This window comes from Nerophis ophidion, linkage group LG07 (genome assembly GCF_033978795.1).
Source record: "Nerophis ophidion isolate RoL-2023_Sa linkage group LG07, RoL_Noph_v1.0, whole genome shotgun sequence".
In the NCBI taxonomy this organism is placed as follows: Eukaryota; Metazoa; Chordata; class Actinopteri; order Syngnathiformes; family Syngnathidae; genus Nerophis; species Nerophis ophidion.
This window is the reverse complement of record NC_084617.1, coordinates 24,417,702-24,553,847: the sequence shown is the minus strand read 5'-3', so window position 1 is coordinate 24,553,847 and position 136,146 is coordinate 24,417,702. Positions and strand designations below refer to the sequence as shown.

The 136,146-nt window shown below is 40.6% G+C and overlaps 1 protein-coding gene and 1 pseudogene across 1 annotated transcript in view; both read left to right on the top strand.

Annotated features, from left to right (window-relative positions):
• The first annotated feature begins 14,646 nt into the window (after positions 1 to 14,646).
• On the top strand, positions 14,647 to 122,607 carry LOC133556090 (protein shisa-6-like; annotated as a pseudogene).
• A 10,806-nt stretch (positions 122,608 to 133,413) lies between these two features.
• LOC133556091 (phosphoinositide-interacting protein-like) overlaps positions 133,414 to 136,146 on the top strand; it is a 3,787-nt gene continuing 1,054 nt past the window's right edge. Inside the window, exons 1-2 of the mRNA XM_061905703.1 lie at positions 133,414 to 133,834; positions 135,437 to 135,589. The gene's annotated coding sequence lies outside the window, so the exon portion shown is untranslated. The remainder of the gene's footprint in view (positions 133,835 to 135,436; positions 135,590 to 136,146) is intronic.

The following is a 136,146-nucleotide window of genomic DNA, read 5'->3' as shown; positions in this document are numbered from 1 at the left end:
TGCACCGCTTGATGGATTGTCGGCGCATTAAACATAGGAGTATTATTATGGCGTGTGTATAAAGTAAGACTTATTATCTGGCGTTTTATTTCGCAATATTATGCAAAAGTAACTTTTCTTACCTTCTGGTACCTGCTGATCTGTATTTGGGATCTTCATAAATTTAAAAAAAATTTGCACGTCCGCCTTTGTAGTCGGTGGCGAAACCGTAGTCGATAAGAATCTTCTTTTTCTCCATCTTCTTGTTATGGGACATTCATCCTCCGCTGTTGCCATTTCTAACATAGAGTAGTGTAAAGTTCTTACTTATATCTGTCAGTAAACTTGCCATGAAAGTGCTAAAACATACCGGTGTAGTGAGTTTACATTATTCCCCCGAGGAACTTTAGTTATTAGAGTTGCGGTCGGACGGTTTTTCACGGGACATAATTCCGGTGTTTTTGTTTCCGGATGAGGAGATGCTGCTCCGTTTTTGATTGAAGTAAAGTCTGAATGTCATGCGCACTTCAAATATTTTTTTTATAACTTGGTGTGTCGAATGTACGGAATAATTCTGGTTTTGCTCCCAGACCTCGAAGCAATTTATTTGGTACAGGGTGTAATAACAAGTGTGACCAGTAGATGGCAGTCAAACATGAGAGATACAGTATGTGTGGACTGCAAAACAATGCAATATGACTCACGTAAACAACTCCCACATTTCATATGTTCCATTGAAAATATAGAACATTACACACAGGGCTCAAAAATCTATCAAAATGTTTTATTATGACTTTGGTAAGCTATGAGGCTGCACCGCTTGATGGATTGTCAGCGCATTAAACATGGGAGTATTATTATGGTGTGTGTATAAAGTAAGACATATTATCTGGCGTTTTATTTCGCAATATTATGCAAAAGCAACTTTTCTTACCTTCTGGTACCTGCTGATCTCTATTTGGGATCTTCATAAATCCTGAAAAATTTCGCACGTCCGCCTTTGTAGTCGGTGGCGAAACCGAAGTCGATAAGAATCTTCTTTTTCTCCATCTTCTTGTTATGGGACATTCATCCTCCGCTGTTGCCATTTCTAACATAAAGTAGTGTAAAGTTCTTACTTATATCTGTCAGTAAACTTGCCATGAAAGTGCTAAAACATACCGGTGTAGTGAGTTTACATTATTCCCCCGAGGAACTTTAGTTATTAGAGTTGCGGTCGGACGGTTTTTCACGGGACATAATTCCGGTGTTTTTGTTACCGGATGAGGAGATGCTGCTCCGTTTTTGATTGAAGTAAAGTCTGAATGTCATGCGCACTTCAAATATTTTTTTTATAACTTGGTGTGTCGAATGTACGGAATAATTCTGGTTTTGCTCACAGACCTCGAAGCAATTTTATTTGGTACAGGGTGTAATAATAAGTGTGACCAGTAGATGGCAGTCAAACATGAGAGATACAGTATGTGTGGACTGCAATACAATGCAATATGACTCACGTAAACAACTCCCACATTTCATATGTTCCATTGAAAATATAGAACATTACACACAGGGCTCAAAAATCTATCAAAATGTTTTATTATGACTTTGGTAAGCTATGAGGCTGCACCGCTTGATGGATTGTCAGCGCATTAAACATGGGAGTATTATTATGGTGTGTGTATAAAGTAAGACTTATTATCTGGCGTTTTATTTCGCAATATAATGCAAAAGCAACTTTTCTTACCTTCTGGTACCTGCTGATCTGTATTTGGGATCTTCATAAATCCTGAAAAATTTTGCACGTCCGCCTTTGTAGTCGGTGGCGAAACCGAAGTCGATAAGAATCTTCTTTTTCTCCATCTTCTTGTTATGGGACATTCATCCTCCGCTTTCGCCATTTCTAACATAAAGTAGTGTAAAGTTCTTACTTATATCTGTCAGTAAACTTGCCATGAAAGTGCTAAAACATACCGGTGTAGTGAGTTTACATTATTCCCCCGAGAAACTTTAGTTATTAGAGTTGCGGTCGGACGGTTTTTCACGGGACATAATTCCGGTGTTTTTGTTTCCAGATGAGGAGATGCTGCTCCGTTTTTGATTGAAGTAAAGCCTAAATGTCATTAAAATAGTTAGCCCCATCTTTTGACACTTCTTGTGCCCTTAGGTCCGGATAATATGGTAGATAATACTACATATATACAGAATAAACCACATGATATTCATACATCAGTTGAGGAAAAGTAGTAAATTACTTTATTAAAATCCTGTAATTCGATTTTGATCCATCCATCCATTTCCTACCGCTTGTCCCTTTTGGGGTCACAGGGGGTGCTGGAGCCTATCTTAGCTGCATTCGGGCAGAAGGCGTGTACACTCTGGACAAGTCGCCGCCTCATCACAGGGCCAACACAGATTTACAGACAACATTATTATTCATTTCAATTTCTGATACAAAATTATCAACAATGTGAGCATTTTAAAACTCTACCAGACTCAATTCCACCCATCCATCCATCGTCTACCGCTTATTCCCTTTCGGGGTCGCGGGGGGCGTTGGCGCCTATCTCGGCTACAATCGGGCGGAAGGCGGGGTACACCCTGGACAAGTCGCCACCTCATCGCAGGGCCAACACAGATAGACAGACAACATTCACACTCACATTCACACACTAGGGCCAATTTAGTGTTGCCAATCAACCTATCCCCAGGTGCATGTCAATTCCACCCATTTTACTGATATATGTGATCACATCATTTAATCAGAAAGTATAAATAACCACAAACAAAGATAGAATACTATCAACCGCAGCATGTAAGTGTAAAAAAAGACCTTGTGATTCGTACATTTTCCCCAATTTCTCCATTTTGAAACGACGAAAACAATCTGAAGCTGTCTTTATTTTCAAGTTACCGTGCCATTACTTTACACTGCATCTCCTGCAGTGAGCGAGCTCGTCCAAAAGATGTCGCCACAGCACAAACAACAACACTACTAGCACGGTGGCCCTCAGCCAAGAAAAATCCATAAATTAGTCGCACTGTTTTATAAGCGGCAGGGTTCAAAGCGTCGGAAAAAGTAGTGGCTTATAGCCCGGATTTTAAAGTTAAAGAGTTAAAGTACCAATGATTGTCACACACACTCGGTTTGATGAAAGTATTCTCTGCATTTGACCCATCACCCTTGAGCACCCCCTGGGAGGCGAGGGGAGCAGTGAGCAGCAGCGGTGGCCGCACCCGGGAATCATTTTTGGAGATTTAACCCCCAATTCCATCCCTTGATGCTGAGTGCCAAGTAGGGAGGGAATAGGTCCCATTTTTTGTAGTCTTTGGGATGACTCGGCTGGGGTTTGAACTCACGACCTACGGATCACAGGGCGGACACTTTTACTGTATGTGTTCATTCGTGCTTATTTTTGTTGCTCGAGGTTTTATCATGGCCTCAAACTGAGTACCCTCCCACCCATGTTTACCTTTTTTCCCTACCTTTTCGACCTTTTTCTGCTCTGTTGACCCCTGTACCTGCATATTGTTTGTCTGCTCTTGGACAAATTGTAGTGAAAACTAATTTCCTTATGTGTTTTAAGTACAATGACGATTTTATTTAATTTGAAGTATTCACGGATGTTTTATATATGATATGTATCCTGTATTTATATACTAAATATGATAAGATATACAGTATATTAAATTAATATGTGTTGTGTTTTTGGTAAATAATCAGAATATTATAATTGAGTGATGGGGTTGGACATTATAAGCTTTTGCTTCACCCTATTCCTTTTCAGACACACACCATCTTATTTTCAAAAAATATTAGTGAAGAAGCGGTAGGAAATGGATGGATGGATTGTTTTTATCAAAAAATAAAAACAATAAAAGGATCTGGACCTGAAAGCTTTCAGTTGCTCCCACCAGAAACAGATTTTTCTACAACTAATTCACTTTTTTAATATTCCCCATTCTAATCTTCATGCTGTAATTTAGACACTCAGGACCACATGAGGAGTTTCCATTGAGGCGAATCGTCTTTTTTGTTTCACAGAGCACTGAATGTGTAAAATAAAAACTAATTGCAGGATTCCAAACAGCCTAAATAGTCTCTGGAAGCAAAGCTTTGCTCTGCTTTTCATCAAATAAAAAGCAGTCAGGCTCCATTAAGTTGCCTTGATGGCTGATCTCTGCTCACTTTTTGAAAACATGAAACATGTGAGCTCATGTCAGCTCATTTGGGCAAATTTTAGCGTGCCCCGTTAACTATTTTATACAGGCTGTTTTGTTAGCATTGCGTGTTGTTAGCATTTTTGCATTCTTTTTAGCGTTAAGAGGTGTCTTACATCTCATCTTTTGATATTGCCTATGGCCCTATGTCAACGACTCACCAATGTGTAGATGTGTTATTTTTTTATATATATAATTATTTAATTTTATTTTTATTTTATTGTATTTAATATTTAGTTCCATCTGTCATGTCTTTGTGATTATGTTCTGTTTAGTTGTGTTCTGTTTTGTTTTTGACTCCATTAGTTCCTGTTTTTGCGCACCCTGGTTTATTTTAGTTTCCATGACAACCATTAGTTTGACCTGGCTCATTGGTTTGGACTCACACACCTGTCAATAATCACAGCATTATTTAAGCCTGTAGTTGCCAGGCAGTCAGCCTGGCGACATCACCCTCTACTCACCCTTGATACCTGATTGCTTACTTCTTGCCATAGATTCTTGCTTTTCACGTCACAGTAAGTGTTTTCGTTTTTGTTGTCCATAGTTCTGCCGTTGTGAGAGGTTTTTTTTAGAGCTAAGTTTTGAACCTCTGCTGAGAGCGCCTTTCGTTTGTTCCTTTTTTTTTTTAGTTAATAATAAAAGATGTCATTACCTTCAGGCCATGTCCAATCCAGTCGATTTGCACCACTGGAAAACAAACCACACCATAGTCCACGTCATGACACCGTCAAAAGTCGGTCAACTTTATTGTTGCAGTGACGATAGCGCCAAGATTAGCCGCTGTGTTGTTGGCATTGTTCACCCTTAAATAAAACCTAATTTAACACTTTATTTAAGCCAGGGGTGTCAAACGTACGGCTCGCGGGCCGAATCAATCCCACAAACAGGTTTTATCCGGCCTGCGGGCTGAGTTTGCTAAGTGTAAAAATGAGCCTAAATTTTGGAAATAAAGAAACTGCTGTTTTAAATCTGTCCACTAGATGTCACAAAAGCAATAATTTGTATCTTTGTAGATGATGCTACATATGCTCAAAAAAAAAAACCTTATGATGTCAGTACACCAGTCGAGGTAAATGAGCAAACTACATAAATAACATCCTGTGATTTGATTTTGATATTATTTTTTTCATCTTGATAGATTGACTGATGAACATTATCACATAATTTGTTCTGATAACATAAGTAACGACAAATAAAGATAGAATACTATTAACCACAACATGTTTGTGTAAAAAAAACAACAACCCAACAACATTATGATTTATACATTTTCAGAAGGTCCTTGCTCTATGATTAAACAAAGAAAACAATCTGAAGTTGTCTTTATTTATAAGTTATCGTGCCGTGATTTTACCAGTCAGGCCCACTTGGGAGTAGATTTTTGTCCATGTGGCCCCCGATCTAAAATTAGTTTGACATCCCTGACTTCGGCCAAAACTATTAAGAATATGCATTTAAAAATATATATATCTGTAAATTTTACAATAGTGCATGCCACAATGTTGTGTGATGAGGGATGATTCTAAACAATATTATACATGTTAATTACAAATAGGTTAAACAAAAAAAGTTTGATATGATTAAAAAATGAAAATATGATCAAGGTGGGGCTCAATGGTGAGTTCCCGAAAAGGCAAAGTGGGTCGCTCCACCAACGGACTGACTTCGATGCACAGCAAGGGCTGTGGAACAATTCCTCTCGAGAGGGGTTGGACTCTCTTTCGCTCACAAGAGGGTAACTTCCCTCCGACTGTTGTTTGTGCTGATGCACCAAACAGCAGCTCAAAGTACCCGCCCTATTTGGATTCCCTCAAGAGAGTACTTGACAGTGCTCCCGCAGGTGATTCCCTTGTTTTGCTGGGTGACTTCAACGCTCATGTTGGCAACGACAGTGAAACCTGGAGAAGCATGATTGGGTCGAACGGCTGCCCCAATCGGAACCCAAGTGGTGTTTTGTTATTTGACATTTTTGCTCCTTACAGATTGTCCATAACGAACAACATGTTCAAATATAAGGGTCTCCATATGTGCACTTGGCACCAGGACACTCTAGGCTGCAGTTTGAGGATCGACTTTGTGGTTGTCATTGAATTTACAATCTTATGTTTTGGAAGAGATGGGCGGAGATTTCTACCGATCACCATTTGATGGTGAGTTGGCTCCGATGGTGGGGGAAGATGCCGGTCAGAATTGGCAGGCCCAAACGCATTGTGAGAGTCTGCTGGGAACGTCTAGCAGAGTCTCCTGTCAGAGAAAATTTCAATTCCCACCTCCAGAGGAACTTTGAACATGTCGCGAGGAAGGCACTGGATATTGAATCATGACCATGCTCCATACCTCTATGTGGAGGTGGCTGATCGGAGCTGTGGCTGCAAGGTGGTTGGTGCCTGTCGTGGCAGTAATTCCAGAATCTGCTGGGATACCGTCAAGCTAAAGAAAGAGTCCTATCGGGTCCTTTTGCCTCATTGAACTCCGGAGGTCGCGGACAGGTAACCGACGGGTCAAGCGGCGTACGGCTTCGGCGGTCGGAGGGGCAAAAAACTTGAACATAGGAGGAGTTTGGGGAAGCCATTGAAAACGAATTTCAAATGGCTTTGAAACGATTGGTGTCCACCATCTGCCGCCTCGGGAGTGGGAAACAGTGCACTGCCAACACTGGGAACGGTGAGGATGGTGTGCTGCTGACCTAGACTCAGGATGTTGTAGATTTTGGAGGGAATACTTTGAAGAACTCCTCAATTCCACCTACACGTCTTCCTATGAGGAACCAGTGCCTGGAGAATCTGTGGTGGGCTCTCCTATTTCTGGGGCTGAGGTTGCCGCGGTAGATAAAGAACTCCTGGAGATGAGGCCCGCCCGGAGTTCCTTAAGACTCTGGATGCTGCGTGGCTGTCTTGGTTGACAAAACTTTGCAACGTTGCATGGACATCAGGGGCGGTACCTCTGGATTGGCAGACCGGGGTAGTGGTTACTCTTACTACAAAGGGGAACCGAAGGGTGTGTTCAGTCTATCATGGGATTGCACTTTTCAGCCTTCTAGGTAGGTTTATTCAGTTGTACTGGAGAGAAGGCTACACAGGATAGTTGAACCTCTGATTCAGGATGAACAGTGTGGTTTTCGTACTGGTCATGTAGCTTTATACTTTCCGCATAGTCTTTGAAGGTGCATGGAAGTCTGTCCAACCAGTAAGCATGTGCTTTGTGGACTTGGAGAAGGCATTTGACCGTGTCCCTCAGGAAGTCCTGGTAGGAGTGCTCACAGAGTATAGGGTATCGGATTGTCTGATTGTGGCGGTCCTCTCCCTGTATAATAAGTGTGAAAGTTTGGTCCTCATTGGCTGCAGTAAGTCGAACCCATTTTCAGTTAAGGTTGGACTCCGCCATGGCGCCCTTTGTCTTTGTCACCAATTCTGTTTAGAACAGTTATGGACGGAATTTCTTGGCACAGTCAGGGCGTTGAGGGGGATCTGGTTTGGTGGCTGCAGGATTAGGTCGCTGCTTTTTGCAGATGATGTGGTCCTGATGGCTTCATCTGGCCAGGATCTTCAGCTATCACTGGATCGGTTCGCAGGATGAAAATCAGCACCTCCAATTTCGAGTCCATGGTTCTCGTCCAGAAAAGGGTGTAGTGCCACCACCTAGTTGGGGAGGAGCTCTTACCCCAAGTGGAGGAGTTCAAGTACCTCAGAGTCTTGTTCACGAGTGGGGTAGGAGTGGGTCGTGAGATCGACAGGCAGATCGGTGTGCCGCTCGCAATGATATGGACCCTGTATCGATCTGTTTGAAACAAAATGGTAATCGTATGAATGTTGACATTCTGGACGTTAATATTTGAAAAAAAAACCTCAACATTGTTTTTTATCGAGGAGACATTTTTTTTCCACAGGTCTTCTTAGATTTGTGATAAACAAAAATGTAAATGTATTTATTTATTCCAACTAGTAGGCAACAATCAGTCTGGTTAAAATGTCACATCTCTCCGTGCTCGAGGAGTCTCAGAGTGATTTGCATAATGTTTTATTAAATAATGCATGGCGTCGTTGGGGGCGCTCACGTGGGCATGAAAGCTTTCTGACAGGTGAGGCAGGTGGCCATTTTAACTAACCTGGGCATCAATTCCCAAGTCCGAAGTATTATTTATTCAAAATAATGATTTAAAAGTAACTTTTACTGTACATTTTACAGTAGAAAGGATGTGAAAAAGGTCTTATTTGCGGTGTTTTATTGTGCACTTACTTACTGTACACTTAGTCTTTTGAGTATATTATACTTGCACACTTTCTGTACTCTTAGTCTTTTGAGTACATTATACTTGTATACTAACTGTACACCTACTCTTTTGAGTACATTATACTTGCATACTCATGTACACTTAGTCTTTTGAGTACATTATACTTGCATACTTACCATACACTTAGTCTTTTGAACGCATAAGTGGGTTACACGTGTGTACTTACACTTAGTCTTTGAAGTACATTATACTTGCGTACTTCAAATTAGTCTTTTGTGTAAGATATACTTTCGTACTTACACTTAGTCTTTTGAGTACATTATACTTGCGTACTTCAAATTAGTCTTTTGTGTACGATATACTTTCGTACTTACACTTTGTGTTTTGAGTACAATATACTTGTATACTTCAGCTTAGTCTTTTTGAGTACATTAAACTTGTCTACTTACACTTAGTCTTATGAGTACATTACACTATTATACTTGCAATTAGTCTTTTGAGCACGATATACTTTCGTACTTACACTTATTCTTTTGAGTACATTATACTTGCGTACTGTACACTTAGTCTTTTGAGTACAATATACTTGGATACTTCCACTTAGTCTTTTTGAGTACATTATACTCACATACTTACTGTACACTTAACTTTTTGATGACATTATACTTGCATAATTGCGCTTAGTCTTTTTGAATACATTTTACTTGCATACTTACTGTACACTTAGTCTTTTGAGTGCATAAGCTTGTTACACCTGTGCAATTACCGTACACGTAATATTTTGAGTATGCATAAGTGTTTTTGAGTACATTATACTCACATACTTACTGTACACTTAACTTTTTGATGACATAATACTTGCATAATTGCGCTTAGTCTTTTTGAATACATTTTACTTGCATACTTACTGTACACTTAGTCTTTTGAGTGCATAAGTGTGTTACACCTGTGCAATTACCGTACACATAATATTTTGAGTATGCATAAGTGTGTTACTTGTGTACTTACACATAGTATTTTGTGTGTGCAGAGGTGTTAGACCAATGTACTTACACTTAGTCTTTTGAGTAGATTATATTTGCGTACTTACTTAGTTTTTGAGTACTTTATACTTGTGTACTGTACACTTTGTCTTTTGAATACGATATATTTGCGTACTTACGCTTAGTCTTTTGAGTACGATATACTTGCGTACTTTCACTTAATCTTTTGAGTATGCAGAGGTGTGTTAGACAAGTGTACTAATACTTAGTTTTTTGAGTACGTTATACTTGTGTACTTACACTTTGTCCTGTGCGTGCGTACATTATACTTGCATACTTACCATACACTTAGTCTTTTCAATGCATAAGTGTGTTACGCATGTGTGTACTTACCCTTCGTTTTTTTAGTACAATATCCTTGTGTACATACGCTTAGTCTTTTGAATACGATATACTTATGTACTTACACTAAAGTCTTTTTGAGTACATTACACTTGCATACTTACTGTACGCTTAGTCTTTTCAGTATATCATACCTGCATACTTAGTCTTTTTGAGTACATTACACTTGCGTACTTTACTTAATCTTTTGAGTACAAGATAGTTGCATACTTGTATTAAGTCTTTTGAGTGCATAAGTATGTTACATGTGCGTACTCCCCTTAGTCTTTTTGTTCTTTGCGTACTTCATTTAATGTTTTCAGTACATGATCCTTGCATACTTATAATTAATCTTTTGTTAGACTGTAAAGTACTTTAAGATGCTGTATACCGTCGGTACTTGGATGATGTACCGTAAACACTCAAAATGATGAGTATGCAGTGATGGACACGTGACAGCCTCAATAGTCGCCATCTTGGTCTTGTAGGGGCGGGACTAACTTGAGTGGTTACAATCACTATTATAAAGGAGAGAAGAAGAAAAATGTAAAGTATTCAGTACAGAGCTTCACACTTAGTAAGTACACAGTGAACGTATTGAAGTGTACTAATTGAGACGGTTAACGTTTAAGAGCGTGATGACCTCTTCCTGTTCATGTGTCACATCTTGGAAAACACGCCGCGGTTCTGAGGCCTCATTACTGCTCGCCAGTTTTGCTGAGGCCTCCTCGCCGCGCTTTAACGCAAACATGCGATTCCTCCTTCACGCTGTCGGCGCGACGCGTGATTGGCACGCGAGCAGAAGGCCAATTTGTCGTCCTCCTGGACCGACGCTCCTCCGATGCTGTGTGGCCTTCCCCCCGACTCTGTCCCATTAGGGCCGTCAGAGGTGCGTCCAGGCATTCCGCGTTCCTCCTGACCGCTCGCTAAAGCTGCTGTCTGCTTCCTGCCAGGCGTGAAGTGAGCGCTGTGCACCGGAGGGCTGCTGGCAGTCCTTCAAGGCTTTTAATGAACACACAGGGCGCCATTAAAATCAGCTGCGCACAAAGATGCTCGCATGAGGCGATGACCCACTCTCCACTTTTTGTATGCTGCTGTCCGGCTTTGTGGTCCTAAACATAGGCGCCGATCTACACGGTGTGTGTGTATTAGTGTTAGAGATGCGCGGATAGGCAATTATATCATCCGCAACCACATCACCAAAGTCGTCATCCACCCGTCGTCCCCCGAACCAACATTTTATCAGGACCGTACCCGCCCGCCAACCGCCCGCTGAAATTCATCAGACGTCGGCCGCCTTCATCACTCACAGAGTTATTTAAACCTGTTTCACAGAGTAATAAAGGCAATTAGTGCCGCTAACGTTCTCGCGACTATCCAATGGCGTTCATCCTGATGACAAAAATATGGGCGTGCTATGAAGCCATTGCCTTAGACACCTTCAACAACATGTACGAGACAATTGTTGGTTTGGCAACGTGTTGTGTGCTGCTTCCGCAATCACACGTACAAGATTGAAAGGCATACTGGGTGATACAGAGTAAACTGATGGTTGTGATATAAACAACTTTAACACTTACTAATATGCGCCACGCTGTGAAGCCACACAATACAAGATTGACAAACACATTTCGGGAGAACATCCTCACAGTAACACAACATAAACGCAACACAACAAATACCCAGAATCCTTTGTATCTGTGACACAACCTGAATATATTTTACACCCCCGTGCCCCCAACTCCGCCCACCTTACCGACGCACGGGTGGCGGGGTTTGCTGCTAGCGGGGTGTATCAAATAGTCAGGTAGTGTCATGAATACAAAGGATTCTGGGTATTTGTTGTGTTGCGTTTATGTTGTGTTACTGTGAGGATGTTCTTCCGAAATGTGTTTGTCAATCTTGTATTGTTTGACAAGCAGATCGTACATGTTGTAGAAGGCGACAAAGTCAATGGCTTCATAGCACACCCTAATACTTATTATCTGGGTGACTACCGGCAGTCATTCTAGAGAATATTAGCGTCTCCTATTGTCTTCTTCGCTTTATGACACGGGTCTTAAATGGCTATTTGAATGGCAAAGGATACTGATCCCAGATCCATGTATATCAAATATTTCCGGATGGTTCAACCGCCACCCGCCCGAATCTAATTAAAATCTATTTTTTCGTCATGTCAACCGCCCAACCCGCGGTTTATCCGCGGACTCCGCAGATGAGACCGCAAACCGCGCATCTCTAATTAGTGTTGTCCCGATACCAATATTTTGTTACCGGTACCGGTACCAACAGTATTTCGGTATTTTTCGGTACTTTTATAAATAAAGAGGACCACAAAAAATGTCATTATTGGCGTTATTTTAACAAACAGTCTTGGGGTACATTAAACATGTTTCTTATTGCAATTTTGTCCTTAAATAAAATTGTGAACATACAAGACAACTTGTCCTTTATTAGTAGGTAAGCAAACAAAGGCTTCTTATTGTGTCATTTATCACTCTATTATTTTGTCAAAATTATGAAGGACATGTGGTAGAAAATGAATTGTTAATTTACTTGTTAATTTAATGTTAATATCTGCTTACTTTCTGTTTCAACATGTTCTATTGACACTTCGGTTAAACTGTTATAATCACTCATTCTTTCTTCTCTTGTTTGATACTTTACATTAGTTTTGGATGATACCACAAATTTAGTTATCGATCCGATACCAAGTCGTCACAGGATCATACATTGGTCATATTCAAAGTCCTCATGTGTCCAGGGACATATTTACTGAATTTATAAACATAATAAACATTCAAAAAAAGCAAAAAAAAGAAGATTTTGTGATGTTAAAATATATCGATGTAGTATCGACTAGATACACTATTGTACGTGGTATCATTACAGTGGATTTTAGGTGTAGATCCACCAATGACGGTTGTTTTTATTGTAGCATCCCAGAAGAGTTAATGCTGCAGGGAATTCTGGGAATTTGTTCTGTAGTGTTTATGTTGTGTTGCGGTGCAAATATTCTTCCAAAATGTCTTTGTCGTTGTTTAGTGTGGTTTCGCTATATGGCACATGTTTATGACAGTGTTGGAATTGTTCATACTGCCACCAGTAGTGTGACATGTATGGCTGTTGAGTAAGTATGCCCTTCATTCGCTCGTGCGCAGTGTGTTCAAAGTCAAGATGATTGAGGCAGTAGGTCATCGGGCACCACGAAATCTTAGTTAGGCTTTGTAATTAACGACTATACCTTTATATTGTGTGAAGTGTACCAAACTCGCCACAGACATAACAACAACAAGATAGATTTATCAAATATTATTTTAAAGATTGATGGTTGCTACAGGTGCTCGGCATTGTCTGTGGTTGCTCGCCTCAAAGCACCCACGGGATCGACGCCTATGGTCCTAAACAATATTATTTTATTTCTGGCCCCATTTAGATCTTTCATTTCACTTATTTATTATTATTATCATCCATTCATTTTCTACCGCTTGTCCCTTTCGGGGTACAACCTGGATAACTCTGTTAGTATTATTATTTTTATTAATATTATCATTATTATTATTAATGTTATTATTAACCTCCTGAAAAGCCACTACACAACAATGAAGCAAACACTGACGGCGTGGCGCAGTGGGAGAGAGTGGCCGTGCGCAACCCGGGGTCTCTGGTTCAATCCCCACCTAATACCAACCTCGTCACGTCCGTTGTGTCATGAGCAAGACACTTCACCCTTGCTCTTGATGATGCTGGTTAGTGCCTTCATGGCAGCTCCCTCCATCAGTGCGTGAATGTGTGTGTGAATGGGTAAATGTGGAAGTAGTGTCAACCGGCAGGTTTCGGTGAGAAAATTGTGGTAAAAGATCAGCGGAGCTTGCGCCGTTCATGCAGCTGCCGTGACTCCCCTCAGAGACTGGCGTCAACACACCCGTGGACACACCCCTCCGACTATCAGGTACTATTTAACTCACTAAAACACAAGCAACACGATAGAAAGATAATGAATTTCCCAAAATTATCCTAGTAAATGTGTCTAAAAACATCTGAATTGCTCCCAATGCAATTTTTAACTTTATTTGTTTTTATTTTTATTTTCTAGTCCTTCGCTATCAATATCCTCAGCCACGAATCTTTCATCCACCCTCAAATTAATGGGGAAATTGTCGTTTTCTGGATCCGAATAGCTCTTGCTGCAGGAGGCTCCCTTTAGAAACATTGTGAGGATGTGAGGAGCTCTCACACCGGTGACGTCATCGTCTGCTACTTCCGGTAAAGGCAAGGCTTTCTTATTAGCGACCAAAAGTTGTGAACTTTATCGTCGATGTTCCCTACTAAATCTTTTCAGCAAAAATATGGCAATATCGCGAAATGATCAAGTATGACACATAGAATGGACCTGCTATCCCCGTTTGAATAAGAAAATCTCATTTCAGTAGGCCTTTAATGGGCAGCACAAACCATTTAGTACTTTTTCCAATAATAATCAAAAGGGTGTGTACGAGACATAGGTTAAATTGGGAATAAATAAATATTAATATAACATATTACATAAATAAATATTTCTTTTTACTATAACATGTGACTTGAGCTTCGCTAAGGGTCCTGGCTGCTCAGTACAACATGGTGACCACTTGTCCTGTTTGCTGCTGACCAATCAGCGAGTGTCCAGCGGGAGAGTGCGCGCAGCCAATTAAGTGTGTCACGTGCCTGATGACGTCGGAGCGAGGGAGAGAGAGAGAGAGGGAGAGAGAGAGAGAGCGAGCGAGAGAGAGAAAGAGAGAGAGAGAGAGAGAGAGAGAGAGAGAGAGAGCGAGAGAGGGAGAGAGAGTCCTCTGGTTTGTTGTCAGAGTCTTCAGTGAGTTGAGACGAGATCGTCCGAGCTGCGGAAGTCCAGTCAGGTCTTTGGTCTTCTTAAGGACATCTCCGTTCCGGGTCCAGAGTGCGCGTGTCCCGCGTGCCCCGCGTGCGTGCACGATGACCGGAGGATGCGGCGGCGGCTTGCGCGTGGACCGGGTGCCGGTGTGGCGCGTGCGCGCGGACCGCGGGTGAAGAAGTCGGCGCGAAGCCCCCCGGAAGTGGAAGGCATGACGCCCATCCTGCTCCTCCTGCTCTACCTGGACCCCCTGCACGTACTGTGCGCGCCCGGCGCCGGCAAGCGCGCCAAAAGTTCCGCCAAGCCCAGGTGGCTGAACGGCGGCACCACCGCAGCGCCGGGCGGCGGACCCAGCCGGATCACGCAGCTGCGCGCCCCCGCCCTCCAGCACGACACCTGCCTGGGCTACTATGACGTGAGCGGCCAGTTCGACAAGGAGTTCGGCTGCAACAACACCGACCACCGCTTCTGCTGCGGCAGCTGCTTCCTGCGCTTCTGCTGCGCGGACAGATCCAAGCGGCTGGAGCAGAGGGTGTGCACCAACTACAACACGCCCGACTGGATCAAGACGCAGCCGCCCTCGCCCGCGCCCACCGGGGACACCTACGACCCCGAGCTGGACCGCACCAACGCCACCGTCTACATCACCTGCGGCGCCGTGGCGCTCGTTGTCGCCGTCTGCATCTCCGCCAAGGTGGCCTACGACCACGCCACCAAGCCCCCGCAGGAGATGAACGTGCACAGGTGGGTACTGCGCGCGCACTGGCGTGGACATGAAAAAGTCTAAAAAAAAAGAAGAAAAAAGATTTCCGGTTAACTATAATTATCATCCTGCACCTTCTCATGTCGCACTTAAAGGCCTATTGAAATGAGATTGTTTTATTTAAACGAGGATAGCAGGTCCATTCTATGTGTCATACTTGATCATTTCGCGATTTTGCCATATTTTTGCTGAAAGGATTTAGTAGAGAACATCCACCATAAAGTTCGCAACTTTTGGTGCTGACAAAAAAGCCCTGCCTTTACCGGAAGTCACAGACGATGACGTCACAAGTGTGGGGGCTCCTCACATATTCACATTGGTTTTAACGGGAGCCTCCAACAAAAAGTGCTATTCGGACTGAGAAAACGACAACTTCCCCATTAATTTGAGCGAGGATGAAAGATTTGTGTTTGAGATATTGATAGTGACGGACTACAAAAAAAAAAACAACGCAATTGCATTGGGACGGATTCAGATGTTTTTAGACACATTTACTAGGATAATTCTGGGAAATCCCTTATCTTTCTATTGTGTTGCTAGTTTTTTAGTGAGTTTAATAGTACCTGATAGTCGGAAGGGTGTCCACGGGTGTGTTGACGCGCTGTGTCTCAGGGAAGTCGACGGCAGCTATGGACGGCACAAGCTCAGCTGATATCCGGTAAGAAGCGACTTTTTACCACAATTTTCTCACCGAAACCTGCTGGTTGACATTCCGTCATGATTCATGTTCGCTTGACCGCTCTGATCCATAGTAAAGTTTCACCTCCGGGAATTTTAAACAAGGAATCACCGTGTGTTTGTGTGGCTAAAGGCTAAAGCTTCCCAACTCCATCTTTCTACTTTGACTTTTCCTATATTAATTGAACAAATTGCAAAAGATTCAGCCACACAGATGTCCAAAATACTGTGTAATTATGCGGTTAAAGCAGACGACTTTTAGCTGTGTGTGTGCGCAGCGCTCATACTTCCTAAAAACCCGTGACGTCTTGCGTACACGTCATCATGACACAACGTTTTCAAGACGAAACTCCCGGGAAATTTAAAATTGCAATTTAGTAAATTAAAAAGGCCGTATTGGCATGTGTTGCAATGTTAATATTTCATCATTGATATATAAACTATCAGACTGCGTGGTGGGTAGTAGTGGGTTTCAGTAAGCCTTTAATTGTGTTTGTGTACTGTAAGTGTGTGTGTGTGTGTGTGTGTGTGTGTGTGTGTGTGTGTCCGTCCGTGTCCGGAGGCAGAGGATGTGAAATGTCACACACTGTGATGAAGATGATGGTGTTATTTCAATGGAGGCTGGAGGCGGGCGGAGCTCACTGAGCCTCAATCAGCATTAAGGCAAACACAACACAAACACACGCGAGTGCGCGCATAGTGGCCTCAGGATCAATGCAACATGATCATGGACACACGAGCTGATGATCGTGTTGCGGCACAGGGCGTCCAAACTTTTCCTACTGAGGGCCGCACATAATCAAAGTATATATTAATATATATATATATATATATATATATATATATATATATATATATATATATATATATATATATATATATATATATACATGTGTGTATTTATATGTATATATACATATAGCTTTGCATATATATATATAAATATGTATATATCTATACATGTGTGTATATATATATATATATATTTATATATATATATATATAAATATATATATATATATATACATATACATATAACATTTACATATACATATATATATATACATATAAACATATATAAATATATGTATGTTTATATATGTATATGACTGCGATGAGGTGGCGACTTGTCCAGGGTGTACGCCGCCTTCCGCCTGATATATAGACACAGATAGACAGACAACATTCACGCTCACATTTACACACTAGGGTCAATTTTGTGTTGCCAATCAACCTATCCCCAGGTGCATGTCTTTGGACGTGGGAGGAAGTCGGAGTACCCGGAGGGAACCCACGCATTCAAGGGGAGAACATGCAAACTCCACACAGAAAGATCCCGAGCCCTGGATTGAACCCAGGACTATTCAGGACCTTCGTATTGTGGGGCAGACGCACTAACCCCTCTATCACTATGCTGCTATATATATATATATATATATATATATATATATATATATATATATATATGTATATATATATATATATATATATATATATATATATACAATAACTTACATACAGTAGCATAGTAGGCCAATAGTTCATTAAAAACAAGGCCAAGGTTTTATTAACAACTATATATAATATTTTGGCCACTCTAACATTACTCACAAAGATCAACTAAATCAGTCAGTTTCTCAAATAGTTTGACTCTAAATAAGCTTCCTACAGCCCATCGAAACATTTTAATCCGATTGTGTTAGGTTTTTGAGAAATCGTACGAACACCCCCGGATTATGCGATTGGAAACCAGATCTCTCGAGGACCCTTCGTATCGCGCGTGCGCCAGTCTGAACTTGCGGGATGCAACAAGGATCCGCTAATGGCTAGTGTGATGTCATAGGTCAACCGGAAAAGTAATTTGGTTATCCGCGCTAAAATGAAATAAGCGCTCCCCAGTGTGCACATGGAGCATTAGAAAGTTTGCATGGACACTTGGACTTCACATGCTGGTGTGAAAATACAAACTGTTTGAGGAATCAGACTAATTTAGAGCATGGAAACGTAGTGACTGATACTCTACATACCAGGGGTCACCAACATTTTTGAAACCAAGAGCTACTTCTTGGGTACTGATTAATGCAAAGGGCTACCAGTTTGATACACACTTAAATAAATTGCCAGAAATAGCCAATTTGGTCAATTTACCTTTAATAAATAAATCTATATATATAAAAAAATGGGTATTTCTGTCTGTCATTCTGTCATACATTTTTTTTCCTTTTACGGAAGGTTTTTTGTAGAGACTTAATGATGAAAAAAACACTTAATTGAACGGTTTAAAAGAGGAGAAAACGCGAAAAAAATGAAAATTTAATTTTGAAACATAGTTTATTTTTAATTTCGACTCTTCAAAATTCAACTGAAAAATATGACGAGAAAAACTAGCTCATTCGAATCTTTTTGAAAAAAAAAATTAAAAAAATAATAGAACATCATTAGTAATTTTTCCTGATTAAGAATAATTTTAGAATTTTGATGACATGTTTTAAATAGGTTAAAATCCAATCTGCACTTTGTTAGAATATATAACAAATTGGACCAAGCTATATTTCTAACAAAGACAAATCATTATTTCTTCTAGATTTTCCAGAACAAAATTTTTCAAAGAAATTCAAAAGAATTTGAAATAAGATTTAAATTTGATTCTACAGATTTTCTAGATTTGCCAGAATAATTATTTTGAATTTTAATAATAATAAGTTTGAAGAAATATTTCACAAATATTCTTTGTCGAAAAAACAGAAGCTAAAATAAAGAATTAAATTAAAATGTATTTATTATTCTTTACAATAAAAAAAATAAAAAATACTTGAACATTGATTTAAATTGTCAGGAAAGAAGAGGAAGGAATTTAAAAGGTAAAAAGGTATATGTGTTTAAAAATCCTAAAATCATTTTTAAAGTTGTATTTTTTCTCTAAAATTGTCTTTCTGAAAGTTATAAGAAGCAAAGTAAAAAAAATAATGAATTTATTTAAACAAGTGAAGACCAAGTCTTTAAAATATTTTCTTGGATTTTCAAATTCTATTTGAGTTTTGTCTCTCTTAGAATTAAAAATGTCGAGCAAAGCCAGACCAGCTTGCTAGTAAATAAATACAATTTAAAAAATTGAGGCAGCTCACTGGTAAGTGCTGTTTTTGAGGTATTTTTAGAACAGGCCAGCGGGCGACTTATCTGGTCCTTACGGGCTACCTGGTGCCCGCGGGCACTGCGTTGGCTACCCCTGCTATATACAGTACATATTTACAGACGTATATGGCGTACCACTAGATAGAGCCAGCATACCGCACTTTGAGAATCACAGCTGTGGATCAACTCCAGATCTATTTTTTGATTATAAGTTTTATTTATTATTTTTTTCCTAATTTTTTGATCAGTTTTATGCCCTTTTTGTAAAATAACCAAAAAAACAACAACATTTTTTTTGTATTGCAAAACTACAAAACTTGCAACATTTTTCCCCCAAAAAGATTTGATGTTCGAGCCGTAAACAGGTCAATAATTCGTAACGTTGATTTTGATTCATTATTATTTGTTGGTCAATGACAGTTTTACAAAAAAGACGTCAGTATTTATTGTTACATTTCACCTTTACGCTCTTTTATTCCACTTCCTATATGTTTTTTGTTTTCTTTTTTAATACTATATTTATAATGCGCTGCCGGCCGTAAAAAAAATTAGCTGCAGGCCGCAAATGGCCCAAGGCCATTTGGACATCTCTGCTATAGGCCACAAAAGCCCATCGCTGGATCTCATATAGAATACTTCCATCAGTACACGTCAGTAAGTATACTTTGTAAGTGTACTCACATCAACTAGTATTATTGTACAAAACAATCAAAGTACACACAGCTAAGTATTTGAAGTACTACACATTGCAGTACACTGCCGGTGTCACTCAAAAAGGTGAGTGCACGTGATGGACACTTACCTGCATCGCAGGTTGTTAGGCTCCGCCCACTAGTGAAGAAAGCCCACTTTGTCACTTAGTCATCATTTGATTGACAAGTTAAGCAAACAACGCTGACTCAACAAATCGAGCATCGCTGTGTTGTTGACACTGACAACATCATGCATCGCTTCCGAATGTTTCTCACATTAGCGAGTAGCAATGTTTGACTAATTTCTTCTCCATTAAAGACGCTAAAAACAACACAAGTCAATAAAAAAACTATCCGAAGTAAACATCTTAGCTTTGTGTTAAAACTAATTACAGTACTTTAATATATAATATATCTTATTCATAATTAGGGGTGTACTGATCCAACTGTTTCACTTACGACACAGTACTAATATTGGAGCCTTAAGTATTGAGCAGTAACCGGTATCGGGCTGATATGATATCAGCAAGAATCAAACATACTTGTATTTTTAAGTAGTGTGGAATGTTAGATAAGGTTTGATCAAGTGAAATGAGTCAAACAGAGAACAATTTTAGGTATGAAAAACACTAACTTATTTATTATTAACATCTGGTATGAACTTGAGCTGTCCTTAAGTTGAAGTGGAGTGGTAAACTTTTTTTTCCATTTTTTTAATGCTAATTCATGAAGTAAAGCTCATGAAGCAGTAAAGTCAACGATGCGGACACATTTGTTACTGGATCGTTTCTAATGCGCTTTTGCCGTTGAGACTTTGTATGTGTAAGTAACATTCAACCGGAATGATTTGATACTTGTTTATATTGACAAATGTGCTGTTTTATTGTTCAATGATTATTACCTATGTCTTGCTTGTGTGCTATTGTGTGCTTTGCTGTTGTGTAGCTGCTAACTTACAGTAGCATATAGTCTACCATGTTTGGCTTTTGCTAATGGCTTGACTAAAATAGAAGAAATGATGTGCTTTTTGGAGGACATTTAGATGTTAACTGGCTGTATCGCACAAGTACCACTCACAAGTAAACATGCTGCAAGATTGGTTGTATTGCACATAATATCACTCAAGTAAACACACTACAGGACTGATTGTATCGCACATGATATCACACACAAGTAAACACGCTGCCGGACCGCTTGTATCGCACATGATACCACACAAGTAAATTGGCTGCAGCACTGCTTGTATCGCACATGATATCAAACAAATAAAAACACTACAATACTGCTTGTATCGCACATGATATCACACAAGTACATACGCTGCAGGACTGTTTGTATCGCACATGATATCACACACAAGTAAACACCCTGCCGGATTGCTTGTATCGCACATGATGTCACACAAGTAATTACGCTGCAGGACTCCTTCTATGGCACATGATATCACACACAAGTAAACACGCTGCAGTGCTGCTTGTATAGCAGATGATATCACATATAAGTAAACATGTACACAGTGTTTGTATTGCACATGATGTCACACATGAGTAATTACACTGCAAGACTGCTTGTATTGCACATAATATCACACACAAGTAAACACGCTGCTAGACTGCTTGTATCGCACTAATTATTACACAAAAGTAAACACGCTGCAGGACTGCTTGTATCGCACATGATATCAGACACAAGTAAACACGCTGCAGCACTGCTTGTATTGCACATTATATCACACACAAGTAAACATGCAAGACTGCTTGGATTGCACATGATATTATACACAAATAAACACATTGCAGGACTGCTTGTATTACAAATGATATCACAAACAATTGAACACACTACAGGACTGCTTGTAGTGCACATTATATCACACACAAGTAAACACGCTGCGGGACTGCTTATATCGCACATGATATCACACACAAGTAAATACGCTGCAGGACTGCTTGTATCGCACATGATATCAAACAAGTAAACACACTGCCGGATTGCTTGTATCGCACATGATATCACACAAGTAATTACGCTGCAGGACTGCTTCTATGGCACATGATATCACATATAAGTAAACATGTACGGAGTGCTTGTATTGCACATGATGTCACACATGAGTAATTACACTGCAAGACTGCTTGTATTGCACATAATATCACACACAAGTAAACACGCTGCAAGACTGCTTGTATCGCACTAATTATTACACAAAAGTAAACACGCTGCAGGACTGCTTTTATCGCACATTATATCAGACACAAGTAAACACGCTGCATTACTGCTTGTATTGCACATTATATCACACACAAGTAAACAGGCAAAACTGCTTGGATCGCACATGATGTCATACACAGATAAACACATTGCAGGACTGCTTGTATCACACATGATATCACAAACAACTGAACACACTACAGGACTGCTTTTATTGCACATTATATCACACCCAAGTAAACACGCTGCGGGACTGCTTGTATCGCACATGATATCTCACACAAGTCAACGTAATACAGGACTTGTATCTCATATGATATCACACACAAGTAAACACGCTGCAGGACTGCTTGCATCGCACATGGCTAGTTTTCTTTTGTTCATATCGTACCAATATTCACTATCAAAATCGACTCAGAGCACCCCTGCTTGGAGGGGGCTTGTATGTTCCACGATGTTTTTGGGAGATTGGTCTCACTGGGCGAGGACACGCTGAGCAGAATGTCGAATTTGTGTCAGACTGCTCTTGTTTGCCTGAGTGACCTTCTGCATGTGACTAGAAACCCAGCTAAAATCCCACATTTGAACAGGAACTATTGATCAGGTGAGACACATTCCAGGCTGAGTGCAGTGTGTGTGTGTATGTGTTTGTGTGTGTGTTTGTGTGTGTGTGTGTGTATGTGTGTGGTCTCATGTTGCACAACCGAGAGCCTAGACGAACACAATTTGACCAAAATTGAGGCAGAATTGATCACATGTTGGATTATTTACATCACGTCTGTCCAAAGTGCAGCCGGGGTCCTTCCTCTTGTTTTTTAATCCACCCTTTGCATATTGTAAAGACTTAACAATTTTAATAAGATGTATTCTAACATATATCACACTGCACTCGTCCCTCATCACTTTCATAGTGTAACTTCTGCAGATTTTTCAAGCATATTTGATGTATTTATTTGCCAAAATGAGACATTTAAAGTGTAACAATGACCAAATGAAGTAAAAAATATCAATACTAAAGTAGTATTGGCCGCTAGATGGAAACGAACCTATCTGGGCGTAGAACTAGATCAGGGGTCGGCAACCCAACATGTTGAAAGAGCCATATTGGACCAAAAATACAAAAACAAATCTGTTTGAGTCGCAAAAAGTTAAAAGCCTTATGTAAGTGTTATAATGAAGGCAGCACATTAAGTAATTGTCTCAGAGTCTTAGATAACTCCTGGAAATTACTGGCTTAAAACTGCCGAAAGGTATAGATGTGTGTGGCCAAGTTAAAGTAAAGGTCAGGCTGTCTTCTTCTAATGGACTTATTACAATCTTTGCAAGCTGGGTAACGTTTTGCTGTGGTCTGGAACAACATGGTAAAGTTTTGCCTGGGTCTGGAACACAATGGCACACAATCAGAAATGCAGCCAATATCACATAAAGATAATGTGTCATGAGACATGCAAATATAAATTAAATACACTGAGAACATAAGTAAAGGAAATTCAATGAGCTCAAATATACCTACAATGAGGCGTAATTATGCAATATGTACACACAGCTAGCCTAAATAGCATGTTAGCATGGATTATTGGCACTCCACACAAATCAATAACATCAACAAAGCTCACCTTTGTGCATTCACGCACAGCATAAAACGTTTTTGGACAAAATGAGAAAAGGAGTGGCATAAAACGCATAATTCTGCGGCAGCGACGGAGAAAGTTGTACACGTGAACCGACTAAGGTGAGTTCAAGGACCACCAAAATTAGTAGGACAAAATGGCGCTGGCCAAATACTGTCATCAGTGAAGCATAAACATGAACATATTAAACAGTGGGCTTTTTAAGAATTAGGAAGATTTTTGTTGTGTGTGTCCTCCTACAGAAATATAATTGAAACAACAAATATATTTCCCCCCCTTCTTTTTCCATTTTTGAAAAAGTTCCAGGGAGCCAGTAGGGCAGTGCTAAAGATCTGCACGCGGCTCAAGAACTAAACCGTGGACTAGGCGAAATTGCTGAAAACTGTATTACCATGTAAGTTTTGAAATGGTTGATATCGATATGTATTGATATTCTTTATGACCAATTGAAAATAAGGAGCCGGGGAAAAAGATTTGAAATGTAACCATTTTATTTAAAATGTAACCTTCCTCTGAAAATAATCCCCTTATTTATCAAGACAGAAAGGAAATGTCAACACAAGCAATGAAAACACTCAAACTATGTTGACTGTTCACATTGAACACTAAACAATAAGCTCTTAAAAATAAGGAATATGTAAGAAATGCTTCATAAAGTGTAAGAAAATAGTACAAAAATGTGAAAATGTAAACATAGAGAAAACATGAAAATAAATATTTTCAGCTGGTTTAGTGCAGAAAGAGCTGTGCTCTAAAGGGTAAGGGCGGCTAAGATGGTGTGGTATTAGAGGTCTTATTGGGGACGAGTGCCTTGCATTTTTTACAGACCACACTGGTCTGACTAGGGCCTCTTTGAAAAAATCCCCAAAAGTGCCTTTATCCACAGTTTCTTCATTTTAAATTTCTCTTCTCACTTTATGTTGAGAATCAACCGCCAGCAAACGAGATGGCGCAACCAAAAATGATAGTTGATACTGTTAACTGATTGGCTGTTAGCGTGTCACTCCCACTGATCAGTGATCACTTCTTGCATTGCTCGGTTACCAGCCAGCGAGTGTCTTTGTTCATGCAACCAACCTTGCTTCTCAACTTTTAATTTCTGCCGATGAAAAATAAAAGAAATGATTTACGAACACATTCAATATCGTTTTATCGGCCCAGCCCTATCCGGACGCGCTGCTCAGTTTGGCGGCCACTGATTGGCTCACCCTCCGGTCCCGCCTCTACGAGCGTAAAAGTCAAAATGTGGGTGATACTTCATGTCTAGGAGGCTGTTATGAGGTTAAAAATAGCTAAAGTGATAAGTTCATGCTCATTTCCTTTAGCACTACTTTCTTTTTTTTTTGACATGTGTGACCGTCGGCCCACATTGTAAGCCTGCGGTAAAACGTGCGTGTTTGTGTCTGTAACGAGTGTTTGTCTCCATTTTGTGTCAAACTACTTAAAAAAAGCTTATTGTCTATATATACATGTGTATATATGTATATATTTACATATATAGGTCTGTATATGTCTACATATAAGTGTGTGTATATGTATATATTTATATATATACATATATATATAAATATATAAAGTGTGTAATGTTACCTACTTATATACGATGTGTAACGCTATATATATATATATATATATATACACACATATAATGTGTGTATATGTATATACATATATATATATATTTATGAACATACACACACATATACATAAACATATACAAACACATATATTTCTATATAATAAAAAATCATTAAATTAGAGGTGCTGTAACATGTAGAAACCCTGACTAAATTAACTAAGCTAACAATTAGTTAAACTATACGAATTAATATCAATGAGAGGAATACATTGAATTGTGTGTGTGTGTGTGTGTGTGCGCGCATGTGTGTGTGTGTGCGCGCATGTGTGTGTGTGTGTGTGTGTGTACACAAACAATCCTATATGCAATTTTGAGTAATACTAATTTTCTGCAAATGTAAAAACAAATATGAATTTTGACTAAAGAATTGGTGCTGATGGAAACTAAGAAAAGGGATTTGGGTACACTATCTGGAGTACAGGGCAGGTGAGTGGGGGATCTTATGTTCGTGGATAGCTCCTCTGGCAGGGGGCTCCCCTCGTCTCTTTTAATGCGCAGCATAGGACACATAATAAGTACACTATCTGGAGTACAGGGCAGGTGAGTGGGGGATCTTATGTTTGTGGATAACTCCTCTGGCAGGAGGCTCCCCTCGTCTCTTTTAATGCACAGCATAGGACACATAGCAAGAGTGGTCCTCAGGTCCTGTTGATCAGGGGCAGTAGCTCCACAGCCACAGATCCACTATTAACCACTAATATCACAGTCAAAATGAAAGCTTGTTCCCATAGGCACCATAAACTGTTAATAATGTTTAGACAAAAGTGTATATTATATATACTATTATATATATTGTATTTATATAGGTGTGTGTGTGTGTGTTAGTGTGTGTGTGTGTGTGTGTGTGTGTGTGTGTGTGTGTGATGGATATGTGTGTATTTTGGGTATATGCATGTGTGTATGTATGTGATTGTGTGTGTATGTATATATATGTATATATATATATATATATATATATATATATATATATATATATATATATATATATATATATATATGTATATATATATATATGTATATATATATAAATTGTATATATGTGTGTGTATATGTGTGTGTACATATGTATATATGTAAGTGTGTGAATTTAAATGTATTTTATATAGACAATATATAGTAGCAACCACTGAATTGAATTATATTATATATATTATTGTATTATATATTGTATATATGTATTGTATATGTATAGTGGTGGGACCTAATAAGTTTACTTCTTCCCACTCCCTTTTGAGCCAATCTTGACATCTACAAAAGATTAGGCACATGTAATGTTTTCAATGTAGGTGTAAAAATAATTTATCTATATTTTTCTTTTGTATTTTATGTCATTCTCTTGTATTGTTTGCATGGCTCAAAATAAACCCATTCATTCATTCATTCAATTAATTTGTTTTCTTACTAAACTATCAAAAAGATTTAAGCGCAAATGAAAATACAGCGTCACATCTTTAGTCATAATTTTTGCGCTTAAGACACTGTGTATCTCCGGACTTCTTCTGTTTACCACTGCCACTCGTGGTGGCAAAGTGGATTGTAATTGGTTTGGTTGCGTTCTTAATGTATCCAGTGAGTGGACATTTCACCAAGCGTGTTCCTCAGGCTCACGTGTTCTAATTCTGAGCGTTACCGGGCCAACTGGGACGATCCAAACCAGGCCGCCCGTGTCGCCAAAGTGTGTTGATCCTGGAAGGGAAGCACTATTTATACTTCCCAAAGTCACGCGCTTACAGAGAAGTGGCTTCAGGTGCGCTCTCGTCGAAGTTTGACACACTTTGCATCTTCATCAGGCGTCCATCTTGTCCTTTCAGGGCCCTGGCTGACATCCTGAGGCAGCAAGGACCCGTCCCCATTTCTCAGTACGAGCACGACAACATGGACGCCATGGACTGCTCGCCCAAGAACCACTACACCCCCGTCCACAGCAAGTCCTCCAACCACGGTACGTTGCAGAACCCGTGTTTATGTAAACGACTGTCATGGTGACACCGACCTCGCTCTCTCTAATCTGCTGCCGCGTCCTGTGATTGGCAGCCGCGAGAAAGCGCTGATCCGTCAGCTTTAGGCGTCAATCTTTCTTAGGGGCGAATGTGACAAGTCAAATACGGAAGACCAGAACCCGACTTCTAACCCTCACGCTTTTGTGCCCACTGGGTATTAACCGCCATTTCTGTCTTCTTGTGTGCTTTTTGACTCACGTTGCTGCTCCTCCTACTTTTATCCCCTCTCCACTCTCCCGCTCCAGGGATATTCTCACTAGCTAGGTGTCCTACTATTCTGTCCCAGATTTACCATGTCTCCCTCTTCTACTTGAAAGCATGCTAGCTAACAGCTAACGTTTAAGTAGAACACTCGTTTCGTTTGCTAAATAAATGATCAAATAAAGGCATACACTTGCCTTCTTCCTTGTAAAAGTTAAATGAAACATTGTTTTACAAAGCTTGTAACATGAAATACGTATTTAGAATGTGTAACAGTACATACTTGCATAAGGTGTGTAACGCTACTTACTTACATGAGCTAGGTAACGCTGCTTACTTACATAAGGTGTGTAACACTACATACTTATATAAGGTGTGTGATGCTACATATACTTATTTAAAGTGTGTAAGGCTAAATTTATATAGCCTTACACCTGATGCCCAATATTTACTAATATTGGGCATCACCACAACGCACCCGCATTGTGGTGATGCGGGTGCGTTCTCTCGTTGATGCAGTCGGATAAGACACAGCGAGAAGGTAAGAAATGATTTATTTATACTAAAGAACAAACTAAGAACAAAAACACTTGCACAAGGCACTACAGACAAAAGAAACAAAACTAGCGCGGGCGCTAGAAAGAACTGAAAGTGCTAGCATGTGAACTAGGTAAACAAACAGAGGAATAGCGTGGAAGCTAACGAATACAAAACGTTATTTACCACAATCGGGGATAGCGACGTCACATGTTGCATCGGACATTAAACTAGACTGCGAGACTGAATGAACAAAAAGGGCAGGCTCAAATAAAGGAGATAATCACAGAGCAGGTGTGCGTGAAAAACAAGATGCAGGTGACACTAATACGTGACTATGGCAACGGAAACAAACAGGAAGTGCCCCCAGGAACTAAGGAAGACAGATACTAAACAGGACGTGAAAAGACGGAACAAAAACAGAATATGACATGATCCAAGAAGTGGATCATGACAATAAGGTGGGTGGGTAAGGCTACTTAGTTACACAAGGTCTATAATGCTAATCACTTAAGGTGTGTAACACTACATACTTATGTAAAGTGTGTAAGGCTACCTACTTATACAAGGTGGGTATGGCTACTTTCTTACAAATTGTGTGTAATGCGACTTACTTACGTAAGGTGCGTAACACTACATATTTAAAGTGTGTAATGCTACCTACTTATATACGGTGTGTAACATTGCTTACTTACATAAGTTGTGTAACGATACTTACATAATGTGTGTAATGCTAAATACTTACATAAAGTGTGTAACACTACATACTTATTTAAAGTGTGTAACGCTACCTACTTTTATAAGGTGTGTAAAGCTACTTACTCTCGTAAGGTGTGTAATGCTACATACTTACGTAAGGTGTGTAACGCTACATTCTTATATAAGGTGTGTAATGCTACTTACGTAACGTGTGTAGCACAACATACCTATTTAAAGTGTGTAAGGCTACCTGCTTATATAAGGAGGGTAAGGATACTTACTTACATAAGGTGTGTAACGCTACTTACTTACGTAAGGTGTGTACCACTACATACTTATTTAAAGTGTGTAAGGCTACCTACTTAAATAAGGTGGGTAACGCTACGTACTAACATAAGGTGTGTACTGCCACTTACTTACATAAGGTGTGTCATGCTACATACTTATTTAAAGTGTGTAATTTTACCTACTTATATACGATGTGTAAAGCTACTTATTTGCATAGGGTGTGTAACAATACTTACTTACATAAGGTGTGTAATGCTACATACTTACATAAGGTGTGTAAGGCTACGTAAGTAAGGCGTGTAATGCTACTTACTTACATAAGGTGTGTAACGCTACCTGCTTATATAAGGTGTGTAAGGCCACTTACATAAGGTGTCTAGCCCTTATTACTTACATAAGGTGTGTAACGCTACTCACTTACACAAGGGGTGTGACACTACATACTTATTTTAAGTGTGTAGGGCTACTTACTTACATGAGGTGTGTAACGCTTCTTACTTACATAAGGTGTGTAACACTAATTTCTTACATAAGGTGAGTAATGCTACTTACTTACATAAGGTGTCTAACACTACATACTTATTTAAAGTGTGTAACGCTACCTACTTACATAAGGTGTATAACACTACTTACTTAGTGTGTGTAACGCTAAATACTTACACAAGGTGTGTAAAGCTACATATTTACATAAGGTGTGTAATGCTACTTACTTACATAAGGTGTGCAGCGCTACTTACTAACGTAAGGTATGTAACACTACTTACTTACATAAGGTGTGTAACACTACTTACTTACATAAGGTGAATAACGCTATTTACTTACATAAGGTGTCTAACACTACATACGTATTTAAAGTGTGTTACGCTACCTACTTACAGAAGGTGTCTAACACTACTTACTTAATGTGTGTAACGCTAAATACTTACATAAGGTGTGTAACGCTACATATTTACATACGGTGTGTAATGCTACTAACTTAAATAAAGTTTGTAGCGCTACTTACTTACATAAGGTGTGTAACGCTGCATATACAGTATACATAGGATGTGTACTTCTACTTACATACATTAGGTGTGTAAAGCTACATATACAGTATACATAGGATGTGTAACGCTACTTTCTTACATAAGGTGTGTAACGCTACCTATACTGTATACATTGGCATGTAATGCTACTTACTTCAGGGTTCGTACGGGTGCTTAAAAACCTTGAAAATGCTTTGATTTTAATGTTGTGTTTTAAAGGTTTGCAAAATGCTTGAATTTTGGGTGAAGTGCTTGTAAATGCTTGGAAATTAGCGCTGCAACTAACAATTAATTTGATAATCGATTAATCTGACGATTATTACTTCGATTAATCGATTAATAATCGGATAAAAGAGACTAACTTAATTTCTATCCTTTCCAATACTTTATTTAAAAAACAGCATACTGGCACCATGTCCTTTTGGCTTGCCAAATAAAATAAGGCAAGTGTTACAAAAATGTTTTTTTTTTAAATAAAGTGCACCATTGTCCTGCACAATAGCAAACATTTTGCTTAGGGAAATTTTAAACCTGGCTATTACCTATTCCAACCATTCTGCAATGTTGGATGCTGAATGTCCTTCCTCTAGTGGCATGGCCGTGAGGCAGATTGACTTCATGTTCCATTCGCCTCCAATGTAGTGGCATGTATTGCCAAGGTAGGCTACACTTGTCCACACATCACTGGTGAGAGCAATTTTGCTCTGGGTGGCTTTTATGTCAGTCTACACAGCATGGAAAGTCTGCTCGTACTTCCTCTCCATCAGTTTGGTAAAATGGGTCCTCGAGGGAAGAGTGTAACCAGGGTTGAGGACGTGAATCATTTGTCTAAAACCGTCATCCTCCACCATTGATAGTGGCCTCATGTCAGTTACCAACATATTCAGGACAGCATCAGTCAATGCAGCCGCTTGCTGTGGTGTGCACACCTTCCTTTGTACCAAGTCGCTAATGCTGGCTTTTTTCTTTCTGAAATGAGAGAAACCATATAATAAATGTACATAGTAGCATCATTTACATGTAACTCAATACATACCCAATTGATGAGTTACATGATGAGTTACATTTCTGACGTAACAGCTGATGAGTTACATTTCTGACGTAAAAGACAAATACGCCACCACATTAAAAAAAAAACAGATAAATGAAATAAATGGACATTGGGGATGCAGCATACACCAATAATAACACAGAAATGTAACTCATCAGATACTAAGCACAATATCTGATTCAGAACTGAATCAGATATTGTTCTCGTTTCTGTTGTGAATAATAAAGGATTCATTTTAGGTCGCCTGTGAATAATAGCATGAAATATTCCTGCACCTTCATAACGTTTAGTTATACTAAAGCATCACTCAAATCTAAATATATTTATATCGCTTTATCGGGTCCGGCTACATCGGTCCATTTTGAAACCAACCTGAGATTATTACTGTCCGTTACGTTAATTTCAAAATTGGTAACCGTGCGTTTTCTCTCTGAGTCAAATCAATCAATCAATCAATCAATGTTTACTTATATAGCCCTAAATCACTAGTGTCTCAAAGTGCTGCACAAACCACTACGACATCCTCGGTAGGCCCACATAAGGGCAAGGAAAACTCACACCCAGTGGGACATCGGTGACAATAATGACCCAGTGGGACGTAGGTGACAATGATGACTATGAGAACCTTGGAGAGGAGGAAATCAATGGATGTCGAGCGGGTTTAACATGATACTGTGAAAGTTCAATCCATAATGGATCCAACACAGTCGCGAGAGTCCAGTCCAAAGCAGATCCAACACAGCAGCGAGAGTCCCGTTCACAGCGGAGCCAGCAGGAAACCATCCCAAGCGGAGGCGGATCAGCAGCGCAGAGATGTCCCCAGCCGATACACAGGCGAGCAGTACATGGCCACCGGATCGGACCGGACTCCCTCCACAAAGGAGAGTGGGACATAGAAGAAAAAGAAAAGAAATGGCAGATCAACTGGTCTAAAAAGGGAGTCTATTTAAAGGCTAGAGTATACAAATGAGTTTTAAGGTGAGACTTAAATGCTTCTACTGAGGTGGCATCTCGAACTGTTACCGGGAGGGCATTCCAGAGTACTGGAGCCCGAAATGAAAAAGCTCTACAGCCCGCAGACTTTTTTTGGGCTTTGGGAATCACTAATAAGCCGGAGTCCTTTGAACGCAGATTTCTTGCCGGGACATATGGTACAATACATTTGGCAAGATAGGATGGAGCTAGACCATGTAGTATTTTATACGTAAGTAGTAAAACCTTAAAGTCACATCTTAAGTGCACAGGAAGCCAGTGCAGGTGAGCCAGTACAGGCGTAATGTGATCAAACTTTCTTGTTCTTGTCAAAAGTCTAGCAGCCGCATTTTGTACCAACTGTAATCTTTTAATGCTAGACATGGGGAGACCCGAAAATAATACGTTACAGTAATCGAGACGAGACGTAACAAACGCATGGATAATGATCTCAGCGTCTTTAGTGGACAGAATGGAGCGAATTTTAGCGATATTGCGGAGATGAAAGAAGGCCGTTTTAGTAACGCTTTTAATGTGTGCCTCAAAGGAGAGAGTTGGGTCGAAGATAATACCCAGATTCTTTACCGTGTCGCCTTGTTTAATTGTTTGGTTGTCAAATGTTACAGTTGTATTATTAAATAGAGTTCGGTGTCTAGCAGGACCGATAATCAGCATTTCCGTTTTTTTGGCATTGAGTTGCAAAAAGTTAGCGGGCATCCATTGTTTAATTTCATTAAGACACGCCTCCAGCTGACTACGATCCGGCATGTTGGTCAGCTTTAGGGGCATGTAGAGTTGGGTGTCATCAGCATAACAGTGAAAGCTTACACCTTATTTGCGTATGATGTCACCTAGCGGCAGCATGTAGATGCTGAAGAGTGCAGGGCCAAGGACCGAACCCTGGGGAACTCCACACGTTACCTTAACGTAGTCCGAGGTCACATTGTTATGGGAGACACACTGCATCCTATCAGTAAGATAAGAGTTAAACCAAGACAGGGCTAAGTCTGACATACCAATTCGTGTTTTGATACGTTCTAATAAAATATTATGATCGACAGTATCGAAAGCAGCACTAAGATCGAGGAGCAGCAACATAGATGACGCATCAGAATCCATCGTTAGCAATAGATCATTGGTCATTTTTGCGAGGGCTGTGTCCGTGGAGTGATTTGTCCTGAAACCGGATTGAAAGGTTTCACATAGATTGTTAGACGCTAAGTGTTCATTTAACTGCTCCGCAACAATTTTTTCGAGGATTTTTGAAATAAAGGGAAGGTGAGACACCGGTCGGTAGTTTACCATGAGGTCAGGATCGAGGTTAGGTCTTTTAAGAAGAGGATGAATAACCGCTTTTTTGAATGCTAGGGGAACAGTGCCCGAGGAAAGTGATAAGTTTATAATATTTAGCACTGATGGACCTAATAATACAAAGAGCTCCTTGATCAATTTCCCAGGAAGAGGGTCAAGTAAACATGTTGTTTGTTTTATTCCATTTACACGTTGTAACAATTCCTCTAATGTTATTTCCTCAAAACGAGAGAAACTATTTTGGAGGGCAGTATCCGCCGTATATACAATCGTGTCAGTGTTAATAGAACCCCGTTGTAGCTGGGACGCATTGTCTTTAATCTCCTTTCTAATGACTTCAATTTTCTTACTAAAGAATTGCATAAAGTCATCAACTGAGTGGGTGGAGCTACTGGAAGGAGTCCCTTGTTGGGTTAGCGATGCTACCGTACTAAACAAAAATTTAGGATCGTTTTTATTACGGTGGATGAGATTTGAGTAATATTTAGCTTTAGCTAAGGTAAGCATGCGTTTATAAGTTATTAAACCATCACTCCATGCTTGATGGTGCACCTCAAGTTTAGTCGTGCGCCATTTACGTTCCAGCTTTCTGCATAATAATTTCTGAGCTCTAGTTTCTTCTGTAAACCACGGGGTGCGCTTTTTTGGAGCCTTTTTTAGCTTTAGCGGTGCTATGTTATCAATGGTTTCGCGCAGGGCGTCGTTAAAGTTGTTAGTGAGGTTATCAATAGAGCCCACATACTTTGGGAATGGTGCCATTACCGAGGGTAGTAGGTCAGCAAGAGTTGTCGTTGTGGCCGTATTAATGTTGCGGCTGCTATAGCAGTTATTATTATTATTAGTGTGACGAACATGCGTCTGAACCTCGAATTTTATAAGGTAATGATCGGACAATACTTTAGTGTACGGGAGTATCGTAACTTTAGAAACGGTGATACCCCTGACAAGCACTAGGTCTATCGTATTACCGTTGCGATGCGTGGGTTCATTTATTATTTGTGTGAGATCACAGATATCAATTATAGTCTGGAGCGCAACGCACGGTGGGTCCGATGGGGTATTCATATGGATATTAAAGTCCCCCATTATGATTATATTATCGGCGTGTGTCACTAGATCAGCAACGAACTCTGAGAATTCATTGATAAAGTCCGAATAGGGCCCTGGGGGGCGGTAGATAATAGCCAGGTGTAGAGGGAGCGGTGTGACAGACTTCATAGTAAGCACCTCAAACGATTTATATTTATTATTTATGTTAGGACTAAGGTTAAAGTTTTCGTTGTATATTAGTAAGGTTAAAGTTTTCGTTGTATATTAGTGCGACCCCCCCACCCCTTTTAAGCGGACGGGCAATATGCGCATGTGTAAAGTTAGGAGGACATGCCTCATTTAGCGCAAAAAAGCCGTTTGGTTTAAGCCAGGTTTCGCTGAGACCGATGACGTTAAGATTGTTGTCTCTGATAATATCATTAACTAACAACGTTTTGGGAGACAATGATCTTATGTTTAAAAAACCTATATTATAGGTAGTCGGCTGTTTTAGGGAATTTTTGATCAAATTATCCGTAGTAGCAATATTAATGATGTTGTGTTTATTATGCCCAGTGCATTCAGTATAATTACGACCATATATAGGAATTGATACGACGGGAATTTTCCGATTGTTTGATTGTTGCTTTGATAAACTGCACGCATCATGGTTAGCCACCTCAGTAACGGGGATTTTCCGATTGTTTGTTTGTTGCTTTGATAAACTGCACGCATCATGTTTAGCCACCTCAGTAACGGGGATTTTCCGATTTTTTGTTTGTTGCTTTGATAAACTGCACGCATCATAGTTAGCCACCTCGGTAAAACACATGTCCAACTCTGAAACACTCAAAGCAGAAAAAACTTGTTCTTATTTAACTGACTCCTTACCCAGACCAGTAGTCTCGCATTTTCCATTTAAATCCGTCTTCAGGATGGAGGGAAGTGGTGTTCTGTGGGGATTAGCCTTCTGCTTTGTTTTAAGCCCCGCTCGGCATCCGCGTTTCCGATCACACCGCTGGCGTCTGCTCCGTAGACGGCCCCCGCTGCTACTAGACTCCCCTGCTTCACAGGCCGCTGGATGTAGCCGCCGAAGTATTCCCATGCTAGTTAGCACGTCGAACAAGCACGCGTCTATCAGTCCAAAACGGCCCGATATGTCCATATCCAGAAGTGTCTGGCGGTCGTACGTGATCACGGAGTGACCACGATGCGAGCCAGCCATGAAGTTTGCAGAACTGTCCGGCATTTCCGCCAAATGTTCCATCTTTAGCAAGAGCTCCGCAGTGTCGCAGCCCGTCCGGGCGCCGCCATCTTTTATTCAATGTGCCTGAGACACATTATCAGCCCCGTGTTGCAACAAAGACATAACGTTAACGTTACTCACAAAAAAGCTGAACTTATGAATGGCTGATGCCGCTCATAACAACACAAAAAATGAAGACGTCACACTCTCCAAAAAGTTCCTAACACTCTAAAAGTTAATACACAACAGTTGCTGCTGCGCTTCCTAAAAAAAATCTCCTCTTTAACAAAATATTAAAAAGACACAAAGACGGACACAACGAATCAATGTACTCGGACTATGGACTGAAAAAGTTATCTACCGTGAGTTCTATTCATGCATGGATCCAACATGCTTCCGCTTCAGGTGCTCCCTGAGCGATGTAGTATTTTCGTGCCACGCGAGGTCCATGCTGCACATTTTGCAGGAAACGGTCTTCTTTGCAGTGTTTAAAGTGAAGTATTCCCACACTTTTGACGACTTAGGTTGTACACTTTTCTCCAATGCAGCATTAACCTCCAGATGTTTCTGCGCCGAACTATCGGTACTGTTTTCCGACATTTTTCCAATGTTTCCAAGCAAATGAGACTGCGTGGTAACGTGAGCTGTATATGACACATCATTGGCTGGCTTACTGCCACCTCATGAAACGTTGCCTCAGCGCCGCCCTGGCGCTGTTTTGTACTGTTTTTGTACTTATTTTGATTATTGTTTCTCAGCTGTTTGTAAATGTTGCAGTTTATAAATAAAGGTTTAGGGGGAAAAAAAGAAAAAGAAAAAAAGAGCCTCAGCGCATGCGCATTGCATACATCCAACGAATCAATGACTAAATTAATCGCCAACTATTTTTATAATTGATTTTAATCGATTTAATGGATTAGTTGTTGCAGCCCTTTGGAAATGTTATGTTGTGATCCGGCTTCCGGATCACATCTCTAGTCTTTGTTTGAGTCCTTTGTATTTTCTTATTATGTTTGGACTCTTCCGTTCCCTGAGTTGTGTGCATTTTCTTTTTTGTGTTCATCACCATTTCGACGTCATTTGTTCCACCTGCACTGCACTGCACTGCACGACGTCATTTGTTCCACCTGCACTGGCTCCTGGCGCGCACCTGTTTGTGATTTTTACTTTAGTATTTCAGCCTGCATTATTTCTCGGTTCGATCTTGGCTCATGGTTTGCTACACGCAACAGTCACGTATGATTTTCTCTGCTTTGTAAATTCTGTGCTAAGTTACGCCTTAGCTTCTTGTGGGCTCAGCACGTCAATGTTTGGACTTTGGACTCTATGCTAAGTTTTAGCTTAGCTTACCGTGCGATCGGCACACCGTTTCTTTTGCCTATTTTGCACCAGTGTTCTTTTATTTTTGGATATTAAATCACGTCTTGACTGCTATACTGCCTGTCTGGTCCTTGTGCATCTGGGGGTGACAACACGCGCATCCAATATGCGTTCCAAATGTGACATGTTCATCATATTTCTCTGCAGTCTGACTCAATAGGCTAATTACAAAATGGAGAAAAATAAGATAAGTTTTTCTTTAAAATGAAAGCTACACGCTTGATCTGTTGGCTTTGCACGAGCCCTTACATTAGGTTGTTGTCATGCCAGAGCCGTATATAAGGCTCTGTGTCGCCACAAGAGGACAGTGGTGCATCGGTCCATCATGCCAGAAGCTTGTTGTTTTAATGAACATTGGATGGAAAATGACAAATACAAACTTTGGATAAAACGTGGACCAAATCCTCGTGTAGCCTGCTGCAAAGTATGCAAGAAGGAAATCCAACATGGTTCGATGTATTTTTTGCGCCATTATTTTGGTTGTCTACTTCAGTGGTTCTCAACCTTTTTGCAGTGATGTGAAAATTTTTGTAATTCAAGTAAAATACAGCACTATGTCATCAGTTTCTGATTTATTAAATTGTATAACAGTGCAAAATATTGCTCATTTGTAGTGGTCTTTCTTGAACTATTTGGAAAAAAAGATATTAAAATAACAACAAATTTGTTGAAAAATAAACAAGTGATTCAATTATAAATAAAGCTTTCTAGAAGTAATCATCAACTTAAAGTGCCCTCTTTGGGGATTTTAATAGAGATCCTTCTGGATTCATGAAGTTAATTCTAAGCATCTCTTCACAAAAAAAGAAATCTTTAAAATCAATATTTATGCAACATGTCCACAAAAAATCTAGCTGTCAACACGGAATATTGCATTGTTGTAATTTTTTCACAGTTTATGAACTCACATTCATATTTTGTTGAAGTATTATTAAAAAAATATATTTATCGAGGATTTTTGAATTGTTGCTATTTTTAGAATATTTGAAAAAAAAATCTCACGTACCCCTTGGCATACCTTCAAGTACCCTCAGGGGTACGCGTACCTCCATTTGAGAACCACTGGTCTACTTAACTTGTCTGACTACCTCAGTTAGAGGAAACAAGTTACATGTTGTTGTTTTGGTTAATTGCATTAAAATGGTTACATTATTGAACTTGTTTGTACTGTGAAGATCATGCAATGTGTAATTTGTAACCTTTTTCACAACTAAGAGCTGAGTTATTATGAATGATTTTGTAGTTTTTACACAACTTGGTTGTATGCGTTTCTTGCTCTATTATTTTCGTTGTCCTACTTAACTTGTCTGGTACCTCAGTGAAAGCAAAAAAAGGTAACATTTGTCTTTTTGTTCATTTGTTATCATGGCCACAGTTATAAGGCTAGATATGGTTAATCGAAGGTGACTGAGGTGTTGTGAAAAAAAAAACATATTTTCCTTTAATTTATTATCCTTATGTGGAATAGTTTTGTTAATAAATGAGTGAAATTGACATTTTGAGGGTGCGTGTATCCATATCACATTATGCAGTGTACAAGCACAAATATGGTGTGAATCAATCCGTGCTGTTCCATGTCATTGATTGCTGTACGAAAGAAAAATAACAAGAAATTTGATTTAAAAAAAAACACAAAAGGAGACACGTTTGCAAACCCCAATGACATTGAATAGTCACACTGCTTCATTTTCTATGCCCCATTCAGTTTATGATAACTGCTGGTTCAAGGTTAGGCTTAGGTTTTAGCAGATTTTCCATAATTTTCCTACAGACAGCGTTTGATGACCAACAAGGCTATGGATTGATTCACACTGGTTTTCGCCTTTGAAGGGTACAGGAAAAACTGGAAATTTGATCTTGAAAGTCCTTAAAAAAGTGCTTTAATTTGGCTATGGAAAAGGTGTACGAACCCTGTTACTTACATACGGTGTGTAACGCTACATACGCACATTAGGTGTGTAATGCTACATATACAGGACGTGTGACGCTACTTACTTACGTAAGGCTTCTAACACTACTTTCTTGCAAAAGGTGTGTAACATTACATCAATCAATCAATCAATCAATGTTTACTTATATAGCCCTAAATCACTAGTGTCTCAAAGGGCTGCACAAACCACCACGACATCCTCGGTAGGCCCACATAAGGGCAAGGAAAACTCACACCCAGTGGGACATTGGTGACAATAATGACCCAGTGGGACGTCGGTGACAATGATGACTATGAGAACCTTAGAGAGGAGGAAAGCAATGGATGTCGAGCGGGTCTAACATGATACTGTGAAAGTTCAATCCACAATGGATCCAACACAGTCGCGAGAGTCCAGTCCAAAGCGGATCCAACACAGCAGCGAGAGTCCCGTTCACAGCGGAGCCAGCAGGAAACCATCCCAAGCGGAGGCGGATCAGCATCGCAGAGATGTCCCCAGCCGATACACAGGCAAGCAGTACATGGCCACCGGATCGGACCGGACCCCCTCCACAAGGGAGAGTGGGACATAGAAGAAAAAGAAAAGAAACGGCAGATCAACTGGTCTAAAAAGGGAGTCTATTTAAAGGCTAGAGTATACAAATGAGTTTTAAGGTGAGACTTAAATGCTTCTACTGAGGTGGCATCTCGAACTGTTACCGGGAGGGCATTCCAGAGTACTGGAGCCCGAACGGAAAACGCTCTATAGCCCGCAGACTTTTTTTGGGCTTTGGGAATCACTAACAAGCCGGAGTCCTTTGAACGCAGATTTCTTGCCGGGACATATGGTGCAATACAATCGGCAAGATAGGATGGAGCTAGACCGTGTAGTATTTTATACGTAAGTAGTAAAACCTTAAAGTCACATCTTAAGTGCACAGGAAGCCAGTGCAGGTGAGCCAGTACAGGCGTAATGTGATCAAACTTTCTTGTTCTTGTCAAAAGTCTAGCAGCCGCATTTTGTACCAACTGTAATCTTTTAATGCTAGACATGGGGAGACCCGAAAATAATACGTTACAGTAGTCGAGGCGAGACGTAACAAACGCATGGATAATGATCTCAGCGTCTTTAGTGGACAGAATGGAGCGAATTTTAGCGATATTACGGAGATGAAAGAAGGCCGTTTTAGTAACGCTTTTAATGTGTGCCTCAAAGGAGAGAGTTGAGTCGAAGATAATACCCAGATTCTTTACCGTGTCGCCTTGTTTAATTGTTTGGTTGTCAAATGTTAGAGTTGTATTATTAAATAGAGTTCGGTGTCTAGCAGGACCGATAATCAGCATTTCCGTTTTTTTGGCGTTGAGTTGCAAAAAGTTAGCGGACATCCATTGTTTAATTTCATTAAGACACGCCTCCAGCTGACTACAATCCGGCGTGTTGGTCAGCTTTAGGGGCATGTAGAGTTGGGTGTCATCAGCATAACAGTGAAAGCTAATACCGTATTTGCGTATGATGTCACCTAGCGGCAGCATGTAGATGCTGAAGAGTGCAGGGCCAAGGACCGAACCCTGGGGAACTCCACACGTTACCTTAACGTAGTCCGAGGTCACATTGTTATGGGAGACACACTGCATCCTATCAGTAAGATAAGAGTTAAACCAAGACAGGGCTAAGTCTGACATACCAATTCGTGTTTTGATACGTTCTAATAAAATATTATGATCGATGGTATCGAAAGCAGCGCTAAGATCGAGGAGCAGCAACATAGATGACGCATCAGAATCCATCGTTAGCAGTAGATCATTAGTCATTTTTGCGAGGGCTGTCTCCGTGGAGTGATTTGCCCTGAAACCGGATTGAAAGGTTTCACATAGATTGTTAGACGCTAAGTGTTCATTTAACTGCTCCGCAACAATTTTTTCGAGGATTTTTGAAATAAAGGGAAGGTGAGACACCGGTCGGTAGTTTACCATGAAGTCAGGATCGAGGTTAGGTCTTTTAAGAAGAGGATGAATAACCGCTTTTTTGAATGCTAGGGGAACAGTGCCCGAGGAGAGTGATAAGTTTATAATATTTAGCACTGATGGACCTAATAATACAAAGAGCTCCTTGATCAGTTTCCCAGGAAGAGGGTCAAGTAAACATGTTGTCTGTTTTATTCCATTTACACGTTGTAACAATTCCTCTAATGTTATTTCCTCAAAACGAGAGAAACTATTTTGGAGGGCAGTATCCGCCGTGTATACCATCGTATCAGTGTTAATAGAACCCCGTTGTAGCTGGGACGCATTGTCTTTAATCTCCTTTCTAATGACTTCAATTTTCTTACTAAAGAATTGCATAAAGTCATCAGCTGAGTGGGTTGAGCTACTGGAAGGGGTCCCTTGTTGGGTTAGCGATGCTACCGTACTAAACAAAAATTTAGGATCGTTTTTATTACGGTGGATGAGATTTGAGTAATATTTAGCTTTAGCTAAGGTAAGCATGCGTTTATAAGTTATTAAACCATCACTCCATGCTTGATGGTGCACCTCAAGTTTAGTCGTGCGCCATTTGCGTTCCAGCTTTCTACATAATAATTTCTGAGCTCTAGTTTCTTCTGTAAACCACGGGGTGCGCTTTTTTGGAGCCTTTTTTAACTTTAGCGGTGCTATGTTATCAATGGTTTCGCGCAGGGCGTCATTAAAGTTGTTAGTGAGGTTATCAATAGAGCCCACATACTTTGGAAATGGTGCCATTTCCGAGGGCAGTAGGTCAGCAAGAGTGGTCGTTGTGGCAGCATTAATGTTGCGGCTGCTATAGCAGTTATTATTATTATTAGTTTGACGAACATGCGTCTGAACCTCGAATTTTATAAGGTAACGATCGGACAATACTTTAGTATACGGGAGTATCGTAACTTTGGAAACAGTGATACCCCTGACAAGCACTAGGTCTATCATATTACCGTTGCGATGCGTGGGTTCATTTATTATTTGTGTGAGACCACAGCTATCAATTACAATCTGGAGCGCTACGCACGGTGGGTCCGATGGGGTATTCATATGAATATTAAAGTCCCCCATTATGATTATATTATCGGCGTGTGTCACTAGATCAGCAACGAACTCTGAGAATTCATTGATAAAGTCCGAATAGGGCCCTGGGGGGCGGTAGATAACAGCCAGGTGTAGAGGCAGCGGTGTGACAGACCTCATAGTAAGCACCTCAAACAATTTATATTTATTATTTATGTTAGGACTAAGGTTAAAGTTTTCGTTGTATATTAGTGCGACCCCCCCACCCCTTTTAAGCGGACGGGCAATATGCGCATGTGTAAAGTTAGGAGGACATGCCTCATTTAGCGCAAAAAAGTCGTTTGGTTTAATCCAGGTTTCGCTGAGACCAATGACGTTAAGATTGTTGTCTCTGATAATATCATTAACTAATAACGTTTTGGGAGACAATGATCTTATGTTTAAAAAACCTATATTATAGGTAGTGGGCTGTTTCAGGGAATTTTTGATCAAATTATCCGTAGTAGCAATATTAATAATGTTGTGTTTATTATGCCCAGTGCATTCAGTATAATTACGACCATATCTAGGAATTGATACGACAGGAATTTTCCAATTGTTTGATTGTTGCTTTGATAAACTGCACGCATCATGGTTAGCCACCTCAGTAACGGGGATTTTCCGATTGTTTGTTTGTTGCTTTGATAAACTGCACGCATCATGGTTAGCCACCTCAGTAACGGGGATTTTCCGATTGTTTGTTTGTTGCTTTGATAAACTGCACGCATCATGGTTAGCCACCTCAGTAACGGGGATTTTCCGATTGTTTGTTTGTTGCTTTGATAAACTGCACGCATCATGGTTAGCCACCTCAGTAACGGGGATTTTCCGATTGTTTGTTTGTTGCTTTGATAAACTGCACGCATCATAGTTAGCCACCTCAGTAGAACACATGTCCAACTCTGAAACACTCAAAGCAGAAAAAACTTGTTCTAATTTAACTGACTCCTTACCCAGACCAGTAGTCTCGCATTTTTCATTTAAATCCGGCTGCAGGATGGAGGGAAGTGGTGTTCTGTGGGGATTAGCCTTCTGCTTTGTTTTTAGCCCCGCTCGACATCCGCGTTTCCGATCACACCGCTGGCGTCTGCTCCGTAGACGGCCCCCGCTGCTACTAGACTCCCCTGCTTCACAGGCCGCTGGATGTAGCCGCCGACGTATTCCCATGCTAGTTAGCATGTTGAGCACGCACGCGTCTATCAGTCCAAAACGGCCCGATGTGTCCACATCCAGAAGTGTCTGGCGGTCGTACGTGATCACGGAGTGACCACGATGTGAGCCAGCCATAAAGTTTGTAGAATTGTCCGGTATTGTAACATTACGAACTTACACTAAAGAAAAATAAAAACACATTTTTCAAAGGTTGAACTTAAAATGTAAAACTTTTACTATACATACAAACTACATATTCTTTTCAAATATTGTTGACAAATCTGTCTAAATTTGTGTTAGTAATCATTTCTTCTTTGCCAAGATAATCACGCCCACCTCACAGGTGTGGCATATTGAGATGCTGATTAAACAGCACGCGTATTGCAATGGTGTGCCTTAGGTTGCCCACAAAAAAAAGGCCACTCTTAAATGTGCGGATTTATCACACAGCACAATGCCACAGATGTCGCAAGTTTTTAGGGAGCATGCAATAGGTGTGCTGACTGTAGGAATGTCCACCATAGTATTTGCCCGTGAACTGAATGGTAATTTCTCTACCATAAGCCGTCTCCAAAGGCGTGTCACAGAATTTGGCAGTACATCCAAACGGCCTCACAACAACAGAACACGTGTAACCACACCAGCTCAGGACCTCAACATCCAGCAGGTACATTTCTATGATCGTCTGAGACCAGCCACCCATACAGCTGCTGCTACAATTTGTTTGCATAACCAATAATTTATGCACAAACTGTGAGGAACCGTCTAAGGGAAGTTCATCGGCATGCTTGTCGTCCTCATCGGGTTCTCCACCTGACTGCAGTTTGTCGTCTTAACTGACTTGAGTGGGCAAATGCTCACATTCGGTGGCATCCAGCACGTTGGAGAGGTGTTCTCTTCACGGATGAATCCCAGTTTTCACTGTTCAGGGCAGATGGCAGACAGCTTGTGTGGTGTCGTGTAGGAGAGCGGTTTGCTGATGTCAACGTTGTGAATGGAGTGGTCCATGGTGGGAGTGGACAGGTGTATGTTATGGACATCGAACACGAGTGCATTTTATTGATGGCATTTTGAATGCACAGAGATACCGTTAAGAGATCCTGAGGCCCATTGTTGTGCCATTCACCCGAGACCATCCCCTCATGTTGCAGCATGACAATGCACACCGCCCCATGTTGCAAGGATCTGTACACAATTCCTGGAAGCTGAAACCATCCCAGTTCTTGCATAGCCAGCATACTCACCAGACATGTTTGGGATACAGCCTGTTTCACTTCCTGCCAATATCCAGAAACTTGGCAGAGCCATTGAAGAGAGGGCCCACATTCCACAGGTTACAATCCACAACCTGATCAACTCTATGCCAAGGAGATGTGTTGCACTGTGAGGCAAATTATGTACATTTCAGCTTAAGGCACACCTGTGCAATAATCATGCTGTTGAATCAGCATCTTGATATGCCACACCTGTGCGGTGGGATGGATAATCGTGCCGAAAAATAAATGCTCACTAACACAGATTTAGACAGATTTGTGAACAATATTTGAGAGGAGTAGGTCTTTTATGTATACAGTAAAAGTTTTACATATTTGAGTTCAACTCATGAAAAATGGGAGCAAAAACAAAAGTGTTGTGTTTATATTTTAGTTTAGTATAAGTAGGTTGTGTAACACTACTTACTTGAAGTATGTAACGCTTCTTACTTAAATTAGGTGTGTAACGCTACTTACTTAAAGTGTGTAATGCTTCTTACTTAAATAAGGTGTGCAACGCTATTTACTTGTATAAAGTGTGTAACACTTCTTACTTAAATAAGGTGTGTAATGCTACTTACTTAAAGTGTGTAATGCTTCTTACTTAAATAAGGTGTGTAACGCTATTTACTTGTATAGAGTGTGTAACACTTCTTACTTAAATAAGGTGTGTAACGCTACTTACTTAGATAAGGTTTGTAACACGACTTACTTTTATAAAGTGTGTAACGCTTCTTAAAGAAAATGAGCGCTGTCTTCATGCTCCTCCTACTTTGCACTGAAGCCGCTAGAGTTGTCTTTTTCGGCGTCAGGAGTTAAACACATTCAGAACTGCTTCATCCGCCATTTTTAGAGCGTCATTATCACGTTGACTTTTGTCTTGCGGCAGCTTGTGTCGTCTTCTTCAACACGCGGCAGTCCAGCAAGTCATTGGTCTAACGTAATGAGGATGAATTTATTGGCGGCGTAAAGAGCTCGTCAACCTGCGGTAAAATCATAAATTAGCCGTGTTTTTGTACCAGACACTGTTCAAAGTGTGGAAAAAAGTCCCGACTTATAGTTCAGAATTTGTTTCTTTAATAACAGTTTAAAATTATTGATGTTCTATGCTGCCGATTCCGATCATCCATGAGTGAGATTAGCCGATATCATACAGATCACGTATTAACTGTAAATGTTTTATTGCATTTGTGGTGAGTGAGTAACAATATCAACACAATATTTCAACTTCTGCCTTACTTTTTTATTCCATACAATTGTTTTATTTAAACAGAGTTAATACTACTTGATAACTGTGTCTAAGGAATTATTACCTGAATTTATAGGCATAAAAATAAAACATTGAGAAAATAAAAAAATATATTTAATTACTCGAGTAATGGTCATATAATGATTCTAGCCTTGATATCGACACCACCAATTTGGGGACCGTGACAATGCTTCTCTTATTTCGAGTTAACTTAACTTAGCTAGTAGTAGGGATGTCTGATAATATCGGACTGCCGATACTATCGGCCGATAAATGCTTTAAAATGTAATATTGGAAATTATCGGTATTGGTTTCAAAAAGTAACATTTTAAAAAGTGTGTATCCTTTTTTTGCCGATATATCCGATATTCCGATATTGTCCTACTCTTAATTACCAATTCCGATATCAACCGATACCGATATACACAGTCGTGAAATTAACACATTATTATGCCTAATTTTGTTGTGATGCCCCGCTGGATGCATTTAACAATGTATCAAGGTTTTCCAAAATAATTTAACTCAAGTTATGGAAAAAAATGCCAACATGGCACTGCCATATTTATTATTGAAGTCACAAAGTGCATTATTTTTTTTAGCATGCATCAAAACAGCAGTTTGGAATTAAGGTGGGCACTGTTGTGTGTGTGTGGGGGGCGGGGAGCGGTGGGGCTGGGGGGTAAGGTGTAGCGCGGGTGTATATTGTAGCGCCACGGAAGAGTTAGAACTGCAAGAGGTTCTGCGTATTTTTTCTGTTGTGTTACAGTGCAGATGTTCTCCCGAAATGTGTTTTTCATTCTTGTTTGGTGTGGGTTCACAGTGTGGCGCACATATGTAGCAGTGTTAAAGTTGTTCATAAGGCCTCCATCAGTGTGACCTGTAGGGCTGTTGACCAAGTATGCCTTGCATTCACTTGTGTGTGAAAAGCTGTCGATATTATGTGATTGGGTCAGCACGCAAAGGCAGTCCCTTAAGGTTTATTGGCCCTCTGTATTTCTCCCCACGTCCGTCTGCGCAGCAGTGTTTTAAAAAGTCATGCATTTTTTAAACCGATACCGATTATTTTGAAACCAATACCGATCATTTCCGATATTACATTTTAAAGCATTAATCGGCCGATAATATCGGCAGTCTGTGGCGGGCACTAGGACCATTCTCACACCCAGCAGAAGGGGTGTGGTTTGTTCTCCTGGGAGACACTTTAAAACTGCATGTTGTGTTGTGTTTGTGAGATTTTCTCATGTTGGCAGTCTACAATAAAGACCTTGAAGAAACAACGTTCTGTTTCTTGCATTTGCCACATTGGTGACCCTGACAATGTTTCGCGCAGAAGAGGTGCCTTCATCGGCCATGTCGCCCCATCTCCAGCAACCTGTGGCTCCATCTACCTGCGTGCTTCCGGAGTTCTGGCAGAGCGACACGGCCTCATGGTTTCAACACGTCGAGTCTCTCTTCAACCTGCGAGGGATAACCGGCGACGACTCCCGGTATCACTTGGTTGTGACATCACTCGACCAGGCATCCACTTGCCGCGCGATGCAGATTTTGCGAAACCTTCCACGGATCGGCAAGTACCCCGCCTTCAAGAACTTCCTGCTTCGGAGGTTCACACTGTCTGACGCTGAGAGGGCGGATAGACTTCTTTCCCTGCCGGGTCTGGGGGATGGCACCGCCGTGGATTTAATGGACAGTATGCTGTCGCTGCTGGGCTCTGAGGAAGCCGGGTTCATTTTCCCGCATCTTTTCTTGAGGCAGTTTCCACCTGCGGCCCGTGCGGTGCTTGCTAACTCCACTTCCCTGGCCTCCCGCGATTACCGGGGCTTGGCTGAAGAAGCTGACCGGGTGCTGGTGGCTTCCAGACGGTTTGCCGTGCAGAGCGTGGAAGCGCCCCCGCTGCAGACGACGGAGAACGCGGACTCAGCGATAGTGGCGGAAGTCGCTACGCGGGAAAGGCGCGAAGCAAGCCAGTGCTTCTTCCATCAACGTTTTGGCGCCAAAGCCCGACGGTGTGTCCCTCCTTGCTCCTTCACGGCCCCGGGAAAACTCCATCGCCAGCGTTCAGTGGCGACTGTGGGCGCTGGCGAAGCATGTGAGCGGCTTTTCATCGCTGACTCGTCGTCAAGGAGACGTTTCCTGGTGGACTCCGGTTCGCAAGTCAGCGTGCTACCTGCCACAGACGCGGACAAGGCGACAGGTGGCTGCGGGCCGCTGCTGAGTGCTGCCAACGGCTCATCAATCGACACTTTCGGTTCCAGGTTGGTGACTGTGTGCTTCAGTGGATGCAATTTCCAGTGGAATTTTATCATCGCCGCAATCACGGTCCCCATTATTGGCGCGGATTTTCTGTGTGCCAATGGACTGCTTGTTGATGTTGCTAACCGCCGATTGATTGATGCTGTGTCTTTTTCATCTTTTACATGTAAGGCAGGGGGACTTGGACCGTTTACACACGCTAATTATTCGGTATCTGGTGACGTTTTTCAGCGTTTGCTGGCGGATTTTCCGTCATTAACACTCCCGCTTTTTCCACCGCGGACACTAAACACGGCGTTGAACATTTTATTCCCACGGTAGGCCCGCCAGTTTTTGCGCGCGCGCGCCGTCTTGACACAGCTAAATCGACCATCGCTAAAGAGGAGTTTGCTACTATGGAGCGTTTAGGCATCGTTAGACGTTCTAACAGCCCGTGGGCTTCCCCCTTGCACATGGTGCCTAAGTCAGACGGTTCCTGGCGTCCTTGTGGGGATTTTCGCCGCCCTAACAACATCACAACGCACGACCGCTACCCTATTCCGCACATCCAGGACTTTTCGGCGCGCCTGGCTGCTGCCGCCATTTTTTCAAAGGTAGACCTAGTTCGCGGTTATCACCAGGTTCCGGTGCGCGCTGAGGATGTGCCCAAAACTGCAGTAATAACCCCGTTTGGGCTTTTTGAGTTCCTGCGTATGCCTTTTGGCCTGAAGGGGGCAGCACAAATATTTCAAAGATTAATGGACTCAGTGTTGCGCGGGCTCAATTTTGTATTTGTTTATTTGACGACATTTTGGTGGCGAGTCCTTCAGCTGAGGAGCACCAGTCACATCTAACACAGGTGTTCAAACGTCTTGACAAGCACGGCCTGATTGTCAATCCTTCTAAATGTCAGTTTGGGCTGTCGGAGATTGATTTTTTAGGTCACCGTATTTCGTCACAGGGTGCCATTCCTTTGCCTTCAAAGGTGCAGGCGGTGGCGGATTTTCCTCGTCCCTCCACTGTCAAAGCTCTACAGAAGTTTTTGGGCATGATTAATTTTTATAATCGGTTCCTTCCGCGCGCTGCCCACCTCCTGCAGCCTCTTTATGGTGCCCTATGTGACAAAAAGGCTAGCGATTCCCTCGAATGGACTCCTCAGCGGGTCCAAGCTTTTCAGAGGGCTAAATCCGCACTCGCAGGGGCTACTCTTCTCGCCCACCCTGTTTCCACGGCGCCTGTGGCTTTGACGACGGATGCGTCTGATGTCGCCGTGGGTGCTGTGGTTGAGCAGCGGGTGGCGAATGAGTGGCAGCCTCTTGCGTTCTTCAGTCGCAAACTGCGAGATAATGAGCGTAAGTACAGTGTATTTGACCGAGAATTGTTAGCACTGTATCTTGCAACACGCCATTTTCGTTTTCTGTTGGAGGGTCGATCTTTTACGGCTTTTGTGGACCACAAACCCCTGACGTTTGCCATGTCAAAGGTCACGGAGCCTTGGTCAGCCCGTCAGCAGCGTCACTTGTCGTCCATCTTGGAGTTCACTACGGACATTCAGCATGTGGCCGGTAAGGCCAACCCTGTGGCTGACTGTCTCTCACGCGTACTCGTGTGCCCCGTGCATCTCGGTTTAGATTTTTCGGGAATGGCTGCTGACCAGCCCGACGACCCCGGCATCCGCGCACTCAAAGCTGAAGGTACGGCACTTGTGCTCAAGGAGGTGGTGGTGCAGGACGGCGGTCCCGCCCTCCTTTGTGATGTGTCCACTGGCCGCCCTCGGCCTGTCGTCCCGGTAGACTGGCGCCGCCGGGTTTTTGACGCAATACACTCCCTGTCGCACCCTGGCGTTCGGGCTTCCGTCAAGTTAGTAGGTGCCAAGTTTGTTTGGGCTGGCCTTAGAAAGGATGTTAGGCAGTGGGCTGCCGTATGCGTGGCATGTCAGCGTGCCAAGGTCCACCGGCACACTAAGGCGCCCCTCGAACCATTTACGATTCCGGTCAGGCGGTTTGATCACGTGCATGTGGACTTAGTTGGCCCCCTCCCTCCGTCGCAGGGTTATACACACTTGCTAACGATGGTAGATCGCACCACCAGATGGCCGGAAGCGGTTCCTCTTTCCTCCACTGCCTCTGTAGACGTTGCTCGTGCGTTTCTGTCGGCCTGGGTTGCGCGTTTTGGCACGCCATCCGATATCACCTCGGACAAGGGATCCCAGTTCGTGTCAGAGCTTTGGTCAGCGTTGGCGCAGTCATTGGGTGTACAGGTGCACCGTACTACAGCCTACCATCCCCAAGCTAACGGTTTATGTGAACGTTTTCACCGGTCGCTTAAGGCGGCTCTGCGTGCGGCGCTCGTGGATAGCAATTGGGTTGACCGTTTACCGTGGGTTATGCTCGGGTTGCGCTCGACCCCTAAAGAGGATCTCGCTGCGGCCCCCGCTGAATTGGTGTTTGGTCAACCACTCCGTGTTCCGGGTGAATTTTTACCTGAGGGTGGTGCCCCGCGATCGTTTCCCTTTTGGCCGGGGGACTCCTTGGCTCCTGGCCCAGTCCACCACTGTTTCCCTAAATCTTTTGTGCCATTGGAGCTTAAAGATGCCCGCTTTGTTTTTGTTCGTCACGACGCCCACCGTTCGCCCCTCCAACCCCCTTACGATGGCCCATTTAGGGTGCTGGAACACGGTCCTAAAACTTTTGTGCTGGATATGGGCGGGCGCAGGGAATGCGTTTCCATAGACAGGCTTAAACCGGCGCATTATGTTGCGGGTGAAGAAGTATTGCCGGGCCAAGTCCCCCGCCGAGGTCGCCCTCCAAATCCTGTTAGGGTTGATTGTCCTTCGCCTCCACCGGGCCCTGTTATTTGTTCTTCCCCACAGGCTACACCCGCTCCTCCGCGGGATAGACATTTTACCCGTTGCGGCAGACAAGTGAGGCCCCCGGTAAGGTTTTCCCCATAACTTGCTGTCTGGGTGTTCGGGGGGGTGGGGCTGTGTGGCGGGCACTAGGACCATTCTCACACCCAGCAGAAGGGGTGTGGTTTTTTCTCCTGGGAGACACTTTAAAACTGCATGTTGTGTTGTGTTTGTGAGATTTTCTCATGTTGGCAGTCTACAATAAAGACCTTGAAGAAACAACGTTCTGTTTCTTGCATTTGCCACAAGTCCGATATTATCGGACATCTCCAGTTGTGAAGTGAAGTGAATTATATTTATATAGCGCTTTTCTCTAGCGATTCAAAGCGCTTTACATAGTGAAACCCAATATCTAAGTTACATTTAAACCAGTGTGGGTGGCACTGGGAGCAGGTGGGTAAAGTGTCTTGCCCAAGGACACAACGGCAGTGACTAGGATGGCGGAAGCGGGAATCGAACCTGCAACCCTCAAGTTGCTGCCACGGCCACTCTACCAACCGAGCTATGCTGCCCGTTGTTATTATTTTGGTTGTTGCTTTTTTTGGCTGATTATACACAACCCTAACCGCAACCCTAAGCAAACCCAATCCTTAAATCTAACTTTTTTTCAGCAGTATTTTCTGTATTTATTTCTATTTCCATGTTCCGTGTTGTCTCTCCAGTTTCCATTGTCGTCACCCGTGGGCACGTCTTTCACTTAGAGTGTCTGCGGCTGCATCTAGCTGCACTTGCTTGAAGGCATTAAAACAAGAAATACATTTTCAACCCTGCAGTGATACCCCTCGTCCAAAAGATAGTGCCATGGCGCAAACAATAACACACCTTTTTTGTTTGAGTTTCATAAAAAAAAAAATTAACACAAATCATATTCAAATCAAGTCACTGAAGACCCAAAGGACCATCCGCGATCGCTCTGCACCGACGACAGAAAGCAACCCGAGCGCCGTGAGTAAAATCAGCTGATGGGCGTCATGAATGAATGAATGAACGCGCCGCTGCGCTGTATGGAATCATTCGAACGCTATGGGAAGGAAAGTTAAAGATTGTGGATGTGAAATACAAATGTTGGAAGGACGGTTAGAAATGAACTAAACGATGAAATAAGTGGAAATTAAATTGAGCAGTGTGATTATTTGGAATGAGTGCTGGCACACCTGAGACGGCAGCTGAACACGACGACATGCTGAGAATGCGCATTGTTTCGTGCAGAGGCAGACTGGGCGCGTGCACGAGGAGGCTAAATGAAATAAAGACTTTGATGACTGATGTTGGAAATGCTGATAAAGTCAATGATGATCTTGAAGTACTTAAAGAAGCTGTGGATGAATTTAAAAATGCTCACAACTTTGTGTAAGAATTGCAATCAGAAGAGGAAAAGGAAAATGATAACTATGACTAGTATGAACCCAGAATAATACATTTGAATTATTTCATGAAAGATGTTGAAACATGGAAAAGAGAAATTGCACAATCAAAAGTTGGACCACTGGACAGCATATCAAATGTATCTCACAAATCAAAGTGTGCCACTGGATCAAAGGCCTCTAGATGTTTCTCAGTATCCTCAGAATTAAAAAAGGCCAAAGCGGACCAGGCTGCTACAATAGCTCGAGCTGCTGCACTGAAAGAAAAACACACCTTGCAACTGGAGGAAACAAAGCTTAAAGAAAAGATGGAGCAAATGCAACTGGAGGAAACAAAGCTTAAAGCAAAGATGGAGCAAATGCAACTGGAGGAAACAAATCTTAAAGCAAAGATGGAGCAAATGGAGTTGGAAGCAGATCTCGCAGCATCAACTGCTAAAATACAAATCCTTCAAAGGGATTTAATTCATGAAAGTAATGAGGTTGCTCAGGAACCCATGACTGGTTATTATGATTCTCACCGTTAAAGATAAACTATGGAGAGCAATGTGGACTTTATAGATTTAGGTGCAATACCCAAGACCCTACTTCACCAAACCATCTTAAGTATCCACAGACCTCTACCTAAAAGGAACACCAACACATCAGAAGATCTAAATAAACCTCAAAACAAAAACGCAACTGAAAGACACAAGTTTTAGTTTATACCAAAATGGATACATGGATGATACAGCAGGGGATTGGGAGAATGTCATGTGGTCAGATGAAACCAAAATAGAACTTTTTGGTATAAACTCAAGTCGTCGTGTTTGGAGGAATAGGAATACTGAGTTGCATCCCAAGAACACCATACCTACTGTGAAGCATGGGGGTGTAAACATCATGCTTTGGGGCTGTTTTTCTGCTAAGCGGACAGGACGATTGATACTTGTTAAGGAAAGAATAAATGGGGCCATGTATCGTGAGATTTTGAGCCAAAACCTCCTTCCATCAGTGAGAGCTTTGAATGGTTGACCAAATACTTATTTTCCACCATAATTTACAAATAAATTCTTTAAAATTCCTACAATGTGAATTCCTGGATTTATTTTCACATTCTGTCTCTAACAGTTGAAGTGTACCTATGATGAAAATTACAGACCTCTGTCATCATTTTAAGTGGGAGAGCTTGCACAATCGGTGGCTGACTAAATACTTTTTTACCCCACTGTATATATATATATATATATATATATATGTATATATATATATATATATATATATATATATATATATTATGTATTTATATATGTATATATATATATATATATATATATATATATATATATATATATATATATATATATATATATATATATATATATAGCTAGAGATATATATAGATATATATAAAATATACTGTATATATACTGTATATATATGTGTGTATGTATACGTATGTGTATTTATATATATATGTGTGTGTGTGTATATATATATATACACACGTATGTGTGTGTGTGTGTGTCTATGTATATATACACACTTATATATATATATATATATATATATATATATATATATATATATATATATATATATATATATATATATATATATATATATATATTAGGGGTGTAACAGTACACAAAAATTTCGGTTCGGTACTTACCTCGGTTTAGAGGTCACGGTTTGGTTCATTTTCGGCACAGTGAGAAACCAACAAAATATACATTTTTTGGTTATTTATTTACCAAATTTGTAAACAATGGCTTTATTTTTTTAACATTGGGAACACTATAATAATTCTGCCCCACATTAATCAACATTAAGCTGCCTCAAATTGTTGCTCAGATTAAATAAAATGACAAAACTTTTCTTCTACATATAAAAAGTGCAACATTAAACAGTTTCAAATCAACTCATCATGCTTGATTTATTTCAGCATTTGTGAAGCCTGTAGTTGATTTTTATCATGTAAATTTTTTTTATATTTTCATCAACATGTGATAGCAGGGACCCTGCTATTCAAAGCTTTTCTGTCTGTAAAACAAACACCAACACACACGCACACACACACACACACACACACACACACCGCAAAATGAGCTAACATTACACTCAAAGCTAATTAGCATTCACCTCAAGCCCGAACTGCGAGCGAGCTGAGCTGCAGTTTAAGTTTTTAGAAGGTCAACGAGCTCATAGTGATGTTGCTAGTAGTTGAATGGGAGGTGTTTATTATCATTTGGGGAGAGTACGCTGCCTTATGCTTACCTGCTAAACCCTTATCTGCTCGACGCTGAAGCATTTACTACCTGCGCTCTGAATACTCACTGCTGATTGGCTGTTACCGCTATATATGTAGCAAATCAGATGGTTGTGTGGGTGGGACAATGCTGGGTGCTGAGGCAGAGGCAGAAGAAGCAAAGCAACTTGTTAAGACTCTAGCTTAGAAACTCGTTTGGTACACCCCCGTACCGAAACGGTTCAATACAAATACAGGCACCGTTACACCCCTAATGTTTGTATATATATATATACATGAGGTGGCGACTTGTCCAGGGTGTACCCCGCCTTCCGCCCGATTGTAGCTGAGATAGGCGCCAGCGCCCCCCGCGACCCCGAAAGGGAATAAGCGGTAGAAAATGGATGGATGGATGGATATATATATATATATATATATATATATATATATATATATATATGTAATATATATATATATATTACATGCAACCAGCTTTCAGTCCCAGCCAAATTGTTGTTAGCCCAATGGAGTCCCCAAGTCAAAAAGTTAGACTACCCCAATGTATTCTTATTTTATTTTATCTTGTCTTTGTTTACATATTTCATTGGGAACAACAAGTCTTTTTAAACAACAGAAAATGATTTTCAAGCTCTGGCTTCTCCTTGGCACTATCGCTAGCGATGACTCTGTATTTCTTTCCACATCATAAAGACTTCCTGTCCCTCACTTCCTATGTGTGGAAATGTGTGCACTTCAGTACCGAACTGAACATTCCGCACCAGCTTGGGAACACAAACATGGCCAGACCCTTACTGTTTACGATGATGAGCAGTATAGTTCCCTTCAAGGATGGAAAGCTCTCCTTGGCAGACAAAATGCTTACAACAGCACTTTGACACAACATGACATAAAAACACAATTTAACCTTATTGGTCAAACTGTTTAGTTGGCCATCTTTTCTGAAAAACACACCTGAATATCAATGAAGTCTTTTGAATGAAAGGCCTCGACTCATTTGCATAAAACCTTCACTCTCGCTTTATCGACAAATATTGGCCTTCATAAAATGCTCTTTCTGGCGTGTGTGTGTGAGTGTGTGTGTGTGTGTGTGTGTGTGTGTGTGTGTGTGTGTGTGTGTGTGTGTGTTCGTTCTCGTATTTCTACCCTTCTTGAGACATCATGAAGGAAAAGTACCTTCCATATGAAGAGGTGTGAACAAGTTAGGACATAAATCATGGTCCCAATACAGAAAAGCTTTGCATCTAATAGAGAATGTCTCATTTGCACCCCTGGTGGTGAAATCTATCAAAATGAGGGTGGTCCCTGGTCAACATTAGAAATGACAAGTGTGTGTAAGAAATTGAAATGCGCCCCCTTTGGCCAAAATTAATTAAAACTAAAAAAAATGTATATAGAGACCTACTGTAATAACTTGAAGTAAATAATGAAGATTAAAAAAAACTATTACAAAAAAGAACAACATAAAAAAATAAAAATTTAATGAACTAAAAGCAGTCCTTTTCTCACAATGTGTCGAATTCTTTCTTACAAAATTGGTAACAATTTCTCATACTCTTTATGTTTCTGTAATATTGCAATATTTTCTCATAAATTTATGACTTTTATGTTAAAGTATTACTTTTGAATGCAAAATTGCAACATTTGCACATAGAATGCTGACTTTTACCGCAATATTGCCAACTTTTTTGTTGTTCTTGTAAAATAGTGACTTTTTTGAATAAAATTATGACCTTTGTCATAATTTGGCCAAGTAAAATTACGACTCTTTTCATAAAATTGCCAACATTTTAAGCTTTTCTTGTTAAGTTGCGTCTGTTATTGAATAAAATTCCAACTTTTATTAGAATATTGCACAAATGTTCAGTTTTTCTTATAAAAGTTTGACTTGCGTTGAGTAAAATTACGACTTTTATTATAATACTGCCGAAATTCTAAATTTTTTCTTGTGAAATTGTGACCTTTTTCTTGTGAAATTCCAACTCATTTTTCACAAGTTTTTTTATATTTGCATAGTATGTATATATTATACATGTAAGTACACATCTTTATATATCTGGAAAGGGTGGTCCTTTTTTTCAGAGGGCTCAAGAAGGTAACAAATACAAGAGTGAGTGAGTGAGTGTGTGTGTGTGTGTGTGTGTGCGTGAGTGTGTAGTTGTCAGTGCTTCCTTTCATGCATGCAGGCTGACTTGAAGTGTGTGTGTGTGCGCGTCTCCCCCACCCAACATGTCTTCATTGTCTAACGTGTGCTCACCAGTTGTCACGTTGCAGGCCTGAGTGCTTGTCGATGGAAAAGGTGGAAGGCGACGGATGTGACTCAGTGTGATTTTCTTCTAATGGATGACAGTTTGAAAAGAAACCTACATCCATACATCAATCATTGCTACACAATTATGTCCTCACTAAATCTGTGCTTGTGTGTGTGTGGCGGAACCAAAGGCGGCGCCCTGCTCGGCTGCGGCTGCAGAGGCGCTTGGTAGTAATGAAACATTTTGGCAAATCTACCGGTAAATTCTGTGAATTTCATGGCTAGCTTCCAGTGGGACACTCTGTGGTAAATTTCATTACTTATGGATACTTTTGGAAATAAAGAGGACAACAAAAAACTGCATTTTATGTTTCTTATTGCAATTTTGTCCTTAAAGGGGAACATTATTACAATTTCAAAAGGATTGAAAAAAATAAAAATCAGTTCCCAGTGGCTTTTTGTATTTTTTGAAGTTTTTTTCAAACTTTTACCGGTCCCGGAATATCCCTAAAAAAAGCTTTAAAGTGCTTGATTTTCGCTATTTGCGATGCCACTATCCATTTCCCTGTGACGTCATACAGTGCTGCCAATGTAAACAAACAATGGCGAATAGCACAGCAAGATATAGCGACATTAGCTCGGATTCAGACTTGGATTTCAGCGGTTTAAGCGATTCAACAGATTACGCATGTATTGAAATAGATGGTTGGAGTATGAAAGTATTGAAGAAGAAACTGAAGCTATTGAGCGAATAGCTATTGACGCTATTCATAGCCATAGCATGGCCGAATAGCTACGTTAGCATCGCCGGTAAAATGTGCGGACCAAACGATCAGGACTTTCGCATCTTGTGACACTGGAGCAACATAAATCCGTCAATTGGTAAGTGTTTTTTTCGCAATAAATGTGGGTGGAAGGAAACGTAATATAGTTGCAAATGCATCTGCAGGTTATCCATACATCTCTCTGCCATGTCTGCTTTAGCAACGCCGGTAAATAGCATGTTAGCATCGATTAGCATAGCATGTTAGCATCGATTAGCTGGCAGTCAATATCAACAAAACTCACCTTGTGAATTCGTTGACTTTATCGTTGCAAATGCATCTGCAGGTTATCCATACATCTCTGTGCCATGTCTGCGTTCGCACCGCCGGTAAATAGCATGTTAGCGTCGATTAGCGTAGCATGTTAGCATCGATTAGCTGTCAGTCACGCCGTAACCAAATATGTCTGATTAGCACATAAGTCAACATCAACAAAACTCACCTTTGTGATTTTGTTGACTTTATCGTTGCAAATGCATCTGCAGGTTATCCATACATCTCTGTGCCATGTCTGTCATTGCCAGTAAAATGTGGAGACACTTTGGTACATTCAATGGGGGTCTGGCGGCAGACACTTTCGCATCTTCGGGCCCGTGGTGCAACTTCAATCCCTCCCTGTTAGTGTTGTTACACCCTCCGACAACACATCGACGAGGCATGATGTCTCCAAGGTTCCAAAAAATAGTCGAAAAAACGAAAAAAAAACAGAGCTGAGACTCAATGTTTGCAATGTGTTGAAAATTAAAATGCCGGCTGTATTACCTCGGCGACGTCACGTTCTGATGTCATCGCAAAAAGAGTGCTAAAAAGAAAGGCGTTTAATCGCCAAAATTCACCCATTTAGAGTTCGGAAATCGGTTAAAAAAATATATGGTCTTTTTTCTGCACCATCAAGGTATATATTGACGCTTACATAGGTCTGGTGATAATGTTCTCCTTTAGATAAAATAGTGAACATACAAGACAGCTTGTCTTTTCGTGGTAAATAAGCAAACAAGGACTCCTAATTTAGCTGCTGACGTATGCAGTAACATATTGCATCATTTGTCATTCTGTTATTTTGTCAACATTATTAAGGACAAGTGGTAGAAAATGAATTATTAATCTACTTGTTCATTTTCTGTTAAGATCTGCTTACTTTCTCTTTTAACATGTTCTATCGACACTTCTGTGAAAATGTAATAATCACTCATTCTTCTGTTGTTTGGATGCTTTACATTAGTTTTGGATGATACCACAAATATAAGTATCAATCCGATACCAAGTAGTTACAAGATTATAACGTTGGTCATAGTCAAAGTCCTCATGTGTCCAGGTACATATTTCCTAAGATTATAAACATAATATACATTTTAAAAAAACGAAAGAAGAAATTGTGATGCCAAAAAATATCGACATAATCATAGTAGTATTGACTATATACGCTCCTATACTTGGTATCATTACAGTGGATGTTAGGTGTAGATCCACCCATGGCGTTTATTTACATTTTGACGCGGGTGAGCTACGGTGTGTAGTGAAGCATGTTTAGCTATTCCTCGTCCTGCAGTGATAATGATACATGTAAACTAACATTATTTGTCGCCATGGAGGTGAGGATTAGTGATTTAGAAGTAGCTACAACACTGCAGACTGCCATTGGACGTCCGCCGCTAGTTCGCTAGCCATGTCTTAAAGCACCTCTTCTTGAGGGTGTTTCAGTGTTACCTTTATCGTTAGTTTTTAAGCCAAAATGCGTCCGTTCTGCCTTTTCTGTGTCTGCTTGTAAGTACTCCGTGATGGTGTGCTGCCGAACATGCTCATCTGCTTATAAACCAGCAATGACACGACGTGACGACGACGGGGGGCCGAGGGAGTGGTGGACCAGTACTTTTTAGAAGCGGTACAGTACCAAAAATGATTCATTAGTATCGCGGTAATATACTAATATACCGTTCAACCCTAGTCTGTACATTTCGTCATGACCTCCGTGAAAGTTGTGGACTTGTGTGTGTGTCGTATTTGTGTTTCTGTCCAGTGCTCTTATTTTGTAAAGTCACTTCCCCTGTCTGCTATCACGCGCTGGCTTCCACACCTGTTCTTGGTTGCCAATCCGGCTCCGACCCATGCCTGGTCTGTCTACGGGAGTTAATTTGTATCTGTATTATGAAAGCTTTTTTTGATACGGAATTTATTTTAACAACATTTTTAGCATTTAAATTTTGTGAACTTAAATTTCTTTTTTTGCATCCAATCATGCTGAAAATTTAACGGAAAAAATGTTTTGGCAAAATGCTTGTATAAAAATGCGGTGTTTAAAGATTTGGGGTAAAAAAATCAATATGAAAAATCAGTGTTTAAAAATTTAGTATTAACATTCAGTTTATTATTAAGATTCAGTAAGTAAAAAAACAGTCTATTAAAAATTAGTGTTTAAAAATTCAGTGTTTAAAAATGCATTGTTTAAAAAAAACAGTGTAAAAATTCAGTGTTTTAAAATTCAGTGTATGAAATTCAGTGGTTAAAAATTCAGTGTTAAAAATTAAGTGTAAAAAAATCAGTGTTTGAAATTTCAGTGTTGTAAGATTCAGTGTAAAAAAATTAGTTTAAAAAAAATCAGTGTTTAAAAATGAATTGCTTTAAAATTCAGCATATAAAATTCAGTGTTTTAAAATTGAGTTTAAAAAAAGTCAGTGTTTAAAAATTCAGTGTTTTAAGACTCAGTGTATAAAAATCAGGGTTTAAAATGGAATTGTTTAAAAAAATCAGTGAATAAAAATTCAGGATATAAAAATCCAGTGTTTTAAATCTCTGGGTGTATTTAATTTAGCGTGAAAAAATCAGTTAAAAAAAAATGGTATGAAAAAAATCAAGCCTTAAAATATCAGTAATTAAAAATGCAGTGTTTAAAAAAAATCAGTATATAAAAATTCAGTAGTTACATGCTAACCAATCAGGTGTCAAGTTTGAAGTCACGTGACACTAGTCCGGCAAAGAGGACTACAGGCTTACACACTACATGTCCTCTACGGTTTGTGCTTGGATCCGTTCTATGAAGACTTCAAACAATGCAGCTTGCAGTGCATTAGTGAAAAAAATCCCAAGATTTCGCAGAAAAGGATAAAAGCTGATCACACGATGGAACAAACACACACGATAATGACTGATACTGAAAAGTTATAACAGACCACCTCAAAAACTTAATTAAATTGTAGTTTTTTTAACCGACTAAGACATTTAGAATGTTCATGAAAATACAGACTGTAGGATTTTCAATATTAACTAAGAACAGTAAAACACTGAATATTGCCCACATATGCCCACATATGCGGTCCTCTCCAAGGTTTCTAATAGTCACTGTCACCGACGTCCCACTGGGGTGAGTTTTTCCTTGCCCTTATGTGGGCTCTGTACCGAGGATGTCGTTGTGGTTTGTGCAGCCCTTTGAGACACTTGTGATTTAGGGGTATATAAATAAACATTGATTGATTGATTCATGAACAACGACAAGACATATATCAGTGTTCTGTTGCAGAAATCTGCCACCGTCTAACACACACGTTCTAGGCTTGTTGCTGTGTAAACAAGCCCCGCCCACTCTGCCTTACTCTGTTTGTGCCTATTGTCTGCATGGAGCAGAGCTTCCTATGGTTACCGTGGTTACCCACATGTCACTCAGTAGAGCAGATTCTAACCATTGGAATCCTTTCTATAGTTTGAAAACATCCAACAGGCCGCACTGAAACGTTAGTTAAGTTGTATTATGCTGAGTTAGCCCAGTTAACTTTACCATTTTCATGCTGTTTTGCAAGACCCGTGTCGCGTGACCTCGTACTTGACACCTGATGGGCTGAATCGACTGCGTCAGTCTTAATTTACCAGACGTGAGTCTTTGCTTTTCGAAGCAGCAAAGTTTTCGACACTGAATTTTGCAGCATCGAATTTTCTGACACTGAATTTTCAATCGCTGACTTTTTATAACACTGACTTTTTCAGCGCCCTGCTATGAGGTGGCGACTTAACCAGGGTGTACCCCGCCTTCCGCCCGATTGTAGCTGAGATAGGCACCAGCGCCCCCTGCGACCCCAAGGGGAATAATGGATGGATGGATGACTTTTTCAGCACTGTTTTTTTAAACTGAATTTTTAAAACTTTTTTTTTTTTGCAATGAAATTTTCATCATAATTTAATGTAAACGCTTTTTTTTTTGCGTAATTGAGACCCAAATGAACCTCCTTACTGTCTCTCACTCAGTGTTGGATCTTTGTCTCCTGTACACGGTTAGTCAACGTTCTCTGCTATACTGAGAATCAAAATTATTTTTCTAAGAAGCTTTGTGTCTTGTGCACTTCCTGGCTGCACTCGCCTTCTTTTTGTTGATCAAATATTATTTTATTTACGCTGCAAAGTTTCACATTTACTGAAAATACTTTTGTTTTTTAGCATGTTCCTTCTACACACCTGTTAAAATGTAATAATCACTTATCATTCTGTTGTTATGATACTTTACTTAAGTTTTGGCTGATTCTACACATTTGGGTATCGATTCGATACCAAATAGTTACTGGATCAAACATTGGTTATAATTAAAGTTGTACTGTGTCCAGGGACGTATTTCCATAGTTTATAGACAATAAAAAATGACAAAAGACTTGTGAAAGTAAAAAATAACAATATAATCATTGTAGTACCGACTATATACGGCTCTTGTACTTAGTATCGTTACAGTAAATATTTGTATAGATCCGCCCTTTTGTTTACATTCAGGAGCGCTAGCTTGTTGTTAGCGGTTAGCTATAGCATCCTCATACGGTGTGTAGTGAAGCATAGTGACGGGTTTCCAGCTGTCCTCGTGTGGGGTGCAGTGCCGATCGTTACAGGACGCATCATAGCAGGTTTAACTCGAGTTTATTATTTCAACAAATATCATTTATTGCCAGTCTGTCGGGCCAATTTCTGGCTTGCTGGCTCTTCCTGTTCGTCGCGGCACACCTTTCGGTGTCCGGGGACTGCGTCTGCTGCGGGGGCTCATCTTTCCCTCGGCAGATCTCGTCGCTCTCGTGGTCGTTGTTGTCGGGTTGTTCCTCTCCTACTTCTGCCACGATTGCTCCTCCCTCGCCCTTTTTGTGCTGCAGCAGAAGATGTAACGATTGAGCGCAGGTGTGTTGTGTACGCACCTGACGCTGATGGCTGCAGTGTCGCTCCAGGCGTGCCCCGCCTCTCCGCTCTGCTGCATGCCCCGCCTCCTGTCCGCCATCTTGGTCAGGACAACCATTTGCCCTGTCCCGCTGTCGACTCGTCGGCTCCGCCTCTGCACAAGCATGTTTAGCTTTTCCTCGTCCCGCAGGGATGATACTTGTAAGAAACTTAATGTATTTGTCACTACGGTGGCAAAGATTAGTGATTTAGAAGTAGCTACATCACTGCGAATGGACGTTAGCCGCTGGCTCGCTATGTTTTAAGACGCCACTCGCAAAGTGTTTAGAACTTCACCTTTACGGTTAGTTTTGAAAGCCAGAAAATGTCCATTCTCCCTCTTCTATGTCTCCAATCTGTTTCTGCTTCTAAGTGCTCTGTGTATGTGTTGACTCCATCAATTACCAGCAATTTCATAACGGTGCACCATTACATCCATGCATAAAATATGTACCATATGTAAAATATGGACTTCTTCAGTGTGGAATTCATCGCACCTTCCGTCAGACAATCGATATTTACTTCTTTCTGCAAACTCCACCTGGCTAGTTAGCGTTGCAACCATGCATTTATACATGAAACAAAGTTGCCGCTGATGAGGGTGATGCAACGTTCATACAAAGATGAGGATCTCTCCACGGGATGAAGAGCATCCTGCAGATAATAAGAAGCATTGGGTCGCCGTCGTTCATCACCGCCAGCGTGTGGCGCCAGCTGACTTAAGCGGCGAGGTCGCCGTCCTCATGAATCATCAACATTTCACCCCCAGATAAACAAGCGTATTATCAGCATGTCAGCACATCCATAAACTTTATTGAAGGGCTTTCAACGAGAGGATGATCAAAACAAAATTGTTGCTCTACGTCTGTTTAATGAATATTATATTCATAATCACATTGTTGTGTTTTCATGGTTTCATGTTTGCGTTGGAAAGCTTAGCTTGTTGATCCTTACAGAACAACATAATAATCAACATAATCATAAACATCAACACATGTAACAAATATTCATAGTGACCTTTAAAGCTCACTCGGGGTGTCCCAATCCAAAATGAATATCACATATCGGTCCGGTATCAGCATAAAAGATGACAAGCAGTACTGCAGTGTGTTTACTTGTGTGTGTGATATCATGTGTGATACAAGCAGTCCTCCAGCGTGTTTATTTCTGTATGATATCATGTGCGATACTAACAGTCCTGCACCATGTTTACTTGTGTCTGATGTCATGTGCGATACGAGCAGTCCTGCAGCATGTTTGTGTGGGATATCATGTGTGATACAAGCAGTCCTCCAGCGTGTTTATTTCTGTGTGATATCATGTGCGATACTAACAGTCCTGCACCATGTTTACTTGTGTCTGATGTCATGTGCGATACGAGCAGTCCTGCAGCGTGTTTGTGTGGGATATCATGTGTGATACAAGCAGTCCTGCAGCGTGTGTGATCTCATGTACAATACATGCAGTCATGCTGCGTGTTTGTTTGTGTGTAATATCATAAGCGATACATACAGTCCAGCAGCATTTTTATTGGTGTGTGATATTATGTACGATGCAAGCAGTCCTACAGTGTGTTTATTTGTGTGTGATGTCATGTGCGATAGAAGCAGTCCTGCCATGTGTTTACTTGTGTGTGATACCATGTGTAATACAAGCGGTCCTGCAGCGTGTTTACTTATGTCTGTATGTCATGTGTGATACAAGCAGTCCTGCAGCGTGTTTATTTGTGTGTGGTAACGTGTGATACAAGCAGTCCTGCGGCGTGTTTATTGGTGTGATATCATGTGCGATACAAGCCGTCCTGCAAGGTGTTTATTTGTGGGTGATACCGTGTGTGATACAAGCAGTCCTGCAAGGTATTTATTTGTGTGTGATACCGTGTGTGATACAAGCAGTCCTGCAAGGTGTTTATTTGTGTGTGATACCATGTGTGATACAAGCAGTTCTGCAGCGTATTTACCTGTGTGTGATATCATGTGCGATACAAGCAGTCCTGCAGCGGGTTTACTTGTGTGTGATAGCATGTGCGATATCTGCAGTAATACAGCGGGTTTACTGGTGTGTGATATCATGTGCGAACAAGTGGCCACAATGGTTATTATCAGCTCACTGTTCATTGTTATATTAAAAAAAAATTATTTCATTACCAAATTTACTTTCTCTTTAAGTATACTTTTTTTTCCCAAAATGGAATGATGATGATAATAATAAAAATACTAATGATAATTATAATAACAAATTAAATTAATAATAATGATAATAATAGTAATACAATAATTATAATGGAAATTGTAATATTTTTTTTTTTAAATAAATAAAATAATAACAATAATAATAATATAATACAAATGACAGAATAATAATAACAATAATAGTGATACAATAATAATACAAATAATATTAGAATAATGACAATAATCATATTTAAATTACTGATCATCCATCCATCCATCCATTCTCTACCGCTTGTCCTTTTCAGGGTCGCGGAGGGTGCTGGAGCCTAAAGACAATTACTGATAATGATAATAACAATACAAATAAAATAGTAATAATGATGATGATAATAATAATATGATAATAATAGTAATAAAATAATAATACTAATGAAAATTATAAAAATAAAAACATTGAAATTAATGACAATAACAGTAATAGTACAATTAAAATAATAATAATAATGATCATAATAGTAAAAATGAAAACAATGAAAATAATATAATTGAGATGAATGGTGATAACAGTGATAATACAAATAATAATAATTGCCATGAAAATAATAAAAACAATAACAATTTAAATTAATGTTAATAACAATGATAATAAGAATGAAATTAATAATAATAATAATAGTATTGATAATAATAGTAATAAAATAATCATGAAAATAATAGTAATAATCATAAAAATTACAGTAAATAATACAATGAAAATTAATAATAATACTATTAATAATAATGATGATGATAATAATAATCAAAAATTAAAACATGTACATAACAATATAAAAACAATAGTAATAATAATAATAATAATGCTGATGTGTTTCAGCAGGTCATTATGGAATGGAGAGTCTTCACAGCGGAGGAGCAGACATGCACAACTTCGTCCCGTCCGGCTTCGTGACGCTGGGCCGCAGCCACCTTAAAGGTAACGTGTCGCTCCGCTCCAAGTGCACACTCGATCACGTCCACACTCCACTAAGTGACGCGTCGTCACTCGGTAGGCGAGCGTGAACGTCGCATGCTGCCATTGTCCCTCCGGCTATGATTCATCGGCAACAAGACTTGTTGTTGTTGTTGTTGTTGTTACAGCGCAGCACTCCTTTGACGAGTCAGCACAGATGTCCTGGCAAGCCGATCTGGACCACCCCGTTTCTTACGGTACGTCCCCACAAACTGACCTGATAACGTTTTGACGCGAACCCACCTGAGGGCGGGGGAGGAGTCTTGACGCAGTCCTCCTCCAGGTAGCTGCTGTTGTGTTTGCACACGTTTCTCTCTCTTCTTGTCTTGTGGGGACCACTTCACACCCACAAAGTCCACTTCTGCTCCTTACTTAAACATGGAAATTTATATTATGTCCTCGTAACCAACATATTGCATGAGAACAATTGTGAGAAGGTTGAAGCATCTCATACTAGGGCTGTGAATCTTTTTGGCCCCTATTGGTTTGATTCGATTCCGATTTTTGTGGTGATGATTCGATTCAGAATCAATTCTCGATTAAAACCGAATCTCGAAATGTATTATTTGGTATAATAAGTATCATGAAACTTTTTTCAAAAACAGGTTACAGATAACAGGTTAGATTGCATGGAGCGGGCCTAAAAAAAAAAATATATATATATATATATATATATATATATATTAGTATGTATGTATGTATGTATATATATATATATGTATGTATATATATATATGTGTGTGTGTGTGTGTGTGTGTGTGTGTGTGTGTGTGTGTGTGTGTGTTGTTGGTTACTTGTTTGGGGGAGAAAAAAGAACATTTGATGTGAGTTTAATTGTATTTCTGGACTTTATGTGTCAAAAATCCAATAAACAAATGTTCAGAATTGTTTTTGTAAATACATCGTTTAAAAAAACAAAAACAATAATTGAAGAAAAACATGCTTCGTAATGGATTTAAATGGGGGTAATTCATTTTTTTTTTTTTTTTATGGTGCATTGACTTTTTTAATAGTATTCACAAATTGTGAAAATCTCTTCTAATTCTACAAATTCACCATCCAACATGTCGGAAAGGGAGTAGGAAGAAGCAGAGTTGATTTAATCCTACCCCATTTCCCTATCAAATGAGTCACTGGTAAATATTGTCACTCTCTGTGTCTAATATGCAATACAGTCATACATAAAATAAATTATCTATATATCAAAATACATTAATTGTTAAAATTAAGTATTATTCAAGTTTTGTATAGAAATGCAAAAACACAGACTTTTCTTATTGAAGCATTTTAATATGGATATAATTTACAGAACACTTAACACATAATTTTGATTATTTAACTTAAACATAAGAAATTGTTGAATGTATTATTTTGTAGGTATAAATTAAATATTAATTAAATGTAACTTTTGTATCATCTATGCATAATAATGTGTATATTATTGTGTACGGTCACCCTTTGTGGCTTATATATATATATATATATATATACAGTGGGGCAAAAAAGTATTTAGTCAGCCACCGATTGTGCAAGTTCTCCCATTTAAAATGATGACAGAGGTCTGTAATTTTCATCATAGGTACACTTCAACTGTGAGAGACAGAATGTGAAAAAAAATCCAGGAATTCACTCTGTAGGAATTTTAAAGAATTTATTTGTAAATTATGGAGGAAAATAAGTATTTGGTCAACTATTCAAAGCTCTCACTGATGGAAGGAGGTTTGGGCTCAAAATCTCACGATACATGGCCCAGAAAAACAGCCCCAAAGCATGATATTTCCACCCCCTTGCTTCACAGTAGGTATGGTGTTCTTGGGATGCAACTCAGTATTCTTCTTCCTCTAAACAAGAAGAGTTGAGTTTATACCAAAAACTTCCATTTTGGTTTCATCTGACCACATGACATTCTCCCATTCCTCTGCTGTATCATCCATGTATCCATTTTGGTATAAACTCAACTCGTCGTGTTTGGAGGAAGAAGAATACTGAGTTGCATCCCAAGAACACCACACCTACTGTGAAGCATGGGGGTGGAAACTTCATGCTTTGGGGCTGTTTTTCTGCTAAGGGGACAGGACGATTGATCCGTGTTAAGGAAAGAATGAATGGGCCATGTATTGTGAGATTTTGAGCCAAAACCTCCTTCCATCAGTGAGAGCTTTCAATGGTTGACCAAATACTTATTTTCCACCATAATTTACAAATACATTCTTAAAATTCTTACAATGTGAATTCCTGGATTTTTTTTCACATTCTGTCTCTCACAGTTGAAGTGTACCTATGATGAAAATTACAGACCTCTGTCATCATTTTAAGTGGGAAAACTTGCACAATCGGTGGCTGACTAAATACGTTTTTGCCCCACTGTGTATATATATATATATATAAATATATATATATATATATATATATATATATATATATATATATATATATATATACATATATATATACATGTTTGTGTGTGTGTGTGTGTGTGTGTGTTTGTGTGTGTATATAAATATAGTTTTATATGTGTATTGTACCTATCTGGATGTTCACAACAGGGGGCTTTGTTGTTCTTGTCTTGTTGTGCAGGTCTGAATGATTGTTAATTAAATGTTTACCTCAATTTGAAGCAGTAATTCTGTTGGGCACTTCCTTGATTAAAGCGTCACCTTGATCAATAGTCTTATAGCACGAATAACCCCATATTGTGCGTCACGCACGTCTTTAGTTACTGGTAAAATTGCCTTTATTGGCCATTTTTCCTCTCCTCACTGTTTCTGCTAGTGCACTGTGTGAATGTACGCTGACACACAACATGCTCCTCCGCTCTGTCAACATCTCCCCATGGCAGCATGCGGATGAACAAAGAAACACTGGTATTTTCCAAGGCAGTGTAGTACCCTTTTCATATAGTACATATATACATATAAGGCAGTGTAGTACCCTTTTCATGTTTTCTTTATTAGTACCGGTGTTTTGTACAACCCTATTCACATGTTTATGGTTCTGGTGGTTCTGCTCAGTCGAGATCCAAACATCTCATCAGTGGTACGAATAGATGAGAATGTTGCAGTCTGCTTGTGTTTTATGTCTTAGAGATACACATAAAGATCCACTTGTGATGGTTCCGTGTTGACCTTAAAGTTCCACTTGTGATTGTACCGTGTAGACCTTAAAGATCCACTTGTGATGGTTCCATGTTGACATTAAAGATCCGCTTGTGATCGTTCCGTGTTCACCTTAAAGTTCCTCTTGTGATGGTTCCGTGTAGACTTTAAAGATCCATTTGTGATGGTTCCATGTTGACTTTAAAGATCCATGTGTGATGGTTCTGTTCAATGTTGACCTTAAAGATCCACGTGTGTTGGTTCCCTGTTGACCTTAAAGATCCACCTGTGATGGTTCCGTGATAACCTTAAAGACCAATGTGTGATGGTTCCGTGAAGACCTTAAAGATCCACTTGTAATGGTTCTGTGTTGACCTTAAAGATCCATGTGTGATGGTTCCATGTTGATCTTAAAGATTAACGTAGGATGGTTCCATGTTGACTTTAAAGATCCACTTGTGATGGTTCCGTGTTGACCTTAAATATCCACTTGTGATGGTTCCGTGTTGACCTTAAAGATCCACCTGTGATGGTTCCATTTTGACCTTAAAGATCCATGTGTGATGGTTCGGTGTTGACCTTGAAGACCCATGTGTGATGGTTCAATGTTGACCTTAAAGATCCACATGTGTTGATTCCGTGTTGACCTTAAAGATCCACCAGTGATGGTTCCGTGATGATCTTAAAGAGCCACGTGTGATGGTTCCGTGTTGACCTTAAAGATCCACATGTGATGGTTCCTTGTTGATTTTAAAAAGCAATGTGTGATGGTTCTATGTTGACCTTAAAGAGCCATGTGTGATGGTTTCGTATTGACCTTAAAGATTCACCTGTGATGGTTTTGTGTTGACCTTAGAGATCCACTTGTGATGGTTCTGTCTTGACCTTAAAGATTAATGTGGGATGGTTCCGCGTTGACTTTAAAGATCCACTTGTGATGGTTCCGTGTTGACTTTAAATATCCACTTGTGATGGTTCCGTGTTTACCTTAAAGATCCACTTGTGATGGTTCCATGTCGACCTTAAAGATCCATGTGTGATGGTTCCGTGTTGACCTTAAAGACCCATGTGTGATGGTTCAATGTTGACCTTAAAGATCCACATGTGATGGTTCAATGTTGACCTTAAAGTTCCACTTGTGATGGTTCTGTGTAGACCTTAAAGATCCACTTGTGATGGTTCCATGTTGACTTTAAAGATCCATGTGTGATGGTTCTGTTCATCCATCATCCATCATCTTCCGCTTATCCGAGGTCGGGTCGCGGGGGCAACAGCCTAAGCAGGGAAACCCAGACTTCCCTCTCCCCAGCCACTTCGTCTAGCTCTTCCCGGGGGATCCCGAGGCGTTCCAAGGCCAGCCGGGAGACATAGTCTTCCCAACGTGTCCTGGGTCTTCCCCTTGGCCTCCTACCTAGGGAGGCGTTCGGGTGGCATCCTGACCAGATGCCCGAACCACCTCATCTGGCTCCTCTCGATGTAAAGGAGCAGCGGCTTTACTTTGAGCTCCTCCCGGATGGCAGAGCTTCTCACCCTATCTCTAAGGGAGAGCCCCGCCACACGGCGGAGGAAACTCATTTCGGCCGCTTGTACCCGTGATCTTATCCTTTCGGTCATGACCCAATGCTCATGACCATAGGTGAGGATGGGAACGTAGATCGACCGGTAAATTGAGAGCTTTGCCTTCCGGCTCAGCTCCTTCTTCACCACAACGGATCGGTACAACGTCCGCATTATTGAAGACCCCGCACCGATCCGCCTGTCGATCTCACGATCCACTCTTCCCTCACTCGTGAACAAGACTCCTAGGTACTTGAACTCCTCCACTTGGGGCAGGGTCTCCTCCCCAACCCGGAGATGGCATTCCACCCTTTTCCGGGCGAGAACCATGGACTCGGACTTGGAGGTGCTGATTCTCATTCCGGTCGCTTCACACTCGGCTGCGAACCGATCCAGCGAGAGCTGAAGATCCCGGTCAGATGAAGCCATCAGGACCACATCATCTGCAAAAAGCAGAGACCTAATCCTGCGGTTACCAAACCGGAACCCCTCAACGCCTTGACTGCGCCTAGAAATTCTGTCCATAAAAGTTATGAACAGAATCGGTGACAAAGGACAGCCTTGGCGGAGTCCAACCCTCACTGGAAATGTGTTCGACTTACTGCCGGATATGCGGACCAAGCTCTGGCACTTATCGTACAGGGAACGGACCGCCACAATAAGACAGGCCGATACCCCATACTCTCTGAGCACTCCCCACAGGACTTCCCGAGGGACACGGTCGAATGCCTTCTCCAAGTCCACAAAGCACATGTAGACTGGTTGGGCAAACTCCCATGCACCCTCAAGAACCCTGCCGAGAGTATAGAGCTGGTCCACAGTTCCACGACCAGAGCATCCAGAGCCTTAAGGAACTCCGGGCGGGTCTCGTCCACCCCTGGGGCCTTGCCACCGAGGAGCTTTTTAACTACCTCAGCGACCTCAGCCCCAGAAATAGGAGGGTCCACCACAGAATTCCCCAGGCACTGCTTCCTTATAGGAAGACATGTTGGTGGGATTGAGGAGGTCTTCGAAGTATTCCTTCCACCTATCCACAACATCCGCAGTCGAAGTCAGCAGAACACCATCCGCACCATACACGGTGTTGATAGTGCACTGCTTCCCCTTCCTGAGGCGGCGGACGGTGGTCCAGAATCGCTTCAAAGCCGTCCGGAAGTCGTTTTCCATGGCTTCCCCGAACTCCTCCCATGTCCGAGTTTTTTCCTCCGCGACCGCTGAAGCTGCTCACCGCTTGGCCTGTCGGTACCTGTCCACTGCCTCCGGAGTCCTATGAGCCAAAAGGACCCGATAGGACTCCTTCTTCAGCTTGACGGCATCCCTCACCGCTGGTGTCCACCAAGGGGTTTTAGGATTGCCGCCCCGACAGGCACCAACTACCTTGCGGCCACAGCTCCGATCTGCCGCCTCAGCAATAGAGGTGCGGAACATGGTCAACTCGGACTCAATGTCCAGCACCTCCCTCGTGACATGTTCAAAGTTCTTCCGGAGGTGGGAATTGAAACTTTGTCTGACAGGAGACTCTGCCAGACGTTCCCAGCAGACCCTCACAATGCGTTTGGGCCTCCCAGGTCTGTCCGGCCTCCTCCCCCACCATCGCAGCCAACTCACCACCAGGTGGTGATCAGTAGAAAGCTCCGCCCCTCTCTTCACCCGAGTGTCCAAAACATAAGGCCGCAAATCCGATGACACAACTACAAAGTCGATCATGGAACTGCGGCCTAGGGTGTCCTGGTGCCAAGTGCACATATGGACACCCTTATGTTTGAACATGGTGTTCGTTATGGACAAACTGTGAAGAGCAAAAAGGCCAATAACAAAACACCACTCGGGTTCAGATCCGGGCGGCCATTCTTCCCAATCACGCCTCTCCAGGTTTCACTGTCGTTGCCAACGTGAGCGTTGAAGTCCCCCAGTAGGACAAGGGAATCACCCGGGGGAGCACTTTCCAGTACTCCCTCGAGTGTTCACAAAAAGGGTGGGTACTCTGAACTGCTGTTTGGTGCATAAGCACAAACAACAGTCAGGACCCGTCCCCCCACCCGAAGGCGGAGGGAGGCTACCCTTTCGTCCACCGGGTTGAACTCCAACGTACAGGCTTTGAGCAGGGGGGAAACAAGAATTGCCACCCCAGCCCGTCGCCTCTCACTGCCGGCAACGCCAGAGTGGAAGAGGGTCCAATCCCTCTCGAGAGAAGTGGTTCCAGAGCCCTTGCTGTGCGTCGAAGTGAGTCCGACTATATCCAGCCGGAATTTCTCGACTTTGCGCACTAGCTCAGGCTCTTTCCCCCCCAGTGACGTGACGTTCCACGTCCCAAGAGCTAGCTTCTGTAGCCGAGGATCGGACCGACAAGTGCCCTGCCTTCGGCTGCCGCCCAGCTCACATTGCACCCGACCTCTATGGCCCCTGCTATGGGTGGTGAGCCCATTGGAGGGGTGACCCACGTTGCCTCTTCGGGCTGTGCTGGTTCTGTTCAATGTTGACCTTAAAGATCCACGTGTGTTGGTTCCCTTTTGACCTTAAAGATCCACCTGTGATGGTTCCGTGATAACCTTACAGAGCAATGTGTGATGGTTCCGTGTTGACCTTAAATATCCACTTGTGATGGTTCTGTGTTTACCTTAAATATCCACTTGTGATGGTTCTGTGTTTACCTTAAATATCCATGTGAGATGGTTCATTGTTGATCTTAAAGATTAATGTGGTATGGATCCGTGTTTACCTTGAAGACCCATGTGTGATGGTTTAATGTTGACCTTAAAGATCCACGTGTGTTGGTTCCGTGTTGACCTTAAAGATCCACCAGTGATGGTTCCTTGATGACCTTAAAGAGCCATGTGTGATGGTTCAATGTTGACCTTAAAGATTCACCTGTGATGGTTCTGTGTTGACCTTAAAGATCCACTTGTGATGGTTCCATGTCGACTTTAAAGATCCATGTGTGATGGTTCCGTGTTGACCTTAAAGACCCATGTGTGATGGTTCAATGTTGACCTTAAAGATCCACGTGTGTTGGTTCCGTGTTGACCTTAAAGATCCACCAGTGTTGGTTCCGTGTTGATCTTATAGATCCACCTGTGATGGTTCGGTGATAACCTTAAAGAGCCATGTGTGATGGTTCCGTGTTGACCTTAAAGATCCACATGTGATGGTTCCTTGTTGACTTTAAAAAGCAATGTGTGATGGTTCTGTGTTGACCTTAATGAGCCATGTGTGATGGTTCCGTATTGACCTTAAAGATTCACCTGTGATGGTTCTGTGCTGACCTTAGAGATCCACTTATGATGGTTCTGTGTTGACCTTAAAGATTAATGTGGGATGGTTTTGTGTTGACTTTAAATATCCACTTGTGATGGTTCCGTGTTGACCTTAAAGATCCACTTGTGATGGTTCTATGTCGACCTTAAAGATCCATGTGTGATGGTTCTGTGTTGACCTTAAAGACCCATGTATGATGGTTCAATGTTGACCTTAAAGATCCATGTGTGATGGTTCCGTGTTGACCTTAAAGACCAATGTGTGATGGTTCAATGTTAAACTTAAAGATCCAAGTGTAGTTGGTTCCGTTTTGACCTTGAAGATCCGCCTGTGATGGTTCCGTGATAACCTTAAAGAGCAATGTGTGATGGTTCAGTGTTGACCTTAAAGATTCACCTGTGATGGTTCCTTGTTGACCTTAAAGATCCACTTGTGATGGTTCTGTATTGACCTTAAAGATTAATGTGTGATGGTTCCTTGTTGACCTTAAAAAGCAATGTGTAATGGTTCTGTGTTGACCTTAAAGATCTTTGTGTGATCATTCCATGCTGGCCTTAAAGATCAACTTGTGATTGTTCTGTGGTGACCTTAAAGAACCATGTGTGATGGATCCGTGTTCACCTTAAAGATCCACATGTGATGGTTCAATGTTGACCTTAAAGATCCACTTGTGATGATTCCATGTTGACCTTAAATATCCATGTGTGATGGTTCCGTGTTGACCTTAAAGACCAATGTGTGACGGTTCAATGTTAAAGTTAAAGATCCAAGTGTGTTGGTTCCGTTTTGACCTTAAAGATCCACCTGTGATGGTTCCGTGATAACCTTAAAGAGCAATGTGTGATGGTTCAGTGTTGACCTTAAAGATTTACCTGTGATGGTTCTGTGTTGACCTTAAAGATCCACTCGTGATGGTTCTGTGTTGACCTTAAGGATTAATGTGGGATGGTTCCGTGTTGACCTTAAAGATTAATGTGGGATGGTTACATGTTGACTTTAAAGATCCACTTGTCATGGTTCCGTGTTTACCTTAAATATCCACTTGTGATGGTTCCGTGTTGACCACAAAGATCCATTTGTGATGGTTCCATGTTGACCTTAAAGATTTATGTGTGATGGTTCCGTTTTGACTTTAAAGACCCATGTGTGATGGTTCAATGTTGACCTTAAAGATCCATGTGTGTTGGTTCCGTGTTGACCTTAAAGATCCACCTGTGATGGTTCCGTGATGACCTTAGAGAGCCATGTGTAACGGTTCCGTGTTGACCTTAAAGATCCACATGTGATGGTTCCTTGTTGACCTAAAAAAGCAATGTGTGATGGTTCCATGTTGACCTTAAAGATCTTCGTGTGATGATTTCATGCTGGCCTTAAAGATCCACGTGTGATTGTTTTGTGGTGACCTTAAAGATCCATGTGTGATGGTTCCATGTGGACTTTAAAGATCCACATGTGATGGTTCTGTGTTGACCTTAAAGATTTACTTATGATGGTTCCATGTTGACCTTAAAGATCCATGTGTGATTGTTCTGTGTTGACCTTAAAGATTTACTTCTAATGGTTCCATGTTGACCCCAGCATGTGCTTGTGTGCTTTCTGCCTAATTACTTTTTCACAAGTGGCTGTGGGACCTGTGGGTCTGACTTCCCCCACAAGCACTTAAGGTCACCTTGCTGCAGTTCCTGGCCTCACTATTCACACGTGTTCTGGATGTTGGCTCACAAGTGGGCGGAGCTCTGGGTGATCATTCCCATTACCTCTGCCAAGCACAACAACTTCAGAGTGACTGTTTTGGTTTGTTGGCTGAGATAGGCGCCAGCGCCCCCCGCGACCCCGAAAGGGAATAAGCGGTAGAAATGGATGGATGGATGGATGACGTTAGCGACATGGGCGCGTTGGTGAGGGTCTGGATAAAGGTGCCGCTGGAACACTGCACACATGTTGGTTCTTAGATCTTTAAGGTTGCCATGACAACGCCATCTTGTCCTGTGACAAAACGATCCATATGGTAAGTAAATCAAAACATGTTGTCACGGCAACAGGCGGGACGACCCAGCGTATATTTCACGGGCCGCAAACACGATCATGTGATGCTTCACTGGAAGATATCTGAAGTCAAGGAAGACTAAAGGTCTGATCCACTAGAGAATTGTGTGCATTGAAAATATGCAAATGAAAATGATCGCCTTTATCATGAAACATCACAGTATTGTTGAATGTACTCAAAAAGTGCTTGATTATTTTTATTTGTGTGTTCAAACATGTTTATATTCTTCCATTTTCATATGTCAACATTTTAGAAGCCTTTTTTTTTTAATGAATGCAAATTAGGTGTTAACTTTGCTTCACTTCCTGTTTATGTGACGCCACGCGGGTTCACTTCCTGTTGAAGATGGCCTGTGTCGATAGCCCGATCACTTTATGTTCAATGTGAATATCTTAACGTGTTTATGCACGTTTAAATCAGGGTATGATGTTTCTTTGTCATTTAGGGCTATATAAATAAACATTGATTGATTGATTGATTGATTGATTGATTAAGGGAGAAAGACATCAAAGTGTTCATGTTAGCATGTAAGCTAGCTGGCAAGGTAACGCTAGTCAGTCCATAAATTTATCAACATCACGGTTTTCCGATCATTTTAATTTACTACGGTAATACCTTTTATGGTTACTTCCCTAATTAATAGACATGCAAACTTGATAACATACGAAGATGTTGTTACAAGCTTCAACTTAGTTCACACAATCATCCATCCATCCAGCTTCTCCCGCCTATCCAAGGTCGGATCACGGGGGCAGCAGCCTAAGCAGGGAAGCCCAGACTTCCCTCTCCCCAGCCACTTCGTCTAGCTCTTCCCGGGGGATCCCGAGGCGTTCCCAGGCCAGCCGGGAGACATAGTCTTCCCAACGTGTCCTGGGTCTTCCCCGTGGCCTCGTACCGGTTGGACGTGCCCTAAACACCTCCCTCGGGAGGCGTTTGGGTGGCATCCTGACCAGATGCCCGAACCACCTCATCTGGCTCCTCTCGATGTGGAGGAGCAGCGGCTTTACGGAGTATAAACCACTGCTTTTTTCCTACGCTTGGAACCCTGCGGCTAGTTTATGGATTTTTCTCCGCTAACAGCCATGTTTTGTATTGAACAAATAGTTTTTAAAGGCCTACTGAAACCCACTACTACCCACCACGCAGTCTGATAGTTTATATATCAATGATGAAATATTAACATTGCAACACATGCCAATATGGCCGGTTTAGTTTACTAAATTGCAATTTTAAATTTCCGCAAAGTATCCTGTTGAAAACGTCGCGGAATGATGACGCGTGCGCGTGACATCACCGGTTGTAGCGGACATGTTCTTCCAGCCCGATCCAAGCTATAAGTAGTCTGCTTTAATCGCATAATTACACAGATTTCCGGACATCTGTGTTGCTGAATCTTTTGCAATTTGTTCAATTAATAATGGAGACCACAAAGAAGAAAGATGTTGGTGGAAAGCGGTCGGCTGTAGCAAAACAAACACAGCCGGTGTTTCTTTGTTTACATTCCCTAAAGATGACAGTGAAGCTTTAATATGGAACAGAGCGGTCAAGTGAACATGGATTTCTACCACATGTCAACCGGCAGTTTTTGGTGAGAAAATTGTGGTAATAAGTCGGCTCTTACCGTAGACATGAGCGGAGCTCGTGTCGTTCCTCCTGCAGCTGCGACTCTCTTGGCTCCTCCGTGGCTTCCCTCAGAGACACTGGCGGTCACCACACCCCTCCGACTTTCAGGTATAACTTTATTATCTCACTAAAACACTAGTAACACAATAAGCAGATAAGGGATTTTCCAGAATTATCCTAGTAAAAGTGTCTAATAACATCTGAATCGCTCCCAGTGCCTTCGCCTTTTTTTTCCCTTCTTCTTCTAGTCCCTAACTCTCACTATCCTCATCCACGAATCTTTCATCCTCCCTTAAATTAATGGGGAAATTGTCGCTTTCTTGGTCCGAATCGCTCTAGCTGCTGGTGGCCATGATTGTAAACAATGTGCGGATGTGAGGAGCTCTACAACCAGTGACGTCACGCGCACATCGTCTGCTACTTCGGTACAGGCAAAGAAAGTTTTTTTATTAGCGACCAAAAGTTGCAAACTTTATTGTCGATGTTCTCTACTAAATCCTTTCAGCAAAAATATGGCAATTTCACGAAATGATCAAGTATGACATAGAATGGACCTGCTATCCCTGTTTAAATAAGAAAATGTAATTTTAGTAGGCCTTTAATATACACTGGCAGGGACACTGAAAGGGTGCGTTACTCTTTGTACTGTGGCGTCATCTTTTGGGACGAGTTCGCTCACCACAAAATGTTCTCCCAGTTTCCTGCTTTGAACCGGAAGTAAAACCGTCTGTAGCGTTTTTGCTTGAAAGGATTCTTCATTCATCACTCCAAGCAACAATTGTATGTTTTACAATATAACTATTACAATTGTTACGTACTAAACCGTCCCATGTGTGATGTTTGTAGGAGTGTTTTCATGCCTTTTGCATGAGCTAATACGCTAACACGTTTCGGAGTGTCACTATTAGTATTATTAACTGACAATGGCATTTTTTTTGTATTGTTTCAGTTTCACAAATTCCTCAGTAAAATCACCAAAACTTCACCAAGGAGTTATGGAGTCTGTTATGGAATCAACGCCCAATTTCAATTCTTATTGCTGATTGCCAAGCAAGCAGGTAAAGAATCCCATTTTTATAGTCTTTGGTATGACACGGCTGGGGTTGGAACTCACAACCTACCGAGCTCAGGGTTGGAATTGGGGTTTGTATCACCAAAATGATTCCCGAGCGTAGCCACCGCTGCTGCTCACTGCTCCCCTCACCTCTCAGAGGGTGGAACAAGGGGATGGGTCAAATGCAGAGGGTATTTTTTCACCACACTTAGTGTGTGTGTGACTATCAGTGGTACTTTAACTTTAACTTTAGCTGATTGCAGAGCTAGCTTGCACAGCCAGTGGGTCCATGACGATGACTTCTGTTTTGTTTGATCCACCGTTTTACTGCCATGTGACGGACACAATTTGGAAACAATTTCAGTATTTAAATAAACATTTACCAACATTTTTGTTGCGGTATATATCTGAGGCTTATAGTCCAGTGCAGCTAATATATGGAAAAATGCGTATTTCTTTGAAAATTTGCGGGCTGTGGCTTAAATACCGGTATGCTCTATAGACCGGAATCATTCATCACAATGTGATTCATCAAACCTGAAACTGTTCTGCATCTATTGTGTATATATACCACGTTAGGAATGTACGTGCAAACTAGGTAAAGTGATAGAAAATGAATGAAGGGCATTGTGTTTTCTTTTTTAGCGCCTTTTTGTTTGTGACGTCATGTGATGAATCGTTGTTATGTCTGCATTGTAAAGGAGCTGTTACTGATACCAGGTGTGTGTGTTGAGATGACACAAAGTGATCAAGTGAATGTAAGAGCGGCACATGACAAGAACAATCCTGTTAGCATGTAAATTAGCTTTATCTTGCGGAACACCTGTCAATATCAATTATGGGAGGACGCCAAGGGCGGACGGGACGCGGAAGAAAGACACACGATGCATTTGTAGCAATCCAGCCTCACAAAAAGGTGCCATGTCTTCAAAGTGCGACAGACTGGAAGCAAAAAAGTCGCTGCAAGGTACGAATCATGTCCTTAAAGGGGAACTGCACTTTTTTTACATGTTGCCAATCATTCATGTGTAAGACCAACCAGAACACTTTTTTTTTTTTTTTTGTGCATTCTAAATTGTAAATAAAGGCTAGGAAAAGTCAGCTAACATTGCCTATAAAGCGCGCTACAAAACATCCATCAAGGTTTTATGTACATGCTTTAAGTATATATGTAATGTAGTAATATTCATAATAACATGTGATGTTTACATATTTTGCACATTTTATGCGTACGGCGGCGTTATTCATTTCACAGGCGTATCACAACGTTCACTTTTCCCTACAACAACAACATCACTGCTAATCATGGCAGTCTTCATGAGAGACTACAAAGACTACTTTTGGACAAATGATGATCCAGAAACGTATATTTTTGAGTCTGAGTATAAGGAGGCTGATCTACAAGTTTAAGAAAGCTGTGAGCTAAACAGATTCAGCTTTAGTGAAACACAAAGCATCATGTAACAGTATTGCTAAGTGCTTAAGAAGATATATAAACTACCAACATAATAAAACAATCACTTACTGAACAATTTCTGCTCTCACTGGGATGTGTATATATTCCCTTTTAGATTAAAAATTAATCCTATTCCTCACAAAGGGTTAAAAGATGTTGGTGTAATGAGCGTATTTTGGTGTTTGTCTCGCCATCTCTATAATCTAGAAATTAACATTTACCAACTCAGAGGTTTGTAAATATAGCAGCATATGCTAGTTAGCGCTCTGTGATCACGGCGCAGCTAAAAGTAGTTCCTCTGGTTAGCGCTTATATATTGCTAAGACTTGGCTAAAAATCAGGTGACAACATGTAAATGGAGTATTCGGATGTTTTTTCAACACAAAAAGAATGTCGTTGTAAGTTAATAAATCTAAAACAGACAATCGTAAACGTGTTAGCATATTAGCTAATGCTAATTATTCTAGCTTAATTACATTACAATAGAGCGTACAAATATGCATGAAAACTGTCAGGATCATCCCTGACAGTTTGGATATGTTTTAGTTTTTTCCTTTGCATTTGTCTTTGTTTCCTCTGTGTGTGTAGTATTTCCTGTCAGCGCTCTTATTTTGTCTGTTTCCTGTCTTTCTCCCTGAGCGCTGTTTCCGCCCAGCTGCGGCTGATTGGCACCTGGCCACACCTGGTGTCAATCAGCCCGCTCCTATTTAGACCTGTTTTCTCCTCCAGTCAGGGCTGGATTATTGTCGTTGCTACCTGTCATGTCATGTCGTGTCAATGCAGTGTTGCGGTAAGCTATATTTGGTAGCGGTTTGTAGCTTACTGTCTTTTGTTCCCTGCTTCCAAGATAATTTGTTCATAGCCAAGTTTGTTATCCGCCTCGTGCGCGTTTTTTGTTCGTACCCTTTTGGTTTTGTTCTTGTTTTAGTATTTAAAGATTAAAGCATGTTTACCTGCAAAAGGCCTGCCTCCTTCTCTGCATCTTGGGGTTCGTCACAAACTAACTCTGACAAAAACACTCTTACAGACGTTACACATGGGACGGTTTAGTAAGTATAAACAGTTTTAGTTATATTGTAAAATTTACAAACATGGCTTGGAGTGATGAATGAAGAATCCATACGAGTAGAAACGCTAAGTGTGCCTTGTACCGATTACCATACCTGACAAAAGATACTGGTACCAACAAAGAACTGATAATAATAACTGTGCGGTCCAGTTCTTATATTTTTATCATTTGCAAATATGTATTTATTTCCTTTTTCCTTTTTATTAATGCCATTAAGTTGAATGTGCCAGTCCTGTCTTTTGTCTAGGCCCACAAAGTGTTTATACTGTAAGTATTGTACTTATTACACACCAGATGTTTGATTACAACATGCATCTTCGTTGTTCTTTTCATCAACACATTTGGAGGTCGCCATGTAAAATCGCTAATGCTAATCAGTAGCATTTATATGGCATATGCAATGTAAATTTGCACCGAGCTAGCGCATTTGGAAAAGTGGTGTCTTACTTTTGAGGGCTTTCTGTCAGGCATGCTTGCTTTGTTGGCCCGGAAAATGATTTAGAGGTGCTCTGCTATGAATACGCGTGTTTTTTTGCATGACTTGGTAAACTTAAACACGTTGACAAGGGATCCACTTGCATGTAGACACGTCGCGGCGCAGAGAGGTCACCACCTGATGCAAAGAGGAGTGGTCCGTCCTGGGTCCAGACTTTGTACAGCTAGCGCGTCCTTTGTGGAGGCTGGTCAGTGGTCACCTGGTAACCTCTATGCAGGAGAGGGGGGCAGAGCAGAAAAGAGAGACGGCAGATCGGCTGGTGTAAAAGAGGGGTCTTTTAAAAGGCTAGAGTATACAAATGTGTTTTAGGACGGGACCTAAATGCTTCTACTGAGAAAGCATCTCAAACTGTTACCAGTAGGGCATTCCAGAGTACTGGAAAATGCTCTAAAGCAGGGGTCGGGAACCTTTTTGGCTGAGAGAGCTAGGAATCCAAATATTTTAAAATGTATTTCCATAAGAGCCATATAATATTTTTTTCAACACTGAACACAACTAAATGTGTGCATTTTAAGTAAGACCAACATTTCTAGAGTATAATAGGTCTCTTATTACTTGTAATAACACTGTTATTCTGAAGCTAACTGTGGAGGGGGCGTGGCCTGCAGGCCTGCAGCGAAGTGGGGTGTTGCCAGGAACCGCCTCGAAATCAGCGACAGGTGCGTAGATGACCCGCCTGGGCCTTGTTATCTAATCACCTGTCGCTCTGTTATAAGCAGCAGCCAGGAGGAGAGACGGGTTTGGCATTGGAGCAAGAGCGCAAGCGAGAACGAAAGAGGAAAAGACAATTGCTGGAAAGCAACTTTGAGAATTATTGAAAAATAAAACAATATTGTAACCCTGAAACAGGCTCACATGTCGGTGCTTGGTGGTCTGAAAAACCCCCAGGAGGGCAAGCCCTACAATAACCAATAATAAATAAATAACTTCTTACCATTAACGCAACTTCTTGAACTGGTGCGGTTGAAAAACGGACGAATGGATTAAAAATGCATGTGAATGTTTTATATTTTGAACTTTTTTTTAACATTGTGATTGCATGTGGAATTCTTCATTACTTGTCGTGTTACGCAATGTCAGCTCAGATTTATCCGAGAGCCAGATGCAGTCATCAAAAGAGCCACATCTGGCTCTAGAGCCATAGGTTCCCTACCCCTGCTCTAAAGCCTGCAGACTTTTTGGGGGGGCTCTGGGAATCACTAATAAGCCAGGGATCTTTAAACCCAGATTTCTTGCCGGGACATATGGTGCAATACAATCAGCAAGATAGGATGAGACTGTTTACTATTTTATACGTAAGTAGACTTATGTGTTCATTTAGCTGCTGTGCAACAAATTCTTCGAGGATTTTCGAGATAAAGGGAAGGTGGGACACCAGCCGGTAGTTTTAAAATGAGGTCAGGATCCAGGTTAGGTCTTTTAAGCAGAGGATGAATAACCGCTTTTTTGAATGCTAGTGGAACAATACCAGAGGAAAGTGATATGTTTATCATATTTAGCACTCATGGTCCTAATATTACAAACAGTTCCTTGCTCAGTTTCCCAGGAAGTGGGTCAAGTAAATATGTTGTTTTTTATCCCATTTACAAGTCCCAGGAGTTCTTCTAATATGATTTCTTTAGTTTTTTTTTTAGGTGGATGAGACCTAACACTTAAGTAAGTCCAACAACACAATTGGCTCGTCGTGACGACGACTGCTCACAAAATGGTGGCAGGTTGGCGTTGTTATTAGTCATGTTCACTGCGGATGGAGGGCGCTTCTTCCCGCGACCTTCCATCCCACTCATGACGCCAAGCTTCATTCATTCGAACGCAGCCAGCGAGAAGAACATTCTCACTCTCGTCTTTGTGCGGTCTGTCCAGCCAGGAAGTAACAGTTTCAGTCAAGGCCACCTCATTAGGTACACACAGTTACATGTCTGCACCAGGTACAAACATTCCAGATCTGGGGTGTCTCATTTTTTAAAAACACAATAACAACAAGAATACGTAAATAAAGTGGAATAAAAGAGCCACTTTATTTAAAAGTTGCAATGTTGGTTCAAGGAACACAAAGCTGCCATGCAGGCTGTTTTGTTTTTTCTTTAAAACTGTCATTCCTAAAAAAAAATTATAATAAATTAAAATAAATGTTATTAATATTGATCCATTTAAAGATACAATTAAGTCAAATATTTTACTTTAAAATATTACTTTAGGAAAATATTACAAAAATGGTGTATTGGTCATTAAGACACAGGTTTTCCTTGACCAAAAGGGCATAAAACATAACATTTTATAAAAACGTATGATTTGAAATTTTAACAGAAGATTCAAGTATTGAAATAAATAAATAAAAAATGTATATGATTTATTTTCTAAACTTTTATAAGTGGACCTTTTTTTGTATTCCCAAGACTTTTTAGTGTCATTTATTGACATTGAGAGTTAGTTTTCAGATTCAAGCATTGAAAGTTAAGAAAAATGACACGACTCTTTTTTTTTTACATTTTTATGAATGGGCCCTTTTTGGATCCATTTTAGTGTGATTTGTTTTACTTGTCATTGCTCAAAACATAATAATGAATCAAAATCAATGTTATCAATTAGTGATCTATTTAAGACAAATACTTCACATCAAATATTCCACTTTGAATTTTTTCGAGTGGGGAAATATTGCATTTTTGTGGGGTTAGGGTTTTTGACATAAACCACCGGCTTTATTGAGGGATAGATCTGTAGTTGGTACAGAGATTTAAGCATTCATCCATCCATTTTTCTACCCCTTGTCCCTTTTGGGGTCGTGGGGGGGGGGGTGCTGGAGCCTATCACAGTTGCATTAAAATAAAAGTAAAAGATGGGACTTTTTTTCCACACTTTTATATGTGGGACCTTTTTAGATCCTCCAGATCTTTATGTGTTATTTTGTGGGGGTTTTGCCACGGAAATCAGAGTTTTCTCTTACAAATACACACCCAAACACATATATATATATATATATATATATATATATATATATATATATATATATATATATATATATATATATATATATATATATATATACTTTGTTCAATCCTTGAATCTTTAGAACACTTAAAATCCATGGGTAGGTCTATAGTGTTTCTTATAGTGTTGTTTTTTTGTTTTTTATGTTTAAAACCTATTTGTAACACTTGTATGAATGGGTCTTTTTTGGATCCTGGGGAACTTATAGTGTTTTTTGTTTGTTTTGTCATTAATCAAAAAAAAAAAAAAAAAATCAAAATCAATGTTATCATTTATGTCACATGAAATATTCCACTTTTTTTGGAAGGGGGGGGGGGTTGCATATTTTGTGTTTTTTTTTTCATAAATAACAGGATTTTCTCTGACAAAAGAGCGTAAAACATTTTTTTTTTAAAGTATACGGATGAATGGATCTAAAGTTAGTCTCCAGATTCGAGCATTAAAAGTTAAGAAAAATTACATGTGATTCTTTTTTCAGAAATTTTATAAATGGGCCCTTTTTTGATCACTTTTTAGTGTGATTTTTTTTTTTTTTTTACTAGTCATTGCTCAAAACATAATCCATCCCATACATCCATTTTTTACCGCTTGTCCCTTTTGGAGTCGCGGGAGGTGCTGGAGCCTATCTCAGCTGCATTTGGGCGGAAGGCAGGGGTACACCCTGGACAAGTCTCCACCTCATCACAGGGATCGTGACTGCGTGGGTTCCCTCCGGGTACTCCGACTTCCTCCCACCTCCAAAGACATGCACCTGGGGATAGGTTGATTGGCAACACTAAATTGTCCCTAGTGTGTGAATGTTGTCTCTCTATCTGTGTTGGCCCTGCGATGAGGTGGCGACTTGTCCAGGGTGTACTCCGCCTTCCGCCTGATTGAAGCTGAGATAGGCTCTAGCACCCCCGCGACCCCGAAGGGAATACGCGGTAGAAAATGAATGAATGAATGGAACAAGTAGTCCTTAATAATTTTGACAAAATAATAGAATGATAAATGACACAATATGTTACTGCATATGTCAGCAGCTAAACTGGGAGCCTTTGTTTGCTTACTTACTACTAAAAGACGAGTTGTGTTGTGTGTTCACTATTCTATTTAAGGACAAACTTGCAATAAGAAACATATGTTTAATGTACCCTAAGATTTTTTGTTCAAATAAAGCCAAAATTGCTATTTTTTGCGGTCCCCTTTATTTCGAAAAGTATCAAAAGTATTGAAATACATTTTGGTACCGGTACCAAAATATTGGTATCAGTACAACACTAGTGTAGAGATTTATAGGTTAAATGTACAAAATGAATGTTGTAAAATGACCTACTTTTAAAACTGGAATGACCTTTAACCTTTACCCAACACGAGGGGAGCCTTAAAGGCCTACTGAAATGAGATGTTCTTATTTAAACGGGGATAGCAGGTCCATTCTATGTGTCATACTTGATCATTTCGAGATATGCCATATTTTTGCTGAAAGGATTTAGTAGAGAACATTGACGATAAAGTTCGCAGCTTTTGGTCGCTAATAAAAAAGCCCTGCCTTTACCGGAAGTCACAGACGATGACGTCACCCGTGTGAGGGCTCCTCACATCCTCACATTGTTTATAATAGGAGCCTCCAACAAAAAGAGCTGTTTGGACCGAGAAAACGACAATTTCCCCATTAATTTGAGCAAGGATGAAAGATTCGTGGCTGAGGATATTGATAGCGAAGGACTAGAAAAAAATAAATAAAGTAAAAAAAAATTTTAAAAAGGCGATTGCATTGTGAGCGATTCAGATGTTTTTAGACACATTTACTAGGATAATTCTGCTTATTGTTTTAATAGTGTTTTAGTGAGATTTTAAAGATTGTAAAGACATACCTCGAGGTCGGATGACTGCGGTGAGAGAAGCCGAGGAGCCAAGCTCACAGCTGCCTTTTTTGACATGACAGCTGCTGCAGGACGACGAATAATCCATTGATGTCTCCGGTAAAATATATATCACAATTTCCCCATCCATTTGACGTAGACAAAACATGTTCGCTTGACCGCTCCGCTTCACAACAAACAAAGAAACACCGGCTGTGTCTCGGTGCTAAAGACAGCTGCAATCCACCGCTTTCCACCAACAGCATTGTTCTTTATGGTCTCAATTATTAAATTAACAAATTGCAAAAGCAACACAGATGTCCAAAATACGGTGTAATTACGCCATGAACAGAGACGACTTTTAGCCGTGTTTGGTGCAGCACTAATATTTTCTTCCTGTCCGCGACGTCACGCTTACGTGTCATCATTCCGCGTCATCATACGCATCATCATTCCGTGACAATTTCAACAGGATACTTTGCTGCAAATTTAAAATTGATATTTAGTAAACTAAACCGGCCGTATTGGCATGTGTTGCAATGTTAATATTTCATCATTGATATATAAACTATCAGACTGCGTGGTGGGTAGTAGTGGGGTTCAGTAGGCCTTTAAGTGTTGAAAACAAATCAAAATACTGTGTTGGTTTTAAAATGGAATAAAATCAAAATAGCCTCCACACGCTTTGGTTTTTCAGTGAGAGCGTGGAGCGTCTCGGTGTCCAGAAGCACCCGACAGGCCCGTCGCACAAAGACCGGCGGGGCCGCCGACTGTGAAATTAATTGAACTTGTGACCCGGAGGCTGGAGAACGCCATCCGGCCCCAGCAGACGAGCGAGGAGCTGATCCCACGTGACAAAGAAACGCTCGACAACACACTTTCTTGGGCTGTATTCTAGTTAGTTACTTAAGTAGTTAGTGGAAACGTCAGCGCCGGATGACATGACCCTCAGCAACAAGAGCGGCCATGTTGACTCAGTCTGTGAGGAAACGCAGTGGCGTCGTTGTCGTGTTTGCTCCCACACAGCGAACAGTCGACGTGTCGCTTTAAGCCCGCCGCGTCCCCGAAGCACGCAATCTGTGCTGAGCCGCGCCGGGCCAACACCCTGCCGCTTTCTGGGTCACATTGCAGCACCGCTTGCCCAACTCTCACATCCACAAGGTTTCAGGTCAGATCTTTGTGCTGGAAAAGACCTTCACTAAGTTAGACCAACTCATTTGTAGTAAGAAAATACCGTATTTTACATATTTTACAGACTATAGAGCGCACCAGGATTCAAGCCACACCAACTGAATTAAATAAAAAATTAAAAAAATCCATATGTTTACCGCACCGGACTAAAAGCTGCAGATGCAGTTGTGTTCAAAAGTTTACATACACTTGTAAAGAACATAATGTCAGGGCTGTCTTGGGTTTCCAATCATTTCTACAATTCTTATTTTTTTGTGATAGAGTGATTGGAGCACATACTTGTGGGTCTATTTAGAAAAACACAAATGTCCACTGCAGTGGACACTGGTTCTCAGGAGGTTTTAACATTTTATTTTCATTATATGCTGTATATCCTCCTGAGATTTAGCGTCCTCTGCAGTGGACATTGTTTATTAACTAAAATGTACACATGTATAGCCTCTTTATGCAGAACACAGATGTCCACTGCAGTGGACATTGGTTCTCAGGAAGTTGTAGCATTTACATTTTCATGGAATTTCTGACTAAATAACATTTTTGTGTTTTATATACTTCCAAGAATCAGTATCCTCTGCCGTGGACATTTTTTTTTGCTGTTTTTGTTACATATTTTGTAAACTCTGTAGTGCGAAACACTAATGTCCACTGCAGTGGACGCTGGTTTTAACGTTTTTATTTTCATGTTATAAATCCTTCTGAAATTTAGCGTCCTCTGCAGTGGTCATTTTTTATTTATTGAAAGTTACACATTTATAACCTCGTTATGCAGAACCCTAACGTCCACTGCAGTGGACGCTGGTTCTCAGGAAGCTATGGAGTTTACATTTTCATGGAGTTTCTGACTAAATAACATTTTTGTGTTTTATATACTTCCGAGAATCAGTGTCCTCTGCAGTGGACATTTGTTTTTGTTGTTTTTGTTACATATTTTGTAAACTGTAGTGCAAAACACTAATGTCCACTGCAGTGGACGCTGGTTCTCAAGAGGTTTTAACGTTTTTATTTTCAGGTTATAACTTCTTCTGAGATTTAGCGTCCTCTGCAGTGGTCATTGTTTATTTACTGAAAGTTACACATTTATAGCCTCTTTATGAAGAACACTAACGTCCACTGCAGTAGACGTTGGTTCTCAGGAAGCTATAAAGTTTACATTTTCATGGAATTCCTCACTAAATAACATTTTTGTGTTTTATATACTTCCGAGAATCAGTGTCCTCTGCAGTGGACATTGGTTCTCAGGAAGCTATAGAGTTTACTGTGACGGTACAACGGGAGAAGAAGGCGGCAGAGGAACGATGACGTCGTTAGCTGTCAGCGTATTTAATGACAATTTAGTGTGTGAGTGAGATGTGTATTTAACCAAAGAGATGTAGTGTGACGAAGTGTGAGACTTATCTGAGTATGGTTGCCAGAGGGTGTTGAGGATGCGTGTTGGGATCCAGGCGGAAGTCCAGCAAAGAGCAAGGCGGAATCGAACGTCGGAGAGCAGGCAGATGGTCAAGGGCAGGAGCTTGGTTTCGTGGTCGTTAGACAGGCGTGAGGTCGATGTCCAGGAAGGCAAGGGAAAATCCACGGGAGGTCCAAGGTGACAAGACACACAACTCGACGACAAGGAAGGATGGCGGGAGGCTTGAAGACGACACAACACAGGAGACAATGAGGACAACAGGGAAGGAGCACAGGGAGATAGTTTGCACATGCAGAGGAGCTAGATACGTGTGGGCTTACTGTACTGGGTACGTGAAGCTACGTTCTCGCGTCGGATCTCAGGCTGCGTCTGCTCTTGAAGGCAGCTCGCTCATCACAGGCAGGTGTGTAGTTTGGTGAGTGTTTGCAGGTACGAGGAGGTACGCCCGCAGCGGAGAGAGAGCACATGTGGGAGTGGCCCGTGGTGTGCTTGTCCGGACGCCCAGCAGGAGAAGACATAGCAGGAAGAGAGGAAGCAGGAGTGTGACCCATAACAGCACCACCCCTCTTACGCGAGACTCCCGGCGAGCTTCGGGGTGCGCTCTGTAAAAGTCCTTGATAAGGGAGGGGTCGGCGATGTAAGAGGCCGGTACCCAGGACCTATCTTCGGGACCATAGCCCTCCCAGTCCACAAGGTAGACCCAACCCTTCCCCTGTCGCCGAACCTTGAGGATCTCCTTGACGGTCCAGACTTGGTCCCCATCCTCGAGGACTCTAGGAGGGGGGGGGGGGGGGGAACAGGGGACTGTTAACAACAGGTTTGACCTAGGAGACATGAAAGACAGGATGAGATCTCATGGAATGTGGAAGATCCAATTGTACAGCAGCAGGGTTGATCTTCGATTTGACCGTATATGGTCCAACAAAACGTGGTGCAAGTTTCTGGGAAGATATCGGGAGGTGGAGGTCCTTGGCCCGAAGCAGGACCTGCTGTCCGGGCTGGTAGTCGGGAGCTGGGATGCCCCGCCGGTTGGCATTGCGACACATCCTAACAGACGCCTTCAATAGGGAAGCACGGGCGGACCTCCACACTCTGCGGCATCGTCTCAGGTGTGCCCGGGTGGAAGGAGTTGCCACCTTGATCTCCTTGGAGGGAAACAAGGGAGGTTGAAATCCCAGCCAGCATTCAAATGGAGACATCCCCTTAGCTGCGCAGGTCAAGGAGTTGAAAGAGTACTCCACCCATGGAATAAACTTACTCCAGGAGTTAGGCTGTTGTGCAGCCATACAGCGCAGAATGGTCTCCACCCCCTGGTTGGCCCTCCCTGCTTGACCATTGCTTTGGGGGTGGTAGCCGGAAGTCAGACTGACCGTGGCCCCAATGCCCTTGCAAAAATCCTGCCAGACCCGAGAAATGAATTGAGGGCCACGATCAGAGACAATGTCGGAGGGGATCCCGTGGATCCTGACCACATGCTGGACCAGCAGGTCTGTGGTTTCAGCAGAGGATGGAAGCTTGGGCAAAGGAATAAAGTGTGCTGCTTTGGAAAACCTGTCGACGATAGTGAGGATTGTGGTGTTACCTCTAGAAGTGGGAAGTCCCGTGATGAAATCAACAGCAATGTGGGACCAAGGTTGATTGGGGATGGGAAGAGGGTGTAAGAGGCCGGCAGGAGGGCTGTGGCTTGCCTTGTTCCGGGCGCAGACGCTGCAGGCGGCGACAAACTCCCGGGTATCCGCCTCCATGGTAGGCCACCAAAAACGGCGTCGGATAAAGCCTAGTGACCTATGGATGACAGGTAAACACACTAGAATGAGCCCAATCAAGTACCTTGGCCCTTAAAGGTTCTGGGACGAACAGCCTATTAGGGGGTCCGTTTCCGGGACCAGGGTCGGAACGTAGGGCCGTCTTGACCAGGCCCTCGATCTCCCAAGTTACCATCCCGATGATGCAGTTAGGGGGAAGGATGGTCTCGGAAGTAGACTTAACGGTAGGTTCCTCTGAGAATATTCGAGAAAGAGCGTCCGCCTTGCCATTGCGTGAACCAGGTCTGTAGGTGAGAGTGTAGTCGAATCGACAGAAAAATTGTGCCCAGCGAGCTTGCCTGTCATTCAGTCTTTTAGCGGATCGGATGTGGATGAGGTTGCGATGGTCGGTCAGGACCAGGAACGGATGCTTGGCCCCCTCCAGCCAGTGTCGCCATTCGACCAGCGCCTCGTGGACTGCCAACAGTTCTCGGTTCCCAGCATCGTAGTTTCTCTCGGCTGGAGAGAGACGTCTGTTTTTTTTACATGTTTTGTAAACTCTGTAATGCAAAACACTAATGTCCACTGCAGTGGACGCTGGTTCTCAAGAGGTTTTAACGTGTTTATTTTCATGTTATAAATCCTTCTAAGAATCAGGGTCCTCTGTAGTGGACACTTGTTGTTGGTGTATTTCGTATCTCAAACTTACACATTTATAGCCTCGTTATGTAAAACCCTAACGTCCACTGCAGTGGACATTGCTTGTCAGGAGGTTATTCCTAACGCTGTCTTCATATCTATGACGAATATTTAATTCACTCTCATAAAAATCAATAAATTATACAAATACAAAGAAAAAAAAGCAAGAAAATGTGCAGAAAAATAAGTGAATAATAAAAGTATGTCAAATTGGAATCCATCAAAATGAATAAATACATAAAAAATTAGGTAAGTAATTACAGTGGCGAAGAACAAAGCCAGAAGAGGAGCCTGACAAACATAATCAAACATTAAAGATCATCCATTAATCATTTAATAACCTAAAATGTACACCTATTGTGTTGAATATTTCTTTCTATCGCTTTTCCTTTGTATTATTATATTTTAAATGTCTTTGTACAATTTGCTCAGGGACTAAGAAAGGTCTATTTTTTGTATAATATAGAATAGAATTATGGCTCTAATAACCTTCTGAGTTGAATAGGTATTGTATTTGTGGCAAAAGGCAGAAGACATTAGAACTTAATATACCTCCTCCTTTATTCATGACTTTTTATTGCTGTATGAATTATTCGTACTTGATAGCGAGAGAATGAAATCCAACATGTATGCTTTGGATACAGTACGTGTACAGTAGTAGGACTGCAGGAAGTTTGATACAAAATGACATGTCATAAAAAAATAATGTCTTTATAGAAGATCGCTTTTTGAACACAATAACAGTACATAGATTTATACAAAATTAAGTTTCACACAAAAAAAAGTTGGATATAAAATCAAGTTTATTGAGGATCCAATAAGGTCCCACTTATAAAAGTGTGAAAAAAGTAATATGTCTTTCATCTATCGGCCAATAGTTATTTTTTTTTTAAATGATTTATGCCTTTTTGTCAGACGAGACCCTTTTTGTTGTTGTTTTAATTTGTTTTTATATGCCCTTTTTGTCATAGAAATGTCAGTGTTTTTTATATGGCAAACACAAAATATGCAATATTTTCCCCGAAAAATATTTCAAAGTGGAATATTAGATGCAACGTTCCCCTTTAAGGTACGCGCCTGTGAAATTGCACACTGCTCACGCATCCTCTGCGCACGGCAAATCTGGGCCGCGCACAAAATTGAATAAAAGATAAGCACATAACAGTGTGCACGTCTGCCGTCGCTCACATGTGCGCCACTGAATGCTCAAGGAGTTTTGGCGTTTGCTCACACATGAAAAATTGAAGGGAAAATTGATTAGATGTGAAGTAATTGGAGCAGTGACAATTTAAAAAATATCACGCTAAAATTCTTAGGGATCCAAAAGGGTCCCACTCATAAAAATGTAAATAGAAATAGAAATAAAGTCAAATATTTGTTTTGTTTTTCAACAGTTGAGTCTCTGGATCAATGTCAAATCTTTTCCATTATAAGTTGATATTTTTGTTGTTTTTTTTATATGCCTTTTTTTTCATAGAAACATTTTTTATATATGCAAACACAATATATGCAATATTTTCAGAAAAAAATATTTCAAAGTGTAATATTAAATGTGAAATAATTGGAGCTTCAAAAAGGTCAATAATCTAAAGCAACGTTAATTTTAATTCATTATTATTTTTTTGACCAATGACGGTTTAATAAATACCATTAAAATTCCTGGGGATCTGAAAAAAGTCATATGTTTGTTTTTTGTTTTTTGTTAAGTTTCTGAATCCATTTCAATTCTTATTCATTATAGTTTTTTTGTTGTTGTTTTTTTATAAGCCCTTTTTTTCCATAGAAATGTTTGTGCTTTTTATATGGCAAACATAAAATATTCCATATTTTCCCCAAAAAATATTTCAAAGTGTAAGATTTAATGGAAAATAATTGAAGGCTCATATAGATCAGTAATTTATTGCAACATTCATTCTAATTATTCTAATTATTTTTTTTTCTAGCAATGACAGTTAAAAAAAAATCCCACTAAAATTATTGGGGATCCAAAAGGGTCCCGCTCCTAAAAATGTTTAAAAAAAAAAAAACACATCATATTTGTTTTGTTTTTCAACATTTAAGTCTCTGGATCAATTTCAAATCTTCTTCTTTATAAGTTATTTTTTTGTTGTTGTTTTTTATAAGCCCTTTTTTTTCAAGGAAATGTTTGTGTTTTTTATATAGCAAACACAAAATATGCTATATTTCCCCCCCAAAAATATTTCAAAGTCGCAGATAGGTCAATAATTCATAGCAACATTAATTTTAATTCATTGTTATTTTTTGAGCAATGACAATTAAAAAAAAATCCCACTAAAATTCTTAGGAATCCAAAATGGTCCCACTCATAAAAATGTAAAAAAACAACACAAAAAAGTCATATTTGTTTTGTTTTTCAACACTTAAGTCTCTGGATCAATTTCAAATCGTCTTCATTATAAGTTTTTTTGTTGTTGTCGTTTTTTATATGCCCTTTTTTCATAGAATGTTTGTGTTTTGTATATGGCAAACACTAAATATGCAATATTTTCCACCAAACGTATTTCAAAGTGTAAGATTAGATGTGAAATAATTGGAGGCTCAAATAGATTAGTAATTTATTGCAACATTAATTTTAATTATTATAATTATTTTAATTTTTTTTAGCAATGACAGTTAAAAAAAAAAATCCCACTAAAATGATTGGGGATCCAAAAGGGTCCCAATCATAAAAATGTAAAAAAATTTAAAAATGTCATTTTTGTTTTGGTTTTCAACACTTAAGTCTCTGGATCAATTTTAAATCTTCTTCTTCATATGTTTTTGTTTGTTGTTGTTGTTTTTTATATGCCCTTTTTTCAAGGAAATGTTTGTGTTGTTTATATAGCAAATACAAAATATGCATTATTTCCCCCCAAGAATATCTCAAAGTCGCAAATAGGTCAATAATTCAGAGCAACATTAATTTTAATTCATTATTATTTTTTTGAGCAATGACAGTTAAAACAAATCCCACAAAAATTCTTAGGAATCCAAAACGATCCCACTCATATAAATGTAAAAAAACAACACAAAAAAGTCATTTTTTTTTTTGTTTTTCAACACTTACGTCTCTGGGTCAATTTCAAATCTTCTTCATTATAAGTTTTTTTTGTTGTTGTTGTTTTTTTATATGCCCTCTTTTCATAGAATGTTTGTGTTTTGTATATGGCAAACACACAATATGCAATATTTTCCACCAAAAATATTTCAAAGTGTAAGATTAGATGTGAAATACTTGGAGGCTCAAATAGGTCAATAATTTCTAGCAACATTAATTTTAATTATCATAATTTGTATTATTTTTTTAGCAATGACAGTTTTAAAAAAATCCCACTAAAATTATTGGGGATGCAAAAGGGTCCCACTCATAAAAATGTAAAAAAAAAAAAAACGGTCATATTTGTTTTGTTTTTCAACATTTAAGTCTCTGGATCAATTTCAAATGTTCTTCTTTATAAAAATTTTTTTTGTTGTTGTTGTTTTTTATATGACCTTTTTTTCAAGGAAATGTTTGTTTTTTTTATATAGCAAACACTAAATATGTGATATTTTCCCCAAAAAATCTTTCAAATTCTCAACTAGGTCAAAAATTCATACCAACATTGATTTTAATTCATTATTATTTTTGAGCAATGACAGTTTTAAAAACAATTCCAGTAAAATTATTGGAGCTTCTTGAGGGTCCCACTCATGAAAAAAAAAAAGTAATACATTTGTTTTGTTTTTCAACAATTAAGTCTCTGGATCAATTTCAAATCTTCTCCATTATACATAATTTTGGTTCTTGTTGTTTTTTATATGCCCTTTTTTTATAGAAATGATTGTGTTTTTTATATGGCAAACACTAAATAAATAAATGATAAATGGGTTGTACTTGTATAGCGCTTTTCTACCTTCAAGGTACTCAAAGCGCTTTGACACTACTTCCACATTTACCCATTCACACACACATTCACACACTGATGGAGGGAGCTGCCATGCAAGGCGCCAACCAGCACCCATCAGGAGCAAGGGTGAAGTGTCTTGCTCAGGACACAACGGACGTGACGAGGTTGGTACTAGGTGGGAATTGAACCAGGGACGCTCGGGTTGCGCACGGCCACTTTTCCACTGCGCCATGCCGTCCCGTTTTGGCTCTTAATATGTAATAGTTTCCCCAAAAAATATTTCAAAGTCTCTACTAGGTCAATCATTTATAGCACAATTGATTTTAATTCACTATTATTTTTTGAGCACTGACAGTTTTAAAAACAATCCCACAAAAATTATTGGGGATCCATAAGGGTCCGACTCATGAAAAAAAAAAATAATACATTTGTTTTTTTTTTCAACAGTTAAGTCTCTGGATCAATTTAAAATCTTCTCCATTATACATAATTTTTGTTGTTGTTGTTTTTTATATGCCCTTTTTTCATAGAAATGGTTGTGTTTTTTATATGGCAAACACTAAATATGTAATATTTTCTCCAAAAAATATTTCAAACTCTCAACTAGGTCAATAATTCATAGCAACATTGATTTTAATTCATTATTATTTTTTGAGCAATGACAGTTTTAAAAACAATCCCACTAAAATTCTTGAGGATCCATAAGGGTCCCACTCATGAAAAAAAAAAAAAAACTAATAAATGTGTTTTGTTTTTCAACAGTTAAGTCTCTGGATCAATTTCAAATCTTCTCCATTATACATAATTTTGGTTGTTTTTATTTTTTATATGCCCTTTTTTCATAGAAATGGTTGTGTTTTTTATATGGAAAACACTAAATATGCAATATTAAATATTTCAAAGTGTAATATTAGATGTGAAGTGATTGGGGCCGTCAATAATTTATCGCAACATTTATTTTGATTCGTAATTTTTTTTTTTCTGCACTGACAGTTTTAAAAGTAAAAAAAAAACCAGCCTGCACGGCAGCTTTGTTTTATTTGTCAACATTGTAACTTTTACACCGTTTGCTATTTTATTCAATTTTTTTAAATGTGTTTTTAAATAGTTTTTTTTTTGGTTTTTTTTAATGTGCACGAGCCAATGTGGACACCCCTGGTTGACATATTTGACAAACTAAATAGCAACATTCAGAGAGGGCATTATATAGTGTGGTCTGTGTTACAGTTTTCTAACAACAACAAAACGATATAATACAATAAAATGTTAATACTAATATCTGTAATACAGATTTGCACGGTACCATATTGGCCACGCCCCCAGCGCCACAAGCATATTGGCACTCTGGGTGCATGTGGTTGCTTCTGTGCTCACAAAGCTTTGCTTCATTGTTGAGCCAAAGTGCACCTTTCTTTGCACATTCTCACCTTTTTGGCTCTTAAAGGTCCTCTTTTGTGTTGTCAGGCCTTCATTACACAAGCCCTCTTCTTTCTAAAGGCCAAGGCGCCGCCACTGCTGCGCTCGCACCTGCAACCTCCAACCCGCTACGAGAAAGCTGACAGGGCTGCGATTGAGTGGCGGCAGAAAGTTCCACGGGGACTTGACGGGCACACAAGTCACGTCGGACAAGCGTGTGAAAAGCTGTAGGTGACCTCGTCACGTCAGAAACAACATGTCAATGTCAGGCTGGGCGATCCGGCTGACAACTGTATTAAGTGAGTGAATTATATTTATGTAGCGCTTTTCTCTAGTGACTCAAAGCGCTTTACATAGTGAAACCCAATATTTAAGTTACATTTAAACCAATGTGGGTGGCACTGGGAGCAGGTGAGTAAAGTGTCTTGCCCAAGGACACAACGGCATTGACTAGGATGGCAGAAGCTGGGATCGTACCTGGAACCCTCAAGTTGCAGACACGGCCACTCTACCAACCAAGCTATACCGCCAATATACCTTTTTTGTATTGATCGATAACGATAATTCTGGATTTTTTATGACTTTGTTTAAGCCAACTAAACGAAATACAAGTTTCTGTTATTGAGATATTAAAAGATATCAGCATTTCTCGACACACTCCGTGCAGAGAATCCACAGAAAAATGTAACAGTCGATACTGTTACATGATTGGCTGTTGGCGTGCCCCTCTCGTTGCTCAGTAGCACTTCCTGTTTCCTGTTTGCATGGTTCCGAGACTGTGAGTGACTTCATGAAACGAATCTTGCGTCACAATTACTGGTTACTTCCGAACCAACAAATATAAATCAATATAAAATATTCTATTGAATGCATTTCATATTGATATCGATGATGTGTCTATCATGCTGTATATTGATTACCTAAGTCAAAGAAAAGACTTGATTTATGTGTTCTTATCATCGATTGACAGCCTGGTAGATTGTCGAGTTATACGCAGATCGGACGATCATTCACTACTTCTTTGATTAGACCAGTGGTCACCAACACACATATATATATCATATATATATATATATATATATATATATATATATATATACAAACCCCGTTTCCATATGAGTTGGGAAATTGTGTTAGATGTAAATATAAACGGAATACAATGATTTGCAAATCATTTTCAACCCATATTCAGTTGAATATGCTACAAAGACAACATTTTTGATGTTAAAACTGATAAACATTTTTTTTTTTTTGCAAATAATCATTAACTTTAGAATTTGATGCCAGCAACACGTGACAAAGAAGGTGGGAAGGGTGGCAATAAATACTGATTAAGTTGAGGAATGCTCATCAAACACTTATAGGGAACATCCCACAGGTGTGCAGGCTAATTGGGAACAGGTGGGTGCCATGATTGGGTATAAAAGCAGCTTCCATGAAATGTTAAGTAATTCACAAACAAGGATGGGGCGAGGGTCACCAATTTGTAAGCAAATTGTCGAACAGTTTTAGAACAACATTTCTCAACGAGCTATTGCAAGGAATTTAGGGATTTTACCATCTACGGTCCATAAAATCATCAAAAGGTTCAGAGAATCTGGAGAAATCACTACACGTAAGCGATGATATTACGGACCTTTGATCCCTCAGGCGGTACTGCATCAAAAACTGTGTGTAAAGTGTAAAGGATATCACCACATGGGCTCAGGAACACTTCATAAAACCACTGTCAGTAACTACAGTTGGTCGCTACATCTGTAGCTGCAAGTTAAAACTCTACTATGCAAAGCGAAAGCCATTTATCAACAACACCCAGGAACGCCGCCGGCTTCGCTGGGCCCGAGGTCATCTAAGATGGACTGATGCAAAGTGGAAAAGTGTTCTGTGGTCTGTAAGTCCACATTTCAAATTATATTTGGAAACGGTGGACGTGGTGTCCTCCAGAACAAAGAGGAAAATAAGCATCTGGATTGATAGGCAATGTTCAAAAGCCAGCATCTGTGATGGTATGGGGGTGTATTACTGCCCAAGGCATGGGTAACGTACACATCTGTAAAGGCACCAATAATGCTGAATGGTCCATACAGGTTTTGGAGCAACATATGTTGTCATCCAAGCAACGTTATCATGGACGCCCCTGCTTATTTCAGCAAAACAATGCCAAGCCACTTGTTACAACAGCGTGGCTTCGTAGTAGATGAGTGCGGGTACTTTCCTGGCCCGCCTGCAGTCCAGATCTGTCTCCCATCGAAAGTGTGTGGCGCATTATGAAGCGTAAAATACGACAACAAGACCCCGGACTGTTGAACAACTTAAGCTGTACATCAAGCAAGAATGGGAAAGAATTCCACTTTCAAAGTTTCAACAATTAGTTTCCTCAGTTCCCAAACATCTATTGAGTGTTGTTAAAAGAAAAGGTGATGTAACACAGTGGTGAACATGCCCTTTCCCAACTACTTTGGCACTTGTGGCAGCCAGGGGCGTCGCCACACATATTTCACTGGGGCACGTGCCCCACTGTTGATCTGCAGTGCCCCAGTAAAAATTTCACCAATAAAAAAAAATGCTTCAGAGTTTTAAGTCTACATAACATAGACAACAGCCCACATACTACTTAGTATGGTAATTGATTGCTACTGTATTCACTCCACTAACAATGAGCACATGGCTAATTAATATGGTAATTTATTTACGTGTGGATCGAGACTTCGGTTGAGAGAGAGAGAGAGAGAGAGAGAGAGAGAGAGAGGCGATGTGAATCACTGCGTGAGGTAGGTAACGTTAGCCAACAACAATTTGTTAATTACAATAGTTTGATTTTGATTTGACTCAAACTGTAACTCCTAGATGGATATCAGAAAGTTATTCGCCCGCAGCAGAAAAGAAGCAGCAAGGAATGAGAGATGTAAGTGAAGTCCTAGCTAGCTAGGCAACATCATTGTCTTAAGTTGATGCTAAGTTAGCTAACCTTATTCCTTGTATCAAGACAACCATATTCATTTGCTGTACGAGCTGTCGGGGGAATTTCCAATGAACATGAAACATAATGTTGGTTATTGTCTGCTGGTTCTGCATCAATGATGATTTGGAGTAAGCATGTGCGAGTTGAGTGCTTCTCAAATGGTTTATCTTCAGGAAGAAAAACATTTTTCCATATCAAGTCATGAGCCAAATTTTTAAATCATTCAAGTTTATTTCACAGAAAAATAGCACAGTAGACTTGTCTTGTTAATCGGTGTGACTTTGACTAAAATAATCTTGTTTTGTCACCAGAAAAATGGCTACAGCTAAAGCATCTGGTTTTGTTTCCAGAAAAAATAGTAACATTTCTGTATTTGTTTTCAGAAAGTTGGCTGAAAATATCGGGTTTTGTTGCCCCATTTAGATTTAAAAATATATATATTTCCATGTCTGTCCTGAGTCCTCCTCCAACTTGTTAGTCGGTTTGCCTTTTGCTAAAAATACTCACTAATAGTCACCAGAAAAATGGCTAAAAATATCGGGTTTTGTTGCCCCATTTAAATTAAAAAAATATATATTTCCATGTCTGTCCTGAGTCCTCCTCCAACTTGTTAGTCGGTTGGCCTTTTGCTAAAAATACTCACTAATAGTCACCAGAAAAATGGCTAAAAATATCTGGTTTTGTTGCCACAATTTGATTTTTTTCTCCCTAAACTTTTTTTTTTCCATGCACACATCTGACTGCGACTCACTGAAAATGACACGCAATCCACTTTTATGTCACGACCCAGCAGTTGGGAACCACTGCTCAACTGTATAACAGTTACTGTAATATTTCCATGTCTGTCCAGAGTGATTGACCACTTTGCAAAAATGAAAACGAGACGTTACAGTTTACTTCTCAGAAAATGATTCCCTGAACAGACACACAACAGTTGTTCATTTATTCTACTACTGTGGCTTTATTGTTTTGTGTATATTTTATAGTTTTGTGTATCTGAAATAGGATTAGCCACATTGCCATAAATGGAAATTAAATAATATAAAAGAACCCAGAGATGTAGGGGTGCTTGATTTTTTGTTTTACTTTTGTAGATGTTAAATTTGCAGATGATTACTGCAATATATATTTCAAAAAGATTCATTGCTCTTCCTTTTTGCTTTTACCAGTAGCAGTTTAGAAGTCTGGAGTAAAAAAGTGCACAAGTAGGTCAAATGCATTAGTTAATTTCAGGTGGTTAATCAAAGATCCATACAACATAATCTGATATGATTTCATAGTTTGAAGCACTATTTATGCATTTTTTATGATAAATAAGTGCTAAAAATGTTTTTGCTTGCGCGCTTTGCACGCTCACATGAATTATTTGTGCCCCAGGTGTGCCCCAGTACAGTATTAGGTCTAGTGACACCCCTGGTTGCAGCCATGAAATTATAAGTTAATTATTATTTGCAAAAAATAAAAAATAAAGTTTATGAGTTTGAACATCAAATATCTTGTCTTTGTAGTGCATTCAATTGAATATGGGTTGAAAAGGATTTGCAAATCATTGTATTCCGTTTATATTGACATCCGACACAATTTTCCAACTCATATGGAAACGCGGTTTGTATATATATATATTACAAAAATGAAAACATTTGGGGGAAAACATTTGTTTATTCTTTGTTTTTAAAGACAAAGCTTTGTTTCATTATTTTTGAAACATTTTGGCTTTTTCTTATTGTTTTTTTTTTCTGTTTTCCAATTTTTTGCTGGTGTTTTTTCCCCCTTTAATGTGCCAATGACAAATGAGTCAGTGCCACAGGGGGCCCCTGCGCTGCACCTTGAGCACCTCTGCTACAGAAGCTGGCTGTTTATGGCCACTATAGCCCTAATAATGTAGCATATTTGTTCATCCGATGGTCACATATAGGACGTGAGTCACATATGTGCAATTGTCGGAATTAGTCAAATCAGCTGTTCGCCTGGCGGGTTTTTGCTGTGTGATACAGAGGGGATAAACGGGAAGTCTTTCTTTAACTGCCGCCTTGTTTTATCATATATGACTGCCTTTGCACATGCTAATGTTTGCTTTTGTATGCACAATACATCAACACAAAATCCGAACTTTGGAGCAATGTTCACGGACTATAAATCACTACTCCATTGGTGCGGTGATGGACTCTAATGGTAGTGAGAAAAGTTGACTTGCAAGCCTTTCCAGCCAGCTGTGGTAAAGCACACTCCCTGGGCTTGTGGTGGCGGATCTCATACTTTCATCACCGCTCGTATTTGATTATTGAATAAATGCAAGATACACCTCTCGTTACATTTTAATATACAGCTCTACTCGCTAAAAATAGCCACAAGGTGGATCATTTCTGCAGCGTCTTACTCTGAGGTGTATGAGGTGTGTCGTGAGGCGGATCAACAATCTCTTTGTTATCAAAACAATGCAACAACAAGGGGAAGCTGAACTGTCAACGCCCGCGCACGCACAAAAATGTTAACAACCATCTCGCTACAAAAAGACGAATTAAAAAAAGGAAAGGCACTGAAGCACTGAGAAGTAGTAGCGGGCTGAGCCTCTCCAAAATGACCTGTGTATACTGTGCTGCACAGGAAGTGATGTCATCCACGTGAAGCGTTCGTACAGCGAGACATATTTGGCTCGACGTAAAAGTTTGTGAATGGAAAGGTTTGCAAATAGAGGCGTGTGTAAATGGAGGTTCCACAGTGTGTGATTCATGAAGGGTGTTTTGTTTCCTGGCTGTTGGGTTAGCAGAAGAAGAGGAAGAGAAGCTGCAGGCACAAAGTGAAACCAAATTAAATTTCCTCTCAGAGCACTTGACCTGCTTAAAGAGAGGGGGGGGGTCCATGTTCTTCTCACTAAATGAGATCTTCGGGTGGGTGCTGCTGGCACACTTTGTGACCTGTGACATAGTCATAAACTTCATCTTCTTCTCTTTATCTTCTTCTTTGTCTTTTTCTTCTTCTCTGTCTTCTTTTGTACATCTTTGTCTTTTTCTTTTTTTATCATCGTCTTCATGATCTTCTTGATCTTTCTAACCTGTAAAGCACTTTGGTTCAATTTAAAAGTTGTTGTAAACGTGCTATATAAACAAAATTGACTTGACTTGACTTCCTACCTTCTTTTTCTTCAACTTTTTCTTCTTCCTGTCATTTTTAATATCTTCTTTTTTTCTTCTTCTTTTTACCATGTTCTTTGATTGTTTTCTTCTTTATTTTATCATCTTTTTATCTCTTTCTTAGTCTTCTTTATTATTATTATTCCTATTCATCTTCCTCTTCTTCATCAACTAATTATTATTTTTGTATCCTCTTTTTCTTCTTTTTTCATCCTCTTTTTCTTTTTTATCATCTTTAATACTCTTTGTGATCTTTTTATCTTCTTTTTCTTCTTCTTTTTTTCTTTTTTCTTCTTTGTCTTCTTCATTTCATTCTTCTTCTTTAGCTTTGTTATCTTCTTCTTATTATTCTTCCTCTTCATCTTCCTTTTCATCTTCCTCTTCTTCAACTAATTCTTATTTTTCTTTTTTATCTTTGTCTTTATCATCTTCTTTTATCATCTTCTTCTTCATTGTATCCCCTTCTTCTTTTCCTTCTTTTTTATCATTTCTTTCCATCTTTTTATCTTCATCATCAACTTATTTTTCTTTTGTCTTTTTCTTTTTTATCATTGTCTTTATTAACTTCATGATCTTTTTGTCTTCTTCTTTCTACCTTCTTCTTCTTCTTCTTCTTCTTCTTCTTCTTCTTCTTTTGTTCTGTCTTCTTTCTCTGCTTTACTTTCCACTTGAACGTTCCAAAGAGAGCGAGAGAGATTTTCCACTAGCAGCACGTGGAAAAAGAAAGATTTATGATTTTTGGGTCAGTCTTTCCTCCCTGCAGAACAAAGTCCATGTTCTCCATTTGAACATCATTTGGACTTTCTTTTCATCACTCTTTAATGATGTCACTCTTTTACTGGCTCTTAATTGGCACACTAGCATACTTACACTTACTATTCTCAGTGTACACCTGTGTACTTAGTTCTCTCAGGGCCTGATTTACGAAAGATTCGTGTGTACTAAAAACACGTGCAAACCTGAAAAGCTGATCTACTGAACTTGTGAGCAAAGGATTGTGTCTGTTGAGTGACCAGAATAAGGCGTGCAAAAATGCAAAAAACGCCCAGAATACTGAGAGAAGAAGATTCAAATATAATTATTTAGCAAACGCAATGTGATTTATCAACACTCCCGTCCGAAAAGTAGGGGCAGGTTGACAAAGACTGTGAGAAAGGAGGTCAACCTGCTGCACAGAAATACGATGGACCATCCTCCGTCCTGTCAATTTTTTTGACAGTTCGAAATAAAAAAAATATTAGACACATTGTCAATTCAGCAACATCCTTTTATCATATCATAACTTCTTTGTGAGTTGAGGGGCTGATCATAACAAAATTCAATTGATGCGTTTTGTTTTCTGTGAAAGTCTCTTTGCTGGGAGGGTTCTCCTGGTGCCGACAGATCTTTCTTGACCCCGGTAGACCGGTTGAATCAAGTCTTTTATTGACATACACCAGTATGGTTTTGCTTTCCAGCAATTTATATTTAGGACTTTTCAGTCCGGCGTGTCTCTGCTTCCTGTGTCTCTCCCTCTGGCTCCAACTCCAACTCTTGTGTCTCGGCCCGGCTGCTGTTAATAAAGGCGACAGGTGAGTAGATAACCAGTCCCAGCTGGACAATCCACTCACCTGTCGCTGGCTTCGAGGCCGGCCCTACTCACCCCATTCCTGTGGCACTATACAAAGCTCTCCATATTCCACATTTCTCAACCGATTTGAACCGTTTTGACATCCACACACTCCACCCACCCTGAACATTCAAGCATATCAGTTGCCCTCCCGGGGTTTGGCAGTTTGCATTGACACACAACTGCTGACAGAATTGCACATTTGAGTTACTATTATAAAATATTAACTTATCTCTTACATGGATTTTTTTTTTTGCACATTAAGTGCACCCTAGCTCTCACAAGCGCTGAATAAAATTTAAAGGGTTCGGTTGCAGATGCACTTTGGACTGCTTCGAAAGTGTACATAAAAAGAGGTAGCTTTTATATTTGTCTTCTGCAAGTTTGAAAATATAATACAAATGTGGGAGCATAGAAACATGAATGTGCAGTAAATGAGTGTCTCCATGGTGACAGCCCTGTATAGTACATGCAAAATACTAATTTAAATAAGGCGGTCTGCACAAATTTTCAATTGCACACCCAGTCTTAGTAGATCGCATTAATAACACATGGTATTTCAAAAAATAGCACAAGCTGTTTAGCGCGTGGTGTTAGGATCTTTGTAAATCAGGCCATTTGTGTGCTATGTGCACCAAATGTTCTACGAGGAGAGAAAAAAAAATCCTTAGCCAGCTAAAACACCTGCATCACAACAGCGAAAAGCCTACAAAGACACCTGCTGCTAATCAAACTACTCCAAAGTCATCCGTAAATATTTCAATATTCTTTTTAGAAAATAATACGGAAGTTGTCTTTAATCTGTGTTGGTCTTGAGAAGCAGAAAGTTATTTGTATTTGTAAAAAAATGTGTATGCACATCATCTACTAAATCAATCTCCAATCACATGAAATGGAATTTTGCCTCCTGTTCGCAATCATTATTAAAAGACAAGACGACGGATGGTTATATTTTTGAAACCCAATATAAATACTATATAAATGTAAATAAAAGTCAGCTTACAGCATAGCCAATGAGAGCTCCATTATTAACCATTCAAAAAGCACCAACAATACTCCATTTACATTTCGTGGCTTGGATATCAACCAAGTATTAGTGATATTGTTATTATAAGCGCTAAAGCAGACAAACTATTAATAGTGGCGCCGTGATCACCTCCTGTGTCCCCATGTTTACATCGAGTGGTCTGCTGTTTCCTCGCTTCCATGCTCCCTGTAAATTTATTGTAGATCATGAATCCTGCGTTTTACCTGCACATGAGACATCTGAGTAGGTAATCTGACACGTTGGGACACTTTGACAGCCAGAACTACATTACTGACAGTCCATTTATGTTGATAAGTAGACGTAGGACGCAGTTGTCTCCTTTCTCGCAGATATTTCTGCGCAAGACTAAATACAAAAATACAAAAATGGGGGGAAATTCCTGGTAATCAGGGAATTTTTGTAACCAGGAATGTCCAGGGTGGGTGGAGTTTGTGGATTTTGGAACGGTTGGAATCGGATGATAAATGTGGGATATGAAGAGCTTTGTATAGTGCCTATTCATTTTCAATGGAGTGAAATTCCTGGTAATTACAGGAATTTTCAAAACCGGGAAACAACCTGGCTTGAAAGTCCAGGGTGGGTGGAGTGTGTGGATGTTTTAAACCATGGGTGTCAAACTCTAGCCCGCGGGCCAAATTGCCGGTTTTGACTTTGGAATATTTAGGAGTGAGGGAATTTCACGACTGGATTTGTTGCACAGGTGGCATCCTATGACAGTTCTATGCTGGAAATCACAGAGCAGCCCATTCTTTCACAAATGTTTGTAGAAACAGTCTCCATGCCTAAGTGCTTGATTATATACACCTGTGGCCTGGCCAAGTGTATAAAACACCTGATTCTCATCATTTGGATGGGTGGCCAAATACATTTTACAATATAGTGTACCTACAATTCTGACCCCTGGCCTCTGGTGGCGGCCAAGACACATTGAATGATTGATGAGCTCAGCACTAACTTGCTTTTAAACACTCCTGCGGCGCTACGTGCACGTCCGTCCACGTGCACTGCCCCACTTTTACTTGTATTTTAGGACGTTCCCAGTCGGCCGTGTTTGCCCTCATCTTCCTCTCCTCCTGGAGACTACTTCTCTATGTCTTCATTATCTTCATCATTCTTATCATCATTTTCATTATCCTCATCATTATAGAATAGAATAGAAAGTGCTTTATTGATCCCTGGGGGAAATTCAGCACCACAGTTCGCTCACAATAAACAATAATAATAATAAATAATATATTGTGGCAAATGCAAGAAACAGAACGTTGTCTCTTCAATGTCTTTATTGTAGACTGCCAACATGAGAATCTCACAACACAACACAACATGCACTTTTTATGTGTTCTCCCAAAACGCAAAACCACACCCCTTCTCTAAGTGTGAGCATGGTCTTAGTGCCCGCCACACAGCCCCCCCCCCCCCCCCCCCCCCCCCCCCCGAACACCCAGACAGCAAGTTATGGGGAATACATAACAGGGGGCCTCACTCACCTGCCGCAACGGGTAAAATGTCCATCCCGCGGTGGAGCGGGTGTACCCTGTGGGGAAAAAACAATATCAGGGCCCTGTGGAGGCGAAGGACATTCAACTCTAATAGATTTCGGAGGGCGACTTCGGCGGGGGACTTGGCCCGGCAGCACCTCATCACCTGCGATACAATGCGCCGGTTTAATCCTGTCCAAAGAAACGCATTCCCTACGCCCGCCCATATCCAGTACAAAAACCTTAGGACCGCGTTCTAGAACCCTAAATGGGCCATCGTAAGGGGGTTGGAGGGGCGAACGGTGGGCGTCGTGACGGACAAAAACAAAACGGGCATTTTTAAGCTCTGATGGCACAAATGATTTTGGGAAACAGTGGTGGACCGGGCCAGGAGCCAAGGACTCCCTCGGCCAAAAGTGAAACGATCGCGGGGCGCCACCCTCAGGTAAAAATTCACCCGGGACACGGAGTGGTTGACCAAACACCAATTCAGCGGGGGCCGCAGCGAGATCCTCTTTAGGGGCCGAGCGCAACCCGAGCATAACCCAAAGTAAACGGTCAACCCAATTGCTATCCACGATGGCCGCACGCAGAGCCGCCTTAAGCGACCGGTGAAAACGTTCACATAAGCCGTTAGCTTGGGGGTGGTAGGCTGTCGTACGGTGCACCTGCACTCCCAATGACTGCGCCAACGCTGACCAAAGCTCTGACACGAACTGGGATCCCTTGTCCGAGGTGATATCGGATGGCGTGCCAAAACGCGCAACCCAGGCCGACAGAAACGCACGGGCAACGTCCACAGAGGCAGTGGAGGGAGGAAAGAGGAACTGCTTCTGGCCATCTGGTATTACGATCCACCATCGTTAGCAAGTGTGTATAACCCTGCGACGGAGGGAGGGGGCCAACTAAGTCCACATGCACGTGGTCAAACCGCCTGACCGGAATTGTAAATGGTTCGAGGGCCGCTTTAGTGTGCCGATGGACCTTGGCGCGCTGACATGCCACGCATGCGGCTGCCCACTGCCTAGCATCCTTCCTAAGGCCAGCCCAAACAAACTTGGCATCAACCAACTTGACGGAAGCCCGAACGCCAGGGTGTGACAGGGAGTGTATCGCGTCAAAAACCCGGCGGCGCCAGTCTACCGGGACGACAGGTCGCGGGCGGCCAGTGGACACATCGCAGAGGAGGGAGGGACCGCCGTCCTGCACCACCACCTCCTTGAGCACAAGCGCCGTACCTTCAGCTTTGAGTGCGCGGATGCCGGGGTCGTCGGGCTGGTCAGCGGCCATTCCCGAAAAAACTAAACCAAGCTGCACGGGGCACACAAGGACGCGCGAGAGACAGTCGGCCACAGGGTTGGCCTTACCGGCCACATGCTGAATGTCCGTAGTGAACTCAGAGATAGACGACAAATGACGCTGTTGACGGGCTGACCAAGGCTCCGTGACCTTTGACATGGCAAACGTCAGGGGTTTGTGGTCCACAAAAGCCGTGAAAGACCGACCCTCCAACAGAAAACGAAAATGGCGTGTTGCGAGATATAGTGCTAACAATTCACGGTCAAATACACTGTACTTCCGCTCGTTATCCCGCAGTTTACGACTGAAGGCTGCCACACATTCGCCACCCGCTGCTCAACTACAGCAGCCACGGCGACATCAGACGCATCCGTCGTCAAACCCACGGGCGCCGTGGAAACAGGGTGGGCGAGAAGAGTAGCCCCTGCGAGTGCGGATTTTGCCTTCTGAAAAGCTTGGACCCGCTGAGGAGTCCATTCGAGGGAATCGCTAGCCTTTTTGTTACGTAGGGCAGGTTCAGGCTGCAGGAGGTGGGCAGCGCGCGGAAGGAACCGATTATAAAAATTAATCATGCCCAAAAACTCCTGCAGAACTTTGACAGTGGAGGGGCGAGGAAAATCCGCCACTGCCTGCACCTTCGAAGGCAAAGGAATCGCACCCTGCGACGAAATACGGTGACCTAAAAAATCAATCTCCGACAGCCCAAACTGACATTTAGAAGGATTTACGATCAGTCCGTGCTCGTCAAGCCGTTTGAACACCTGTATTAGATGTGACTGGTGCTCCTCAGCTGAAGGACTCGCCACCAAAATGTCGTCGAGATAAACAAATACAAAATTGAGCCCGCGCAACACTGAGTCCATTAGTCTTTGAAAGCTTTGTGCTGCCCCCTCAAGGCCAAAAGGCATACGCAGGAACTCAAAAAGCCCAAACGGGGTCATTACCGCCGTCTTGGGCACGTCCTCGGCGCGCACCGGAACCTGGTGATAACCGCGAACTAGGTCTACCTTTGAAAAAATGGCGGCACCAGCCAGGCGCGCCGAAAAGTCCTGGATGTGCGGAATAGGGTAGCGGTCGTGCGTTATGATGTTGTTAAGGCGGCGAAAATCCCCACAAGGGCGCCAGGAACCGTCTGACTTAGGCACCATGTGCAAGGGGGAAGCCCACGGGCTGTTAGAACGTCTAACGATGCCTAAACGCTCCATAGTAGCAAACTCCTCTTTAGCAATGGTCGATTTAGCCGCGTCAAGACGGCACGCGCGCGCAAAAACTGGCGGGCCCACAGTGGGAATAAAATGTTCAACGCCGTGTTTAGTGTCCGCGGTGGAGAAAGCGGGAGTGGTTAACGACGGAAAATCCGCCAGCAAACGCTGAAAAACGTCACCAGATACCGAATAATTAGCGTGTGTTAACGGTCCAAGTCCCCCTGCCTTACATGTAAAAGATGAAAAAGACACAGCATCAATCAATCGGCGGTTAGCAACATCAACAAGCAGTCCATTAGCACACAGAAAATCCGCGCCAATAATGGGGACTGTGATGGCGGCGATGATAAAATTCCACTGGAAATTACGTCCATTGAAGCAAACAGTCACCAACCTGGAGCCGAAAGTGTCGATTGATGAGCCGTTGGCGGCACTCAGCAGCGGCCCGCAGCCACCTGTCGCCTTGTCCCCTTTTGTGGCAGGTAGCAGGCTGACTTGCGAACCGGAGTCCACCAGGAAACGTCTCCTTGACGACGAGTCAGCGATGAAAAGCCGCTTGCTTGTTTCGCCGGCGCCCACAGCCGCTACTGAACGCCGGCGTTGGAGTTTCCCGGGGCCGTGAAGGAGCAAGGAGGGACACACCGTTGGGCTTTGGCGCCAAAACGTTGATGGAAGAAGCACTGGCCAGTTTCGCGCCTTTTCCGGGTAGTGACTCCCGCCACTACTGCTGGGTCGGCGTCCTCCGCCGTCTGCAGCGGGAGCGCTTCCACGCTCTGCACGGCAAACCGTCTGGAAGCCACCAGCACCCGGTCAGCTTCTTCAGCCAATCCCCGGTAATCGCGGGAGGCCAGGGAAGTGGAGTTAGCTAGCGCTGCACGGGCTGCAGGTGGAAGCCGCCGCAAGAAAAGATGCAGGAAAATGAACCCGCCTTCTTTGGATCCCAGCAGCTACAGCATACTGTCCATCAAATCCACGGCGGTGCCATCGCCCAAACCCGGCAGGGAAAGAAGTCTATCCGCCCTCTCAGCGTCAGTCAGAGTGAATCTTTGAAGCAGGAGATTCTTGAGGGCTGTGTACTTGCCGCTCTGTGGAGGGTCTCGCAACAGCTGCATAGCGCGGCGAGTAGTCTCCTTGTCGAGGGCTGTCACCACCAGGTGATACCGGGAGTCGTCGCCGTCGATTCCCCGCAGGTTGAAAAGTGACTCGATGTGCTGGAACCATGATGCTGGGTCGCTCTGCCAGAACTCTGGAAGTTTGCAGTTTGCTGGAGTCGCAGTTTGCTGGAGCTGGGGCGACATGGCCGATGAAGACACCTCTTCCGCGTGAAACATAGTCGGGGTCACCAATGTGGCAAATGCAAGAAACAGAACGTTGTCTCTTCAATGTCTTTATTGTAGACTGCCAACATGAGAATCTCACAACACAACACAACATGCACTTTTTATGTGTTCTCCCAAAACGCAAAACCACACCCCTTCTCTAAGTGTGAGCATGGTCTTAGTGCCCGCCACAATATTATATAAGTAATATATGAATAATATAAATATATTCTACATATATTCTACATTTAAGTGCAGTCAAGGAACATATGCATTATACAGTCTGATGGCTGTCGGTATGAAGGACCTCCTGTGTCGTTCCGTGTTGCATTTTTGGAGTCTGAGCCTTCCACTGGACGTGCTCATTCTCTCCGCATTGTCCGAGTGTAGTGGGTGGGAGGTGTTTTCCATAAAGGCTAGGAGTTTTGCTAGACTTCTCCTCTCTGACACCACCAAGAGTCCGTTGTGTGTCCAGCAACAACCGCTTCGTCACGACAGCAGGTTCCCCCAAACCCAAGATCTTGTCAATTTTGTTGAGGCCAGTTAAATAGTTCCAATGTTTAGATTTGGAGAGCAGTGCAAAAAGAGAAAACAAGAAAGTTAAGACAAGAAAAAACAAAGAAGCAAGCAGGAGAGATAAGGGAGAGGAAAGGGGAACGTCCACCCTCGATGAGTGCCGGCCTACTTGTTTTCTTGCATATGTTTACTTCCTGTTTGCTTGTTTTATTACATATTTTTATTTCCTGTCTGCTTGTTTCTTACTTATTTTTACTTCCTGTCTGTTTGTTTTCTTACATATTTCTACCTCTTGTATTCTTGCTTAAATATTTATCTTTACTGTCTGCTTGTTTTCTTACATATGTCCACCTCCTGTCTGCATTTTTGTTACATATTGGTACCTCCTGTCTACATGTTTGTTATATATTTTTTATGTCCTTTATGCTTGTTTTGGTATGTATCTCTGCTTATTGTCTTCTTATTTTCTTACATATTTCTGCTTGTTTTCCTATATATTTTTTACTTCCTGTCTACTTTTTTTCTAACATATTTTTACTTCCTTTATGCTTGTTTTCTTACTTTTTTTTATGTCCTGTCTACTTGTTTTCTTACTACAACATATTTCTACTTGTTGTCTGCATTATTTTGTTACATTTTTCTACTTTGTGTCTGCTTGTTTTTTTTTTCATATTTCTGCTTCCTTTCTGCTTGTTTTCCAACATATTTTTCCTTCCTATGTGCTAATTTTCTTACATATTTCTACTTCCTGTCCGCATTCTTTTGTTACATATTTCTACTTCCTATCTGCTTGTTTTTTTCCACATATTTCTGGTCCCTGTGTGCTTATTTTCTTACATATTTCGTCTTCCTGTCTGCATATTTTCTTACATATTTTCACTTCCTGTATACTTGATGTCTTACATATTTATGCTTCTTGTCTTATTGTGTCACTTTGAAAAGCAAGCTGGACATGCGCAGTATTTTACTGCTACAAGAAGATCAGACAAAAATTGAATTGTACCGAAATCAAATCAATGTTCCCTTTACAATCAAAGTACATATAATTATTCTGTTTCAGACTCCAAAAATATTAAGACAAAAACCCTAATTATTGAAAAGAATTGATAGGTTCTCGTGCAGAAACAATGTGGAATAAATTACAGATCAAATGTTCAAGTCAACATTACGTTTAAGTTTATTGAACACTTTTTTGGGACGTTAAGGTGATGAAAGTTAAAAAAGTAAAAGAAAATATTTTAATGATGCTCAGCACTTCTCATTGATGTCTTTGTGAAACATTCATGATCTTTCTCTGTTGTTTGATGACTGGATATGTAGTTCATCTTGTGATCAATATTAAAACAACTGATCATGTATACTTGCAATTAAGGCCCTTGGAGTGGAAAGACGTCACAACTTATTAAAAAAAAGATTAATTATGAAGAAAATTAGTATTTCTGCATCGTGTTAGCTAACTGCTGAAGTGTGTGTGCGCGCGTTTGTTTGTGTGTGTGTGTGTGTGTGTGTGTGCGTGCGTGCGTGCATGCATTTGTGTGGCGGGATGAATGTGTGTTCGTGCGTGCATGTGTGCGTGTGCGTGTGTGCGAGCTTGTGTGCCAGACTCCTATGATGTATTTGTCATGAAAAGAGTGCTACTGAGCGCAAGTGTGTTGTACTGACAAGCAGTAAGTGAAGAACATTTTCCACCATCAAGTCAGCCTGATGACTCGTGAAGTCACTATGTGATGATGTCACCATGCGATGATGTGATGATGTCACGACCTGATTATGTCATGATAGAATGATGTCACGATACAATGTCATGATGTTAAGACGGGATGATGTCACGATGCGATGATGTCAAGATGTGATGATGTCGCAACCTGATTATGTCGTGATGGAATGATATTACATCCAATGATGTCAAAGTCTGACGATGTCACGATGCACTAATTTCTCAAAGCGATATTTTATGATATGATAATGTCATGACCCTATGATGTGATGATGTCATAATGGAATGATGTCACGATGTGATGATTCACAATGTGATGATGTCACGATGGAATGATGTCACGATGCGCGGATGCCACAATGCGAAAATATCATGACCTAATGTCACGATGTGATGATATCATGACCTGATGATGTCACGACACAATAATGTCAAGATGCGATGATATCATGACCCGATGATGTCACGATGCATTGATGTCATGATGGAATGATGTCACGATGCGATGATGTTACGATGGAATGATGTCACGATGCGATGATGCCATGATGGAAGGCTGTCAAGATGTGATGATGTCACGATATGATCATATCATGACCTAATGTCACAATGTGACGATATCATGACCTGATGATGTCACGATGCAATGATGTCATGATGTTAGGATGTCACGATGCAATGATATCATGACCTGATGATGTCACGATGCAATGATAATGTCACGACCCGATAATGCCATGATGGGATGTCATGATCCGATGATGTCATGATGTGATAATGTCTCATTGTGAGGATGTCACGATGCGATAATATCATGATCTGATATCATGAACTGATGATGTCACGATGCAATGATGTCATGATGGAATGATGTCACGATGTAATGATGTTACAATGGAATGTCACGATGCGATGATGTTACAATGGAATGTCACGATGCGATGATGCCATGATGGAAGGATGTCAAGATGCGATGATGTCACGATGTGATGATATCATGACCTAATGTCACAATGTGACGATATCATGACCTGATGATGTCACGATGCAATGTTGTCATGAAGTTAAGATGTCACGATGCAATGATGTCACGATGCAGTGATATAATGACCTGATGATGTCACGATGCAATGATGTCACGATGCGATGATAATGTCACGACTCTATAATACCATGATGGGATGTCATGATCCGATGATGTCATGATGTGATAATGTCACATTGTGATGATGTCACGATGCGATGATATCACGACCTGATATCATGAACTGATGATGTCACAATGCAATGATGTCACAATGCGATGTCATAATGTAATGATGTCAAGATGTGATGATGTCACAATGCAATGATGTCACGATGGAACGATGTCATGAAGCGCGGATGCCACAATACGAGGATAACATGACCTAATGTCACGATGGGATGTGATGATATCATGACCTGATGATGTCACGACACAATGATGTCAAGATGCGATGATATCATGACTCTATGATGTCACGATGTGATGATATTCAACCTAATGTCACAATGCGATGATGTCACGATGCAATGATGTCACGATGTTAGGATGTCACGATGCAGTTATATAATGACCTGATGATGTCACAATGCGATGATATATTACCTGATGATCTCACAATGCGATGATGCAATGATGTCACGATGTGATGATGTAACGATGCGATGATGTCATGATGCGATGTCACGATGCAATGATATCATGACCTAATGTCACGATGTGATGATATCATGACCTGATGATGTGAAAATGCAATGATGTCACGATGTGATGATGTCACGGTGCGATGATGTCACGACGTTAGTGTTTCAGCATTAGACACTCTGAAGGCGTCTTCCTCTTTAATTAGCATCAGTGTTGCTTCACCTTTAATTAGGCAACAGATTAGCGAGCAGCTGTCAATCTTATTACCGTCGCTGTTATCGCTTCACATCTCACATGCGCCTCCACAGACGACCACAAGCTGACTGGAGGTTAAAGCGTTACCGTGGAAACCCACCATGCCGCATCTGTTCATTAAGTTTGTCGTCGTCAGCGCACTCCCTCTTAGGATGTTTGACGCCTCTCACACGCGATGATGGAACACGTCTTTGGAGCAACGGCTGAGTTTCACTCCGGAATTCAACGAGCCTTCTCGTGTGTCCTGACTGGAAGAAGATGGAAGCTGCGACACACGAGCCACAATCAATGGAGACGATGATGTCATCATGGCGAGCAGACCCACGGACGCTTTGGAGGCCGTGTGCTCGTCCACACAGGAGCTTCATGCAGCGATTATGGCGGGACAAAGGCCAGAAGACATAGAAGTGTCACATCGGCAAATAATGTCACCTATGATGTCATCATGCTGGTCACGTGACCCTGAGGGCGAGGCTAGCGGCAGCTTTGTGTGATGTTACTTCTGAGCTAACAACGAAGACATCAGATAAATCTGTGCTTATCCTCGTCGTACCTCCTCGAAATATTGAAGACCAAACACACACAGAGGAGGGACAAGTCCTTCTGGTCCAGACGTGGCATAACATAGGAGGGACGAGTCCTTCAGGTCCTGACATTCAGGAATGTTCCCTTGAGGAAAGTTTTTCTCCAGAAGCGAAGATTGATGACATTTCCAAGGTTGTTTTGTCACACATCAGCGGAAGACATATTTATATTTATATTTATATTTAAATATCAATATGCAGGACGATCAGATGCTCCACCCCTCAAATTGAAAAAGTGAAGAAGACTTTTGAAAGACAAGAAAAGTCCAAGTGTTGCTTCCTGGACATCATGTTCAAGGACTTGACTAACAAAACAAGGACTTGACTAACAAAACATGGACTTGCCTACAAAAACAAGGACTTGACTACAAAAACATGAACTTGACTACAAAAACAGACTTGACTACAAAAACATTGACTTAACTACAAAAATAAGGACTTGACTATAAAAACAAGGACTTGACTACAAAAACTTAGACTTGACTACAAAAACATGGATTTCACTACAAAAATTTGGACTTGACTACAAAAACAAGGACTTGACTACAAAAACATGAACTTGACTACAAAAACAAAGACTCGACTACAAAAACAATGAATTAACCACAAAAACAAGGCCTTGACTATAATAAAACAAGGACTTGAGTACAAAAACATGTACTTGACTACAAATACTTGGACTTGACTACAAAAACATGGATTTGACTACAAAAATTTGGACTTGACTTAAAAAAACAAGGACTTGACTACAAAAACATGGATTTGACTACAAAAATGTGGACTTGACTACAAAAACAGGGACTTGACTACCAAAAAAAGGACTTGACTACAAAAACAAGGACTTGACTACAAAAACTACGCTCATCATATCCACAAAACTATTCAGATGGACTTCACTCACATGTATGGTCATTCCTTTGGTATAAATTAATAATTGTATATATATATATATATATATATATATATATATATATATATATATATATATATATATATATATATATATATATATATATATATATATGTATATATCCATCCATCCATCCATTTTCTACTGCTTATTCCCTTTGGGGTCGCAGGGGGCGCTGGTGCCTATCTCAGCTACAATCGGGCGGAAGGCGGGGTACACCCTGGACAAGTCACCACCTCATCGCAGGGCCAACACAGATAGACAGACAACATTCACACCCACATTCACACACTAGGGCCAATTTTAGTGTTGCCAATCAACCTATCCCCAGGTGCATGTCTTTGGAAGTGGGAGGAAGTCGGAGTACCCGGAGGGAACCCACGCATTCACGGGGAGGACATGCAAACTCCACACAGAAAGATCCCGAACCCAGGATTGAACCCTGACTACTCAGGACCTTCGTATTGTGAGGCAGATGCACTAACCCCTCTGCCACCATGAAGCCCTATATATATATATATATATATATATATATATATATATATATATATATATATATATATATATATATATATATATATATATATATATATATATATATATATATATATATATATATATATACATATATATATATATATATATATATATATATATGTATATATATATATATATACACACACACACACACATATGTATGTGTATATATGTACATATGTATCTATATATGTATATGTATATATACACACTTATATATGTATGTATATATATATATATATATATATGTATGTATATATATATATATATATATATATATACAGCGATTAATCGTTGTTTGTTCATAGTTAACTCAAATTTAACTGCACTTAATTGCAGATAAATATATATAATATTTTTTTTTCAAGGAAATTAAAATCACACATCATACTTTTTCAAACAGTTCGACACAAAAAGGACAGAAAAACACTTTTAATGACAGTTTAAAAAAAATGACCTGCATTGCGTTGGCGTCTTGCCAAATTGTGTATTTTGTATAAATAAATCATCTGTGTCCCTGCTGTAGGAGCACTTGCATTCAGAGGAGGAGCTACACGTCCATGTTTAGATACCAGTTTCATTCATAATAACACAAACCATGGTTTGATTGTCAAAGAAGTTTGATAATGTAATCTGTGACTACCGTCCGTGTGGTTAATGCAGAAATCTCACAGGTATGATTATAGTACACGTGTATGATCACAATACACGTGCACACTCCTAGCTCATTATTAAAAACAACAACAACACACTATTCCGATTCTTTTCACGAAGCAATTAAAAACACAATTCAATAGGAGAAATTTGTCACTGAAAACATGTTCTTCTTCATATTGAATATGTGCATCAGGCATTTATTCATTTTTCTACATAAAACAAAGTAACTTGTTTTTTCATGGACCCACAACGGAAAACAATTCGTTTTTCTGATTTTGTGCACAATTTGCAAATTGACTTATTTTGTATGTGCAGCTACAAAAACGGGGAAGAAAAAGAAGTTTTGGGGGATTTCTTTTTTCTTTTTTTTTTTTTAAATACTACAGTATTTATTTATTGTAGAAACATTTTTCTACATGAGGTTCAAGCGTGTGAGAGCTTCTGATGCTCGGAACTTCCCGGTTCACTATTTGGACCTGGACAAGTTGTATGGTCATGTTGGCTCCGCCCACTCCCAAAATAATGATAATAATTATAATGTTGATTTTGAACGTCACAAGACCCCTATTGACTTTCCAGACTTGTGTTTCAGTAGCCGCTGTTGACCTTTGACCCCCTGTCCCTCTCCCCAGGTAACCAGCATCACCATGACTACCAGCACAGTCACCTGGACCTCAGTGGCGCCCTCACGCCTCAGCTGGGTAAGAACGCCGTCGCTCTTGTTGGGATGTCAGCGCCGAAGTCATGTTTGCTACAGTCAGCTGTGATGTTTGAGGAAGGGGAGGAGCCTATGGCGCGCACTATCAGTATCTTGTCATTGACGCTTCTTCTTTGGCTTTGTCAGCAAGCAGACACGTGCGCTACGGTGAGTCATACACATGCACGTCGTGACCATGTGTATCCGCTTCCTGCTACGCGCGCACGCACACACATGCTAGCTTGTCGTTACCGTCGCCTCGCCGCCACTTCCTTTGTGTGTGTCCCCGCCCCCCTCGCCTGACCCACATTGCAATATCAGCTTTCGGAATGTTCCAAGATAGCAAACATGAACTATTGCTGACAACTCGATGACATCACAGGTCATGTAACCCCCTCAGTCTGTGTCCCTACTTCCCCCCCAGCCAGTGTAAGCCCCGCCCTCGGCGCCATACTGACCACGCTGCTTTTCCTCCTCCCCCAGAGAGACCCCAGCGGAACAACAACATCCTGACGGCCGCCACCGAGCCGTACGACGTTTCGCTTTCCAGATCCTTCCAGAACCTCAACCACCTGCCGCCCGCCTACGAGCTCAGCCTCCAATCAGACTTAAGTAAACACTCTCGACCCCGCCTCTTCAAGTGGATCATATTAGCACAGTGTTTATTCATCCATTCATTCCACGTGCTGATTACTGAAGGTATTAAGTGTCGTACGTGCATACTAATGTTTTAAGTCAGATTTTTCTCTCAGGTTATATTTATCCTCTTTTGTTGAGAAGAATTGTTTTCGGTAAAGTTTGCTTTGTGACAAAATGTTAGCTGTTGGCAAATGCCCAAAATCCTTGAATTTGAAAATTTTTGATTCAGTACATGAAGGATTTATTAACTCACTTTTAAATAAATTAACTCACATTTATTCCAATTAACTCACTTGTATTCACATTAACTCACAGTCAATCACATTAAATAACTTCAATATACATTTATTCCCAAAACTCACTTTTAGGCGCATTATGTCACATTTAATCCCATTAACTCACATGTAATCACATTCAATCATATTAAGTCATTTTAATCACATTAACTTTTTTTTTAATCACAATAACTCACATTCAATCACATTAACTCACTTTTAATCACAATCAATCAATCAATCAATCAATGTTTATTTATATAGCCCCAAATCACAAATGTCTCAAAGGACTGCACAAATCATTACGACTACAACATCCTCGGAAGAACCCACAAACTCACATTCAATCATATCATTCATTTTTAATCACATGTTATCACCTTAACTTATATTTAATCGTATTTAATCACATTAACACACTTTCAATTGCATTAACTCATATTTAATCCATACTTGTCAACCTTGAGACCTCTGATTTCGGGAGGTGGAGGGTTAATCACATTAATTCAAATGTTATCACATGTAATCACATTAACTCATATTTAATCACATTTGATCACATTAACTCATGTTTCTCATGTAATCACATTAACTCATATTTAATCACATTTGATCACATTAACTCATGTTTCTCATGTAATCACATTAACTCATATTTATTCACATTAACTCACATTTGATCAAATTTGATCACGTTAACTCTTATTTTATCACATTTAATCACATTAACTCATATTTAATCACATTTGATCACATTAACTCATGTTTCCCATGCAATTACATTAACTCATATTTAATCACATTAACTCAAATGTTATCACATTTAATCACATTTGATCACATGAACTCATGTTTCCCATGCAATTACATTAACTCATATTTAATCACATTAACTCAAATGTTTTCACATTTAATCACTTTAACTCATATTTAATCACATTTGATCACATTAACTCATGTTTCCCATGTAATTACATTAACTCATATTTAGTCACATTAACTCATATTTAATCACATTTGATTACTTTAACCCATGTTTCCAATATAATTACATTAACTCATATTTAATCTCAGTAACTCAAATGTTATCACATTTAATCACATTAACTCATATTTAATCACATTTGATTACATTAACTCATGTTTCCCATGTAATTACATTAACTCATATTTAGTCACATTAACTCATATTTAATCACATTTGATTACTTTAACCTATGTTTCCAATATAATCACATTAACTCATATTTAATCACATTTGATCACATTAACTCATGTTTCCCATGTAATCACATTAACTCATATTTTATCACATTTAATAACATTAACTCACATTTAATCACATTTGATCATGTTAACTCTTATTTTATCACATTTAATCACATTACTCGTATTTAATCACATTTGATTACATTAACTCATGTTTTCCATGTAATTACACTAACTCATATTTAATCACATTACCCGTATTTAATCATTCTTAATCATATTAACTCATATTAAATTAAATTAAATTAAATTGTAAATCAGGTTCAAACCTATTGTATTACATAACAACACAAATTAAAAAGTTATTCAGTTATATTAAACCCCAGTAATTGACATTAAAACACAATAAAACCCAACAATAAATCATAATAAAACATAAAAAATTGCATTAATTGACATGTTATCACATTAAATTACATTCAAACCTTATGAAACAGTAATAAACACAACAAGTCACATATAAACATTTTAATCCCAATAAAAACACATGAAACATGTAAATTACATTTCAAATGAAAAAAAATGTCTTCATGTGCTAAAAAGGAAGAAATAAACATTAATTTGCAGCTTTAATAAAAATGGTTTTGGAAGCATGTCACTTGACAGACGCTAATTAGCACTCGTTAGCAACTTCCTTCTGTATCACCGCTCGCCGTCGTGCTAATTGTGATGATGATGATGGCGACAATGATGGCGACAATGATGGCGAGGACTCGCCAGCGGCGTTGATGCTGAGTAATGAATCAAGACAGGAAGTGATGCACAGCTAGCATGTAGACTGAATCTTTGAATCAGGAGGCGGGGCCATGTTGTGTTGAGTGTGATGTCATGCTAAATGTAAAGAAAAATAAGAGAGGCAATGTTGCTATAGACTGAGTGGTCATTAGGAAGGAAAGGGGGCGGAGTCAGGTGAGACATCAAAAAACTCGTCCCCCTTGTGCCTTGACCGATGACATCATCACGGACGATGACCATCAATGTCGGCCATCTTGGCGCTCTCTGTCTCTCGTTTGTCCTGACGAAGACGGTTTTGTGTGTCAGGTGACAAGGACGTGGACGACTTCTACGGCAGGAAGCATCACCACGCTGACTTTGGCGGCCGAGGCCCCGCCCACATGATGAAGATGAACGACCAGCCCCATCACCACCAGCAGCGGCAGCGCCCTCGCCGCGTGCAGCGGGCCTTGTCCCAGGACCACGTCCTGTCCCCGCCCAGGACGCCGCGCCGCGGGGACTACGGCCTGTCCTCGTACGGCGCGGTGGCGGCGGCGGCGTACGGGAGCAGCCGCCACCTCTCGGACGAGCAGCTGCTGTCGGCGGACCGCCTGCACTCCCAGGATCCTCTGCTGTCACCCGCCATGCGGCGTGACAAGTTCCGAGAGAAGGCCATGGCGCGCGCCATGTCCCCACGCCGACATGCTGCTCCCCACCACGCCCGTCATGGACCGCCACAAGATGACCAAGATGCACTCTCAGCCCGGCGACGCCTACAATACGTTGACGATCAACCACCACGCCAGCGCCGGCAAGAGGCAGGCCTTCGCCTCACGGCGGACGCACACGGTTGACCACCTGCAGTTCATCCCGGGACACCACCACACGTACCGCGGCGGGAAGAACGAGGTGACCGTTTGACCATTTCCTGCTCTTCAGCTTCCTGCTGCCGGCGATCATCAAAAGGGCTTGGAGCGGCGCCACGGCGAGGGATCCTCCGTTTTGTAACTGAACCTGTGAGGCTTGAGTTGGCCCCGCCCATCACGAGGCGGGCTGGACGGTTAACAAGCACAACGTTAGCGTTCATGCTAGCAAAGACTGTAAATAAGCTTCTTGCGTCCTTCTAGATCAGGGGTATCCAAACTTTTTCCACTGTGGGCCCCTCTCTGAAGCATTCTGATATTTTTCATATATGATATTTTTTTGTTTACCATTAGGGCTCCCCTTAAATTTCGTCCTGGGGACTCATAAGGGTCTCACAAGACAAATATGAAAAAAGAATAACCAATAATGAAGGAATTGATCTAAAGTTTATCTCCAAATTTAAGTGCATATATATATATATATATATATATATATATGTGTGTGGGAAAAATCAGAAGATTACTTCATCTCTACAGAACTGTTTCATGAGGGGTTCCCTCAATCATCAAGAGATTTTAATGGCAGCATTCACATACAATGGTTTATATAGGGCACAGAGTGGATGGGTACAGGCAGGCGTAGGGGCGTGGTGATTGGCTCATGTGTTACCTAGGAGGTGTTTGAGCCAATCACAACGCTCCTAGGTAACACATGAGCCAATCACCACGCCCCTACGCCTGCCTGTACCTACCCGTGCTGTGCCCTATACAAACCATGGTATGTGAACGCTTCCATTAAAATCTCCTGATGATTGAGGGAACCCCTCATGAAACAGTTCTGTAGAGATGTAGTAGTCTTGTGATTTTTTCCCACACATACATATATTGTGCTCTACCACGGTATCGAGCGCTATTCTCTGGATGATCTAATTAAGACATATATATATATATATATATATATATATGCAATTTTTTTCATTATAAGTTATTATTTTTTCATATTTTTTTTGTTTTGTTTTATGCACTTATTGTCAAACAAAACTTAGTTTTTATATGAAAAAAAACACAAAATAAGCAATAGTTTTCCCGAAAAATATTTCGAAGTGGAATATTTGAAGTAAAGTAATTGGAGCCTTAAATATAGCTGAATAATTCATCATAACATTGATTCATTATCATTTTTTGAGAAACGGAGAAAAATTTCCGCTAGAGTTCTTGGGGATCCGAAAGGGTCCGACTGATATAAGTGTATAAGTATGTATATAATATAATAATGTATATAAGTCATATATCCATCCATCCATTTCCTACCGCTTATTCCTTTTGGGGTAGCAGGGGGCGCTGGTGCCTATCTCAGCTACAATCGAGCGGAAGGCGGACTACACCCTGGACAGAAGTCATTTATATCTATATATATATATATATAGGGCTTCACGGTGGAAGAGGGGTTAGTGCGTCTGCCTCACAATACGAAGGTCCTGCAGTCCTGGGTTCAAATCCCGGCTCGGGATCTTTCTGTGTGGAGTTTGCATGTTCTCCCCGTGAATGCGTGGGTTCCCTCCGGGTACTCCGGCTTCCTCCCACTTCCAAAGACATGCACCTGGGGATAGGTTGATTGGCAACACTAAATTGGCCCTAGTGTGTGAATGTGAGTGTGAATGTTGTCTGTCTATCTGTGTTGGCCCTGCGATGAGATGGCGACTTGTCCAGGGTGTACCACGCCTTCCGCCCGATTGTAGCTGAGATAGGCGCCAGCGACTCCAAAAGGGAATAAGCGGTAGTAAATGGATGGATGGATATATATATATATATATATGTATACACACACACATATATATATATATATATATATATATATATATATATATAAATATATATATATATATATATACACACACTCACACACACACACTTAAATTTGGAGATAAACTTCAGGGCAATTCATCCGTTACAAGTTATTATTGTTTCATATTTGTTTTGCTTTTTTATATGGGAAAAAAACACAAAATAAGCAATAGTTTTCCCCAAAAAAATATTTCAAAGTGGAATATTTGAGGTGAAGTAATTGGAGCCTTGAATTGGTCAATTACAACATTGATTTTAATTAATTGTATTTTTTTTGAGAAATGACAGTTTAAGAAAAAATCCCACTATGGTTCCTGTAGACCCAAAAGGGAACCACTCTTAAAAATGTCAAAAATAAGTCATTGATGTTTTTATTTTTTTTTTGTTTTTTTTACTTTCAACACTTAAATCTCGTGATCACCTTCAGATCTATTTGCCGATTAATAACCATCTTTTTTTAAATGTTTTTTTATTATTTTGTTTAATGCCATTTGGGGCAAAGGAAATGTAGTTTTTTATATGGCAAACACACAAATACTCAATATTTTTCCCCCAAAATATTTAAAATGGAATATTTGATGCAAAGTCATTAGAGCTATTATAATGTTATGGATTACATAACATTATGATGATTTTTAATTGTTAAATAGGTCATAACAACATTGGTTTTAATTCATTATAATTTTTTGAGAAATGTTGTTTAAAAAAAATAAAAATAACACTAAAGTTCTTGGGGAACCAAAAGGGTCCCACTCATAAAAGTGTCAAAAATAAGTCATAGATTTTTTCATTTTTTTTACTTTAAACATTTAAATCTGTAGATCGTTATTTATTTTGTTTTGTTTTAAGCCCTTTTGTCAAAAATGGACACCCCTGTTCTAGAACCTTTCTTTCTCCTAATAGACATTTCAACTTCGATAAGGCTCCGCCCTGCCCTTTTAGCTCCGCCCACATGGACATGAGACATCTGCATATATTTGTTTACGTTTGTGCCGTTCACTTTGTTCAGTTCTCTGTTCCAACCAGCCAGAACCTGACAGCCAATCAGACGCTGTCTAACTGCGATGTCCTTCCTGCCAACATTAAATATATTCCCATTGAACAAAACATTCTGTTCATTTGGTACCAACAGAACCGTTAGTCAGAACCAGGCTGCACTCCATTGCGGGGGGGAGTGTCGTGGCCTCATTAACCCCGCCCCCTCCTTGTGTTCAGCCAATCAGCTTGTCCTCCTGTTTCCTGTCATCTTTGTGCTAAGTCATGGTTCTGATGGCTCTTTTAGAAGAAATAAACGCATTTACTTTGATGTTTTCTCCTGTTTTTATTGACCTGCACGTTTCAGATGTTCCTCCAAATGGTCAAAGGTCAGTGAAATTGTTTTTTTTTTTTATTATTATTTGTGTCCGCTTGAATGAAGAATCCTCCGTCCAAATGTCACACATCATAAACTGTCGGCTCGGTTGACCTTTGGATGAAAGCGGCCAGAAAGAAGTGTGAACTTTGCAAATCCCCCGCCCACCCTCGTCAATGCTGTCATTGGTCGAAAGTGTCAGACAGGAAGTGCTTCCTGTCCGACCGCTGACCTCCGAAGAAGTAAACGAAGCAGCCGATGCTAGTGCTGATGCCGGCGTGGGGGGCGGAGCTTGTGGATAAGGACTGTTCCAAAAAAAAAACATTTAGCGTTGTCAGGGCAACAGAGTGAACGCTGCAAAGATATAAGTGTAAAAAGAAGTTGAGCGATTTGAATGATGATACAACCGATTGTCTCCATGTGAGGCCCCGCCCATTGGAGCTTTGGGGGCGTCGCCCTGGGTAAGCACGACACCGATGATCGATAGCGTAGATGGCTAGATGCTGAATTAGCATGCGCCGAGTTAATAAAGCCGCCGCGCTCGCAGGTCTGGTGGGACGCCTCACGCCCGAGGCCTCAGGGCCTGGTTGCCATGGTAACCTGGGCAATATGGACCATTCAAACTCTGATACTTTTTTTGTGTATTGAAGGAAAACTTGTTATTATTATTTAAACTCCGACAGGCGACGCCTCCTCTCATTTGGGTTTTGATGTCATAACTGCAGAACGCCCCGAGGGAAGGTCAAAGGTTGTGAGACAACCATACTGTTACAAGGCTGTTGCCATGACTACGATGCTCCGGTCATTTTTCTGATGTGTTCTAGTTTATTCTTTATTGCGCGTACCTAAAAAATAAAAAGATTAAAGTTTTACTGTTGAAAACAGAACCAATATTTAATTATCATATTGTTTTATTCATCCATTTTCTACCGCTTTTCCCTTTTATTATATTATATTGAATGTGTAATTTTAAAGAGGAAAAGTAATAACTTTAGCTCTTTTACTTTCCAGTTGCTAAGCAGATGAAAATAAATGTACATTTGTCCATTTCAATAATTTATTATTTTATTATATACACACACATATATATATATATATATATATATATATATATATATGCATATATATATATATACATATATATATATATATATATATATATACACATACATATATATATATATACATATATATGTATGTGTGTGTGTGTGTGTAATATATATATATATGTATATATTGTCGCTAAGCAGATGAAAATATATGTACATTTGTCAATTCAATAATGTATTATTTTATTATATACACACACATATATACTGTATGCATATGTATATATATATATATATATATAGTATATATATGTGTGTGTGTAATATATATATATGTGTGTGTGTGTAATATTCATATAATATATATATATATATATATTAAAAGCGTTACTAAAACGGCCTTCTTTCATCTCCGTAATATCGCTAAAATTCGCTCCATTCTGTCCACTAAAGACGCTGAGATCATTATCCATGCGTTTGTTACGTCTCGCCTCGACTACTGTAACGTATTATTTTCGGGTCTCCCCATGTCTAGCATTAAAAGATTACAGTTGGTACAAAATGAGGCTGCTAGACTTTTGACAAGAACAAGAAAGTTTGATCATATTACACCTGTACTAGCTCACCTGCACTGGCTTCCTGTGCACTTAAGATGTGACTTTAAGGTTTTACTACTTACATATAAAATACTACACGGTCTAGCTCCATCCTATCTTGCCGATTGTATTGTACCATATGTCCCGGCAAGAAATCTGCGTTCAAAGGACTCCGGCTTATTAGTGATTCCCAAAGCCCAAAAAAAGTCTGCGGGCTATAGAGCGTTTTCCGTTCGGGCTCCAGTACTCTGGAATGCCCTCCCGGTAACAGTTCGAGATGCTACCTCAGTAGAAGCATTTAAGTCTCACCTTAAAACTCATTTGTATACTCTAGCCTTTAAATAGACTCCCTTTTTAGACCAGTTGATCTGCCGTTTCTTTTCTTTTTCTTCTATGTCCCAAGCTCCCTTGTGGAGGGGGTCCGGTCCGATCCGGTGGCCATGTACTGCTTGCCTGTGTATCGGCTGGGGACATCTCTGCGCTGCTGATCCGCCTCTGCTTGGGATGGATTCCTGCTGGCTCCGCTTTGGACTGGACTCTCGCGACTGTGTTGGATCCATTGTGGATTGAACTTTCACAGTATCATGTTAGACCCGCTCGACATCCATTGCTTTCCTCCTCTCCAAGGTTCTCATAGTCATCATTGTCACCGACGTCCCACTGGGTCATTATTGTCACCGATGTCCCACTGGGTGTGAGTTTTCCTTGCCCTTATGTGGGCCTACCGAGGATGTCGTGGTGGTTTGTGCAGCCCTTTGAGACACTAGTGATTTAGGGCTATATAAGTAAACATTCAATCAATCAATCAATCAATGTTTACTTATATAGCCCTAAATCACTAGTAAACATTCAATCAATCAATCAATCAATGTTTACTTATATAGCCCTAAATCACTAGTGTCTCAAAGGGCTGCACAAACCACCACGACATCCTCGGTAGGCCCACATAAGGGCAAGGAAAACTCACACCCAGTGGGACATTGGTGACAATAATGACCCAGTGGGACGTCGGTGACAATGATGACTATGAGAACCTTAGAGAGGAGGAAAGCAATGGATGTCGAGCGGATCTAACAGGATACTTCGAAAGTTCAATCCACAATGGATACAACACAGTCGCGAGAGTCCAGTCCAAGGAGGATCCAAGACACAGCAGCGAGAGTCCCGTTCACAGCGGAGCCAGCAGGAAACCATCCCAAGCGTAGGCGGACCAGCAGCGCAGAGATGTCCCCAGCCGATACACAGGCGAGCAGTACATGGCCACCGGATCGGACCGGACCCCCTCCACACAGGAGAGTGGGACATAGAAGAAAAAGAAAAGAAACGGCAGATCAACTGGTCTAAAAAGGGAGTCTATTTAAAGGCTAGAGTATACAAATGAGTTTTAAGGTGAGACTTAAATGCTTCTACTGAGGTGGCATCGCGAACTGTTACCGGGAGGGTATTCCAGAGTACTGGAGCCCGAACGGAAAATGCTCTATAGCCCGCAGACTTTTTTTGGGCTTTGGGAATCACTAATAAGCCGGAGTCCTTTGAACGCAGATTTCTTGCCGGGACATATGGTACAATACAATCGGCAAGATAAGATGGAGCTAGACCGTGTAGTATTTTATACGTAAGTAGTAAAACCTTAAAGTCACATCTTAAGTGCACAGGAAGCCAGTGCAGGTGAGCCAGTACAGGCGTAATGTGATCAAACTTTCTTGTTCTTGTCAAAAGTCTAGCAGCCGCATTTTGTACCAACTGTAATCTTTTAATGCTAGACATGGGGAGACCCGAAAATAATACGTTACAGTAGTCGAGGCGAGACGTAACAAACGCATGGATAATGATCTCAGCGTCTTTAGTGGACAGAATGGAGCGAATTTTAGCGATGTTACGGAGATGAAAGAAGGCCGTTTTAGTAACGCTTTTAATGTGTGCCTCAAAGGAGAGGGTTGGGTCGAAGATAATACCCAGATTCTTTACCGTGTCGCCTTGTTTAATTGTTTGGTTGTCAAATGTTAGAGTTGTATTATTAAATAGAGTTCGGTGTCTAGCAGGACCGATAATCAGCATTTCCGTTTTTTTGGCGTTGAGTTGCAAAAAGTTAGCGGACATCCATTGTTTAATTTCATTAAGACACGCCTCCAGCTGACAACAATCCGGCGTGTTGGTCAGCTTTAGGGGCATGTAGAGTTGGGTGTCATCAGCATAACAGTGAAAGCTAATACCGTATTTGCGTATGATGTCACCTAGCGGCAGCATGTAGATGCTGAAGAGTGCAGGGCCAAGGACCGAACCCTGGGGAACTCCACACGTTACCTTAACGTAGTCTGAGGTCACATTGTTATGGGAGACACACTGCATCCTATCAGTAAGATAAGAGTTAAACCAAGACAGGGCTAAGTCTGACATACCAATTCGTGTTTTGATACGTTCTAATAAAATATTATGATCGACGGTATCGAAAGCAGCGCTAAGATCGAGGAGCAGCAACATAGATGACGCATCAGAATCCATCGTTAGCAATAGATCATTAATCATTTTTGCGAGGGCTGTCTCCGTGGAGTGATTTGCCCTGAAACCGGATTGAAAGGTTTCACATAGATTGTTAGACGCTAAGTGTTCATTTAACTGCTCCACAACAATTTTTTCAAGGATTTTTGAAATAAAGGGAAGGTGAGACACCGGTCGGTAATTTACCATGAGGTCAGGATCGAGGTTAGGTCTTTTAAGAAGAGGATGAATAACCGCTTTTTTGAATGCTAGGGAAACAGTGCCCGAGGAGAGTGATAAGTTTATAATATTTAGCACTGATGGACCTAATAATACAAAGAGCTCCTTGATCAGTTTCCCAGGAAGAGGGTCAAGTAAACATGTTGTCTGTTTTATTCCATTTACACGTTGTAACAATTCCTCTAATGTTATTTCCTCAAAACGAGAGAAAGTATTTTGGAGGGCAGTATCCGCCGTATATACAATCGTGTCAGTGTTAATAGAACCCCGTTGTAGCTGGGACGCATTGTCTTTAATCTCCTTTCTAATGACTTCAATTTTCTTACTAAAGAATTGCATAAAGTCATCAGCTGAGTGGGTTGAGCTACTGGAAGGAGTCCCTTGTTGGGTTAGCGATGCTACCGTACTAAACAAAAATTTAGGATCGTTTTTATTACGGTGGATGAGATTTGAGTAATATTTAGCTTTAGCTAAGGTAAGCATGCGTTTATAAGTTATTAAACCATCACTCCATGCTTGATGGTGCACCTCAAGTTTAGTCGTGCGCCATTTGCGTTCCAGCTTTCTACATAATAATTTCTGAGCTCTAGTTTCTTCTGTAAACCACGGGGTGCGCTTTTTTGGAGCCTTTTTTAACTTTAGCGGTGCTATGTTATCAATGGTTTCGCGCAGGGCGTGGTTAAAGTTGTTAGTGAGGTTATCAATAGAGCCCACATACTTTGGGAATGGTGCCATTACCGAGGGCAGTAGGTCAGCAAGAGTTGTCGTTGTGGCTGTATTAATGTTGCGGCTGCTATAGCAGTTATTATTAGTATTAGTTTGACGAACATGCGTCTGAACCTCGAATTTTATAAGGTAATGATCGGACAATACTTTAGTATACGGGAGTATCGTAACTTTGGAAACGGTGATGCCCCTGACAAGCACTAGGTCTATCGTATTACCGTTGCGATGAGTGGGTTCATTTATTATTTGTGTGAGACCACAGCTATCAATTACAGTCTGGAGCGCTACGCACGGTGGGTCCGATGGGGTATTCATATGGATATTAAAGTCCCCCATTATGATTATATTATCGGCGTGTGTCACTAGATCAGCAACGAACTCTGAGAATTCATTAATAAAGTCCGAATAGGGCCCTGGGGGGCGGTAGATAACAGCCAGGTGTAGAGGCAGCGGTGTGACAGACTTCATAGTAAGCACCTCAAACGATTTATATTTATTATTTATGTTAGGACTAAGGTTAAAGTTTTCGTTGTATATTAGTGCGACCCCCCCACCCCTTTTGAGCGGACGGGCAATATGCGCATGTGTAAAGTTAGGAGGACATGCCTCATTTAGCGCAAAAAAGTCGTTTGGTTTAAGCCAGGTTTCGCTGAGACCGATGACGTTAAGATTGTTGTCTCTGATAATATCATTAACTAACAACGTTTTAGGAGACAATGATCTTATGTTTAAAAAACCTATATTATAGGTAGTGGGCTGTTTTAGGGAGTTTTTGATCAAATTATCCGTAGTAGCAATATTAATAATGTTGTGTTTATTATGCCCAGTGCATTTAGTATAGTTACGACCATATCTAGGAATTGATACGACAGGAATTTTCCGATTGTTTGATTGTTGCTTTGATAAACTGCACGCATCATGGTTAGCCACCTCAGTAACGGGGATTTTCCGATTGTTTGTTTGTTGCTTTGATAAACTGCACGCATCATAGTTAGCCACCTCAGTAAAACACATGTCCAACTCTGAAACACTCAAAGCAGAAAAAACTTGTTCTAATTTAACTGACTCCTTACCCAGACCAGTAGTCTCGCATTTTCCATCTAAATCCGTCTTCGGGATGGAGGAAAGTGGTGTTCTGTGGTGATTAGCCTTCTGCTTTGTTTTTAGCCCCGCTCGGCATCCGCGTTTCCGATCACACCGCTGGCGTCTGCTCCGTAGACGGCCCCCGCTGCTACTAGACTCCCCTGCTTCACAGGCCGCTGGATGTAGCCGCCGATGTATTCCCATGCTAGTTAGCAAGTCTAGCACGCAAGTGTCTATCAGTCCAAAACGGCCCGATGTGTCCACATCCAGAAGTGTCTGGCGGTCGTACGTGATCACGGAGTGACCACGATGTGAGCCAGCCATAAAGTTTGTGGAATTGTCCGGTATTTCTGCCAAATGTTCCATCTTTAGCACGAGCTCCTCGAGAGCGCAGCCCGTCCGGGCGCCGCCATCTTGATTGATTGATTGATATATACATACATATATATACTGTATATATATATATATGTGTGTGTGTGTAATATATACATATATATATATTGTCGCTAAGCAGATGAAAATATATGTACATTTGTCAATTCAATAATGTATAATTTTATTATATACACACACATATATACTGTATATATATATATATATATATATATATATATATATATATATATATATATATATATATACAGTATATATATGTGTGTGTGTGTGTGTGTGTGTGTGTGTGTGTAATATTCATATAATATATATATATATATATATATATAAATATATATATATATGTGTGTGTATGTGTAATATATATAATATATATATATACATATATATATATATATATATATATATATATATATATATATATATACATACATATGTGTGTGTGTGTGTGTAATAGCCTTGCGATGAGGTGGCGACTTGTCCAGGCTATACCCCGCCTTCCGCCTGATTGTAGCTGAGATAGGCACCAGCGCGACCCTAAAGGGAATAAGCAGTAGAAAATGGATGGATGGATGGATGTGTAATATATAATTTCACTTTAAAATTGGTGCCTCTATCATATCCAAATAAAACACATTTGTTTATACCTACTTGAACTGTTGCTATTTTATACAAAAACAAGTGATTTCAAACCATAAGAGGCTTGATTTTTTTGCTTAAAAAAAAAAACTTTGGCCAAACAGGGAACAAAAATCAAATAATGGATCAATTTTATGGATGAATGTTCTCTAAAAGATTTTATATTGGAAATATTTTATAGATTATTTTGAATGGTATGTTTTTTTCAGTCATCTGGTGCGACTGGTGATCTTTCTTTTGACTTCTTTTATTGTCTGATTGAGTGTCTAATATACATCCAGATACATATTTTAGTCTGAGATCGGTAGGTTGTGAGTTCAAACCCCGGCCGAGTCATATTAAAGACTATAAAAATGGGGCCCATTACCTTCCTGCTTGGCACTCAGCATCAAGGGTTGGAATTGGGGGTTAAATCAACATAAAATGATTCCCGGGCGCGGCACCGCTGCTGCCCACTGCTCCCCTCACCTCCCAGGGGGTGAACAAGGGAATGGGTCAAATGCAGAGGACAAATTTCACCGCACCTAATGTACATGTGACAATCATTAGTACTTCACTTGACTTTACTTTACTTTATATAAAACATAACCAGAAAACATGATCATAATTAAAGATTTAAAAAAATGTTTATTGGCTTTCCCTAAATATCTAAAATAATTCATATTCTCTAATGTCATATTATGCTCCTTCCAGTGCTGTTGTTTTTATTTTGTAGAGTTTTTATCCAATCAGAATTCAGCTAGCTTATGTTGCCATGCTGTACCAAATCTGCCCGAGGCCTTCAGAATCAACAATGCAGGCGTTCGTGCACTGTAAGTGAACGGGCATATACGGTTGATAGACAGTTGCGATAGCCAATCAGGTCACAAGATGTTGACAGTAGCCTATCTAAGTAGCCTGATGTAAACGAGACTGTGATTGGATACTCACTTGTCACTCCAAAGTGAGTATCCAATCACAAGTTGCAACTTAGCAGGAAACAGGAAGTGTTGACCCACAAAGAAGGAGAACAAAACATTGTTTAGCTGACAGATATATGTTGTGATGTTATGAGCTAAGTAACATAAGAACTCCGCTACCCAGCATGCCACAGTAGTAAAGAGCATGTAGTAGCCCCTTTTAGGTTGTTGAATTTAGCCATGCAGCTGGATGGTACTGACGCTGTGGAGTAAACTTTAAAAACTTAGCCAACACGCCTCGTCTGCAACACAACACATGTATTTGCAAGGCCATGTTCAAGAAGGATATTTAAAGAGAAACTACATCTTGTGAGACCATGTCGGCCAACCCTGGAAGCTGGAATGGGTGCTACAAATTGTGAGTTCAAATATTTCATTTCTTTATTTTTCACGCTTAATATGTGTTTTGCAATTTTAATTTTGACAGTACTACATAAGATATGTTTTAATCACTGATGTGGGTTTATTGATATTTAAATGTTCCAGAAAATAACCTGTTTTGTACAGTGTTGATGTCAGTCAATGGACAGTAGTGCGTAAATGTGTTCCTGTATAGTATTTCTCTAATAACGGTCATGTGGAGACATAAATGATGGTATTTTGAGAGGTAATCACTGAAGTCGGAACTGACTGAAGGTCTAAGTGGGAAACGCACGGCCCGCCACTGATATATAATGTATATAAATATATATATGTAGATTTTACATTGAATTAAATTGTTAATGAAATGACATCAAATTCAAAACAATAGAAAAGCCTGAAAATACTGAGTTAATTAAAGGAATTTAAGGTTTTTTTGGATGAGCCCAATTATATATATATATATATATATATATATACATATGTATATATATACATATATATATATATATATAAATATATAGTCGAGATTCTGTGGTTTATCCCTTATACAGTGCTCAAAACCGGGGTAGAGTGGAATATACGTAAGGTCAGGAAATAACACAGAGGCTATTTCATCCCTACAAACCTGTTTTGCAGGTTTCCCAGCTCTTCAGGGCAAGCATATCCCCTGAAGAGCAGTGAAACTTGCAAAACAGACTTGGAGGGATGAAATAGCCTCTGTGTTTTTTTTCTTGACCTAATGTGTGTGTTTGTGTGTGTGTGTGTGTGTGTGTGTGTATATATATATATATATATATATATATATATATATATATATATATATATATATATATTTATTTATTTATTTATTTTTTTTTTTAATTGGGCTACTCCAAAATAATTTTATTTCCTTCAATGAAGTCGGCATTTTAGGGGCTTTTCTATATTTTGGATTTTATTGTATTTATTTTACAATTTAATTTATTGTAACATCCACATTTCAATTGAATAATTGGGTTTTTACTTTATGTATTCAATTAGCTTGCAACAACAACAAAAATGTATATATTTTATTGTAAACAGGGACATCTCTATAGCTTTTTTTTGTCAGCCAATCTCTTTTCTCCCACCAATAAAAATGTACAGTATGTATGTCATGTCCAGTATAAAAGTCCATAAAATATTCTAATGACATGTTATATTTTGGCTATTGTAGTTTACATATGTCTATATTGGCAAAATAACTATTCAAATTTGATACTTTGGTTTCCCCCCACATAAAACATCTTGTTTAGAGATTGTGCAAAATCCGGATAATGCTTCATTTTAAAAGTGCAATTCGAATAATGCTTGGTTTCAGAATAAAATACTTATAGTCTTCTGTTCTGTTCGTCTTAGAAGACTTTTGTCCTCTCGTCCATGTAGGCCTCATCGCATCTGGTCAGACTCGACGAGAAGGCAATGACAACATCTTCATTTCTAGATATACAAATATTAATTTAATCTTTTACTCTTATCAAATAAAATTGAAATAACAACATTCAATGGACACATAATTTCACTAATTGTTTGTATTTTCTTTCCTAAAATCTCATCTTTTTTCCTCATGGTTTGCCAGCTCTTATTTTGCAGCGCACTTCCGCCATCACGTCGTCAACTATGTGTCGCTGCTGCCCTCTGTTGGATTTCCAGTGCTATTGCCGGTGTGACGACACAGAAGTTGACCGAATGAAAAGTGCCAGCCTGTGTGCGCACGTGCATACGTTTCACAGTAAGCAAACTTTGAACACGCCAAAACATGTGTCATTTATCATAGTTACACGCATGACAAAAAAGCGCGTGAAAATCAGTGGTATTCAGTGAGATAAAATGTGCTGACAGTTCATTGCTCATGCCAAAATAATTGCACTGAGTGGAGTGGATCACCACTCCAAGATGGCGGCCGCGCGTCTCGTCTCGTCAGCGCTCCTTACGCAATGAAGTGAGGGGAAACTGAGTGAATAATGATAGGTTATTTGATTATTTATTTTAAACTCTTATTCGGGCCACTTTAAAATTAATATTTCGGCATGTATTTAAAAAATAAAATAAAATAAAATATAATGCCAAATTATTTAGAGGGGCATAAGAATATTTTAGGGGGGCTTGAGCCCCCCTAAAATAGGCCTAGTGACACCCCTGTTTACTTTTTTTTGTTCATGTTATAAAGCGAAATAACGCGGTTGCGTGTCTAAAATAATATTAGTGGGTTTAAGTGTGTCACGCGCCATGGTGTCTGGTTACGAACATGCGCGCGCACACTGTATTGATGATGGCTGAGGGCTGTTT